The 144,179-nt window shown below is 39.4% G+C and overlaps 2 protein-coding genes across 7 annotated transcripts; both read left to right on the top strand.

Moving 5' to 3' along the window:
* The first annotated feature begins 26,958 nt into the window (after positions 1-26,958).
* On the top strand, positions 26,959-109,638 carry PHLDB2 (pleckstrin homology like domain family B member 2). 6 transcript variants are annotated; one of them, XM_044441869.1, is made up of 19 exons: positions 26,959-27,066; positions 50,240-51,573; positions 65,911-66,294; positions 67,881-68,024; positions 69,129-69,266; positions 83,453-83,581; positions 85,446-85,601; positions 86,445-86,555; positions 88,419-88,508; positions 90,594-90,737; positions 92,500-92,673; positions 95,348-95,482; positions 96,386-96,485; positions 99,060-99,267; positions 99,796-99,886; positions 100,959-101,105; positions 103,898-104,117; positions 105,163-105,248; positions 106,075-109,638. In XM_044441869.1, exons 2-19 carry the CDS (start codon positions 50,251-50,253, stop codon positions 106,213-106,215), a joined length of 3,921 nt encoding a protein of 1,306 aa, XP_044297804.1. In that variant the 5' UTR covers positions 26,959-27,066; positions 50,240-50,250; the 3' UTR covers positions 106,216-109,638. The 6 variants fall into 6 exon arrangements, with proteins under 6 accessions (XP_044297804.1, XP_044297802.1, XP_044297799.1 ...); XM_044441867.1 differs by lacking the exons at positions 90,594-90,737; positions 92,500-92,673 and having other exon boundaries at positions 50,240-50,404; positions 51,365-51,573; XM_044441864.1 differs by lacking the exons at positions 90,594-90,737; positions 92,500-92,673.
* A 3,914-nt stretch (positions 109,639-113,552) lies between these two features.
* Positions 113,553-122,488, top strand: ABHD10 (abhydrolase domain containing 10, depalmitoylase). Its single transcript, XM_044442469.1, has 5 exons — positions 113,553-113,689; positions 116,957-117,140; positions 117,334-117,445; positions 118,515-118,652; positions 119,579-122,488. The coding sequence occupies exons 1-5, from the start codon at positions 113,596-113,598 to the stop codon at positions 119,912-119,914; spliced, it is 864 nt and encodes a 287-aa protein (XP_044298404.1). The 5' UTR covers positions 113,553-113,595; the 3' UTR covers positions 119,915-122,488.
* Positions 122,489-144,179: the final 21,691 nt, after the last annotated feature.

The following is a 144,179-nucleotide window of genomic DNA, read 5'->3' as shown; positions in this document are numbered from 1 at the left end:
AGGTGACAGCGGTGGCAAGGAACGCCTTCCTTCAGCTTCGGCTGATTAATCAGCTGTGCCCCTACGTGGAGTACGACTGCCTGGCGACAGTGACACACACGCTGGTGACTTCCCGCCTAGACTTCTGTAACGCGCTTTACGTGGGGCTTCCCCTGAAGACAGTCCGAACACTTCAATTGGTGCAAAATAGAGCTGCCAGGTTGCTGACGGGGACGGGGCGTTATGCTCACATGACTCCAGTCCTCCGTCAGCTTCACTGGCTTCCCATTGAAGCCCGGGCCCAATTCAAGGTGTTGATTATGACCTATAAAGCCCTAAACGGCTTGGGTCCTGGCTACCTGAACGAGCGCTTACGTCCGTATATGCCCGACCGCCCTTTGAGATCTGCGGGAGAGTCCCTTCTCCGGGAACCTCCATGAAAGAAATTAGGAGAGTAAGTACCCGGAGGAGGGCTTTCTCTGCAGTGGCGCCCAACCTATGGAATTCACTCCCCAAAGAGATCCGCCTGGCACCGTCGTTACTGGTTTTTCGGCGCCAGGTAAAGACCTTTTTATTTAAACATCATTTCAATTGTTAAAACATATGATCTGGCCTGGGCAACTTCTTCTTCCTTCTCTTTCTCATCCTATATTTTTATTTTATACTGATAATTTTAATTTTGTATTTGTAAATCAATGTATTTTTTGTATTTTTATATTTAATGGTAATTTATTATGTACTATTGTATTTCAATGTATTTTATCATGTTGTAAGCCGCCCCGAGGTTTCGGCAAGGGGCGGCATAGAAATGTAATAATAATAATAATAATAATAACAACAACAACAACAACAACTAGAATTATATTTACAGGTTTTATGGATGATACGGTCAGAGTTGCAGTGCTTGGCCAACATAGTCTTTTCAGGAAAGAGCCAGAGAGGATGCTGGCATTTTACATATGCTCCATAAGTCTCACAGCATAACTAGCAGGCTGTGCATGAACTTTCTTATCTTGCGCCGGTTTGGCTGAAATGTGAGGAACTTGTATATGACTTTAGTTCACCTGCTTGAAAGGCGGCCCTTTTTCATGAGGATGTCCTGGCGGCACCATGCTAGGCAGGAGGACCACTGATGTCTGCAGTGTGGGCTTGCTCCTTTTGAATGAGCTCTATGTATTTATGGGCTGATATGTTTCCCACATGAATGACAGACTATTCCATGTTTTATCAGGGGTGTACAGATCACACACAAAATGCCTCTGTGTGATGCCTATTTCTGCCGTGTGCTGTATTTCTGTAGTAGCCACATTCGTTTTGAAAAGAGCAGTGCCTATTTCGAGTGGGAGGTGCCCCTTCCAGAACAGACTGTTGAGCAAGTCACATGAGAAAATCTCATATTCCTCTTAGCTTTCCTTCTTATAGTACATGCAGTCATATGCTGTCATGGCCTGGGATAGCTTTGATTTATAGTATTCCCATGAGCCAAGAGTTTGGGAATAAGTGTATATGCTGCCTTTTTAAAAAGGCATCTGGACTCTGTCATACTCTGATTTTAAATCAGGTTAAGGTTTTCCTCTGCAAAAACTTGACTGTAAACTGTTGTTTGCTGGAGATGCCTAGAAAGTATCAAGTGATGTGCTGCTAAAACTGAAAGTCATCCTTTTTCCTGCACCTACCAGTTACCAACTGGTTAGCAGAGACTCTGTCCTCAGAAGGAGGAACAGAAAAAGAAAGAAAGAAAGAAAAAGAAAGAAAGAAAGAAAGAAAGAAAGAAAGAAAGAAAGAAAGAAAGAAAGAACTCTAAAGACTTCCAGTGTTTTTACAGCACAATTCTATACCTTTCCTCAGGAGTAAATCCTATTCTGTTCATTGAGTGGTTTATTCTGAGGTAAGTGAGCACAAAATGAGACCCTTAATTCGTAGGCTTTATGCTCAGCCTACACATGTTGATTGGGTAGTTGGTGGACTTTGGTACTAGTGGGGAAAAAAGGCATTAGGAAACAATCATTGTATTGTTTCTTAATGCAACCAGCCCCACACAATCCTAGAAGCAATTGCTCCAGTAATTTATTTTATTTCTCTATGGGCCTGTCTACTATGCCTATCCTCTATGAGTTCTGAATGTGCTGACATGACTTATTTACTTTAAATTTATTTGAAAGTAAAACCAGTTCAAGTCAGTGGAGTTACAGAGGCAGAAAGCGAGAATTGTGTATAGCTGCAGCACAGGGAGGATACTGCTATTCAGTGTGGTCCCTGGAGCCCTTGGAACTTAGGGGACTGCAAGCATGCTGTTGGGGACGAAGAGAGTGTGGAGGCAAAGAGAAGTTCTTCTGAACCGCAAAACATGCATAAGGCTGACCGAAGCTAGTATTTTGCACCTGCTGATGAGGAGAACAGCCTGAGTCCCCATGCTTCACTCGCTCTGCCTTCTGGAACACCTTCCTTGCTCCTCGGAGCACTAGCTTCAACATCAGCTTTCCATTCCTGGAACTGCAGCTGGTGCAGAAAGACTCATGCTTGGCCAGAAGGGCAAAGGGAGGGCTATCCAAGGGCAGAACACCAGTCCTGACCTCAGAACACATATCCAAGGTCAGAGCTGTAACTCCAACTATTTCTGTGGCCATCTAGTGTCTAGCAGCAGTAAGATTACATCCCCTGGCTGCAATCCTTTGTATGTTTAGAAAAAAAAATCCTGCAATTTCTAGCATTACCATTGACAGCAATCTTGTCTTGGAGTTGGTGGGAGTTGTAGGACTTGGTTCTGTCTACAAGGTCCATAGCACAGATTAGAAAGCCCAGTTATTGTCTGGTGCAAGGATTAAATTCACCCAGGACTTATGTAACAGTGCAAAGAAGTAAAAAGACAAAGGGAGGCAAGGGCAGGGTAGTGGTGACTGTGGAAGAAAACCAAATTATTTTTTTAATTAGTATAGAGTTTAAAATATTGTCTTAATCCAATTATCAGGGGATATTAAATTCCTTAGATCAAAGATATATCTCCTGCTTAATCTCAGCATGATCAAAGCCTCCTCAATCTCACTGCTGTCTCGCACACACATCTTGCCAGAAAATACTTTATAGGGTCCTTGCTCTACAGCCCTTTACTTTGTATTGATAATATCAAAATGGTGGTAGCTACATACACATATTTATATACCTTTCTTTAAGGGAAGTCACACACATCCACGGATAATTTATCTTTTGAAGTTACCCCCTTAATAATGTAGCCAGGCCCCTCAAATTAAGGGAGTAAAATAAGAAACATTTTGTAGCCCAGTGGGGGCTCTATAATTCTTGTGGTAGTTATTTAAAACCACAAGACATCTGGATCCTTTATTGCTGTGTTTTGACCTTTTCTGCAAATGTCATATGATACTAGACAATAGTGGAGGTTGGTCGAAGGGGGGAAATGTTCCAGTCTGATTTAGTTCCAATATTCCTGCATAAAAGAGAAACTGGCTATCTCTGCTCTGCTGAGTGACACACTAGAAGAATACAGTAATGTTTCTAAGAAAAAAGACTCGCTTGATCCATTAAACTTTATAGGCTTCTAAGGGATGGAATTCTGCTGTAGACTTCAGCAGTTTTTAAAATCCCTTTTATGTCATTAAAAAAATCAAGTACCATGAAGTAGGTATGTACCTGTATCTCAGTTTGGGGAATTATTCCTCTGAAAAAATGATGCCCTGTTTAATTAATTAATCAATTAATTAGGTGGGTATCCCTCTTGTTTCTTTCAATGAACACAGAATGGCTTGCATCATTCTCCTTCTCCTGCTCTCAATTTTATCTCTGCCATAAGAACAACCCTGTGAGGCAGGTTGGGCAGAAAGTCTGTGACTGGCCCAAAGTCACCCAGTGAACTCCATGGCCAAGTGGAGGGTCCCAGTCATGTACTGTTAACTACTATACCACAGTGGCTCTCTAATTAAAGTTCTATAAAAGTGACAAGGAATGTCATTTGTTCTGTATCAGCCTTTCCCAACCTGGTCTAACACATCCTTCAGAAGTCTTAGATTGTAACTGCCATCATGCAGTCTGGGAATGATCGTAGCTGTATCCCACCATATCTGGAGAATACCATGCTGGGGAAGGCTGCTTAAATCCTAGTAAAAATGAAAAAAATACATCTCAAAGAATTTTAAAACTTAGCTCTGTTGAAATATTAAAAACCATATCACAAGCTCATATACTTTCTGGACTGGCAATCCCCTTCATGTGGACCTGGTCTGAGAAAAATAAGGATTGTCATTAATAAATGTAGGAGCCGATGTCTTTCCAAACCAAATGATATGCTTTTCACAAAAATAATGCATGTCTCTTTTATAACTCTAAAGAAGACTCAGCATAAAAATGAGGTTAGCCCACTGAATGCTAGAGTATCCAGGACTGCGATAGATTTAATGGCTTGTGCTAGGGTGAATTTCAGGGAAGCTCAAGTTTCAGGGGAGCTAGTTTATGGGGTGTCAAAAGATTAACCCTATGTAAACCAGGATTTAATGGACCTTGGAACATAAAGTGTGTTTTGATGATGGGTCAGTCACAGCCTATTAAACTGCAAGAGTAGTGGATGCTAATGCCATCAAATTTAAAAGCTTTACTAACAAGGTAAACCCAAGTTACTGAATAAAAAGCACAGAAACAAGCAAACAAAAACCTCATGAAATTGTTGCGAAACTTTGGAAGTCAGTTATATGTTATAATCTGATAAACTGAAGCAAGTATCTGGAGCAAATGTCCATGGGTTCGCAATGGATCAGACATGACTTTGCGACTAACAACAAAGAAATGAAGTATGTCCTGGTTGCTCTACACAAATAAAAAATGATAAATTCAATTTCTAAACTACATGGAACAGGAAAAGAGCAGAAGGTTCAATACTACAAGTCAATCCTGTTGGCTTGAGATTGTGAACCATGAATGGGGGTGTACTCAACCATTAAACCTAAATTAATGATAGGATTTTTCAAATTATTACTAATATTACTACCCACTGTTCCCAATAAATGAAAGCCTGATCAACTTGATTCATTTATACAATCCTTTTTTAGAACCTTCTTAAGGGTCACCTGTCTACTGAGATCATCATCTGAAACGTGAGTTATTTTTATTTCCCTGCTTCAGTAGATAATGGCACTTTCATTTTATTTCTGAAGCAATGAAACAGAGTTACAGTTGCTATGGTTTTGGTGCATTTTGTGTTGTATATTTATTTATTTATTTATTTATTCATTTATTTATTTTAATATTGCATGTTTTATATCTTGATATATTTCACCTCTTGGAATTAAAGGAGAGGGGAGTGTGTGTGTATTCAGGATGCCATCTTGGTAACAATAAACAACTACAAACCAAACAATGAACATTTAGCATCTGTCAAAAGTGTTCATGCCTTTTCCATTAAAGTTAACAACGTGCCTGTTAGCAATAAGACAAAACATTTTCACCCTGCTGACAGCATGGAAAAATTCAAAGGCATGTTGTATCACACAGCACAAACTGAATCCTTTTACTGAATTTGCCTGATTTATCTTACATAGCACTGGCAACCCATTCTGAAACAGTTGACTGTTTGTCCTACTTTATAGAGGACAGCCTACTATGAGAACTGTCAGGAGACAGCCCTCTTCTTGAAGCAGTTTTCCACTTGGGGCTGTCCACTTCAGTTCCAACTTAAAGACAAAGAACTGTAGCAAGGGAGAGCTGCCCACCTTGGACAGGAGGCTGACTTGGCACACAATTCCTTTCACCAGTTTTCCCTGCTATGGTGAAATGCATTGTATGTCAGTATTTAATTATTTCTAAATACACATCTCTACTTATAAATTAGCTGGTGCGAGTTTTATGCAAATAGGTGCCATTCTTCTTTGGTGATGCATAAGTGGCTGCCCTAAATCTTGTGCATTGAAGTATCTACATTATCCATTTCAGCATAAGACCTTTCACATGCATCCCAAAGTGCATATTCCTTTATAGAGTAAACATGATAACCTAGAGTTAGTCAGGTTGTAGGATCCCATATTATCAAGAAGGCTCCCCCATTCTTTTCTTCCAATTATAATTGCTTGTACTATATCAATTACTGTTTGTAAAGTTTGCTGAGTGTCAAAAATGAGTGCTTTTGTCATGGCAGACACTGGTTGTGGAAACTCCAGTGACCCACTGTAGACAGAGTAATTGCCATGTCACTGTTTCTTAAGAGTATTTTCTGCATGTTTATTTTAAATTCAAATGGAGATTGCAGCCAAGAAATTCAAAGAGCATTGACCTGGGAAGGGCAGCAACAAAGGAACTAGGAAAGATTATCAAGTAGAAGGACATTTTACTGGATACCAAGGTCAAAATCATCCAAATGATTGTATTTCCACTCATAATGTATGAATGTGAAAGCTGGGCAGTGAAGAAAGCTGACGGGAAGGAAATAGATGCATTCAAAACATGGTGCTGGAGGGGAGCTTTTGTGAATACCCTAGTCTGACAGAAATAAAACTAGTGGGTCCTAGATCAAATCAAGCCAGAGTTTTTCCTAGATGCAAAAATGAGCAAACTGAGGCTGTTGCACTTTAGAGACTTCATGAGAATGCAGGACTCACTGGAGAAGACAACTATGTTAGGAAAAATTGAAGGCAGACGATGAAAGGGAAGAACAAATATCAGATGGATTGATTTAGGAAGTCACAGCTTTAAACTTGAAAAAGGTGAGTGGAGCTGTGCTGGACAGGGTGTTTTGGAGGGGTCATAGGAACACTACAGGTCCAAGATAATTTGATGGTGCATAACAACAAACTACTTTTCAGCATTTAAAACTGAAGCAAAAGAAAATATTTTAAATGGATTTATAGCCATCAAATTAAAGGCACATATTTTCAAAACATTGACTGACTCTGAAGAATCAAGAGTAAATAGAAGGAGAAACACATTAGTGATTTTGCAATAGTTTGTATACAAATGCTTCTGGGAGCTTCTCTCATAGTGCAACACTGAAATGCATTGAAGCTGGAGTCCAGTAAAAGGAAAAGAAAGACATCAGAGTTCCTGAGGATCAGGGTCAACCCAAGACATTTTGCTTTCCGAGATGAAGGACAAGATGGTGTCCTGTTTCCAGTCTACTCATAGAAGCCAACAGGACAAACAGTTGAATCTTATTGCATCTCTGGCAATGGCATAGTGTCTATGACTACACCTGAGGCAGCAAGTTAGTTCAGGGGACCCACAGCCATGTGCCCCAATACAGAAGAATAGCAAGCATTTGCTCCCAGTGCTCCTCCCCTTCCTCACTATCTGCTGTGTAAGGCAATTGCCTCACTCTGCCCAATGGCAGGGCCAGCTCTGGTAAGGTAGTCTATAGCTGTTGTTATCATTTCTGTACCACGAGAAGGCCACTAAATGTATTGAAAAGGCCTGTGCAAGCCTCATTCAGCATTTCCACAAATGGAAGAATATCTCCAACTCTGGGTCTCTTTTCTGAAGCGCCATCTTCAGCCAGAGGAATCCTATGGAAGATGTAGGAGGAACAATATTTCTGATAATGGAAGACATCTTTGGATCAATGTCATTGGCTTCAATCTTGAGCAGTCCTTCTGTTTGCAGGAAGGCCTTTGATTCAGTGGAAGCTCCTGAAGACAAAAGTGGAAAGTAAGGGTGGCCAGTTCCCCTGCAACATCCCTTCAGACAATCTCTCACTATGTTGCTGAGGAGAGCCAAATCTTCCAGTGGAGGGGGTTTTTTTGGGGGGTGGGGGCGCAGCAATGGGATCTTAGAATCCAAATTGTCACACTTAATACTTTTCTGCTTTAAAGCATTTTTAAATTAAGTTTTACAATGGTTATAGGTATTAAAGTTAAATGACAAAAATGCATTAATCATATCTTTCTGCCTTCAGAATCACAGTTAGCAGAAAATACACAAATGCATGAATGCTGAAAGACTTCTTATAGCAGCTTTCTCAACTTGCTGCCTTTCAGAAGTTTTCAACTACAACTCTAAGAATTTGCAGCCATTGGCTAGGATGGCTGGAGACAGATATGCATGTGTTTTTTAACTCTGTTTTTAAATAATTTGCTTTTATATCATATTTTAATTATGATTTTCTATTTGATTATTGTTTGCTACTTGAGGGCCATTTCAAGTGGAATCATGGGATATAAATTTAATAAATAAATACATATTGTTTGGAGACCAACAGGCCAGGAAAAATTTACGACGCAGGAGGAAGTTTTTCAGTTTGCCTCTTATATGCACATTGTGCTTGATATTAAAATAGAAGTTATAATTGTAAATATAGCACAGTGAATTGCTCTCACAATGTATTATTCCACCTGCATCTAGGTAATGGGTGACAGAGGTCTTAGTGAGACACAGGGCATCCAACTTAAAGAACCAGATGTGTTTATAGTCTTCTCAAACCATTGAGTGATCTGATGCTAAAATGTGTTTCCTGAAGGTGCTCCAAGCATGGGGACGGGTGAAATGTTAATTATAAAGGCTGTGAGCTCATGCAAGAAGTGAAGTTTCTTTTTCCCACATAAACCGGATTTCCTTTTCCCTTTTATACACTTTATAAATAGCATTTCCCTGAGGAATAAGTGCTATTATTGAAAGATAAATGTTACTGAATTGAACATCCATGTTTTTCAAATAAAACCAGACCAAAACTAGCAACTAGCTGCAAACCTTGGCACCTCTTGTTGTGACCAGTTTGTTGTGGCCACCTATTGACTAGTTCCTGTGACATTACTGATCATGAGCAGTCCATTCCCTGACCCCCGAAATTTTGCAAAAAAAAAAAGGAAAGGAAAGGAAAAGAAGAAGGAAAAAAAAAAAAACACACCACACACATACTATTTCCCAACTTGTTTCGGGGCTGAGGGAATCCTTCTGTGCTGTGTGACAATGCCCAATTAATCATGAAGCTGAACCCAACATGGAGAACACCATCATGCAACTCACAAATGGCTTGCAACTGCAGAACCTATCCTTTCATGAATGAAATGTTTTCCCTAAGGACTGGAAGCAAGCAGTTTATATGTCTGTGCCCAACCTCCCATCCCATTGCCCAGTCAGAGTAGCTACCCATTTCTCACACCTGGTTGAGAACTAGAACTACAATTTTGAACAGTAACTAATTTTTATCTGATTATGACAGTGAATGAAATAGGAAGGAAGGGAGGGCCTGTGATGACTATTTAAGATTCGACTGGACTCTGTCACATACACCTGAAAAGAAGCAGGGTGGTGTCCTGCTCCACATTGTGCACTAGGCTGGGAATCTGAAGTAGAGGTAGGAAGAAAGGCCAGGAGTTAGAGGCAGGATGTCACAGTGTCCACTGTGGTACGTGTTGCCCTCTCCTTCTTCAACTTATGGGCAAGATGTGTGCACTCTCCTGTCAGAAGCCCCATTAAGAATCCTTCCTCCCCCCACCCCTTTTGTGTACACATTAAAAAAATAGTTGAAATGCCCCTCCTGGGACTTAGTTACTGCCAGGAAAATCTTGAAACTAAAATAGGCTGGCCTTTGTGGCATTTTGGGACTGCCTCTTCTGCCTTCTGCCCACCCACCAAGAGCTTTTCTGCAATGGAATTCAGCCCCCGACCTGGAAGAGGCTCAACAACCTTGGTCTACAGTGACCAGCAGTGACTCTTCAGGGTTTCAAACAGGAGTTCATTCCAGACCTATCTGGAGCTGCTAGGACTGTACTTTGGAATGTTTGCATGCAAACTGAGCATCGGGCCTTCTCCCAACTATTTTTTTTAAGAAAGGCAAATTCTTTCGAATGAGAAGAGCTGCAGCTGTTATCAGCTATTGCAAAATGTGGACAGCAAGATGATATCACTTTGGGAGGTTGTAGGAAGGAATGATTTGCAATGCACTCAGAAGATGAACTTCTGAGAAATTTTGGAAGCAAACCTTGTCTTGCAGCATTCCAGTTTTTGCCAATGTAAAGTAAATCTGTTGCCTGTCCTCATTTGGATAAAGTTCAGAGCTGTCACCAGTGTAGGAACAGAGCAAAACCAAGAAGCTCTGGCTTTTTGCAGTGTGAACTGAATTAAGTGTGAATATGTCAGTTATTATTTTAATGGATTTGCTCAGGTCACGTCTCCAGCTCTACTTATATAAATTCATCATGTCTTGGCATTTTTTGTATACTTCCAAACCAAGCAGCTGCCATCTCAGTTTTAATTTCACAGCCCTAATTAGTTTCTGTATTTCTTTTACCTTTTAGCATTCCTTTCAGAATTAACAAAGTCTTTACCTTTGACCCAGTCCTGTTATGATATGCTGACATGCTGAAACCCTCTTTCACATCTTGGGTGAAGGTTCAAATCACCAGTATGGTGTTTGTAAATTTTCATCAGGGTGGCCCTTGGTGTGGAGTAATTTCTGCTTATAAGCATGACAGTTGCCATATGGAACTTAACACACATGGAAGTACTTTTCAGCAGCTGGCCTATTTGAAGCAGGTCTCACAGCGTCTAAAGAGTTGCAGTAGTCAACTCTTTCTGAACTAACAATGCAATGAAAACTGCTCACAATAACATGGACACAATAGCAATCTCCCACTACTCTGAAAGAAGTCCTATTGAGTTCAAAAGACTTGCTCCCAGACACGTGGGTATAGTATTACAACCCTAATCCCCCTTTACGTGCAGAAATAATTTCCTTAATGACAGCCTTGGCTGCTGCATGTAAACAAGTTTCTGACTTTATTTTGAATGGAAAAACTCCAGAATGCCTGCCAAATGCATGTTCCAAATTTCAGTAACTCCAGAAATTTGTTATGCCAACTAGGTCATTGAAAGGCTACATCCACTGTGGTCTAACATTGCATCTGGCCAACTCTTTTTCTGTTGCTGTTGTTTGCAGAGCTTTAGGTAAATATAAGGATGGTTAGATCATTTTTAAAATAACTCTTTTTTAGGAAATGTTTGACAAAGTTGGACTGCTCTTTTCAGGACCTAGCTCAGAAATGCATGCTCTTTTCATATATAAGCAGCAGCACACTTTTCTTTTTCCAAAAGTCCTCACAGTAGATTGTTTATAAAATAAACATTAAAATATGGAAATACATACAATTATTTTGGATTTTGCTGAATCCCAACACCCTGGAAAGGTTCGCTGTTGATGATGCAACTTTCTTTTTAAAAAGTTATTTAGCCTAGCAGCATGAGGCAGCTGGATCTAGTCACCCTTTTAATTCCCCACAATGCCCCTAACATTGCTTTAAGGCATTGCTGGAAATTAAAAGTGTGACTAGACCTCTATGCCCAGCATTACCACAGACAGATAAGTGGAGGAAGGATCCCATAAAAGGACACATACAAGCTTGTCACCAGCATCTGTCCAATAGTGATGGTTAAGAAGAGTAATTGTAAAACAACCACAAAAAGAAAGAGTGAAGAATTCAGTACATAAACAAATGCAATTGTAGCCTTCCTTTCTTTACATAAGTCCCCAAGATGTCTCTCTCAGTAACAAAAAGAACTGCAAAACTGGTAGGTCACAACAGTTGCTTCTCCAAGATCAGAGGACTTTTGCCAATCTAAATGGCAGCTTCAGAAAAGCAAACTGCAGCTTCAGAAAAAAATTACCCACAAAAACAAACCGAGAAAGAAATCTAGTATATCTGTCCAGTAACTGGTTAGAATAAGACTCAAATGTAAGATTATCATCCAATCCAGGAAAAACAAAAAGCAAAAACTTTAAGGTTAAATCCAGCAATTGTGCTGAATCAATTTGGTACTGTACAATCACTGCTTAAGGAGATAATTCCAGAAGAGTACCCGTGTTAGTCTGTTACAGCAAAAAACAAAAGACTCCTGTGAAACTTTAAATGCCAACCTTTCACAATCTTCATCCATTTAATCAGATGCATGAAGTGTTATCCTGCATTGCATGTACACATGGCTGGACAGGAGAAAGCAAACAGGAAGGTCTACAAGAAATGACATGTGAAAGAACAGACAAGAATTGTTATGTTATTAACAGTGGCCATTCACAAAACAGTTGTTGGAAAATACTAGTAGAATTAATACATGTAGCTTGATTACACAAACACAACTTGATTCACTGCCTTTGTTTCACTTTTTAGACTATTTTAGTTGTCCTTTTACGTATGCCAGATAAAACCAAATAGCTTTAAATACACAAATTGAGCAACAGATTGGATCCCCAACTGAACTGAAATTTCTTTTCTCTGCTTGTTTTGAATGCTAAACTGAGTCTGTACACCCCAATTTTGCAGATCTTGGAATGTTTAAGTATTTATTGCCTACACATGTTTCCATGTGACCAGGGATGAGGAAATAGGAGGAAGATACATAGGCTTAGTTTTGCAAATGGAGCAGAAAAAAAAACAACAGGCTTATGCTTTAATATACACAGTTTGCTTGGACAACCAAAGACTTGAAAGGAAATCTGAATATTTTTGCAAAATCCTTGATGGAGTATTCCTTTGTGTGATGTATCAGTTACAATGGTGTCATACTTTGTGTGATGTATCAGTTACAATGGTGTCATAAATACATACATACACGTGTCACCTGATAGAAACCAAGGTGAAGTGAGCTAACAGCTATGCTAGAGATAGATGGTCATACTCAAGTTTGCCCACCTATTAATTCTTTGAGGGTTATCCCAAGGTTGTTTAACCCTCACATAATCCAGATAACACAACGAGACCATGGCTTGCTCCCACCCTGACTTGCAAATACAAAATAGTGGCTGGTGCACCCTGTAAAACCTCATAGGTGAACTAATCCACAGTGGTTTAACGTGAAGTGTGAACCTGGTTTTAAGGTGCTTCAAAAACACCATAAAACAGAAGTGCAAATTGAGGAAAGATGTAAAGAATTTCTGCAATAAATAAGAAAAAAGGTAAATTTAATATGCTACAAAACTGATTATGTAGAAAGGCTCTTAATCTTCTTGAACTGAAAAATTGAAAAACAGAAATGTGTATTAATGCTCTACTTAAGTGAAACTAAAGTTTAATTTAAAACATATGTGCTATTTTCTTTTTCAGTGCATCAGCATATAAGAATCTTGGCTACGGGACAACATGGCATGATATAAACCATATGTCACCTCAAAAACAGGTGGGAAAAGGCTGATTAAAATGTGCGAAAAGATGAAATTTTAATTTTCCAAAAGGATGACGATCCATAGGCCAAAACTTTATCATCTAATTAAAAATATTTAAGTCTCCACTCACAGTCTGTACAAAAGTCTATTCCAAAAGTTCAGATTGTAGCTTATTAGCAGCATAAGAAGAGTCCGGCTGAATCAAGCAAAGGAGCTCTGTAGTGGACAACCAGCTGCCCATAGGCAGAACATAGCAGGACATGAGTGCATTGGCATGCCCTTATTCCTCAATAATTAGCACAGATAGTTGTACTCCTCCCGCTACTTGTAACAGATAGCTGTCAGGACTAGTAGCCATTGATCGACTTGCTCGCATTAATGCTGCCCACTATTGGTGCCATCACTACTTCTTGCGATAGCAAGCACACAGCTGCTGCTGTTTACTTTGAAACATACCACTGAGTTGCATGAAACAATAGCTGTTCCCTATATGGCCTTTGTGTGTGGAATGGGAGTAAAAATGTGCTTGCCCTCCATGTTCACCTAGCAAGCCTTCCAATGGTCCCATGTAGCCAGATAAAGCTGTAAATATTCTAATGAGTATGGTAATCAGCTGTACAGTCTGAATTTGTTAAAATATACTTCAAAGCAAGCAAATAATGCCAATTCCTACCATTCAATATGTAAAAACAAAACAGAAGAAAAGAAACAGAAACAACAGAAACAGAAACAGAAACCCTTTTGCAATATCCTCAGGCTAAATTCTGATACAAATGAAATATGCGGCAAGAAGGAAAGATTATGCAATATATACCATGCTTGTTAACATAAGTCTTGTTAACATAAGTATAATTTCACAGTGGGATACATTAAATTCTTTTTACAGGAATCAATACAGGGTTTACACTTTTCTTTATCCCATCTCTGCCTATTTTCTTTTATTTTAATATAATGTGAAGCTTCATGTGACCCAGTAAGCCATGCTGTTTATATGGGTTAGCATATCACGTGAACCCAATCAATGACTTAATTCAGCCATCACTGCTATGTCCATTTTATTGTAACACTCATGACAAAAGTATTCAGGATCACCAGTTCTTGGCAGCAAATTTGCCTGTGTGCCCCCCTGACCCATTCTTCCTCATCACTACACTTTCTCTGACTCCCAGCTTCTTTTAGATGAATACCAGAAGCATGAAGTTTTTCTAAGGAGAAATCCTAGGGCCCAGAGCTATGTGTCAAAGCACTTGAATTCATAAAAAAATGTTTAAACTATTTCCTTATCCCTGCCATAAATAAAAATAAATTCCTGGAAACCAGAAACAAAAACCATTTTCTTAATTTCTCCACATGGATCCCTGTTTTCCTCAATTGATATGCTTGGCTTGCTGTTTTGAGGAATAAAATCACAGTTGTGAAATTTGAAGCTTCCACTAGGGAGCTCAAATCTAATCTTGTATATCAGATTTTATTCTGTCTCATTTAAAATGAAAGGGAAGAATTACAAAATGGTTGTGCAAAGACAGACTAACATTACTGAAAGATTTTAATGCACCTATTTGCCATGTCAGTATACTTGAAGTTCAGCAGCATTACTTTAGACAAGCAAATCTTGAATTATGCTCTGTAATTTTTTAAAAAATGATCTGGATCACGGCTCTCAGTATAGAGAGCTCTCAACACTTATTTAAATGTCAGATATATGCAATTAATTTAATGAATCAATTAATGAACATTAATTTGCTCCTTTTCTCTCTGTTTCTCTCTCACACATATACCCACATAAAGTACATATCAAGTCTGGGCTGGATAAGAACTACCTATGACAAATGATGCCAATTATACATTTTTACCAGTTTAAGAAGCAACATTCATTGTTACACCACACAACTCCGTATCACTTTGTACAAAAGTGTTGAGTATAGCTCAAATAAGTGTTGGAAATGTAAACAGAAGCCTAGTACCTTTTATCATATATGGTGGACTTGTGATAAAGCAAAAAAGAAAAAGGGTCAAAATAGATAGATGGCTTAGGGAAATGTTACAAAGATCTGTAATGTTTAAACCTGAAATATTTCTGTTAGGCATTCTCCCCAATAATCTTGATAAACAAAGTATATACTTGACTTTGCATGTAATAACAGCCGCAAGGATCACATATGCACAATCTTGGAGAAATGAAGAGCTACCAGCTGAAGTTTTGATCTTGAACAAGATATTGGACTGTGCAGAAATGGATAGACCGACTTTTTCTCTTAAGAAAAAAGAAGATACCATTTACTACCAAACATGGGACTTTTTCTATCAATGGCTACAGAATTGGAACTCTAATTTGGGCTGAAATACATAGCATTTGTAGAGAGAAATAAGACTTTGTACACAGTATGTTTGAAATCTTTGAAATAATCATTTGTTTAGTGAGTAGAAAACAATAAAACTTTGAAACAAAAAAAATGTTGAATATATCCATGTACTCGTACATCCTGTGAGGCCATGGTTTATTTGGTTCATGGTTTATTTGTAAAGAAGCATCTTGATGAGAGAGGACCAAGGACTGAGAGAAAACCCTGTGAAACACGGCTACAGATAGGATTGCCAACTGATCAGTAAAAAACCAGTCAGAGTAGCCCTTTACTGTGTAGAAAGCAGTTTCGTAAGTGGAAGTCACCAGGTGGTGATTTTTTTCACTGAATGAATGCAAGCACTGTAAGTTTGTAAATCAAGTTTCTGTTGAACGTACAAAAGAAGATATCCAAATTGGGGTGGGGGAGCAACTTTAGCTAACTTAATACCAACATACACAAGAAAATAAAGGAACCATCTTTGTTTCCTTTAGAGCTTGTATTCAGATAAAGAACTGCAATTAATAGCTCTGGTATTTCATCATTGTCTTCCTCCTCCTCCTCCTCCTCCTCCTCCTCCTCCTCCTCCTCCTCCTTCTTCTTCTTCTTCACATTTCTATTCCACCTATAGCCAAAACTCTTTGAGCAGTTTACACAACCTATAAACAGAAACAATAAAAGCACAATTAAAGTTAATTGTGTTTTTAATTATTTTAAGTCATATAGGGTTTTGTAGGTTAAAACCAGCACCTTGAATTGGGACTGGAAGCATAAAGGCAGCCAGTGCAAGCAGATCAGAACTGGTCTTCTGTGTTTGGACATATGGGTCCCAGTTATTATCTGGCTGCCACATTCAGCACTAGCTGTGGCTTCTGCAGCTTCAAGAGCAGCGTCATGTAGAATGCATTGCAATATAAACACCCAGCAAATACAATTGCTATTTCAGAACCCTAAACAGACCACATACAGCATAAATCAAAAGATTCTGGGCACCCTTTACATAAAACAAAGCATCCAATGTCTGGAAATTGTAAAAGAAAACATATCTACAAACCACACTCATGCTGCAGCCTATTCTCAGTTATGTGGTTAGTCCAACTGATTTCAATATGACTTGCTTTTGTGCAAGATTACACTGTCAGTTTCATTTTTTCTTGAAAGCACCTTTGTATTGCCCCAGAGACCATAGGTATCCTTTAAATCCCAGATGCCCACCATCTGACATCAGAGATAGAAGCAAGGATACAAGACAGCCTGCACAACTGGGATTCAACCGCACCTGAAAGAGCAGTCATCCCCCCCCCCCGCCCCCCAATGCAGGCCTGTCTCACTGCTTTTCATATCCACTGCTGTCTCTCATCTGAAATCAGAGGTAGCAAGGGAAATGCAGTGGTGGCAGGCCTTGGGACTTGCCCTGCCCAGGGAAGGGCTGTATCCCTGTGCCATTGTGTACTTGCATGCAGAGTGGCTGGAATTTTGGACAATTTTCACCACCGCCTCTGTAGCCTGACAAATAAATGCATGAACAAACACGTTTTAGGTTTGCATGGAGCAACTCATCATTTAAGCAACTTTCTGGCTTTTTCATAACTGGGAGGGAGGAAGGGAGAAAAGTAAATAAAACAGCTCCCCTTTTTTTCTTTGCAACAAGTTTGGTGAAACCTTTTCCAAGTAAAGCCTTTCCCAGATCCAAACACAAAAATAATATTATAGTCACAATGTGTGCGTGGTGGACTGCTTTTCCTAGGATTCTCTTTACTGCTCATAGGTGTCTTCAAATAACCTGATAGTATTTACATTTTATTTTAGTTTTGTTAGTGATGGATTTCTGTTTATTTTAGAATAGCAAAGAAAGAATGGAAGGAAAGTCAAGAAGAAGAAAATCTGGTGGAACATGGAATACAGGTTATGCTCCTTATGCTCCTTTTATTTACTTTTATTTATTAAAAACATTTCTACCCTGTGCCCCATATGTAAAACATATGCTCCTTCTTGAAGCTCCTATGCCCCATTCACTACTCTGACCCTACATACAGGCACAAAACCAGCATGCCCCAGCCAGCCTTGTTGTCTGGTCTTACTAGGAATTTATTTTTTTATTTTTTTCATGTTTTTATACCACCCAATAACCAAGGCTCTCTGGGCAGTTCTGTAGGAAACAGAACTGCATATTGCATCCTATGTGGAATTTGTTAGTGAAGGGTTGGACACAGATTTATTTATTAACTGAAAGCATTTTGATCTCACACTTCAGCCAAGGCTCCTCAGTACATACAAAGACCAGAATTAGAAAAATTAAACCAATAATATGTGTTTTAAATTGCTGTTTTGGATATAATGTGTAATATAACTTGGAGATCCACTGGCGTTGGTAGTACAGCCAGCATATTGCAAAATCTGTTGGTGAAATCCTGGAGACTCTCGGCTAGTGAATCTGGAATGCAGGATTGCACCTACAATGTAGGTTAATGTAATTTGACCAACAATCTGCCTGGGCTACTTTTGATATGTCTTTCAAATACTTTCTTTTGTCTTGAATCTTTGTTTAAAGCAACTTCTGTTACCTAGAATAGCTCATGCATTTGATTTAACAAACAGGAAGGATACTTTTGTGTCTTTGGAACAGTCTCTGAGCACTCAGGAAAAATAGTTTTGTTGGCCAAGGTTCTTTCTTTCTTAGAAAATCTCAGATTCATGATTTAATGTAAAAGGAGACCTCAAGGAAAACAGTGAAGGTTTGGACACTGCCAGAAGAAAATTGATTACTATCTATATATATATACACACACACACACACATCCACCTTATTTAATGCATCTTCTCACAGATTCCTCATACAAAGGCTTATATATTTGACAACACAAACCTAAGTGTGTGAGTGTGTGTCTGTGTGCTGACTAACAACTCCCAGTTAAATTAATTTAAATGGAAGATATCAATTTGCCTTGCTCTTTAGTGAAGGAAGGGAGGGGAAGAAAGCAGTACAGGAGCAAAGAAAAGAAAAGATCCTTAAAAGCATTCTTAAAGTTACAGTCATATACCCACTTATTTAGGAATGAGCTTTATTGTACTCAACAGGACTTGAGGATCAAACATAGATGTTTTGAATAACTTTCAGAATCTTTTCGGGCTACCTGAATTGAATGCATTAAAAAGAGATTAAAACAACCTTGCAAGATCATGGAAAATGGATGGAACCAATAAGAGTAAAATACTTTTTACCAAAAAGTGTGCAAGGTTATCTTAACTAACCCTTAAGACATTTATTCAGTTTTCCCTGAAGAAGGGTCCTCCAACTTGAAATGCTTTTGACCATAACATTTTTTTATTTAAATACTTGATATGGTTTATTTTCTTTGATTATAGTGAATAATTGATTTTTGCCCTTTTCTACATGAACTGGAATCAGATTTTGGCCATCATCTATATTCACTGCCAATTGCTGGAAAAATGATCATGAACTTCAGGTAGATTTGACACTGAAAGTAATAGAAGGGGAAAATGCTAACCACTAAAACAATAGCCCAGTTTGCACCTTCAGTGTGGCTTAATTACATGCCTGGTTATGGCTTGTTTTGTTGTCTGAATCCAAGAAGTTCTCTTAACCCAGTAGGTTGTGCTGAACCGAGAAGGCATGGCTTGTTTGACAGGAAAACAACCTTTAAATACCCCCCAAATGGCAGTAAGTGCTAAATTACTAGTGTAACATATATTTTCACAGTATCTGATTTGTGAAAAAATAAGGTGTCAAGGTTTCACTCCTACTGGAATTCACACAAGTTGGTTTCCTTCACATTGTGATGGGTAATTTCAGTATTTAATTTATAAGCCAGCAGGTGCAAGTGGTCAAATATGTCTTCAAACATCTGAAGAATATTCAGAACAGAACATTCAGTTTATGTTTTTTCCTATTGCTTCAGACAGCTGGATAAGAAGTAAATGTTGACTGATCATTAAGAGGAACTTCCTAATGCAATGAGATTTTTTGATAGCAGAAGATATTTCTTCCCTTGCTGAAGGTATTTAAGCAGAGATATGAAGGACATCTGTCAGAAATGCTTTCACTGAAGGTTCCTGCTTTAAATACAGGGTTAAACTAAACAACTTCCAATGTCATACCTATTCTAAAATTCCATGATTCCGCTAAGTCATGTACTCTGACTTAGAAATTATTTCCCTGAATCACAGAACACCAGAGTTGGAAGGGATGAGAAACACATTGGGTCCAATCCCCTGCTCAGTGCAGGAATCCAAATTAAACCATTCCTCTCAGATGGCTGTCCAGTTGCACCCTGAATGCCTCTAATGTGAGAGAGCTCACAACCTCCCTGGGCAAGTGGTTCCATTGTAGTACTGCTCTAACAGTCAGGAAGTTCTGCCTGATATTCAGTCAGAATGTGGCTTCCTATAACCTAAGCCCATTATTCTGTATCCTGCACTCTGGAAAGACCAAAAAGAGTTCCTGGCCTTCCTCTGTGTGACATCCTTTCAAGTGCTACCATATCTCCTATCAGTCTTCTCTTCTCAAGACTAAACATGACCAGATCTTTCAATCTCTCCTCGTAAGGCTTTGTTTCCAGTATACAAATCATCCTTCTTGCCATCCTTTGAACTTTTTCTAGTTTGTCTGCATCTTTCCTAAATTGTGGCACCCAAAACTGAATGCAGTACTCAAGATAGGGCCTAATTAATGCTGAATAGAGGGGAACAACTACCTCATATGATTTGGAAGCTATATTTCTATCAATGCAGCCCAATATATTTTTCCAGCCTCATCACATTGATTACCAATGTTCAGCTTGTGATCTAGAAAAATTCCTAGATCCTTCTTGCTTGTAGTACTGCTGAGACAAGTATTTCCCATCCTGTAACTGTGCATTTCTCTTTTTCTACCTGGCATTTGCCCCTATGAAATTTCATTCTTTTGTTTTCACCCCAGTGTTTCAACCTATCAAGATCACTTTGAATTTTGTTTCTGTCTTCCAGGACATTGGCATTTATTTATTTATTAAAACATTTTTATGCCGCCCCATTTGCCAAAGCCTCGGGGTGGCTTACAACAATAAATTAAAATAATTATAATCTTAAATTAAAAAATAAAAACATTAGATTAACATACAAAAATACAATATAAAATAAGCCACCCTGGCCAGATAAAATTCAATAATATTAACATTTAAAATGCCGCTTAAATAAAAAGGTCTTCGCCTGGCGCTGAAAAACAAATAATGACGGCCAATTCTGTGTCATCTGCAAATCTGATAAGCCTTCCCTGTACTTCCTCATACAAATCATTAATAAACATATTAAAGAACACTCAGCCCCAAGACTGAGCCCTGTGGTACCCCACCCTCACCAATCTGAGTCAGTGCATTGAGAAGCATGTGCTAAGTCAGATTCTGTAGCAAAGTATTACATACTTGTTCCATCTAGCCCACCATTCACTAGCTTTCTGATCAGAATGTCATGGGGCATTTTGTCAAAAGCTTTGCTGAAATCAAGATATATTATGACCACAGCATTCCAACAGTGCACAAAGGTTGCCTGATCAAAAAAATGAGATCAGATTAGTCTGGCAAGACTTCTTGATAAATCCATGTTGGTTTCTAGTAAATACTCCATTATCTGTAGGCTGCTTACAGCTGATGTCTTTAGCATCTGCTCCAGAATTTTCCCAAGGGATTGATGTTAGACTAACTGGCCTGTAGTTCCCAGTATCCTCCGTTTTGCAGATAGGGACAACATTAGCTTTCCTGCAGTCAACTGGCACTTCACCCATCCTGTATGATTTCTCAAAAATAACAGTAGTTCTGAGATTTCTTCTGTCTATTGCTTTATTACTCTATGATGCAGTTCATCAGACCCTGGAGATTTGAACTCAAAGAAAATAGATGTTCTTTGACAATTTGTTTATCAATATCAATCATCTGTCCTGACTCTTCAGTTTGTACTTCAGCCAACTGCACTTATGCAACATAAATGGTAAAACACATTAGACAGTTTCTAATTGCACCAAACATGAGAAACTCAGTGTTCTGGTTCATATGTAAAGGGAAACTACAGTGGATGAATTTTCCTTTATGGCTTCTCTTTATGGTGGCATTCTGAATATTTGAGATGCAACAGGTATGCACCTTAGTTTGTTATTATGCACCAACCTGGGAAGATTAATAAGCCACCTGCAAGCCTAAAACAGCCAAGGCTAGGGGTTCTAGATGACTTATCAACCACCCTGTTTACTTTACCCTACTTTACTTACTGTATACACTATAGCATTCCTCCACCACAATTCAAAATTCAAAATGGTACCCACTGCTGCAGTGAGAAGCCTAGCAAGGAAATTCACCCCAGTAGCTTCCCATTAGTGCAAACCAAGTCAATAAACCATAAAGGTTTCCCTTACCAGTTAGACAAGGGTTACTATTGCATGTTGCAATGCCATGTAATGGGATTTTCAGTATTTGGCAGTAATTTACATGATCCATATGACACCATATTATGATCAGATGTAGGCGTCAGCATCTAGTCAGTATGGTGTAATGCTTAAGAGCATAGAACTGGGTTTCAGGCAATCTGGGTTCTAGTCCCTGCTCAGCCATGGTGCCAAATGGGTGACTTTGTGGGTGCTCACACACTCTCAGACCAACCTACTTCACAGGGCTGTTGTGGGATAAGATAAAGAGCAGCAAGATGAAATTAATGTAAGCTGTTTTGAGTTCATTCTATGAAAAAAGCAGGATATAAATCAAACAAATAGTCACAAAGCTTAGTTAATATATAAGAGATAATTAGGCTTCAATCCTAAGCATACTTACTCAATGGCAAATCCCACCTAAGTCAATTGTACTGAATTCTGAGTAAATATGTTTAGGATCAGCAGTCAGTCATTTTAAATTAATCAAAAGGCTATCCTATTTAAGATAATGTTCTGGTATTTTTGTTTGATTTTATTAATCCCTTAAATGAATGGAAAACTGAACAAATAACCATGTAAATACTAACTGTTGCATTGTGGCTGCAGTGTTGCTAATGATCCGGGCTGCTTAATCAGTTTCAGGTTAATAGATAAGCTATCTGTGTGGATAATTCAACTGGAATGCTTTGCAGACTACATTTTAGGAATTCCTTTTATTCAAAAAGAAAATCTTCCTCTTCTCTCTCATTTTATACACAGATGAAATAGGTTTCATTGTTATAATCACTATAGCAATTTTTTTATTGCTTAACGGTGATTTAGCACCTGAGCCTTATACACATATACATATATATAATCCTTAGACACTAAATTGGCCTCAAATATATGCGCTTGGGATTCTCTGGCCACCACACTCCATGGGATTTACTTCCTAAAAGATGTGCATAAGAAAGCATTGCATAACAGTGAAGCAGGAAGTCTGCAGGTTGAATCTTGTCTCTTGAACTCCCTAAGCAGCCTTGGCCAGGTGATTACCTCTGAGCCTCACCCTTTTCCTCCTCTCTTGCAAAACTAACAAGTCCCACTGATTTCATTGGCTCTGTTCCAAGTATGACTAAATCTGGGTCTAAGCCTAGGATTGCAGACACCCAGATTTCAATCACTTCTCAGACATCACTGAGGACAAAACTACACATTTACTTAATATGTTGCATGTAGTTGCACCTCCCTCTTTAGTGTTGTTACAGGTGTGTGCACCGGTGGTGGAAAGATCTTTTTTGGAATGCAGTATATGGGAAAGGGAAGCTTATCTCTTCCATTCTCAACATAATTCAGGGAAGTTTATCTCTTGCATTCTTGACATAATTGGAATTAAAATCAACTTCTAAGTGTCCAACTTAGAAGAAGTCCCCATTAGCACCATTGAGGGGATTTTAATCTAACTTCCCAGGTTTCCTGCTTCAGTCACCCAAATTTCCCCAGGCTTCAGCACAATGTACATGCAACATTCCTTTATCTCAATATCTTTGGCAACCATGGAAAGGATGCAAGCATTAGGCCTAACCAGAGATGGAGGTGTAAATTCTGTTATGTGAAAGAAGTCCTGAAGTCACCTCCTTCTCTCAACCAATTTAAGGAGTAGCAAATATTTCTGCCCAAATCCCTTCCCACAGTGGTTTGATGTGGATGAAAGAACCCTATTTTTTCCCTTTCTGCACAAGAACAAATTGTCCTGCCTTACATGACTAGAAAGGGTCTGTGAAACACCAATAGTGAACTCATTCTTTAAGTGTTGGTCTTTATGTAACAAATCCATGCACAAGAAGGAAGTATCAGCAGACTGTTTGCAGAAGGACAAAAATGTTTGGAAAACCCTAAGAGGATGCTTGGGATCCCACCTCAAAAAAACAAAGACCCTTCAATAAGAACTAAAATTTTCAGCAGGCAGGAAACACTAACTGACTTTTGGGAGGCAAAATTGAATGCTAGAGGAGGGCTTAGCTGGCTGGAACCCCAAATAATAGGGTTGTTGCACTATATAAGGTGAAGCATTGTAATTAACTATTTATGTATCTTACTTTTCTTCATCTACAAAACTCACAGCAGCAGACAGTGGGTTCCCAGATCATTTCCCACCAGGTGCTGACCAGATGCATGCATTCTTGGTTCCAGCAGGATTACTATCATGTGCCTTCAGTCTTCATTCTCACTGTATTCTATGCAACTTCATCTGGTATTATAATCATCATAACAATGGTGCTGAATTTTCAACTGGCGAAACTCAAAGATGTGATATTTAAAAAGTGGTTGTGTGAGACAATCTACTTTTCTAAGTGTTCAAATGTAAACTTGGCATTTATACATAATAAAAGTTAGAGCATGCATGGTTTTGAAATCTGGGCAAATTTTATCACAGAACACTGGGTTTGTAAGAACCAGCTAGATTTTAGGGTTTATACTCTGGCCAAAATTTGTGGACTTTTAAGAAAGGTTTTATTTTTTAACAAAATGACAGAAAGAGAGAGAGCCAACAAAGTTCTTCATTGCTTGGCTATATAAATCCCTAATAAGTATAACATATGCAGTTTTTAAAAGAATAGTTGAGACATTTTACTCTTACTATTCATTTATTAGGTGTTTGTGGAATTGTCAGGTTTAAAATAAAGTTTCAGGTCTCTTGTGAATTATATTGCATGGCAGGGAACTTTATCATTATATCTAGTTAATTACAATCAATATTATGATGGCTGTGGTTCATTTGACTCTTGTGGTGCAGTCTAGATAGTGGGAGTTTTATGACTAGTTTTGAACATTCATGTTACACTACAGTGCTGTTCCAAGGCAGATTAAGTGCTATCTTGAACTACAAATTACTAATTATGAATAAGACACAAATTGCCAAAAAGCAAGCAAATTGCTCTGAAGTTAATAGATTTTTACAATGAATTTTGCTTTTCATGGAGCACTGAAGACCTTCTGATATTTGGAGTGTCCTTGTTTGGACCTCAAGACAATTTAACAATGTTCTATAATTTTAGGAAAACTCTGCTCTGTGAGAACAGGGGCATTATGTGACTTGATAAGACAGAATGAGAGACCATTGCAATTTCAGACTTGTCCTTGCCAAGTACATATCTGGTGTGATTTCCAGATAACTCCAACCTACCTAGGCAGAAACAGTGCCTGCATACACCTTGTTCCTTTATAGCAGAGCAATATTTGGCCAATGCAAGCACACCAGACAACTATACCTAACTCATACAGTTTTCTATATTTCTAACTTGCATGAGGGGAAGAAATGGCAAGAAATGTGTCCTTGGGTGAGATTACGGAATTTCATTTTATGTCTGTCAGGACTTGTCCTGCAATTAGGCAGAGTGAGGCAGCAGGTTTTGGATGTCATCAAATAGCAGCAAATTGTTAGCTATTACCTAATTATGATTGTCTTTTTACTGCCAGGAAAAAGACCATGCGCTTGTGATACCGCAGCGGCAGAAGCCACAGTATCTTGAGCAGCAGAGGAGAGCTGCTGCATTTGCTATTTCACCTAAGGCACGAAACTGTCTTGGGCAGCCTTGCTGCCAGTCCTCAGCAGAAGCACAACTCCGATGCGAGGACTGCCTCCTCCACCCCCGAAATGCTACCAAACTCATAACAAAACGACCGAGCAGAAAAGACGCTTAAGCATCCCGGTCTAAGGGGCACAATGGCTGGAACAAGCCCTCCTCTTCTACGCCTGTATACCCTATAACTTAGTAGGAGGTTTGAACGGAGCCTGTTGGATAGCAAGCCAAGGAGAAGGAACATCTGCAAAACTTTTCTCTAAACAAGCGCAGCTTAAGGGCCAGCCAGTCCTGTGCTTAGGGCTCCTTCCCCTGAGAAGACCCAAGAAGTTTTCTAAGCGGTCTTTTTCATCACCATTTCCGAGTATATGCGAAAGGGAGGCAAATAAATGCAGCTGGATTCATGATGAAGGGAGCAGGCCTCCCGCAGCCATCCCTCTCCTGACTTCAGCTTTGGGAAAGAGAAAAAGAAAAGGAAGCCCTGGGGGACCGGTTTTGGTCCACCTTCGCCCTGCCCTTCCCCCGAAACCTTCTGGCTCTGCTAATTCCAAGGCTTGCTCTATTTTTGCTGATGTCACAGATAGGAAGCTGACTCACGATGAATAACTATTTGTTGTTCTCCGACAGCAGCCTGCCCTTGGCAGAAAAACTATACAAAGTTTACCGGAGAAATTTCTCAAAATCCCTCTGGGTACATTGCTCGAATGAGGACTTGCACGCATGATGTCAGCGGGAGTAGTCCTGGAAAGGGATTGTTATTAATAACCGTTTAGCCTGCAAATCTGTTGGCCCTTTCCATTGCGCCCCCGGGCGGCAATTAGGAACTGCCCCCCGCCGCCAAAGGTTAGAATAAAGAGGCACCAAGTGGGAAGTGGGGCGCCAGCCAGGCTGTGCGCTGACTGTGGGCAAGAATCTACAGCACCACGTGCTTCTGAAACTCGCTTCTACAGTCACGTCTGAAGGGAACCTTTGTTACTGTACCAAATGCATATTTCGTTCCCGCAGCTGAATCCTAGGGGGTCTCAGCTGAGCTTGCCAAATGCAAATAAAACGAGGGTGGGAAAGCGCCTTGTCACTTTCAAGACTAACATTGCTCTGCAGTCCTACTCGCAAGCATGTCCCATTGAGTTCAGTGAGGTTTACTCCTAGGTATAAGATTGGTGTGCTAAATGCTTTCGTGGACGACCGTCCCACAGACGGCGGATGATGTCCAGGGAAGTTTATGCCACAATAAATCTGTTAGTCTTTGGGCTGCCAGAATCCTTTTATTTTGCAGCGCACCCTTATAGGGTCTTCTCAAAAGTAAGTCCTCTTGAACTCAGTGTGAGTTTTCCCCGTAGGAAACTAGGGGCAGGATTGCAACCCTGGCTACTTTTCTTGAGCCTAGGCTTCCTGGCTCCCCCCATTCCCGTGCGTCTCGTCGAGCCTGCCCTTTAAACCGTATCCCTCTGGGAACGAACCATTGTAAGCCAGGAGGGGTGGTGGCGCTCCTTCTGTTGCCTTTGCGGAGGTGGGATACCCTAATGGGCGGGACTGATTGTTGCTTCGGCTGTGAGCGGCGGTGGAGGAGGAGGAGAAGGGGGAGGTGGGTCCTGTCGGGCCGGGGAGGAAGAGCGGGCGGGCGGGCGACTCTGGAGCGGTTGCGAGAAGAGTAGGATGCACAAAAGGCTGGAGCGCGAGGAGGTGAGTGAGGAGCTGCGTGCTCCGCGGTTTGTCCTCTGGGTGCGCGCAGAGACCGCGCGGCGGCGCGCAACAGGGCGCGCAGGGGCTGTGCGGGGAGGACTCCTCGGGGGAAAGCGGCAGGACGCTGCTTTCGAGGCAAGGGGCGCTGCCTGAGAAAGGGCTGTCCGCTAAGTCCGGAAACCAGAGCAGACCAGGAGAGGCGGTTAACTTTTGCCCCGAAGTTGCGTGTTTTCGGGGGAGCCAAGTGCAGAGGGACTTAGGCAAGGCATCCCTAGGAAAGCAGCCTACTTAAATCTCACAACCTTCTCTGCTCGCCACCCCCACCGCTGCGCCTAATGGCAGGCACGTTTGTTTTGTCTTCCATGGGCGAAGATTTACTGGTCTCTTTCCTTGCATTGCAACTCCCTGACCTTTTATTTAGCGGTCCGTGATGCATTCGCAGTTCAGCGTTTCGCATTTCTGCTAAACACTGCTTAGATGAGGCTTAAAGACTCTGCTAGGAAAATGGGGATAGCACAGATGTTTTTTCCTTTTAAAAAGTCTAGGTACTGTTGGCTTAATGTAAACTGTTCTCTTCCGCTAAGAAACATTCACGAGAGCTTTGGTCAGGAAGCCGCTGTAGCTGGGGGGATTAGTGCTTGCCTTCAAAGAGATTTTATGAAAATACAACTAAGCAATTTCCTCCCACTCTATTATTTGATTTAGCTTACTTCCTCCTGTGGGGGTCCCTCTTTTGCATGTTATCCTAAATGGTTGTTACTTTTTATGCTTGCTAAACAAAGCTTTCTGTGCTCCATTGTCTTTCCTTTGGGAACCCAGACACAGCATCTGTGCTTTCACAAGTAGGATCCGGCTGGTGATGATGCTCTCTTCAACTTAGCGTTGGCAGTTTGTCTGCAGGAAGCAAAAGCAAATGAAGATGTGAATTTACTGCTTGCATTCAAGCACAAGCACACTGGTCACTGTGAAGAGAGTGCAAAATGAAAGTTGGAGGGTTTGTTTCAAATCGCACAATGCAGATGATGAATTTAGGGGTAGATTCTGGTCAGGTTCCTACTCTTTACAGCATCCTCCGGCCACATTGCAGTTTTGTTGTTGCATTTTATTGTGGACTCTTCAGGTTCATGTAGTGCTCTTCTGTGTTGACCACACTGACTTTTTTTTTTCTTAACATGCTCATAAATCTATAAGGCAAATAAATCTGTTAGTTCTTACAGTGCCATTTGCTTTTCTTCTGTGAAGCTTACAATCCTGAACTCATAAAAGAGCTTTGTCTGTTGAAATAAGCAAGAGTAAGAATAAGAATTAGGATGGTAAAAGGATGGATTTTCCTTTGTTGGTCTTTTGGATTGCTAGTTTGACTCTGATCTGGGAGACTGTGATTTAGTATTATTACATTGCATTTATATCCTGCCTTTTTCCTCTTGTGAGGAACCCCAAGTGGTTCCTATAGTTCTTAACTCCATTTTAACCCTATGAGGTAGGTTAGACTGAAAGGCAGTCACTTGTCCAAAGTCACCCAGTGGGCTTTATAGCTGAGTTAGGACTAGAACCCACATCTTCCAAGTCCTAATCCAACACTGTAACCACCATACCAAGTCTTATGTAAGTCTCATTTCTGTCAAAACCTAAGAATTGCTGTGGATGCAACAGTTAAGTGCTTCACATCTTGTATCTGATTTTTGCCCTTGCACTACAATGCCAGGAGGGAAATATGTGCAGGAGAGATGCTCACACAAACATGCTCGTTTCAAAGCAAGATGTTCCCACTAGTTAGCACTTCCGGTAGCATCCATGGTTGCAGTAGTATATGTTAATTCTCCTGCCATATATACAAGGTAACTAATAGTAAACTACATCACAAAGCATATGAAGACAAGAAAGACTGCACTTTACAGAGTGGAATTTCTATGTATGCAGGTGGTACATAGTGGTGTACAGCAGTAACTTTGTTTCAGTTTTGCTGTGGTCCTCTGTAAGTGACTTGGAAGCAGAGCTTGGACTTCAAACATAGGCATTGACTGTCTAGCAAAACCGGACTGACTAGTTTCACTAATTCCAACTAAACTAGGCTAGACATGCACATGGTGGGCATGTCGTGAGTGAAGCTGGTTGGAGCCTGGGGTCAGACTAGATGGCCCAGGAGGCCCCTTCAGACTCGCTTTGTTTCTATGTTTCTGTGTAACTAATTCCAGCTTAACTAATGCCAACTAAATTCAGCTATGTGGGAAGTAAAAGAGTGCCTGCTACATGCATTTGCCTCTTTCAACCTGTTGTGCTGTCTTGGTGATAGTTATGGGCTGTCATTAATTCTAACTTTCTCACACTGATGAATCTTCTGTTTTATGAGGAATATCATTTGACCCTGCTACTTCTACAGGCTACCACAAAGTTCAGAATCTCTATCTTGTTCTAACTATATGTGATATGCGACTATCTTCTGGTTGATAATTTTAGGAACAGAAGAGAAATTCATTTGATTTGCCTACCTAGTTTGCACTTCCAAAACCAGCATGCAAACTGAAAAGTATTTCTCCAAATGTTGCTATACTATTCTCATTTTTTAAGTGTTTAAAATTCATGTATTGGGGGAAAGTGTGTGCAAAGGATAGACAAAGCTATGATTGGAAAAATGTACAGAGACCCTGTCTGGTCTCTGTTCAGAGCAATCAGGTTTTGGTATGGAACATAAATTGCATTTATGGCTATTTTGCTTAAAAATCAAGGGAAAATAAATTATTTTCAGCTGAAGTTGATCCTAACATGGCTGTATCATATTTCCTGATTCAAGAGAAGACAGGGGAATTTCTCAGACCTCATGCTGAGTCAAGCATGGGAGGATTGCTAGTGGATGAGGCAAGACAATTAATTTTTACATTAAAGACCTCATCTAGAAGTACCCCAAACTTCTTCATAGTAATTTGAAGGATCCCTTGAAATGGCTAGAATTCTTACTTTGTCCTGGCCTGTAAATAAGGGAAACATCTACAGCCAGAAGGTGCCATATGACTACATTTACCATGGTAAAATCACTACCATGTAAAGACCGTTGACTCAAAACTTCTGCCAAATTGACATATCAGGATTTGGGGATGCTATGGGTTATTCTCCAAACAGCATGATGAGAACATAAGAACTGCCATGCTAGATCATACAGAGGTCCATCTAGTCTAGCATTCTGTTCACCCAGTGGAAGCACAGGATCAGGAATGCCACAGCAGCCTCCTTGCCATGCTCTCCAGAAACTGACCTTGCCGCTGATCCTTCTGGAGGCTGCATATTGCTACCAGAACTAGTAGCCATTGTTAGTCTTCTCCAAATATTTGTGCAATCTCCTTGTAAGTCAACCAAGTTGAGGGCTTATCAATAGTCTAATGAATTCAATAGTCTAACAAAGGGCTGCTTCCTTTTTCCTGTCCTGACTGTACCACCAATCAGCTTCATTCATGAAATGATCCCAGGTTCTAGTAGGCTGAAAGACCTTTATTTATTTATTTGATTTATATCTTGCCTTTTTGTACAAATAACTCAAAGCAGCCTATATCATTCTCCTCCTGCTTTCAAGCTTATCGCCACAACAACTCTGTGAGGTAGGTTGGGCTGAGACTGTGTGATTGGCTCAGGGTCATCCAGTTGGCTCCATGGCTGAGCAGGAACTAAAGTGCAGATCACCTGAGTCCCAGCCCATGCTATTAACTGACTGCATCACCACACTGGCTCTCTTATAAAGGCTCTGGGATGTAGTAGCTATGACTGCCTATAATGGCTTCCTCTTCCCCTGGACCATGGAGCTTATACAATATGCAGGAACTGATATTACAAAATGTGTGGGTACAGCAAAGTTGTGGTGCTTCTGACCACAACTTCATGAAGCTCTTTAGAAAGAAATCTGATAGAAGACAAGGTCATCCTTCATCATTGCTACTGTATTTATGAAGTGTCATACAGTGACAAATTAGCTACTAGGATTTTTAAAAACTATCTGTGGTTGCTGTAGCACATTTAGGAAACGTGTTTTTTAAACCCTAATCTTACTTGAATTGAAAAGCAAAGTCCAAGGCAGAAATGTCACTGATAATGTCTTGTTACACTTGTTGAGATTGTTTTCATGTGTTTGTTTATTCTGAGACATTGCTAAGTTAAAGTTAGCATTGATATGTATGTTAAACCCAAGAGTTTATTAAGATAGTTGACATTTCTGTTTTTGTTGTACACATGGTCATTTCATTCATAACAAAAACAGTCTTTTTATAGAAAGTGAGGCCTGTGTTCAGCAAAAACTGAAATTTCAACTAAATTTTTTTCATTGTGCTTCTTTCTTTGCAAGCAAATCAATAAAGTACATAGCTGGTGTACCGTTCCAGGCATTTCTGGAGGATGCAGCCTACCTTGATCCTTTTTGGTTCTGCTTCTGGTAGGAACAAAAACACATACACATAGGGGATAATTTATGTTTATAGATCAGTGAAGAAGTATCTGAGTGCTCCTGCCTGGAGGATTTGCTGAAACACGTCCAGAAATTGACAACATATCTTCATAATTTAGAGGGTATACAGTAGTGATCCTTAAACTGTTTACAGTGTATCTGTTCGAACACACAGAAAAAACATGTAAGTTTCTTGGAAGACAATTTGTTGCGTTCTTTAGTGAACTATCCTTTCCCTGTGTATGGTATGATCCCTAACTACTCAGCACTAACAAGTTAATCTTGGACTTCAAAAGTTTGGAGTAAAGTGTCATTGCTCTGTTAATTATATACAATGCTATTTTACATTTTCCTTTGTCCCAGGAAGGACAAATAGATGAACAGTAAAGTTCAAAAGAAACAAAAAGAATTCTAATGCATACAAGATAGAAATAATGGCATTTGTGAAATAGAAGTGTGATAGATTGGGTTATTTTATTGATTCATAAATTATCAGACTTTTTGGTCTACATATGCATAGGATTTCATTCTAAGACTTTTTAGTTTAGTTTAGTTTAAACAATGACTTGGTGGGGACATGATAGATCTTGGTAAACATAGGAATGCTGTAAAGAAGTTGGTTGTTCATTTCCTGCCATAGTACTTGAATGTGAGTCCCACATTGAAAAATTCATGACCAGGAAAGAGAAGAGAAAGGAATTCCCAGCACAGTGCATAATTTGCTTGTGGAATTCGATGCCAAGAGAGAAGCCGATGGCCAGTAGTTTAGATGGCTTTCAAAGGGATTAGACTAATACTTGAAGGATAGGCTTATCAATGGCTGTGATGCACTATCTTTCTTGCCAGTAGGGATCTAGCAACTGTTATTCATGCGTCTATAGTCTTGAGAGTTGAGTAGTGTATTCGATGCTATGTAAGGCTGCTATTGAGAAGAACATTCTGCAATTGCAGCTATTGCAGTGTTGTCAGCTTGCCACCCTAGCTTAGACAGACAGACAAGAATACGTGCAGCCCCAGTGCATACACCATTGCATTGATAATCCGCGCTTTGCTCCACTTTAATGTACTTACTATGGCCTATAAAGCCTTTAATGATGTGGATACAGCATACCCTAAAGACTACATCTCTGTATATCTATTCCAGCTCAGAACATCTAGTCCTGTTTTTTTCAGTCTTTTTTTTTTTTTTGGTAAGCATGGTTTAATATGAAATATGAAATATGCAATGATTATGATGGGGTCAGGAATGGAATGCAATGGAAGTTTATGGAAATATATATGAAAATGTTCAAATAAAAGTGGAAAGAGATTAAATAAAAATAGAAACAGTGTGAAAAATAGAAGAGAGAGGTATGAGGCAGCAATATGAGAAGCAGAATCCATGTAAAACAACTTGAGGATAAATGAGTAAGAAATGAGTCTGGAAATGGAGCCAGTGAGTTACAAAGGGAGAAAAAACAAGATCATTGGAAAGGGGATGAAAACAACATACCACTTATGAACAAGTTAAGAAAAAGAGAGAATATATTGGATGAAAATCCCTGGAGCTATTTTGGTTGCATTTTTGGTTATACATACTTGAATTCACTTGTGTGTGTTTGTGTTTAAATTTCTAGCAAACTTGAAGGCTTAAGAATGCAAGAGATAGGTATGTCGTGTCACAATAGAGAGGCAAAGTCCTGTGGAAAGATTAAGAGATGGTCCCAGTTTTGAAGACTAATGTCTCCTTTTGAAAATGTGATTTTCCAGTTTCCAAGTCTACTTCTCAATGGCTAAAGAGAGTAAAATGGCTCCACATTACCTTCTGCTTACTTTTAAATTTTTAATATAGAGATATAACTAGCCTTTGGCCCATTCCCTGGTGCCAACTCTGCTTTCATATCTACCTGACTGACACTATCATGGGACCCAATGTTGCCAAATAGCGTACTATTGAGAGTTCCTTCACCTGTGAATTTCCTAACTTAACAACAATGGTTTCATATAAAGCAGTTGCCAGTCATGTTACCAAAAGGCACTGTCTCAACACATGATAATAAAAGGTTTCAAATGAGATTACAAATGAAAATGCCCAAAAACTATTAAAGGAACATCTCTCTTACTGTTACTGTGCATATTCAGGAATATACTAGGAATCAATCTAATCTATCTAAAATTATTTCTATGCTGCCTTTAGGGAAAACATACTTCAACAAAAAGTTCCCAAGGGAGGATTTAGCTTGAAGCTAATTCAAATGCAGATTTGACACTTATCAGACTTGGTTTTTATGGAGACTGGGAAGAAATCATTACAGGAAACAATTCTGAGTCTTCAGGGGTTTATGTAGACCAGAAGAGAGCATCTAGATTTTTTGGCTGGAGGATTCATCTTGCTTTGCCAATTCATTAACAGTTAAGTTATATGTTATATCCATTCTGACTGGATCTTTTGCCTTTTACTACTGTGAAAGCAGCTGTCTTCCATGACCAAGCCTTCTGACATGTCTACATTTACCACCCTCCTCCCCAAAACTAACCCTGACTTAAAAGATATCTTTCTAGGCTTCAATATAACCACTCACATTTCTGAAGTCTATTTAGAAGGTAATATAAAAGTATCAGTAGTATTGCAGGAGAATTTAAAAATCGGATGAAGACTTGCATTATTTTGTTTGGGACTCATACTGATTTCAAATTGAAAAGCCCAAGCAGTTCATATATATGCACACATACGAACAACCAGATGGACAAATGCAGGGCAATGCCATTACAAAGTGAGTTACAAACAAAACATGCCCAACATTTGTAACCTGAAAGCTGTAAAGATAACATTAAAGTGGTCTTGTGTTTGTAATAGATGTGACAACCAAACAATCCAGACAAATAAATGTTATACTTTGCTAAAATGTGCTGCATTTGCAGTATTTCACATGGTTTCCTTTGAGGAAAAGAAAAGGTGATAAGAGCTTCCTGCGCCTGCCTTTTCCCACATCTGAAAATCTGTGGTGTTACAAGAGCGATCCTTTCTCATGGCAAATGTGGTTTTATATGAATGATTTTACTGTATCCACATTTTAAACTTAACATTAAGTCATTCAAGTTTTGGAGACCCAAGAGTTCCTCTCTGATTCTAGCCCCACCAAAAAGCTGAATATATACAATAGACGTAATCTTCATAAATCAGTATAAACCAGGGTTAACTCAGTTTTAGAACTGCCCCAAAGCTTTAGACTGTGCAGGTTCTTGTTGTTTGGTGTATTCCAAGCTTTCATCTACATTCTGAAGAAACTTTAAGTACCAATTTATCAAGGCACCCTCCCATTGTACATAGGTGCCTAAGACTTTGATGAATGAGTTAACAGCATTTTTTCATTAATTTTAGTTCCCTGTGCAAAGCATTATTCTGGAATCTGATATGGTCAACATTTTGAAATATCTTTCCAGTTCTATCCCACTCTTTGGGGTCATGGGAAGTATCTTGGAGAATGACCAGAAAACAAAACAAAAGCTGATGAACATAATGCAGTAGCATGGAACAGTTCATTCACTGTAGTGCTTTCTGTATTGTACGAAATATGAATAAAAATATCTTACATGTATGTCTTGAATAAGGTTTTAAGTAATGATGGTAGATTCCAAATGTTTTCATACAGGCATATACCAATGAATGTGACAAATTATATACTTCTATCAGCTCTGGCTGGTGGTCCAGCTACACCACTGTCTGGACAGAAATTGCTTACTTTAAATAATATATGCAATAGTAATCTCTAAATTTGATTACTGCATTGTATTCCACATGGGGCTGCCCTTGAAAACTGTTCAGAAACTGCACCATTTGCAAAATTTGGCAGATTAATAACTGGGATATGTAGATCTAAACATGTAAAACCAATTTGGGCCTGCTTGCCAAATTCAAGGCTCTGGTTTTAACCTATGAAGCCTCACACCGCCTAGGACCACAATACTTGATGGAGCGCCTCTCCCAGTTGCAGTCTGCCCAGACCCTCTGCTCAACCTCTGGGGCCTTCTTCAGAGTGCCAGCTCCTAAAGAAGCAGGTCAAAGGGCAGCAATAAGAGTGAGGGCTTCCTCTGTGGTGACCCCTAATCTCTGCTGCTAACTTTGTTGTCTTTTTAGTGCCAGGTTAAGATGTCCCTTTATGCTGAGTCTTTTAAAAGTCTGCATGGATATCCCAGGGATTGAGGGAATTACCCATCCTGGATGTTTTTACAGGGCTACTCTTCATTGTATACTGTTTTAGCAACATTTAAAAACATTTTTAAAACAAAAAGTAGTTTGTACGTTTCTTACAGCGTTATATTTTTTATGAATTTTGTAAATCACCCAAAGAGCTTGAGCAATACAGACATGAAATAAAAAAAAATCAGTCAAACTGCCACATTCTGTGCTAGTTTTAGCTTCAAAGCCAGTCTTAAGGGCAACCCCACATAAAGCACTTTGCAACAATCCAGACTTGAGATTGCTGGCACAGGAACCATTGGCCAAGCTAGCCCTGTTCAGGAGAGGCTGTAGCTTCAAACGAGGCAGAGCTGTATAAAGGCAGTCTGAGCCTCTGTAGGCTCTTCAGACTCTAGCAATGATGCTGGATCTCCACGTACACCAAGAACATGACCAAGTCTTTCAAAGGGAGTGCCACCCCATCCAGAGCAGAAATCGGTTTATCTCCTGGACTTGGGAAGCACTCATCCAGAGAACTTCCATCTTGCCAGGATTAAGTTCCAGTTTATTGACATAATCCAATCCATCACTGCGTCTAGATAGTGATCCAGGACTTGCACATCTTCACCTGATTCATATGTGACAAAAAAATAGAGCAGTGTGACATCAGCATACTGATGGTACTTGGCTCAAAATCCCCAAACGCCCAGCTATTGTGGCTCCTTATCAACATGAAACAACACTTGGACAAGATGGTACCCTACTGAACTCCATAGCTCAGGGGGCTGAATAATAGTCATTCAGTGCGACTACTTGAAATGGATCCTGTAAGAAAGACCAGAGTGACTGTAACACAGTGTCTCCTATGTGGAATCCTTCCAGGAGAATATCGTGGCTAGTCTGGTGTATTCCAAGCTTTCAAAAGCTGATGAGAAATTGGGTAGAATTAATAGAGTTTCACTCGCCCACAATTTTCTTGATAAATATCCCTTACATACTTTTAGTACTAATTTTCTGGGTTTGGTGTCTGGACTACCAAAATTTTGTTGCTGAAATAATTTCATAGAAGTGTTGTAAAACACGTAGGTGTCAATTTCTCTTCTTTAAGAGGTGTCATCTGTTCTGTAGCAACACAGAACGCAGTGGCTGTCCATTCCGTCCAAACATAGTCTTACAGTAAGCGTAACAGATACCATAAATTTTCTAGAGCTAAATGCTCTTCTGTACTAGTCACACTGGAGTCTCTATTGAGTAAGTGGCCTTCTCGTTTTCAAATTTGGAGTCTGATCTTCTCTCTCTGCCCCTTTCACACAGTTTTTGAAGAGAGTTCTTTGTTCTTTATTCATTCCATTTTAAAGTGTATGACTGTTCTGTGATCATTAAATTCACATTAGTGGGCAGGAACAGATATTGCACTGAAACCTGTGAAAATGTCAGATGTTTGCCATATGGGGAAATTCAGGCCTTTCCATCTTTGTCAGCAATGTTTGGCATGGTGCTTGCATTATATAGTGTGAGTATTTAAACTAAACCCCTTTTTGTGATTCTGGTATCAGTATGCCATGGTCTCCTTGCTATTTGATGGTAAAAACTTCTTATAAAGAAATAAAAATGTAATGAAATACAGTTTTAAGGACTATAACATTAAGCATAAACCTGTTTCAAAATGGACAGGAAGTACAGTAGAAGCTTCATGTGCCCAAACTGTTCTTTTATAGGTAATTTGATTTATTTGAATTACACAAGATAAAGTGTCATTTCATGGTTTTAAGAATTGCAGGAAAGGCAAGGAACAGGCCCTGTAGCATGAGTGTGAGAGAAGCTAGAGATTTCCTTTAACCAAAAGATTAAATTTCTTTTTCTTCTACTGAATTACTTGTTGTTAAAGGAGAAGAATTTCAGAGCAACTTATCACTTTCTGTAAGTTGCTATTACAAAGTATCCTCTCAGAGGTGGGTACATTAATATTCCCCAGGTATTTTGGGCTACCTAGCAGGCATGACCAATGGTCAGGAATTATGAGAGTTGTCATCCAAAACAAAAGTTGTTTTCTACTCCTGAGCATGAATTAATAGCTAAACCTGGCTCCTAACTCCCTTTCCATAAATGGAACAGAACTCCCATGATGGAACAGGACTTTTTATTCTCTCCTTTCTTCTACAGCCTCCTCTTTTTGATTTTGTGTAACTGATGTTTTATTTATCCATTCTGTACACTGTTTGTAGTAAACCCTTTCTTTCTCTACAAATGATTTCTTCCATTAAACTGTTCTGTCTTTTAAAAAAATGGAGAGCCTAACTATTTTAGGCTAAGATAGTTGTAGAATTTTCTTCTGTCTAAACCATAAGATTGTGCCCTTAGGTAGTTTTAAAATAATATATATTCTCTCTTCTTGCCTGCTTCATTAGTATTTTGAGATAAGCACTTACCCTGCACCTCCAAAAACCACACACACACAAACCAAAAAACCAAAAATCAAATGGACTGAAACAGTACAACTTGCTTTTAAAGCATAATAGAGATGGTTGTTGTGCTCACATGCGAATAGGAAGAATACAACTTATTTTAAAATACTGTCAGGGTAGCTTTAATAAGGTCAGTCTAGGTTGAAAACTTGGGAAAGTTGGGTTTACTTTTAGAACAAACTTTCATTTTAGAATTTACTCTTCTAAATTTAGATTCCCATATCTGGGCTAGTAAAATTTGGTGTACACAAGTGACTGCCTTGATGCAGAGATGTGATGATTTTACCCTTACAGACAAAAATTTTAAATAGAATGCTTTTATTAAGAAAAAGTTGCTAACATTCAAACACAAGTATCATACACAATGCAGAAATAGAAAGAAAAGAATTAGGCCTACCAGAAATCTGCTAGCAGTGGCTTTGTTGCCACCTTAACTCGAAGAAGCATTCTTAAGAATCTGGATACTGGGATGAGCCTTGCCCATTAGGAAGGACTTCCTTTAATACCCATACATCCCATGAGTTTAATAGCAAACTTGATAACCATTATTGCATTAAGTTTATTAATTGCTTATTACAAGGTAGTCCTGGTTTATTTAACCATCCTGCTTAAATCTAAGTCCCCTTCCTTATGCATGCAAGCCCTGACCACTTTTCTAAGTCCGGAGAAAGTCCTCACCTTCACCTTACACATTGTTTCTATACCCTGCAGTTGGAAACATATCTAAAAAAGATACATCAACTACAGACTTTTCTCTTAAGCTCTGTTTCTTCATCATAGTTAAAATGACTTTATTAGCCTCCAGAAATTTACTGAGATACAAACTAGGTCCTCAAACCAGTCTTTGGTTCTCTTAGGTATCCATCCCTTTCAAAACCTGTCTTAGGCTGTCTGTGCTGCCTCTACCTGTGGACTAAAACTGTATGGCAGGTTTATACAGCTGTCTGCCAGAATAAGCTAAATGACACATTACAAGCTTCCAAAAGTAATTATTTAGATGTTCAGATATAAACCTAGGAGTTGGCTGTGTTCCCCACAAGGCAATGGCACTTCCTTGGTTAGGTAAACTGTGTAGCTTCTTTCCGATACATTTCTTTTCTGATTTCTGTTATGACCATATTAAATCCCTTTACAATGATACCGGGCAGTATTACTACGGCTCTGAGATCATTCTAGATTACCTAGAAAACCAAACAAATAAATAAGTTGGCACAAAATAAACTGGCACCTGTTTCTTTTTGTATCAGTTTTCTTAGTTCTTTAAGAAAACTGTTAAAATTATTTGCTGTTGTATAGGGCATTTGTTTCAGGGGAAGAGTTTTACAAAGTAGTTATATTTGGTGAATACTATCAGCAAATCAGGTTTAGATATTTTTATCCATTTTCCTTTTGTAACCCAGAGTAACAATTTGGTTAATATGATGAATCATTCAGATTCTGTTGGAAAAGGTGTGAATGCTTTAATCACTAAAACTAATTATTTTTATTATTATTCCTTGTTGCAATATTAGAATGGTGATCTTACAGCATAAAATTAGACCTTGGAAATTATAGCTGGCCTATAAATATATGTAAATAAATAAATAAAATTATGAAAAAAAGATTTTCAGACGTTAGCTCTGGAAAAGTATCAATTTCTTGGCATTTTCTTTAATGATAATTACAATAGTGCACCAAAACAACTAAAGACTCCATAGAAAAGTACCTAAGAGATTTCTCTTTGTGCAAGTGGCATGAGTGAGTAACTACAAGTCTAGTATAGTGGTCAGGGTGTTGGACTAGGACTCAGAAGAGCTCAGTGGTAGTTCTTACAAAGCCAAGAAGCTAACTGGGTGACTTGGGGCTCTCTCAGCCTAACCTATTTTACAGAGTTTTTCTGAGGAAAGAGGTTCCATCACAAAGAGGAAGTTCAGGTGTGCCATCTTGGGTTCCTAGCAAGAGGAGAAAAAGGTGGGATATATAAATGAGGTATATTAACACAGAGGTGCTGTGGCACAATTGAGTGGCATATAAACATTTATTATATTTAAAATAAATGAATAGTACAAATTAATACAAAAATAAGTGCAACATTGAGGTTAGTTTTAGTTTGTTTTGTTCCCCTCCCCCACTTCAATTTTTGTACTTCATTTTGTTGAGCTTTGAAAGTAAAAACCAGTATAGTGAACTGTGCCTGTAAACAAACTGGAGCCCAATGAGGTTGTTCACAGAAGTGTTCCTGAGAGAGTGTTGTCTTTGTGAGAGTGCAGGCAATCTCTAGTAAGAGGTCCCAGGGACAGCTGGGAGAAAGAGAAGTGTGTGGTGGGGAGCAATGCAGGTGGTACCTGCTCCAGAGAGCCCAGCTGACAGGGACGGGGCGTTATGCTCACATGACTCCAGTCCTCCGTCAGCTTCACTGGCTTCCCATTGAAGTCCGGGCCCAATTCAAGGTGTTGGTGATGACCTATAAAGCCCTAAACGGCTTGGGACCTGGTTACCTGAAGGAGCGCTTACATCCATATATGCCCGCCCACCCCTCGAGATCTGCGGGGGAGGCCCTTCTCCGGGAACCCTCCTTGAAGGAAATTAGGAGGGTAGGTACTCGGAGGAGGGCTTTCTCTGCGGTGGCGCCTAAGTTATGGAACGCGCTCCCCAGAGAGGTCCGCCTGGCGCCGTCGTTATTTGTTTTTCGGCGCCAGGAGAAGACCTTTTTATTTAAACGTCATTTTAATTGTTAATATTATTTGCTTATTTTATCTGGCCAGGGCGACTTATTTTATATTGTTAATTTGTTGTATATTTGGATGTATTATATTTTAATTTTATGTTGTGAGCCGCCCCGAGGCTTCGGCGAATGGGGCAGCATAGAAATGTTTTAAATAAATAAATAAACAGCTCCCTTGGTGCAGCAGATGCTACAGTAGAAAAGCAGCTGGGATGCCTCTTTAGAACATCTGCTGCCGGAGGTGATGGGATGATGGGCTAGAGCTCTGGGGGAACAGTCCCACCTGCTACAGGTGCACCAGGGCGCATCATGGTAGGCTGTACCAGACAAAACATGCATATTTACTTAGTCAGAGTCACACTGAGCTTGATAGAACCCACTTCCAAGGAGAGTTTTATTTCTTGAAAAAATAAATTGGGATTTAAGTGTACCTCATGTTGTGATATACCTACATCACATGTTGTCATATACCTATCAGAGTGAAGTATCACAGGAAGCTTCTTAACATGCCAGATCACCATTTCTTGATCTAGCCTACTTTGTTGGCATCAGATCCATATTGTCTTATCATTTTTAGACTATCAGAAATGTGATGAAGATGGTGTACAATAAATCATAACAACCCAGCAATAAAAACCATTTTGAAATGCTATTAACAAAGGTAAAACCGCATTATTTAACACATTTTGTTACCTTTTTCAGATTGTGTACTTTCCCAGGTGGCTTATAAAATAAGATAGTAAATTTCAATATATAATCATAAAACTTAGCTTGCTCTTATAACAGACCTAAAGCATGGTATAGGATTACATCTAAATGGAGCCTATGCCTGACTAACTGATAGGAAGTGTTTTATATAAAATAAAAAGACATAAGAAAAGTCCAGGAAATTGCATGATTTTAGCTTGTTTCTATGTTTGTGGAGGTCTAAATATTTTTATTCATATAAGGCAATAAAAAGGATAAGCTTGGATTCTGAACACTTCTTTTCCTTTTGGTTCCTTCATATAATTCAAATACAAATAATTCTCCCGCTTCATTTTCTACAACAGCTTCTAGATTTGTTTTGATGTAAATTGCTAGTGAAGACAGAGCTGACGGAATAAAACTTGGTTCCCATTTCTTGTACCAATAACTTTCGTATTGTACTTTTGATCTTTCTTGAATGTTCTTCAAACATTCATGTTTTAAACCATTTACATGAGATTCCTCCGAGATTAAAAAAATATATATTTTTGATGCTTGAATAACATGTGTCTCCAGATTGCTTGCCTGTGTGTGGCATGATGCTAAATGTAGTGATGCAAATAAATGCGGGTTCCCTTTCATTTTGATTCTGTCTAATGACTGCATATGCTTTTTGCATTCTTCAAGTCCACACTGAAGCATCTTTCAGAAGTACTATATAAAAGATGTTTGGACTGGCTGCTGTGGCCTGTGAGAACCCATATTACAAACTTGTAGGGCGTTTGGAATACTTGTTATGCTTCCAGTTTATGTTTATTTTAAAGTCCTAGAGGTTTCTTTTGAATAATTTGGAAGAGTATATGAATACATAATTAAAAGACCTATTAATGGTCATTGATTAACCAGTTTACACAGTAGGTACCTTGGCAGAATTAAATGAAAAATGTAACCCAGCAATATTTACCTGAATCTAGCATTTTCTACATCATGTGTTGCCTCTAGAGGATGCCTCGAGAGTCCTAATCTATTCTGCATATGAAAATCTCAATAAGTCACATGGGGAATTCTACCACCTTCAGGGATCTTTTCATTCAAGTGAAAGAACCTCACAAAGCAGGAGTAGACTAAAGGTAGCTTTCCAAGCTGTTTCAGACTTCAACACTTGGAACTCCGCTCCCGGTCAGCATGGCCAATGATCAGGAATGCTGGGAGCCGAGTTCCAAAACTTCTGGATATCTGTAATCTCCATGTGTTCATTGGAGTGAATGGAGGAACTCCAGATTATACTAAATTTATTTATTTATTTAGACAATTTCTATGCCGCTCCATTCGCCGAAGCCTCGGGGCGGCTCACAAATAAATCAATTAAAATACTATAAATTAACAATATAAAACAATATAAAATAAGTCACCCTGGCCAAAGAATAAAATAAATAAATACTATCAACAGTTAAAATGACGTTTGAATAAAAAGGTCTTCGCCTGGCACCGAAAAACAAATAATGACGGCGCCAGGCAGACCTCCCTGGGGAGCTCATTCCATAGATTGGGTGCCACCGCAGAGAAAGCCCTCCTCCAAGTACTTACCCTCCTAATTTCCTTGACGGAGGGTTCCCGGAGAAGGGCCTCTCCCGCTGATCTCAGGGAGCAGGGTAAAAGCAGGGTATAAAGATGTTGCTGTTGACACAGTTCAGTGCTTACATGCATCCAAAGCATGGCCAGGTATTGAAGCAGCAATTCCAGCTGCCTGTATTGCATAGCCTGCATTTCATCTACATGGTTGTTTTCAGCCATCAACCAGAAGCACGTTGTCCTAGAAGGGGAAGTAGGCCGGGTGCAGAATGCTAGTTACCAGTTCTCAGTCCCCCCTGGAGTGTGCTACTTTTCCTACTCCCTGAGTCCACTTCTGACATTGGAGAAGGAGCTGGCATGTTTCCTTCCATACCAGCTGTACATGGAATGGACAGGGATCCCAATAATCTGATGACCTCCCAGAAATGTGTACCCTAAGCACATTTTTTTGAAATGCTTCTGCAGCCTTCCTGTTCTAGATACCTTCCAGTCCTAGAAGACCATCATAAAGTTAATGGATCCATTCCCTTGGCTGTTTTATGGAGATCCCTTTTCCCTACTGGTTAAAGGTACAATCCTATGCATGTGTAGACAGAGAAAAGCCTTCAGTATGCAGCATGCCCCACCCTGCTGTGCTTGATTATTATTTAAGTGTGTGTGTTTGGGTTTTAGATTTATAAACTGTGCTGTTTCAAAAAGCAGGTTATAGTGTTTTAAATACATACATCAAATAAGTTTTATGTTTTCAAAGCATCTCCTAACATTCAACAATCAAGGTCATGTTTCACTGACAGGTTTCAGAACCTGCCTGTCTTGGTTGTAATCATCTGTCTGTTCTAGCAAGGAACATGATGTCAAATTGAAATAATCTTGCCAACCAGAGTCTTGGAACAGGTGTAAGATGTACCTTTTGTTTTTATGGGAATGCTGCTTTAACATTAGATGGGTCTTTAACCATTTCTGTGCCCTAGGCTGTGGTACAATCAAAATGATTTCAATAATTCACAGGTCAAGCCCATGGATGTTTGCCAATAAACAAACAACTAAAATGTTCAATAACTTCCTTCTCTGTAAGATTAAGGATTGCAGTCTGAGGAGGCTGAACAGATAAATGCATTTTACATGAGAACCAACTCCATTTTGCAGGCTGTGGGTTAAATAATGCTGAGTTTCCAATTATCTGCCTATTTTAAGAAACCAGGCAAGTAGGAAAAGACAGTGTTTCGATATAGCTTTAACTAGCAAATGCTTGCATATGTATAGACGAGGCAGGCACTTTGCAGTGAAAGTTAATCAATTTAAACTCTAGCTGACCTTCTGCTGGAAAATGTTCTTCTCACACCTATGAAAACAAAGTATGTGGTGCGTATGGAGTTAGAAGTGCCAATAAAACTATTTTAGAAGTCATTGTTCGTCTGCTTTACTTAAAAAAATAAATCTGAATATATTTGTAAGGGAAAATTTATACTATTACCAGTTAGTAGGAAATAACATTTTATTTTTATGCTTTCCCTGATCTTTTATTCAGATAAAGAGATTGATCGTGCCTTTGTTATTAGATGTATTTAATACAGTATTCAACTCTACTAGAAACTAGTTCTTCTAAAATCCCTTCCATGCATTGAGTGAGTGCATGAATAGGGAGTAGAACTGATGCTTCTGTCACCAAAGCATCTACTGGTCATTCCTTCTGATATCCACATGGTGTCCCTTAGTCCATACACATATGTGAATAAATGTCTTCTCTGTAACTCAGAAGACATGGTCCAAAGGCAGCACTGGAACTGATGTGGTTAATAGGGGCAAATGCACTCTTCTTTCATATAATCTGAGGGAATGCCCTCTGGACAAGATGAAGATAATTAGGCAAATACCTTAAGATAATATTAAAATCCAAGTTCTTCATCACATCCACCAATGAAAAGTGAAGTAATATGGGGAAGTATTAAGAACAAGGCTCAGTATACCAGAACAAAGGGTGTGCAAAATTTATAAAATGACATATCCTCAGCACATGCTACACCGTCATGTTTGAACTGACGCTCAACTTGTACCAAATATTTGTTCTGTCTCAGTGCTGACTTTGTTTTTCCTGCTAGATGAAAAAATAAACTTGCTACTTTTGGAACATGGCTAATAACCATTAAACAAGCCACAATATTTTAAGTGTTTAGGAAGTTAGCTGTCAGGGCACATGATTTACATGCAAAAGGTTTCTGGTTTGATCCCTGGCATCTCAAGGTAGACCAGATTACTGTGGACAGTCCAGAGCTAAATGGATCAGTGGTTAGACTTTGGTGGCACTGAGGTGGAGGTTGAAGTTAGCATTGCTTCTCAAGGTGCTGCTAGGGATTTGTGTGTCTCTGTTTTGGATTGAGAAGACTCTGGGAGCTAGTTGGCCTTGTTGGTTTGCTCTCAGGAAAAGGAAAGAGCTGGATGGGCGAGACCCCCTCTGGTCTCTCCCAGGGCTTAAATTGAAGGCACCAATAGGTACCTGCTTCTAATTTCAGCACCCACCCTCTCTGATTTCAGAGTTTAATTATTATAGAAATGTAACAGTTTTGGAAATAACACAGCTGTGGGTGGAAGGGATTGCCCCTTGGTTTTTTTTCTTCAGGAAAAAAAGAGGACTATGCAATACATTTTTCTTTCTCCTTTCCTTGTGTTTTAAAATCACTCTTTAAAGAGCCAAACTCTGTTTCCTTAGGAACATAAAGGGGCAGTTTGCATACATGAAAAGCCAGTGTGGATTAATTAACCTGTGGAGTGCTGGCCTCCATTTTGGATATTTGGGCATGCTGCAGCTTATGTTGTGCAAACGCAAAGGCTGCTGCTGATTATTATTACATTTATATGCCATCCTTTGCCACAGCCTCAGGATGGCTTACAAAAATATCAATATAAATAACAATAAGATAATACAAATCTAAATAAAAGCAATCAATAAACAATACATAATACAATAAATAATCAATAAAATCAAAGAAATCAAAAGCAACTGTTAAAAACTATTAAAAATACATTTTTTTAAAATACCCTTTAAATAAAAATGTTTTAACCTGGCACTGAAAAGAATATAAACTCAGCACCAGGCGAACCTGTCTGGGGAGTGTATTCCATAATCTGGGTACCACTGCAGAGAAGGCCCTACTCCAAGTAGATGTCCTTTTTACCTCCTTCAAGGAGGATTCCTGGAGCAGGGCCTCTCCTGCAGATCTTAAGGGACATGAAGGCATGTAAGGAAGGAGATGTTCCTTCAGGTATCCTGCTAAAACACCCATTCTGGATTTATCCAAGGGTTGTTTAAATGATGTCTGAGTATGCACAATCTGATGAGCCACGGTGCTCCCCACACCAGTTTGCACATGCAAATAGCAGCTGGTACACATCAGAGGCCCATGTCTTAATTAACCCATAGTGACTTAACATGCTGTATGAACAAATGAATAAGTATGGACTGTGTAAACAGCTCAGAGAGCTTCAGTTGCGGGGCTGTATAAAAGTAAATAATTTGCTCATCAATCTCTTTAAAATTTAAAAAGTAAACTTAACAGGAATTAGCATGAACTCTATTTGAGCGTTTCATTTTATAAAACAGTATAACTTGTGAATTATCCATAATATATTTTGAGAAATTCAGCATGTAGCCTCTGAAACATCTTAATCATAGAACCTAGAAGAAGCAGGCAGTGCTGAAGGCAGAGAGGATGCAGCATGTGATCCTGTTTCGGAGGAACTCATTGGATGGGTTTGGGGATTTATGGCCTGAAGGAAAAGATACTGAGAACTTTCTTAGCTGGAGAAGATTCTCTTACCTATCAAGAAAGGAAATGAAGGCCATTTCATTCATTCATTCTATAAAATTTGTATGCTGTTCATTACTTGTGTCTCTGGACAGCTTGCAACATAAAATCAGAATAAAATAGATAATTTACTATTCCGCGCTGGCTGTAATTAATAAAATACAAAGAATAAAATCCAATTACTATTAATTTGTGAACCTTCAAGGCACAAATGAGCAAATGTCAACCTATAGTCACCAATCCAGTATGCAGAGATGCCCCACCTGCTCTTAGCCTGCTTGTCATCAGAGATCACAGGGAAATCCTTGCTGGAGAGCACAGAGTGGAGAGAGAATCAGCCCACACTGGGGGGAGCAGCTGAGGCTGTTGATTCAGAGGGTTTTCTCCCATTTTTTCCAGGCCTTCACATCTCTTGCTAATGACAGCTGTTCCCTGTCAGCTGATGGGATTAGGATGGATTGATTTTTTTAAAAAACCTGCTGGTGCAAGCAGTGTGGCATGAAGTTTTTGCTTTCCTTCTAACAATGGCTGTGGGTTTTATTGTTTTAACTGCTGCTGTTTCTCTGTCGCAACCTATCTTCACTGGCGCAGGAAGCTTGGCATAGGATGCAATAGAGGGAGAGTAAATAAATAGATATACTGCATTCCATCTCAAATGGGCTTATCCATAAAAAGGACCTTAGAGCAGAACTCTAAGGTAACCTAGGTTGCAGAAGCAGCCCATGTTCTTGGTCCATACTCTTGTAGGTGTAAAACACTTAGCTTTCCCAGTGTTATTGTGGATTCAGGCTGGTGTGTTCAGCCTGCCTGATGGCTGGTTCTTTGCAATATGCTGTGTAAGTGGCACCCAATAAAAGTTTTAATCAATTTATGACTACATGTGATTTCTATTCTTTCAAATTTGTGGCATTGGTGCAAGGCAGCTTCTGGTGTACCCAAATGTTCCATAGACTTAATAAGAACCAGATCTTAGTCCCATAAATAAGTTCTGAATAAACAAATGAAGAAACAATAAAGAGTGTTTCTGAGCATGTTTCACCATCCACCTGGTAAAAACATTTTCATTTGAAAACATTTTCCCAAGTCTTGCTAGGTTTGCTATAGTAAGCTAGCATGCTTGCTCAAAATTAAGTCTGCAGTTGATCAAGAAAAGCCAGAGACTTTCTTGGATATTGGCATCTTATTAAAGATTGCTATGATCTTTAATGTCCAGATGGGGAAATCTATCCTGCTGTATTTTTATAAGTTATAGCAATTCATGGAAGGATGTATTGTCAAGGGTAATGCTACAGATAGTCACATTAACCATTCAATCAGATTGTTCTTGTGCATTTTCGGTGGAGTAATGGAATATTTTTGCCAAGGCATAATAGTTTCCATGTGCTACTTCTTTTCTCTGTTGCATATTAATAGTCTTTTGCATCACCATTGATAAAATCTAAGATGTGATGTACTGAGCATTGATGGAAATAGTACATTTTGTTAAAATACATGCAAACCTAGCTCCTTTTCTCTGTGGGCCAAAGTGCATGTTCATTTAATCATGCATGAATTATTTTAATATAAGCATGTGTGGCCCAGGGAGGGATTGGGACCATGGCATTGTGAAAAGGGATTTATGCCTTTTCCTCTTTTGTTTTCATCCTGAAATTCCACCCTCCCATGGGGAGGAGGAACAATTCTTTAACAAGGGAAAAAAGTCAGAGTTATAATCAGTTCATTCAGAGTTACAATCCATCATACCTGATGTGGGCTGTGGATGGCTGCCCTAAAGCTATAGTCATATACCAACTTACCTGAGAGTAGTCTCCATTGACCTTAATGGAACATGATTTGAAGTATACAAGTCCAGGTTAGTACTGAAGTGTCTTGTGAAGGGTAACTAGATCAGATTACACAGCCACTTTGTTCTATGGGCAGGTTTCTTGACCATCGGTAGGTGGAGGGAAAGAGCCTCTTGATTGGGGTGGATAGGGAAAGGGGAATAGGGAAACAGACAAAACATCTTTAGCCATCTTAGTCCAAAGCAACCCGCTTAAGGATCCAGCCACCCGTTTGAGCATATCACTTGGCACTGATGCCCTGCAAAAACTCCCACACCAATAGGTAAAACTAAGTTTATTTAAAAGGGGGAGAAATAAGATGTGCAACAGAAAGGGCACCAAAAGGCGGGGAGGGGGGGGGGGAGTATGTAACCCAGGTTCCCAAGATTATGCAGACTGCTTAGTACATCAGCTTGGAAGGAAAATATACTCCTACTCTACATTACTTAGGCAATGGGTTTCACCAGAATAGAGGTCCAAGGAACAGTTGATTAGCTTCTGTCAGTTGCTGTGTTCAAAGGGAGAGAAAGACTCCAACACTGATTTTATCCTATCTGCAAGCAGTTGTGGACTTCACCTGCATCTCCCTAGGCAGCCAGTTAAATGCCATTTGGCCGGGGCAACAGAACATAACTATTTGTGCTTGGGATGGATCTACCCAATTTCTTCTGATAAGCCCAAGGACTAAATCATCAAAGTCTTGCTGGTCATCTGCCCACCAAGGACTAATCAAGAGATAAAAAGAAAAAAAAAGCCCAGCCATTAGTCCTTCTTCTACCATTGGGCTTCACACTTCTTCAATTTTAAGCCATCCTCACTGCATCTTTTCTAATAAGTCTCACTGATTTCAGTGAGATACCAAATTAGTTTAGGATCTTAGTTTTGGTCTAATGTGTCCTCTTGAATTGACCTGAATTTTGTAAATTATCTCATACTTTATGAATTTTGTAATTTTCTTGAAGCAACTAATCTCTGATAAAAACAGGACTGAACTATATTCTTGCTGTTTCATTTACTAGGAATGGTATCCCTTTAGTATGAGGCTTCATTGCTGGATTTTGCTTTTTGGCAGGTGGAATGAAACCAAATGTTCATGATAGTGTTTTAGTTAAAAGTCCTTTAACCAAGGACTATGAAGAATGGCTTTAAGCATAGTTTTAAAGTAGGCTTTGTCCAAAGTTAACTTGTTGCCTTACTAAAAGTGTTTCCATACAGAGTGCTCCTGGTGTTACTAATGAGTAGGCATTGTGCAGCTCTTCTACCTTGCTCATTTGATCTTCTGTAGATCTATCTGACTGCCTTTAATCCTGTTTTATGACATGCCTACTTGGAAGCTTAATCATTTTTAAGAAGTGCTTTAAACATGTTTGCTGAAACTAATCATTACTATTGGTATGCAATCAGTGTTGCTAGAAAGTCATTATGGATTTCAAGTTATAACCTTAAGAATTGCAACACTGCAGGTAAAAAAATAAGGAAATTGCTAAAACAATTTAGTTTCTTCTCTCACTTTTCTTTCAATCCTTCTTTGCAGATTCCAGTAAGATGATGGAAGAGTTCATGCAAACCCAGGTGGAATTACAAAATACTAGTTTAGGAAAAGAGGTCATGATGAATTCTCTTGAAAATGATCTGCAGGACATAATGGACAGGCTCAACCAGAAAAAATATTCGTCAAGTCTGAAATTAAAAACAAATGGTGACTATTCTGGTTCTTATTTAACTCTCTCACAGCCTTTGGCACCCAAGTCCAGCCCTGCTTCCAGTGTAAAAAGTGTGTCATCTGTTACCAAAATTCAAGCAAGCAAAGCATTGGCTTGTGACAGCTCTTATCTTTCAGACAAGAATGTCTCTGCAAAGCATATGGGCTCCATTTCAAGCACATCTCCATCCTTAAGTGGGTACAGCCTTGGGAAGAGAGACTTTGATATTTATGCTACCAGAGAAAATGAAAAACAGTTTGGACATCTGGATAAATTTCCCTATTCAAAGTACAGTCATAAAAATAAATCGCATGATAATGTCTACTTCCCAGGAATCATGGATGGGCGGAAAAATTCTGGATCTCTTCTTGCAATGTGGAATGGAAGCTCAGGGAATGAGACCACTCTTTCACCAGTTGGTGGTTCTGGAGCTGCCAGTATGCCCTCCAGTCCAAAGCAGGGCAGGAGGATGAATATTCAGGATATCCTGTCACTTCAGTCCAGACCACCTAAACAGAAGGACCCAGCAATGGAAGCTCTAGGGTCTAGAACCAGAAAGTATTCTGGTGGTTCACTAAGCCATATGGGAGTTTATAGCCGTTCATTACCCAGGCTTTACAAATCAACAGAAAGTCAGCTCATGCCACTAAGCTTACCCCCAAGAAGCTCCCTTGGGAATTCCAAAAGGAAAAAAGTGATAGAAAAGGATCTTCTACCTCAAAGTATGCTGGATGCTGATAATTATCTTAATTTTTCTTCTTATACCTCAGGGGTTTCACCATATGCAAACTTTGCACCTGAAACCAATTCCTATGTGAACTCGACTCTCAGTGTTCCTGCAAGTCCTCGCATAGCTCGGAAGATGCTTCTGGCTTCTTCTTCCTCCTATGCCTCTGATGACTTTGATAGAGTTGGACTCTCAGGAGCCAGCCCCAGTAATTCTTTCATTCCTACAGATTCTTCTGAGAGAGCATTCCCTGTCAGAAGGAAAATTTCCAGCAGTTCCATGGAGTTGGATGAAGCAGAGCTGGAAAGCTTGAAGCAGGCTCCTTTTGTTCGAGAGAGAAAGAATAGTATTAGCTCCATTTCTGGAAGGGATGACCTGATGGACTATCACAGGAGGCAGAGAGAAGAAAGGCTGAAAGAGCAGGAGATGGAACGACTGGTAATGCTTTTCTTCAGTAAATGTTTAACAGCACAGGTTGTTTACAGTTGCTTCTAACTGTCTGAAGTTAGCCTGTGAATTGTGTGTGTTGTGGCCTGCATTTTCAGACTGGGGTATGGAACCTTGTATGTGGCTGAAATGGTGTTTACTATGTCAATCTCTAAAGTTAATTGGTCTTGCATTGTGCAGGCAGAAAATCTGGACAGTGTAATGAGGCCATCTGTACAGGGTGGTAAAACTGATAGAAATTGCAGCAATTCAGCTTGTGTTCTGCCAAAATGACCAGATACTTAAAAGCCACAAATTATATACTCTGGGGATCCAGCACTTAAAGAGAAAAGATGATGTCACTGTATTGTGGTAGCTGGATAGGTCAGCTCATGTCTCTAGCCTAAGCTGTTTGGGGGCATAATTGTATGCATTTTAATGAAGAAAACAAACCAGAAAATTCTGTGATGGCATTTGTCAGATGGTTCAATCAGAGCATTTTCTCCAATTTTGGATATCTTTATAGAAAAATAACTTTAGTTTCTTAAAATATGTTTGAAACTATATGCAAATTATAATATCATAAGTATACCTCTACCTTATTCAGTATTCAGTGTGTCTTTACAATACTGAATTAATGGGTTGTAACTTTTCAAACTCATATTATTCCTTTTAGTTGCACTCCCCAAGAAGTTTATTTAACCATATCCAGTTCTATAGTTAACTCACTTTTACATTTTTATACTTATGCTAACCTACCCTAAAAGAATGCTTCTAGATGAAAAAATTATAACTGATGAAGTCTTGTATCTCAGTTTCTTAGAAATGGAATATTGATGGATACTGTTCAGGCTTCATTATGTTTTTCAGTTTAAAATTGATAGTGACCAGTGAAAATTCTGGAAAGGGTGGTGGTTTTGTATTGCTCCCAGTTATTTCAATGGAACAGAAGAACTTCCTAGATAATCATTCTCATTGCCTCTAATTCCGAAAACCAGTGGAAAAATGACTGCATATGTTTCAAGTGTAGGGATAGTCATTACCATCTGTAAAGCAAATAACATAGAGTGGGTATCACCTTTTTTTTTTTTTTTTTGAAAAAGAGATTACTATCAAAGTCAAACAGTGAAAAGGACAAAATGTCCTCATTCAGTCATTCAAGCACTGGGTGATGTTAAGCACCCGACGTTATCTGATCCCCATCTGAAACACTAGCTGCAGCTCCACCAGGCATAGACTTCACTGTGCAAAGGCTTTCCCTGACTTGGAAGGGCTGGTACACAACAAAGTTGCCCAGTTGAGGGAGAAGCCGGATGAGAAGCAGGTGAGTCACCCCAGCTGAGGCCAAAGTTTGAAGGACACTCCAGCCTTCACTGGGTCTCTTTGCTCAAGCTTTATCCTTCTCAGTGGGGAAGCAGCAGTGTTTGCAAGTCTCTAGCATCACATGTGAGCCCCATGGTTGTGCTTAAATGGTCTTGACTGGTACTGAGAGCAGCAGGTCTATTCAGCCTGGGCCAAGTCCTAGTCTGTGACTGGAGATAACAGCTAGGATTCCTCTGTTCATTGCTTCTGACTGAGTCCTAGCCTGCTTATTGCTGAGCAGACATTCAGAAGCTTGTTCAGTTTATTTGTGTGTAGACATAATGTGTTTTTTTTCCTGAGCAGACATGGCTCCTTCTATATAAATTGATAACATTCCATTTGGGGAATTGGCTGGATTTTCAGAGACATGTCTCGCAGATGTTTCTACAGTGTAAGCAATAAAAGGGATTCAGCAGAAATATGACCATTACTCCTGTCCTGAATTCTGAGAGAGCATGTATTTTGAACTGCCTATAAAAATTGTCTTTGCTGACTTCTGATTGGTATGCAGAAATTAAGAAGCACCGGGCTGATGATTGTTCTAGGTGCAGTCGTCTTGAAGGGAGGTTAACACTGGGCCAAAAACATATTTTAGTGGCAGAGTGAAACATCAACGAATCATACTGGTGTTGTGTGGCTGCAAGCAAAAGAACATACTTGGAAAGCATGGAGACTGTGCATAAAGAAAGCAATGTCTAATGAGACGAATCAGTAATTATATCCTTGTGACAGTCTAATAAATTATTCTTGTCTTGACAATAAGATTTCAACTTTTTTTGTTTTTTGCCTGTTTTCCTTAACAGCCATCATCCTGTCATAAGATGCTAGCTTTGCAGCATGTTAAAACGTTAAAGAGACTGAATGTTTACATAGGAAGGAATTTCCTCCCACTTGATTTAATCTTCCATTTTTAACATTTTTCAAGGGTAATGGCCTTTGAAATCAGTCAGTGAGAGGACCAGGATTGGGGACTGCATGTTCAAATGATTTGGAGGCTTTAAGAACCAAAATAACTGCCTCCCACAGCCCTGGAAGGAAGTGTGTATTTGTAAGACAAACTCATTCCATCCTTGGCCTGATGCTTTTTTCAAAAGGTCAGTTCCTCTGCAACTGCAATATTACTGCCCTTCAAAGAAGTCTATTCATGCTATTGTATAGTTAAGTGCAGGCTATTATGCACTTCTCATGTGTGTTTGTTTGTGTGACAACAAAAAATCAAAGCGAAGGAAGATCGAAAGAATTAAGGTTGCAATCTCATACTTATTCATCTGGAGGAGTAAATCCCATGGAATTTACCAGCACTTGTTTCTGAGTAGATGAGGTATAGAATAATGTTGCAAATGGCTAATTTTGCCATGTTAAAAACATGTTACTTAAAAAAGCAAAGCAAAAAATAAATAAATAAATAAATAAAAATCTGCCACTGTGGGTTATTCTGAAAGGACATTTATTTATTATGATAGTTAATTCAGAGTTCCAGGTAGAGATGAAACTTTTCCAGAATTTTGTAACCATGCTGGAGGCATTCTTTTTCAAGTAACCTGCATAGTCTGAAGTGTTATGGTTAAGTGTGAGAGCTATTCCATTTGAATTCCTTTCTGCTTGAGCCAGCTATCAACCAGGAGGCCACAACCTAAACATGCTTCCTAGGGGGAAGCTTCACAGTGGGACTTAAGTCAGAATAAAAATGCATAGAGTTGTAGTGCTAATGAGCTACATCAATAACTGTGCTATGGGTTGCCACTTTTTTAAGCCATCTCTATAAGTTGTTTTAAAATTCAGCATCATTATGCAAATTCTATCTTGTACTGACTATAAATGCAGTACCTTTAACCAACAGCTGGTGGTGTTTCATGTCCTTAGTGTGTCATTAAGTATCTTATTGTTCTCACTTCTCCTGTCTCTTTGTTTTGCCTCGGGAAAGCTGCTGAAAAAAGCAGATCTGTGCTTGCAGCCGATGTTGTTGGCTTACCTTACAGATCTGTAATAAAGTATCAAGAGCAGTGTTATTCTGTTGCAGCAAAAACAATAGATATATTGTGCCTTAATCTTCTACTTCATCTGATACATATAATATTAACCTCAGACTGGAAGATGAATATACATAGGCAAAATAGAACTTTTTGATGTGTAATTGCTGAAGTTAAATCAAGAGATTTAACTTGATTTCTAGTGGTTTGAATAAGAACAAAGTGTTTATTTTAATCAAACAACATACATGTAATCATCTTATCACTGCAACATGGAACGTTTTGAGCAGCTTGGCACATTGGCTGGCTTGCAAAGCTTTTGTTGGCTCGCCATTGCCGCTGCTGCTGCTACCGCGGTCACTCTCCCACTGCCAGACATGGTGTTTTTATTTAGTTTTAATTTTTATTTTGTTGCTACTTTTTATATTTTAAATCTGTAAATTGCCCCAAAAGCCCACAAGGCTATGGGGCAGTATAAAAGTGTAGCAATAATAATAATTTCCCCTCCTCCTTTTTCTTTTATAGTGGGGGTTTGCTCCTCTTCCTGCCAATCAAGACAGACTAAAATGATCTGCAGTTTTTTTCTTTTATGCTCCAAATGTTTGGAGTCCAAAAGAACCCCACAGGGCTATTAGGCATATTTTGTGCTGTATGTGGCAGGCTCCATGTTCCTATGTTAGCCATTTGTGGCATATCAACAGCTTAAAGTTTCTTGCTTGGTTTCTTGAAAGTGATTCTTAGTTCTAACTGTGCCAAAACAGGCATGATGTGAGTAATGTGTGGTAGACATGAGGTATTTCTACTTTTCTGAAAATTAAAAATGGCAGTGGGGCTGCTGCTTCAATGGGGGAAACAGAACTGGAGGAAGGGGTGTCTTATAATCCTTTGTCCTGCACCATTTTCCTGATGCAACCCCCAGAGCTGCTATTACTAACATCCTAAAGGCAAAAAATAAATGACTATGAAGCAAGCAATTTCTGGCAACAGATCCCTGCTTTCCAGGAAAGCAGAGGATTCCCTAACCCAGCCCAGTCTCTATAGTGTGGCTATCTCTGCTTTGATATAGCAATTCAACAAGAGTGCACTCTATATGAGAACTTCCCTTCTTCATATAAATACCTAGTATCAACCCTTTCAACATGTTAACTGAGAGACAGCACAAAATAGTTATGCTCAGAGACTGTATATCATAGGTTATCTAGAACTCATGTGTTATCACTTCTCCCCAGATTCAGACATACTGTTTCGCTTGTCTTGCGTATCAACCCATTGACCATCCTTGGGTTGTTCAGCTCCAGTGTGAGCTATGGAGAAAGACAGCACAACCTACCCACTCCTGTGCAACAACGCAGGGTTTCTTTAGAAAAAGATTTATGCTGCAACAATTGTGTCCATGTAACAAACCATTGTTAGCAAATGTGGAAAACTTTCAGATCTGTTTTATTTGCATGGCTCATGCTGCCTTCTTTTTCAAGTTAAGCTGTGGGCTGCTGGTGAAGGACAACAAGGGAGAAACAAGAGCTCTAAGGCTGTTTTCCAAGTAAAGTAAAAGTACATAGCTCTCACTAATTTAAGGATGTGAACAGTTTTACCTCTAGATGGTGCTATTTAATTTAAAATTCAGGGCTGATGCTCACATTGGATCCAGTCATTTCTGATCTCACACCAGTGATTAAAACAGCAGAGCAGTAAAAATATGCTTGTATTCTGTCTCAGTAACTCTCTAAAGTAGAAAACTGGTTGTTTAAATGAGGGAAACACTCACAGGAATAAGGAGTCCTCAGACTGCTTCAGTCTATCTAACCTGCATAAGGTTCACAAAGACTGTGTCAATTCAAATGCTGTTCCCTGCAAAATGTTAATAGCTGGTTATGAAATCAGCAGGCTCAGTACAGACCAAATGGGAGATTTTCCATCATTGTGGGATAGTTGTGCAAAGTCCTCTACATCATTAACATAAGAGGAACATACTTTCAGAAGGTATACATTACATCAATGCAGTTTCTATAAAATATACACAAATATATGCACAAGGCAGGCTATGTTATAGTTAAAAGTTGTTTTTTAATACTGTAGGTCTCTGTGCATGTGTACATGTATTTACAGAAAATATCAGCATACCAGTTATTTTATATTTATTTATACATATATCTTTACTAAGTCTATAAGTATTGAGGAGATATGTGAAATTAATAATGAATTTAAATGCACGTTGAGGAAACACAAGTGACCTAGGATGTTTTGCAGGCTATCTGCATGGTTGGACATTTATTCTGAAACTAGGAAACAAGAACTTTTTGGAAATTGTGAAGTAATACATGTTGGGTGAAATGTTCCAGTTTCAAGTATAGGCTGATGAGATCTGAGTTAGCATTGCATGATCAAGAACGGGATCTTGGGATTGTGGTGGACATCTTGATTAAATTGTTGGTTCAGTGTGTACGTAGCTGCTGTGAAAAAGGCAAACACCATGCTCGGAAAGGAATTTAAACTGCTACAATGATACTCACATCTTTGGTGCAACCATGTTCAGAATACTGTGCACAGTTCTGATCACTGTACCTGAAAAAGGTCATTGCTGCAAAGAAGGACAACTTTCCTGTGAGGAATGGTTACAAGTGGGATTGGTTAGTTTAGTTGAAAGAAGGAAGGAAGGTAGGAGGGAAGGAGGGAGGGAGGACAGAAGGAAGGAGAGACATGATAAAGGAGTTAAAAATCATGCATGGTATGGAGACGGAGACATTTTTCTTCTTCTCCCATAATACTAGAGCCCAGAGTCACCCGATGAAGCTTATTTGTGCAAGATTCAAGACAATAAAAGAAAATGCTTCTTCACACAGCACATAGTTAAACATGGACTTCATTGTCACAGGTGGGAGTGATAGCCACCAATTAGGACAGCCTTAAAAGAGGGTTGGACACAATCATGAAGGAGAAGGCTATCAATGGCTACTAACATTGTTGGCTATGAGCTATGTCTATTATCAGAGGTGGTGTGCTGAGAAGTTGCTGAGAAGCTTTGGCAGGTGAAACTTTTCTACCCATCTTGCCTGGTGGACTGGGTAGACGATTGGTCTGATCCATCATGGCTGGTCTCACGTTCTAAGAAACTAGAGGTCCTACTTCCTATGTTCCTGGTATATACCCAGTGTTTAAAAATGGAAAAAGACATGCGTTTTTACTACTCTTTCACTGAAGGATTATGGTCTGCTATGCATTGTGTCTCAGGTGGATGCTCAAAAGAGAAAAGGAAGAGTGGAAAACCTCTGCTATGAAGAAGCAAGAAAAGATGCTTTCATGTGACCTTTTCCTGTGATTCTCTGTAATAGAGAAAGGAAGGGACCCAAGCAGCAGTGCAACTAAGGAAAAGGATGGAAAAGACACATTTGTGGCTCTGCTGGACTGAATACAGATTGGAGAGGGGTGACCAGGAGCTGTAGGAACAGATAAAGGGGAAGGGGCCATCTCTTGAATGTTTCTCATAGGATATCAATATACACAGGAGGAATTTTATTTGCAAGCCCTGTGAAATAAGGGAAGACTGCAGGACATCACTGAGTCTTCAGAACCACATAAATGCATAGTACTCCATTCAGAAGGTTCACCTGGTTGTTCCCAAGCTGGTGCCTTCCAGATATTTTGGACTCAACTTCCAGCATTCTTGCCTTTTGCTGTGCTGGCTGGAGCTGAAGGGAATAAAAGACCAAAAAGTTCTAGAGGACACCAAATGGGCAAGCCTGAATTGGTTGAATTTTGGGCTCTTATATTTGACATGTTTTTCAGGTTCATTAGTTTATGAAAAATGTAAAGTGCTGAGTAATGATATATAGTTCTTACTAGTACTCAGAATTGATTAACTAGAATCTTGAATTCCAGGTGTGCAAAAGCCTAGATCAATATTTCTATTTCCATATTTCATATCTGGAATTAAGAACTACCTGACACCTTGAGCACCTTTAGTTGTTAAACTCTTTTCTTAGTTTGTTCTTCTGTAGACTATATAATGGAGGGAAGCTGTAATATACTTGTGAAATAATGTTGCAAACCTCTTTAACAAAGAAGGGAAACTTCACTCAGCCCCAGTGAAAATTCTCAGGGCCCCATTCTAGTACTGGATGTATTCAGCTGACAGGGCCATGGGGAAACTGAACTACAAATGGGATTCTTCCTTTTTTAATTGAATCACAGTATAGGGTGCTCAGTGGATTGATTGGCATAGATTAAAAGAGACAGCAGTGCAAATAAACTATATGGGATGTGCAGAAGCATCAGAGATATGTAAGCTTGTTTCCAGTTTTGTACATCATGCAACCTTAAGCAAACCACAAATGAACAAGTTTTCCACATGCTCATTTGGGGCAGACTTTGGTAGTAACTTCACTGTGAGACTGAGGAATAGCCAGAATCAAGAGCACATCCACAGTTGTTATGATCGATGTAATAATAAGGGCACTAAGTTTCCTCTTGTGCTTCAGAGAAATCCAATACCAACCCATACATCTAGAACCTTTTGTGTTAGTTGAAAGCATCTTATTGCATGTGTGTGTCTCTGTGTTATAAAGTATTAAATGCTAGTGGGAAATATTTAGCACCTGCTCAGGCTTTTGCACGTTTTCAGATAGCTTCACTGTAGAACAAACAGTATTACATAATTTGAGAGGTTTGTATTTTATGAAAAATACTGTATTTTCATGCAATTAAACTTTTTGATAGGCATGCATTATTAATAGTAGCAGACCTCCTATTTGTTATTTCCTGGCTTTCATAACAAAAATAAATTGATGGTATAACCTGCAGAAGTAAGGTGCAGTGAAATGGGGACTAGTTGGCAGCCAAGAGAATGATGAGAACAGACAGCACAAAATAGCAACCAACAGAACTTCCTGTACACAAGCTCTCTGATACCATGTTGTGCATATTAAAATAGATTTGCAGTAACATATTTTCCCATTACCTCTGTAACAGTGATGACAGCAAATAAAGCTATGGTTACTTAGAGGCATTCTTGTAAATATGGGCATTCTGGACTTAATATTTCTTACTGAAAATCCTGGCAAGTCTGTTTTCAGCTGTACCAGACCTGGTTTTTTCCAAGACTGTCTGTGTTTTGAATTTCAAGCTATCAGCAGTTCTGTTTAGAAGACTTTTTTCTATTGACAATGGATGGAAATTAGTCCTAAAAATGCTGAACTTCTCAAGAATTTCTTGGAGTTTTAAAGGGTTAGAATATTATTGGTATACATTATATAGACTGTAGTGTCAGAACATCTTACAAACAAAAAACCCTACTCTCTTGCATGCAAACTAAGATAAACTGTCTGTGTATGCACTTTAATTTGATATCGCCTGTGTTCCAGAGAGTGGATGAGGAGAGATGCCAAAATGAACACATCCTGTCACTCTATGTAGGGGTGGACTTGGTGATCATGTATTGTTTATCCCAGCCCTTCACTGTTTCAGTGAAAGTAGTACCTGCTGCTGCAGGGTACTTTACAGGCACATCAAGAGATGGATAAATGTTGGAGTTCCTGGCCAGCAGTCAGACGGTGCTTTCAGAAATGGGTTGGCTATTCAAAGAATACAGGCTTAAGAGGAAGAGAGCAAGCACAGGCTAAGCAACTGAAGAGGGAACTGGAGGCTGGTGGAGAAAATGCTTGGAGGGAGCAAAGGAGTTTTGAGGTGCAAGGATTTCACTTTCATTTTGCCTTTTAGTTTCCTGTCTTGCCTGTCTTCAGAGGAGGGGAGGAGAAAAAGAAGGGGACATTTTTGTTAAGTGCTAATTGGTTAGTAACACTACACTTGTAGCTCATCAATTATGTTAGTGCTTTGTTTATTATTAGAAAACAGAGTTCAGGAACAAGTGCAATGCTTACCTTTTAAGGATGATATTGGGTTCTTTGGATATCCAGGATACTTGATTTGTTAAGCTTGAATGGTGTATTTTCCAGAGTGGGAACAAGGAGCAAGCAGAATCCCTTTGATTCATGATGTTCTCTCATTTTCTTGGCTGGGGCTATGAGGTTATATAGGCAATGGGATTGACATCTGAATCCATTAAATGTTGCAAGCTCCTTGAACAGAGTTAATTTGAAGCAAACATGAATCTAACTTCTTTGTTCTTGTTTAAGTTCACTGTTGAATTTGAGTTGGATAGGAATTAAATACCTCTGCTGGTTGCTCTGTGAAAATTAGGCAGTTTAAACTGAGTTGTCAGTACATGTGTCCATTGTTACTGCATCTAAATTCAAAGGAAATGGGGCATTACAACATGTTTAAAAGGCATCCGGAAGAACCATGCGTTTAAAACTGACTTTGTCTTGTTCCTGAAAGCCTTGTGTTAATGCCAACTTTCACAAACCCATGGTATTGTGACACTGCCAAGTTTTTGCAATTAGTTTTATTGCACTAGTTCAGAGTATTCAGATGTAAGATGTTAATCAGGATTTCTCAAATGGTATGATTCAGCAATCATTTAGATTGTATCCTTAGACCCATGGAATTGACCCAAGTGTGCTTAGGATTCAAACATTCAAAAAAAGTTCATTTTAGGTTTATAATCATTCATTATGAGATTTGAGATGCATACTAAAATAACTGTTTCTGTAGGTGTTGATAATTTCTTAAATATTACTCATTTAAAAGCTGTTGTCTTTTACATAATACATCAGAAAATGTATGGTTTAAAAGTTTTTAAATATATGTACAAAGCAAAGTAATACATGTGAATGCAGAGGTAAGGCCCACTTTTTTCAGTAGAAGCTCAGGTGAACAGACTGGGACATCTCAGAAAACATGTAGAATTGCTCTGCTTGGCTGTATCCTGTGCACACTTCCCTGGAAGTTAGTCCCATAGAACACAAGTTGATCATATTGCTGAGTGAACATGAGAAGTGCACTGTTAATCTATTACTAATACAGTGCTCAGTATTAATATTTTCAGGCACTAGTGAAAGCATTTGGCTAGTATCAGCTGCATTCACACACTATGCTAATTAACTGTGTGAATAAGCTCTCCAGTTTTAGATGTGGAACATTCCATGATGTGTCTGACAGACAATTGAGCTCACCATGGGTTGTCCTCTTCCTTCCTCCTTGGTCCTCCAGCTGGAATTTCAATGTCCTTCACCACACTCACCAGCTCGTCATCCCAACCTGAGTCCTATAGTTACTTCCTCTGTGTGTGTGTGTGTGTGTGTGTGTGTGTGTGTGTGTGTGTGTCTTTTTAACCTTTGTTTAATTTTAACTTTTGTTAACTGCCCAGAGAACCTTGGCTATTGGGTGGAATAAAAATGAAATCCATCAATCAGTCAATCAATTTTCATTCACTACTGATTTTTAAAATTTTATTTGTAGGAGTATCTTTTAAATACTTTTTCTTCCCCTGGAAATGATGCAGCTGTGTTCTGTTATTGTTATTATTGGTTTTGCCCAGATGCACAGAAGTTTGCACTTAAAGCTGCCTGATACACATATAATTGCAAGTCCATCCTCTACCTCAAAGGAAGCACAGCACAGTAAATTACATACATGGAATCTGACAAGATGAGACTTTATGTAGGTGAATTAGCAAACAGTTGGCACAGTTCAATTTCCTAGCTGCCAGTTGAAAAGTAAAGGAGGGAAAGTGACAGAAGTTCGTGGTGATAATATGACCCTCTTGGCAGCCTAATCACCTAGTTTTTGTGAACTGGAATCTCGGAGCCATCCCCATTTTCAGCATTTCCCCAAGTTTCCAGCTGCTCCAGAAAGGGAAGAGATTATCCGCCTGCTATTGGAACATTCACTGCTGCAGTGACTGTGGGTCCCTGACAGTTCAAAAAACAATACAAAGCATTTCTGGAATAGGAAATGGGCGAAAATGTAATAGCTGGAAACTAATTGGATAGGAAATGAGCACATCTGCAGTAACTGCCCATTACTGCTTATGCACACATTGCCCTTCATTTACTTCCCAGCTATTACATTCCTCTATAATTCCCACTCCCACAAAATTAGCAAATATGCCCAACAGTTTTTTGGGGGGTTTGTTTTTGGCAGAATTGGGTGGAGCAAATAGAGCTCTGGCATCAGCATGAGCAGTACTTAGTCTCCATCCCCCCACACCCCATGGGACCATCGTTCACTCAGTCCCATTCAGCTATCTCTTCAGAATCTTTTTTCTTTTAAGAATGGTCAGGGACCTGCAGTAACTTCAGTCGTAAATGCTCTGATAATAGGTAAGTGAGTTATTCTCTCCTTTTTTCTGCAGGAATGAGAACCATGGGGACAGGTCGGACTGGTAGAGGATACTGAGAACAGTCAGCACAACAATTAAAAGCCAGAAGATTACACTGTTAAGGGTGTGATGTTGCCATCTTTTGGTGCACCTGCTTTCACTGCTTTTTCTCTTTTACTTTTCAGTCAGCAGCAAGTTGTGCACAAATTAGCCTATACGCTGTCTCCCCTTGTCATTTTGTTACCTATTTCAAAGCTATGGCAAAGGCAAAACCATTTAAATTAGGCAGCTGTAAGTGTCTTTTCCACATCTGCAAGGGACAAATAACAATTAAAAGTTAAAATAATGAATGATAAATATATTTCACAATTTACTGGGCCCAAAATGTTTTTTAAAATAAAAGAGATGAACCAAGGATTGTCATTTGAAAGAATTGTTTGGGCATCAAAATGGTCTTTCACCAGTCATAGCACAGGAATATTATGAAGGGTGACAGGGTTTTCCCCATTTTGAGGCCAAGTGGTTTGCTAGCTAATCCCTGCCACTGATAATAAAATTGTTTTACTGGGTCTGGTCAACACATTGTGGGTCAAACAACATTTAGAAAAAGCCGTGTGTTGGTAGGGTTACTTGTTCCTTAAAACTAAGGCACCCTGTGGTAAGCAGTTTGGAATTGAATGGCATGATACCACACCATAGGTTCACTACGGTTCTTCTTCGTGGTGTCTGTGCAATTACACGAGTGGGCTTGCCAAGCAGCAGAAGGCCTGGATTGGAGAGAAAACTTCCAAATCTAAAGAAATGTAGAATCCAAACACATGCTTGTGTTATCTGAGGAATTTAAAACTAGTCAATATTCCGTTTGCAGGAGTGGTGGGTGCATTAAGATGGTCTGCCTCACGAAAATTGTATTATTCCTGTTCACATGGCTGGCACTATGAATATGATTGCTCCTAAGTCCCTGTACTGCAGTGTAGAGCCCAGTTAGCTCTGTGGGTTTCTGCAGCGACATGGGCTATGCAACAGACAGGGCAAAGTGGAACAGATGCAAGTCTCATAGTTACTGTGATGGGACAGTAATAAGAGAATGTTATCATGTCTACTTTGTGACAGTGATGGTGGCACTCTTATCCCTCTTTTGCCATTGAGGCCTTCAAGGAGCTGTCAGCACAGTTTTCAGGTGGTGAATGGCTTGCTAAAATCAAACTCTGCAGAGACAATTTGCACTTGGTACTGTTATTGATAAAGCCCCTGTGGAAATGTCCACACTACCATCTAGCCTGGCTCTGTAGATCAGTTTTGGCTGTTGAGGCTGAAGGATGTGGACATTGTACTTAAAATGTCCAACCCCTTGCCTATCCCGGCTCTTAACAGCAGCTAAAGGAGATTGACCAGTTGGTCAGAAGGTGGTTAGCATTTCTTTGTAAAGAATGTAGGACCAGCCACTTTGAAGAAGTCAGCTGAACCTTTGGGCCCCAAAGGTTATAGAGACCAGTCTCTAATATCACATCTGAAGACAGGATACTTGAGAGGGTGGTAGGAGTTGAAATTCAGGTCCTTTGGGAGCCACTGCTTATCCTGTGATGTCTAATAAGGTTTAACTTTTGAATAGAACCACTGGGAGAAGTTATGAGTGGGTGTGATGTGAAATCCCTTCCGAATACTGATGGCAGTTCTATTTCTTTAGGTCATTTGAGTCAAGTCTATCTAGGCATGTACTACTGCCTATTGTTAGTAGTGGGATTGATGTGGGCTAATAAATGGCCGGATCAAATGGAAGCACTGTGGGTAGGAATTAGTTTCATACTCAGTTCTTCATACAGTTACTCTCCTAAAAAGCAGGTAAAGCAGGTAAATACTTTAGGTTCATGTGCCCTTGGTGGCATGGAGTGCTTTTAACAAGCTTCCTTGGGAAGGATTGTCTGTGATGATCCATTTCCTGCTAATTTCCAATTGGTTTAGAATAATGCACTGTACATGGGTTTTCATTTGAAGATACTTTCAGGCGTATAGAACCTAGCTACCAGAATTAGTGCAGCCAAATGAGAGCTTGTTATATGGATTATTAAATATTGCATTGGCTGCCTATTTTCTTCTGCACCCACTTCAAGGTGCTTCTGATTACTTTTAAATCCATAAAGTAGCTTGGCACCCAAAAGGTATAAAAGAATATCTGACCCTGTACCCCCATGCCTAGGTCTTGATAACTTTAGAAGAATCTCTTCCATAGGTTTTTATTTATTTATTTGGCCACATAAACTTTTTCTGTGGGGACTAGGTCAAGGCCCTCCTTGTGGTGGCATTCTGTGTCTGGAATGACTGCCACACTGAAGCTTGACTGGTGCCAACTCTACTATCATTTAGATGCCAGGTTAAAATGTACTTATTTGCCCAGGCATTTTAGAATATTACACTGTTTCATGTAGCTTAATTGGTGTTTTTAAGGTTTTAGTTTGTTTTTGTTGTGAAGTTTTTGTGGTTTTATTGCATTATATTGTAGATAATCCTGATTTTTTATACCTCCTGTGGATGTGATATCCTAGGCTGATGGGCAGATCAAATAGTTGAAATAAATAAAGATAGCTTTTATATTGTATATTTAAATGTTTAGGGTACACACATATTGGGTTATTTAGAAGTTAATTTAGTTGAAATCACTGGTATCTGTAGCCCATGAAATAGGTTTAGGATCAGTGAATGAATTTAGCACCAAATCATGAACTTTTCATACAATGTGATAATAATGTATGTATTATCCTATCCTTCATCTTTATATTTTTTCATTATATCTTATAATATTAGGAGCGCCAACGTCTGGAGACCATTCTTAACCTGTGTGCAGAATATTCCAAACCTGACAGTGATCCTGCCACTGTTACAACAGTAGCTGATGTTCAAAAAATTAATAAAGAACTTGAAAAGCTTCAATTGTCTGATGAAGATTCTGTATTTGAAGATTCTCAGATGACTCCAGAAACAAGATTCAGAAACCACTTGCAGCCACCTGCTGGAGATTCTGACTTTTCTGAATGCAGTGACCTTGGTCAAAATGCCATGGGGTTCTTTTCCCCTAGAGGGATCAGAACAAATAAACATTTCAGTGACCACAGGACAACTTCACCTTTACCTCCTTCTTCATTCCTGAAGGGCATTAATGAACCGTCATATCTAAGTATCATGTCAAAGGTAATGACCCAATATCCTGTAGGAAGAACCGATTGGAAATCCCATTCTATGATAATGCTTTCGCCAAAGGACAAAAGTGAAAAAGTTCACTTAAAATCATTAATGCATATTTGATTTCTTTTAGCTTTTTATAAAAACACAATGTAGAGAAGTGCACAGTTGTCCCCTTTCTCTTTTGTGCATACAAAAGAATTCAGAACTCTTGTGTATATAAAAGAAAAATCCACCTTTGGTCCCTTCACCTGCATTCTTTGTTTTAATAGGCAAATTTGGTGAAAGGTTGTTTCTCTTTATAATCTGGAATCAGAAATCCTTGATAATTTCTGCAAATCACATGCTTACCTACCAGTAGATTCTGATCTACCTTCTGTCTACTCTGGACAAGGTGTCGCTTGGGGTTCCTTCCAGTTTTATGATATTATGAATTCAAGGGATCATGGTCTTGAATCCTTTTCATTCTTTTCACTCTGCTTGCCATATGTGAGAGATCCTGTTTTTTATTTTCCACTAGGAACATGAAATGGAAGATGCAGTGTCAGTATTAGCTATGCAGGATGCTTGTGAAAAAGAGGGTTTCCTGCTAGGATTACTAGAGCTAGCAAGGAATGCACTTCAGTAGAAGGAAACTTATATTGTGGCTGCAGCAACGATCACTTGAATGAAATTGATTCTGCATTCCAAAATGCTTCAGTTCCAGCTACAAAACTGTATTGCTTAACCTAGGTCTAAGAGAAAGGCATTTGATTAAATAATACAAAGCAAAGGACTGATAATAGATACTAAGGACTTGTTGTACCTGTGATACTGGCAAATGGCCTTGTGACCTTCTGTAAGTAATTTGATCTCTGAAGACCAGTCAGCCCCTTATTGGGAAGGGAGCTTCAGTGTGAGGCAGGATAGAAATGAAATAAAAGATTATAAGTATGTTACTTATGAACATGCGATCATCATCATCAGCAGCACCAGTATCAGGCAATTAGGATGCCCTTTCTTGAACAGTTAGGGATGACGTCCCATTGAGCATAGGCGTAGGCTCAGAAGTAATGGAGCAGCTCTCTAGTAAGTGTGATTTTGAGGCAGTGTGCACAGGAGAGTGGGCTGTGAATCTCTTTCTTTCCTAGGTTTGAATTTGATATTCTTCAGTTGTCCAGAAAACAGTTTTAGCACTTCTTTTTGTACCTGCCAATACTGAACAGTATACAGTGCTACTGCTGGGCTGGTGAGAATGACCAGTGCACAAGGAAGCTCATGTTACCAGAAACTTGCCAAAACCAGCACTTTTGGAATGAGGCAAGCCAGTGGATCAGTTATTTCCTCTGGTGTAATGTGTTCAGTTCTAGCAGATTACCAGCACTTGCTACTGCTCATAGTTTGATAAGTAAAGATATGGAAGAGGAGTACTTTTGAAGAATATGACAAAGCAAGATTAATAAAGAAGAAATCTCATTTATTAAGCATGATCAATATTGTTCTTGCAAACAAAATGTTCTTGCTTGCTTAATTTTTTAGATAAAAATGTATTACAGGTAAAATGCACAATTGGAGAATACTTAATTTTAAAAGTACAATATGTTGATTTATTGCAGACACCAGAATGCATAAGTGATGAACAAAGAACGTTGGAACTTACTCAAATGGAAGAGCAGCGCATTATAATACTGAATAACATGGAAGAACTTGAACAAAAGATCAAAGATCTAAGTGATCAGATGGATGAATCCTCCAGAGAGGTATAGTCTTATTTTTATAAGTTTGGCTTTAAATGCTGTAAGATGGTGAGTATATGTTTGAGAGATTTAAATCAGGTACTGAAAGACTGGTGCATATAATTTTTATTTGGGCACTAAAGATGAACACATTTGGAGGAATATGAAAGCATACCAAGATGGTGCCTGCTAGCTATACCCCTGAAGCTGATGCACCTGCTGACCATGGCTCTTAGCACCGGCAGCTCTGATGTGGTGTTCGACAGAAGACTGGAGGCACCGAGGTCTCAAAGGCTCTAGTGGGGTAGCAGAGCAGAGATGGCAGCTACAAACAAGCAAAATTTCATCAGGACTGCGGCTTGGATTCTTACTTTAATCCATGTAATACACTTGGCCCTCAAGTTTTGCTTTGCATATTTACACTGCTCTTCTACACATGCTTATTCAGAAGTAAATCCATTGGATTTATTCTCTAGTGTGTTTAAGACTGCAGCCTCACAAAGGTTGCATAACAGGAAGTTTCTGTCCTAATTACAACATCTGATACTTTGTATTTTGCAAATATGAACTGCAAAACCTTTCTTCTGAGTATTGCAGAACAATGTTTACTAGCTAAAGCATAAGAAAAGGAAGCTCCCTGTTTCTCTTAAACTGTTATTCATCATTTGATAGCACACATGTTGTAAAGCCTTGTTACTTTTCAAACTCTGCTGCAAATGTCTTGATTAGCCTTCCCCAACCAAGTTCCCTACAGTTGCTTCTGACCAGAACTTTAATTCCCCCAATTATTTATTTATTTAAAACATTTTAATGCTGCCCCCATCGCAACAAAGCTTCAGGGCGGCTTACAATTAATAATTGTATTAACTGGGGCCAATGCATGTTGTTGTAAAAGACCTCAAAGGCACCAGATCGAAGAAAGGCAACTAAGTGTAATTTTAGTTTTCAATATTTTTAGTAATTTTCTGTTTGTCCACATGCATTCAAGTATCTTGAAAGAAGTTAATAATGTGACTGTGCCAGCAATGTTTTTTTAATTTGCATCATGCATGAATGAGTCTTCCAAAACTATGTGTCAAGATGTCTTTGCAAGCTGGACGGAGATTGAGAATGGTTTTGTGTTCTTAGATGGATATGGAATGTGCCCTACTGGATGGGGAGCAGAAATCTGAAACAGCTGAGCTTCTTAAGGAGAAGGAAATACTAGATCATTTAAACAGGAAGATAGCAGAGCTGGAGAGGAATGTTATTGGTGAAAAGACTAAGGTAAATAAAGTTGTGGTATCACCATTTTTGCACAGAGTTGGAGTTTTAGAGAATAGTATCTGGAAAAGAAAATAATGCTGTATGGTCTACCATTTTTAATTTAAAATTAACTCATGAATTAGAAGCAACATGATGGCTGCCCTCAAGAGTCTGTGGAAACAAAATAGTAACCATGTTTCAAATTGGCATGAGTTTGATGGCCACTTACATTATAAGGCAGTTATTTAAGAAACAGGTACTATTAATTAATAATATTTGGAATTAGGAAGAACAAGAAGGAAGAATAATGTGTATTTTAATTTGGTGTGTGTGTGTTATATTTTTCTGTTATCCTTTTCTGTGTTGAGCCATTTTTGTAGCGTAATGCAATTGGCTTTCCTTGATTATAGTGAAACTAAATTTCACTATTAATTTAGATGGTCTGCTGAAATTTTCTTTAGCTATCATGGCAACACCATAATTTTTAACTATGTGCATTGACTGAGGAAAACTTTAAAACCAAGTTCTAAAGAGAAAAGGAGCAGCAAGCAGTGAATCACATGAAGAAGTTTTATACAATAATTCAGCTGAAATCCAAGACTGTAAACATGAAAACATTTGGTGCAGTATCTAGTGCTGTTGCTCACCCCTGCTGTTTTTTGGCATTAGCAGGATCCACTGCAAGTGTAAGAAAAACTTACTTTTCCAGCATCAACACTGGAAATAATTTCAAATGTTCAACTTTCCATTGATTCCTATCAAATCACCTTTTTTGACCGGGTTGGGGAGAGCAAAAGGGGAGTCTGTCATACTTTCATACAAACTCTGTTGGTCAAACTGAACATGAAAATTGTTGGTCACACAATTTTGTTATATAAACAGCCACAGAAGAACCTCAGTGTTCTTGGGAACATGGGGCTAGGGAGGACAGAAAAAACTCTCTTGTAGGCACAGTCCCAACAAAAAATTGTCTCTGAAGCTGCCATTTTCATTCTTTAGACGTATTCTTTAGTGCTCCATGAGTAACTCCACTACTGTAGCAGTGCTAGGAGTAGCTCTAAATGCCCATGGTGTTCTGGTCAGAGTTAAGTTGAGTTGTTAATTATATTTTATGTTTTCTGTGTTTCTGTTCAGTTTTGTTTTAAGAGTCATTTTAAGTATGGGGAATTACTCGTTTTCTTCCGGGAAAAAACCATTTTATCTCAGTTATCTATGCCTTGCTGAATGTCAGATTGCATTATGGGAAAGCACATTACTTGGGTTGTCTCTGAAAAGTAACACAGACCAGAAACTTTGTGAAGTAGGTGGCAAAGCAACTAATCCACTTTGGACAGCTTTGAAAAAGAGTGGAAGGAAAAGAAAGGGCTACGTTAATGTGATGGCTATTTCTCCTCACAACAGAAAGAGCTTCAGTTCTAGATGAGGGGCACATCTGCCCCAGTGGCACAGCTTATGTGCACAGAAAGCTCTGTGGGCATAAACATAAGATGGGTGGTGTTTCTGCTAGCAATTAGAACCAAAACAGGTCATTTTAGAGTTAGGGCAGGGGAAGGCTTGATCTCCTTCCCAGTCCTTAGGATTGTGCTGAAGCCCATTAACTAGGCATCTCTACTTAAAGACCTGGGTTGGTTCCCAATTTGTTTTGAAGCACAATTCAAAGTGCTTGAGTTGACCACTTAAACCTAATCGATCTAGGACATGAGAGTGAGAAACTAGCTTGGTATCAGGCAATTAGTTGACAGCCTCACATCCAAAAAGAAAAAAGAAAAAAAAAAAGAGGGATGTCATTAAGACTCAAGGGATCGTTTTTATGTAATGTCTTTATAAATCTGTTCTTTGGTTTCACTTCCCTTTTATTTTCTTAATTTCCATATCATTGCATCTTTTTGATCACCACTTTATTTTATTTGTGATGAAATTGTTTTCTTAATTTCTAGTTTTTCTCCTTTTTAAATTTCCACTTAGTTTTAGCCCTGGCTGTACTTTTCTGTTCCCTCCATCCCTTCTGTGCCTCTACTTCCCTCTCATCTTCTCAGTAAATCATGTACTTCCTTTACAGGCACCTATTTGATTCAGGAGAATGACAAAGTGTCCTTTTGTACCATCGAGCCCTATGACAGTGCAGACTGGAAGAGTCTCAGGAAGGCAGAGCAGCTAAAAGAAAGGGGGCCATCTAAGCTTGAGAAAAAAAAAAGAGGAGAGGGGCTAAAGTGCCTTTTTTGGCAGCTGTTCTTTATCGTAGTGGCACTGTTGGCGGAACTGAGGCAGAACAGTTTGATGGGGTGAGAAGGCAAAAAGGTGATGAAAGGATATAAAGTGCACTTGTTTTTTAATTGCAGTTGGGCTTTCAATGGTAGGGAGCACATGGTGGTGCTAAAATAGCCATTGGAGGCTGTCTGGCTCTTGTCTACTTGTAGCTGAGGGCTAGGCTATGGACTAGGTCTTCTCTTCTTTGAGCTTCCTCTTCAGAGATACTGATATGAGCTCTTAAGGCATTGGAGCCAAATATTTCACCGCATGGACAGAAAGAAAGTTCCACTCATGAAAGGATGCATTCCATGAATGAAAGCAATTTAGACCCTGTCTAGACACTGTCTGTAGTGGCACCCAGACTTGTTGTGGATTATCTTTGCCAGAAACATTCAATTTGCACTTACTTTCCCCATCCCTTTGTATAAATGACTTGTTCATTTCTGCTACTGCTTTATTGCATTATTGTTACCACTTTTTAGATTTTATATTTGAACTGTTTCTTAGTTTCTTTGAAAGGTTCATTTTTGAAAGACAGGATAGAGATACATAATAGCAATAACAATTTCAGTGTAATGACTGAACAAGTTGTGTTTACTTTGTAGTCGTCATCATCAGCCATTCAGCTGAGTCAGACCCTTAGCCACTCTATGGATCATTGCTCTCCATGCCCCTCTGCGTCCTTCAAAACCACCATGTCCATCCCAGTATCTTTCTTTATGGTCCATCCAACAGGTACTAAGTAGAGATGGCCACAGTTTGGATGGTTTTGAAAGGGGATTTGACAAATTCATGGATAAATCTACCAATGTCTCCTGATAGCTGTGTGCTACTTCACTACCAGAGGCAGTATGCTGGGGAGCATGGGTGGAAGGATGCTGGTTTACTCACGTCCTACTTGTGGAAACCTGTAAGCAACTGGTTGCCCAGTGTGTGAATGGATTGCTAGACTGGATGGACATTTGATCCAACCCAGCATGGTTCTTTTTATGTTCTTACTTATTTGTTATTGCAACCACGAAAGCTTTTACATAATGAATGTTTTTGTTTATAATAAACCTTGTCTATAACATTAGATATTACAAAAGTATTCTTAGTTATTGAATTTGTACAGACATATATGTTTAGCTTCTAATTGCATTTCACTAATGGCTGGAGCTAGTTAAAATGCGCAGGTGTGTTTTGTACTTGCATACTTACCATGTATTATTTTGTCTAATTTGGACTAAAATCATATACTTACTTACCTGGTTGTAAATACCATGAAATACCATGAATTAAATACCATTAATGGGCTTTCTTTTGAGGAGACATACATACATATAGATAGGATTACTCTGTTGCTATCCTTTGGCCATCTAAAATCTTCATACGATACCATTTCCCACTCATATTTCTCTTTATCATATTGCTGTCCACTCCAGCTGTCATGGTCACAATTCCACCAGTGAATGAGGTTTTGTGAGTAGTGAAATGATATCTGTACACAACTTAGGAAAGATAAAACCCATTTCATTCATAGAAATACAGCACAAATGATAGCCGTTCTGTTTGTAATGGTGATAGCTTGACGTTTATGGAAAGTTAAGTGCTGGAATTAATTCTTGATCTGGGCACCTGTTTGACAGGAAGTCTTGTACAGATTCCACTAATTGTTGTAGAGCACCTGTTTCTGAAGCTTGTGAAATTTTTAAAAAGAGATATCATGAATTAAAAGATCATCGATTTTCCATCTGAAAGCTTAAAATAGACCAAACAAAGACTTTTCGTATTACTTGTCATTTTTGCCATACTTCTGAGACTTCTGATCACATTACGCACAACTGAAGAAGTCTGAACTGCTCCTGCACTTGTGGTCAAGAATATTGGTTTACTGCCACATGGAAGCTGTACAAGTATGCCGCCCTTTTACAAAATGCACATTCACAACAAACTGAATCAATGACAGGCCATATCAAACATAAGGCTAGCTTAAATTTCAATTGAGTCTACTCAGTTAGGACTTACACTGGATAAAACTTATATGGTTACTTATTACATTTCTGTGCTGCAGAATAACAGAAACTCCAAGGGGCAATTCGTAACAATGAAAACCATAAATCAGGACAAAATATAGTATAAAAATACAGTATTGAATAAATATTTTAAAAAATAAAATTTAGCAGCATTGAATGTACTGTATTTTTTCACAATTATCCAGGTTTTTGTCTTTGGCAGTGGAGCTGCAGCCATGCAGGATTCCATCAATCCAGTTTTCCATTTGAAAACAGACTTTTTGTTTCTTTGACTATATTGCTTGTGAATTAGACCAACTCGAATATTTAGCTCAGTATTATGTAAACACAGCAGCAGCAGCTTCTTGGTTCCAGCCAGGAGTCTTTCTCATCTAGAGATGTGAAAACCCAGAAAAAAACCAGAAGCTGTGTATTTATTTCATTTTTATACCACCCAATAGTCAAAGCTCTCTTTTTTCCATTTCTCCCCAGTATTTTTTCTGAAAAATTAGTATTTTATTTAACATGATGAATAAAATATTCAGTGCAACATGTTTATATATTATTTTCCAGACTTTATGCCCCACAAATAATTTCCAAAACCTTTAACAGGTTCCTGAACCAGTTAACCTTTCTGATCACTTTTCCAAGGCATCCCACACAGTTAAAGGTAATGGTTTCCCCATGACATTAAAGTCCAGTCGTGTCTGACTCTTGGGGGCGGTGCTTATCTCCGTTTCCTAGCTGAGGGAGCCAGCATTTGTCTGCAGACAGTTTCCGTGGTCATGTGGCCGGCATGACTAAACATCGAGGTGCACTGAACGCTGTTACCTTCCTTCTAGTGGTTCCTTTTTATCTACTTGCATTTGCATGCTTTCGAACTGCAAGGTTGGCACACAGTTACAGTAGTCCAAATGAGGTGCAACTAGAGTGTATGTTGCTGTGGCAGACTGGGCAATTGCATGAGGAGGTGTGGTTGGCTCACTAACCTCAGCTGTGCAATCCACCCTGGCCATCCACATACACCTGGGCATCCAGGCTGAGGGCTGAATCCAGAGGTACACTCAGACTCCAAACTTGAGTTCTCAATGAGAATATAATCCCACCCAAAGCATGCTGTATTCTTATTCTCTAATACTGAGTTTCTATTTATTTTTATACCTGTAGTCTATTACTGACAGCATACACTGATTTAGAGCCTGAATAACTTGGATTTAGAGGGAAAGGAAAAATAGTGTTAGGTGTCATCGGCACACACTGTTCTGTAAATAGGTTCAAGTTTGCACTGGACCCGTGACATTTACTAAGAATCGTTTCTGCTTAGCCTTCTTGTACTTCAGGCAGAAGTTGTCTTTAGTTGCCGTGTGTCCATTAAAAACCTTTTGCTGCATAATTGCATTGCCATGGCAACCTGTTGAATTTTATAGCTGGGGCTGGATCATGCTATTAACATCATGGCTGGGTTTTCTGAAGCCGTGACTCCACATTCCTCCCCGCCTCTTCCACCATGCACAGGCTTCAGTGTGAAGATCCTGGCTTACATTAAGGCTGAGTTCTCCAGCAGAATTAAAACAGAGAATTCCAGAAATGTATTTGCCAAGTTACTTAACATTTTGAATGTAACAAGTGTTCTTCTTCATGGTCTCTGTGCATCACACACATACAGGCTTTGCTGCAAAGCACAAGGTGACCACTCAAAGACAGATTACAGGTAAACAAGCAGCCTTAACTAAATGTGCTCCTCTAGATGGAGATTTATGTAGTCATTAAAGGACCTTTAAACTTTGGCAAGAAAGAATTAGGTGTGCACATGTACATGCACGTGGACACACACGTGTACACACTTCATTACAAACAGGGGAGCTTATTAAATGCAAGCAAGAATTTAAAATGTACAGTCGCTGAGCAGGGAAATTAACGTGGTGGAACATTTCTGAATCAAGACAAACAAGAGCATGCATAACCATACAGCAAAATCATCAGAGGATGCAGAGATTTCTGAATTGCTATTTGTCCTGGTAACTGAATCCAAGGCCTTGGTTGCTTAAAGGTAGGCCAAGGACAGGACTGAACATCCTGATAGCTCTGGAATGGGCTTGTGTGTGTCCTAGCTAAAGGTGGTATGCTTAGCCTAGCCCTGATCCATGGTCCCAGAACCAAATGGGGGTGGGGAATGGCGGTCACCTGGTGCTCAAAACATTCATTCCCTATTCATATAGGGCTTTCTGCACTACATTCTCTCCAACTTTGCTCGTTTTGAGAAGAGAACTTGCTAGCATTCTTCAAACCTGTTGATCACAATGGAACAAACTAGTAGTTGTGGCTTTGACCAAATATAGTCACAATGTAGATAAAATTTGCACACACACATCATAGAGAAGAAGCAAGAGGTTTGTACCTCTTCAGGATAAAAGGCTACAATGTGTATAAGAACCCCTGGAAATAGAATTGCAATGATGCCCACTGTTCCTTGGCATGTTCCTGAAGGTTGACATGGGTTGAAACTCCTAGCAAAGGAAAGAAAAATATGTTCATTTAAAAGGAGTTATAGCAGATCATGGTGGTAAGAATGTAATATCAAGACTCGGATAAGACTGGAAAAAACATGATAGAAAAGGGACAGCACCTGAATGCCCTTTCCTCAATCAATTTGCCCATGGGACTGCATTGTTTTCCTGCTCTGAAAGTAGTTGGAAGTGGTGTGGCAAGGAAACCAAGGTAGTATTCAGTAGCATGGCCTAGATGGTACTAAGAATGCTAAGAATGGATCCAGTATATGAAACTGGATCCATTGACAGCTGAGCTTGACTGCTTGAACAAAAGTTTCAAAAGAAAGATTATTATGACTGGCATGGCAAAAGTACAAAGAAGTGAGGTGCAAATCCAGGATGCTTTGGTAGCTGTCAGGCAGCAACGGTGAGGTTGAGCTAAATCTTTGCCCAGGCCATCTTAAATAGAAAGGAGAAGGTTACAATGTGCCATAAAGAAGGTGCTGAATCTGCTGCTAACCAGGGATTAAGTTCTTTTAACAGAGCTGGGAACTTTTCTGTTTGTATCTGGAGAACAATTTTATCATGCTTTGGGATGATCACTGGTTAATGCCAATTCCATTACTGCATCCTAATTGCATTTAGGATTTTGTTTATCTTAAGACTTGAATACTTAAGTTCTAATTGGATTGGTACTGCCAGATTTCAGCTTTCATGCATGACTAGAAGAGGCATTAGGCAAGAGTTTTCACTGCCACTTTTCCTGCCTTGGATTGAACAAGATTTTTTTGAGGTGAACATCTTTCTTTGTTTGCCCACTCAATTAGGAGCCTATGGTGCTTCTTCTACTGATACCATAGGACACTCTGACTTAATGTGAGTATCTTTGGCCTGGTATCTTTGGTTTAGCAATGATCACCCAAATATTGGGCTATTGGTTGCATATTTAGTAGCCTTTTGTTTTAAATTCATTTATATAGTTAGCTCTTAAATTTACACTCCACTTTTTCTTTCAATAACCCAAAGCAGCTTACATCACTCTCCTGCAGCTCTCAAACATATTCCCACAACAACAATCATGTGGGGTAGATTGGACTGAGATGTATGCCTGGCCCAAAGTCATGCAGTTGGCTCCATGGCCAAGTGGGAACTAGAACACAGATTACCTGAGTCTCACTCCCTTGCTCTTAACCACTACACTAAACCCAGTAAGATCATTTGTGTAGAATGACACTTCAGCCATTCAAAATGAACTGATATTTTTGGATTTTTTAAAAAATCACAATTAATTGGCTTTAATATTTGCAGAAACTTCCTAAAATTACATTTGGCTGTTTGGAATTATAAATATTGTTTATCTTGCAGATGTGTGAAATGCCTTTTTCTATAGTGCTGCTTACATCAAATAATTTCCCAATGGAAAAAGCTTTGATATAAGATGAGACTGGTAGAAAACAGGTGTTCCCAGTGGAATTTCCCCTGGAGGAAAGAGGGTCTTTGCCTTGTTTGTGCATGTGCAGGGAACAGATAGGATGCACAGCCTCCAGCCACAGCTTGGAATTTATGCAGGGTCTCTTGGTGGTGATATTTGACACATCACAGCTGCCAGAGGGGAAGGGAAATTTATCCAGGATGGGCTGTGGCTCTTAGCTTCCCCTGGCACTGGACCTCTGCTGCTTCCATCTCTCTGTTGTTGCTTATCTCCTGGCCAGGATGACCAGATCTTCCTAACAACAAAGGTCCAGTGGAAAGGAAAACAGTGAGCTCCTATCTATATCATGCATGTTCATCTGGGTAGAAAAAGACCTGTCGTGAACAGGGGAAGGAAATGGAGAATGGTAGCAGCAGCACTAAGAAACAGGAGTTTGAACTGGGCCAATTCCCAGCTGGATTCTTGGCTAAGCTTGTGGGTTCCTTTGAGGCATCAAAGGGTATGTAGTCAGTATGGGATTGGTTGTACTATGATATCATCTAAACTATGCATGTGCATGCATTCTAGGACTTCCTTACTGCCAGAAGACACATTCTGATTCTCTGCTAGCATCATAACCTGCTGTTCAGTGTTTTGACACTTCTTTCATTGGTAGCTTTCCGTATTGCTTGGTATAGCTGCATGGCTTGTCTCAACTTGCAAATCTTCTGTAGAGAGCTGCAGATGTATGTTTTAATACAAATGCATAAAGTGAAAAGGAAATACATGAGACTATAGTTGAATGTGTATACATATGAATACAGAAGTGTATAAAGATTCCCTCCCACCTTAAGTAAAATTATTAGCAAAGCCCTGCTGTTGCATAAAAAGATCAGTTTCAACGGGGCAGGTGGAATGTGAATTATTAAATTTTTCCATCTAATCCTGAAACTGAATATTATTTATTTCTCCAGAAATTGTGAATAATTCCTAGAGGTAAGAAGCACACCCACCTTTTAATGACTCCTGAGTCTCCTTATCTGCTTTCACCTGCTCTGCATAGTCCTTGAACATACTCCCTGTGAATCACATCCTTAGCTTAATGGGTTGTATCCAAAGTTAGTCTTACTTAAAGTAGGTTCATTGAAATAAATGAAGTGAGTTGGACTACTTTGGATTCAAGCCAAAGTTAGCACAGAATTTCTGAAATGTTAAGTTTACCGTCATAAGCCAGTGTGCTGTATTGTTGGGCTGGGACTTGGAAAATCTGGGTTCAAGTTTCTGTTTGGCCATGAAACTCACTGGGGAACTTCGGGTCAGTCACTAACCATTGACCTAAAAACTACCTGACAAGGCTGATGTTGTGAGGATAAGATACTGAGGAAGTGCACCGTGCATGCTGCCTTCAGCAAGAGATAAAAGTGGCATACAAATGTAATTGTAAGTACATCAAATAAAAATGAGTGCAGACTAGGGGTGGAAATGAATTAGTTTGTGAACTAAATATGCAGCACTCTCCAGTATATGCTAACTTAGAATAAAGTCCAACTGGGTTTAATGGTGCTTACTGAGAAGTGTGTCTTAGGATTTCAACCTAGACTTGTTCACATGGCTGACCTGGTGGGTGTTTATTTTAAAAGAAAGGATTGTGTTCTTCTTGCTCATTAAGCAAAACTACTGTGTTTGTAATCATGTTGTTGTTCCATAGATGATGTTGCTTTTGGTATAAGCATAAACATGCCTCTTAGTGGGATGCTGTGTCTTAAAATGAAAAAGGAAATGGCTCTTCCACCTGGTGTCAGGTTTCCTTGTCCGTCCATAGCATGCAGCTGTTAGTTTTCCAAATTAATGGCTTCCCCTGTAAGTTGAGCTAAATGACACTCTTGTATTTAGCATCAGTGACTAATAAGCTATGGTAGCTTCTCTATAGCTCCTTGTTACTCTAGCAAAGAAAAGGGGTTGAAATAGAAGCTCTTGGAATTCAGAAAATTCAGTGTGTATAAACAGTAGAGACACAATAGCTTTTTGGACAGTTGGAGGTATTATTTAGAGTTATCACTGCCTGTGGTATATGTGGTTATTTGCAAAGCTTACTTTGCTTCACAAGCAGGACTGCTATCCCAATGCAGAGCAGCTGCAGTGAGGTTGCAGTTGACATAACCCTATTCCAGATTTAGGAGCTTGTTTGTTTCATGGACTGCAGTATGCTAGTCCATACTTTCTCTTTCATTCCTACACCTAAGCCATTACAAGAACATGTTCTTATTTTTAATTCATTCTTGGCTTTATCATGGCATGCTCCCCATCCCAGAAAAATTAAGGATGTTTCTTGTATTTTGAAGTTTCTTTTGGGTGTGCAATGAGCAAGATCAGAAATAGAATGGAATTCACTCTAATAAATGTTATCATTTCATGGGTTTTCCTAATCTAGCAGAAGTAACTGCAATGAGGAAACAGAAAAATTCACTTGCAGCCTTTTTCCTCATCTGGGATCGACTGCTTTAGATTATTTTCTCATCCCAGTTCTACCAGGAATTTCATTGTCCAGGGCAGTTAATTTAAACCTGCATGGCTAACAGTTGTATAGATGTAGACTTGTGAAACTTTCAAGCAGCCTTTCCCAAACTGGAGAACTCCAGAAGTCTTAGAGCATAACTCCCACCATTTTTAGGCCAGAGAAAACAGCATTAAAGCGTTGTGTTCTTTGAAGCATGGAGAGAACTGTAGCTCTGCCTTCCTGTCCAGCTGCTTTGGTGTGCCCACGGTCCATGTGTGGACCAGCACATCTGCACAGCATGTACAGATACAAATTCTGTAATCAGAACACCATGTATAAAGTAATATACCAGTTGCATAATTTCTATCTATGCATTTAAGCCCCTCTGCCAATAGCTTTTTACTTTGGGTATCCTGACAGGGTAATATCTTCCTCCAACCCCTACTGTTTATCTTTCCATGTCTGTATAAGACTTAAGTGTCAGAAATAGCACATTGGCACAAGGAACTGAAATGTGAAGGACCAGGAAAAATGTGTTTTAACTCGGTCACTTTGTCCTTACGTAATTATCCCTCTTCAAAACTGTTCTTTGCACTATGCATATGATGCCAGTATGTTCTTCCTCAGCCCCCTGGGGCATTGTGCAGGTGTGTACCCAAAAGATACATTACAGATAACACAGGAATGCTAGCGCAAAGTGACCTCTAGTGGTGAGTGATCCATAGCTGAGCCGTAACATATAAAACTATTCATGGTGTGGATTTCTGTCACACTGTGAATTTTTACACACACAACACAAATTATACCAGTTGGAACTGAAGCTTGACGATGCAGGAAGGTCTGTTGGGAAGGGAGTAATGCAAGATGATCTGTGCATTAATCATTGTTAACTGAATTGCTAAGTCTACTCTTAATGCAAGAAGTTCTTTTCCCAGTGGCATGTAGCTTTGTGTGCATACGATCTCATTGTTAGACCTGAACTATAGCAATTATACTTTCCTGAGCATCTTTAATTTAATGAGATGAGTATTTCTTTTTCATTTTTAAAAGTGGTGAGTGAATGGAAGGGTGGAACCTAGCTCTACATTTGAAGTACTATTGAGATAAAGACCAAAGCTTTATGAAGCCTGACAGTTGTTAAGGCAAAATAATAAACAAAAGGCTTGATTTAAACCATTGCGAAAGGATGGTTCATCCGCACACAGCTATTAGATTGAAGTAACTTTGGTTGTTTCAAAAGAGTCTCTCAGGCTAAGAATATCTCCTCGTTAACCACTTTGGTACCAGTGGATGTTTAGTGATCAATGAATGTAAGTAACCTTCCTCACAACAGAAAAACATGGATAAAATGGAGAGTAGGAAGAGGACTACATAAGCTACCTTGGGTCCATTGGAGGTGGGTTATGACTATAATAAGTACAGGAACGGTAAGTATTGGCAACACTGATTATAAGTTGATGTGTATATTGATTATGGATCACTGTTGAGTAAGCAGATGGACTGGGTGATGTTTGCAGTTCTGTTGTTATATAAACATGGATGAAAGTGGGAAATTTTCCCACAAATTCTGAAATTTGAGATCTACATTCTTCTGCTATAAAAAGGAACTCACTCTTAAAAACTGAAAAGGGTATGACTTTTTGGAATGTGCTATGGAATGCGCTCCCCAGACAGGTCTGTCTGGCACCGACACTACTTTCTGGTGCCAGGTCAAGACCTTTTTATTTACCCAGTATTTTAAAGTTTAAATAAATAAATAACTGTAAAGGAGCTGTTATTTTAAGAGACAGTCCAGGGCAGCAGTAGACAGAAGGTAGATCACCAGATGATTTGAACTATAAGTACCCTGTGGCCAGTTGCCAGGAGTACTGAGGGTTGATGTCCAAAGCATCTGCAGCTCTACCTTCCCCTAAGTCCTGAGTGTCTTTATACCCTGTAGTTGATTAAACGTGATTGAGATTTCTCTCTTTTTGACTGCCTAAAGTATTTAGTTCTTCTGCATTTCATCTCATTTATTATTGCATCTCCATATTGATGAATAGCTGAAGCTCTCTGGACAGGTTACAAAGATTAAATTTCAAAGATTTTAAATCTACATCTTTCAAATAGGTCCTAAATGCCTGAGAACCAAATTTGTCTCAGATATCAGGGCAGTATTCCCTTAAGGGGAATTGAACCAATTCTGTTAATTCAGCCTATTTGATTACTGTGAAACAGAATTTCCTGCTCCAAACCAGTTCCTTCTCTGTGCTCTGCCTCAGATCATCCTATTGCCACTTACAAACTGTATTAAAGGCCATTACACATATGCTTCTACCTATTCTCTTTGTGTCATCTAGGATAATATCCCATTTAGTTCACTTTTTGAGATCTTATCTTTTGCTGACTTTCTCTCATTTGAAAACTAACATGCTATCACCTCTATTACTAAATAGCTAGTCCTCATTGATTTTGGAAGTGTTAAAGGGCATTTCCTATAAAGCAGAAGCAAAATGATTACCGCACTGATTCTTGTAGTCAAATTATAACCCCATCTCTTAACTTGATTAGTTCCTACTAATTAAGAATGTCTGAGTTTTAGCAATATATTCATATAATCTAAAATTAATTAAAGGGGCAGAACCATAAATTGGGCAGCAAGTATGCCCACAAGCTGCACGTGGCACCTAATTTTTCCAGGGTCCACGGGGCATATTTAGATCCAGCTTCTGTTTAAAAAGAAAAAAGTAAGAATGCTGTCTTTCTCCATTTTAATTGGTGGTACAATCCCATTTTACCTGGGAACTTATTGACATTGTCAGCAATTATGGTTTCAGATAAATTTGAAAGATTTGGAATCAAGGAGTAGCATTCAGTGTGGCACTCCCACTAATGCAAGTTATGTTTTGCCAGAATAAGTAGCCTCTGGCACAATCACAGCAGTATTTGCCTGCATGATGAATTTCCCGGGAAAACCTGTCATGGCAGCAAATGCTGTTGGCATTTTTCTAGATGCTCCTTACACTGGCACAACATACGATAGCGATAGTGTGATTGCGACTCCTGTTACATTATATTTCAATGGCTGTGATCTGAGGGTGGATTCAGTGGCCACATGAAATGTGACAGCTGCTTAAAAGCTCACCAAGCAGCAGCGCTAACCTGTAGTCATGCACTACCACCTTTCTGAAGCTGCAGGGATGCTTTTTAGTGCGGCTGTCCCAGGGCACCCAGTTTTCTGAATCCATCATTTAAATCTATTTTATAAGGTGTAAAACTCACGTTTCATGTCTGAGTTGTAACAAAAATATATATTGTTGGATACCTGTAATATGTTGGCTAACCTTCATTTGGCATTTGCTAGGTTTATTAAAATGATACTTAGATTACTGTGCCTTCATGCTCCAGAACATCCATATTTGCTGCCGTCCCCAGCATGTGAAGCATTCCTGCTGTGACCTCTAGTGCTGATCAAATTCCATCCCATCCCTTTATCCCTCACCCCACCCGGTGCACCATCAAAACCACTAACAACTGCTTGGGTTTGAAGGTAATTCTGTTCTTTATTTTTCTGGTTCAAACTCCAGGAAAAAATAAAGCTTGATGCTCAGAGGGAAAAGCTAGAAAAGCTTCAGGAGCTTTACTCCGAGCAGAAGACCCAGCTTGATAATTGCCCTGAGTCCATGAGGGAACAGTTACAACAGCAGCTAAACAGGGTCAGTAGCATGGATCCTTTCCTCCCCACTCTTTTAGTTGACTATAACAAGGTATAGCACAAGTGTCAGAGAGTTCTTGCTGGCCGCCTGTTGTTTCAGGGGTTAAATATTGGTTTTCTGCATTGTTAATAAGAGTATTGCATGGTGATAAATAATTGGAATGCAAAGAGGTGGATTGAAAATTGTTTTGTGTTACATACTTGGAGAGTTGTCAAATAGTTCATGCTTAGTAGCTTTTTGCCTTTGGTTAATTAGATATGTGTGTGAGGAGTTTAGCGCACTGAGGTGTAAGTGAAGAAAATATTTTTTTACTCTAATTATGATAATGTAATAGTTAATTCCTTTTACATTTACACTTGTTTTTAAGATTCTCTTTTCAGAACTGCAAATTGGCCTCCAGATTTTTAAAGTTTAAATCTGCCATGAAATGAACTTCCTTTCAACCATGAAAAGCTGTTTCTTACCTATTCAACTATATTTGATAATTCCATATGTTTGTCACAACTCAGGACGTTTGCAGTCTTGAATTCAAATTTTTGTTGTTTTTTAAATTGTTGTAAGTTGCCTTGTAGGACTCTTGCCCAGGAGGGCAGGGTTTGCAACTATTTTCCTAGGAGCAGCTTCTCAGGAACAGTGGGAAGGGCAGGATAATATCAAAAATAGCACATCAAAAATAGCACATCCCAATTTGTGTAAGCAGACTAGATTTCTGTTAAGGTAAAGCTATCACTGGATGCTGCTGTTGTGATTAATGTCTAACTTTCAGCCATTTGCAAGTATATTCCTTTCATATTATCTGATGCTGATACTTGTACAAAGAGCTGATCTTGCTAATACTTGTGGTTGACCAGTCCTGCAAACATTGTCTCTGTTTGATGCACCCTTCCTTAAGTGGGGGCATTGTTCTTTGTTTTGTTTTTCAAATATTTTTTATCTTGATGAGCAATAGAAACCTTCTCATAATTAATCAGGACAAAAAACCTTGTGGTTTCTCTCCCCACAGGCACTTTTCTGTCTCTCTTTCATCATGTTTGGAGGCATAACCTTTTTTGAAATGCTTTTTCATATGAATTTGTACAAATACATTTACCTAACAGCCTTTTCATTCCTCAAAGAGGACATGGCATTTGCTCTGGTTTCTGGAAGGTTTCTGACCTTTCAGAAGTCTGGGTACCTCACGATGCTGCTCCACAGTTTCTTTGAATTTGCTTCACTGTTTTGTCACAAGGTTCACCTTCCCCCACTTTTTCCATTGACCACTATGTAGAAACTGCTTCAGTCAAAAAATTCAGTATGTAGGTTGGGTGTTGATAGGGTGGAACAAATTCCACAATTCTGAGAGATGTCAGTATGAATATATGGGAAATGTTTAAAGATAGTACTGGAACAATAAGCTGAAATAAAATGCAACAAAAAAGTTCCAGTTCAGAGTCATCCTCGGTGTAAAACCATCTTTTTCATATAAAAAACATCATTATAAATGGAAATCCATAAAATGTTTGAAGAATTTTGAGAGATAATTTACTGCTTGGTTATTTAAATATTTGTTAGCAAATGGTAACTGTAGACAAGAATTATGTCTCTAAATTGTGTTGCTACAATACTGTCTTAATAGTATACTCGTCATTTATCCACAGGATTCGGATTACAGTGGTACACATCTCTACATGGAAGCAGGATTGCTTTCCTAATACTCCATTCGGTTTCATCCCTATAATAAAAAGCAGTCTCTTTTTTTGCTATGGAACCAGCTTTATTAAACACCATCTCTTGAAATAACTGGGCTTTACTTTTGTTCTGCAGGTCTGTTTTTGCTAACACTGTATCTGCTTTGAAAAATTCACACTGGTGTTTATTATTAAAGGATGCTGACCTGTTGGAGGTAGAAAGCAAGCACTTTGAGGATCTAGAATTTCAGCAGCTTGAAAATGAAAGCAGGTTAGATGAAGAGAAGGAGAACTTAACACAGCAACTCCTGCGTGAAGTAGCTGAGTATCAGCGCAACATTGTCAGTAGAAAGGTAAAAGGTTGTTTTGTTTTGAAAAGCGGATTTTACCTTTTTGAGATTTGATTCCAGTTCAGAATCCACTGTGGCTAAAGTTCTTCTCATTTGTTCTAAATATGGCCAGTAAGAATTCTATGAAAGGAGAACAATGATTTAAATAATCCTTATATAGTTTAGATTTTACAAAGTTTAGCACTTGGTTATTTTCTTTAACAGCTGGCATGCAGCAGGCTGTAATCCATTCTTGCAGACTGTAAAGATAAATATGGGGCTTTTCTAGCTGAGGCATTTTTTGAGCATGCATCATTCCCTTCTCAAGGATATTTATGGATAATTTTGGGATCTTACAGTTTCACTTCTGTTTTTTAATCAGCACATTTGCTGCATTTTTAAGGCAGGGAAAATACAACTTCTAATTGTGAAAGAAAACATGATATTGTCTGGTGTGTTTGTTTTATTCTGCTGTACCACAGTGCCACCTAGATGGCATGTGGTAGGAAAGTGTGAAAGGAAAACCTTTTTTGTTCTTGCACCTCAGTTCTGCAGCAAAACTGAAAGTAGACTCAGTGGATTATCGGTCAGTTAACAACATAAGATAGAAAAGCTCACCATTTGCTTATATAAAACAGTGTGCCTTCTTCTCAGTGCACTCAGTGTTCAGGCAGTTGCTACAGCTATTAGTATAGTTCAATCCTTGACTGAACAATCCATAAATACAGTTACTTATCAACTAATAAGTTTCATCACAAGTACTAGGAGCACCTCATGTGAGTACTTTCTGGGTGAAGAGGATCTTTGTTGCAGAGAGTATATTCCCAAACTCTCAATGAACATGTGTTGATTCTATTGTTATAACAGGAGAAAATTTCTGCTCTCAAAAAACAAGCCAATCATATTGTCCAGCAAGCACAAAGAGAACAAGATCATTTTGTCAAAGAGAAGAATAACCTGCTAATGATGTTGCAAAGGGTGAGCACTTTTTCTTGATTTTCTAATCCATTCTACATAGTGGAGTGCATGGATGATCCCAGGCTAACATTTTGTTTTGTAATTTACACATACAATCTAGTCCTTCTGGGACATTGTCAGATGCACTCTGGTTAAAATTATCCCCAAACTGCCATCTATATTTTTCTTTCTATAAACTAAAACATGGTTGAGATGCAAATATATTCCAAAATTTACATAAGAAAAGGCCGGTGAGGTGCTTTTGTGGCTCCAGAGAAAGGAGGTTCAGGAGGAGTTTGACTACAGTTCATCTTAGTCTCTTGAAAGGCAACAGTTGGAGACTGAAACCAGAAAGAAGAATTAAAACCCATTTTATGCTGAATTGAAGTTGATTGAAGGTCACTATCATTATTAAACAAATGTTATTGTTATTCATTGCTGCAGGAAAGATTATGTCTTAAATTATCTGTAAGAGCTGAACCTGTAATTCATTCTTAGTGCTGATTCAAACTTCCTGGGGAAAACATTCAGTCAAGGCCCTTTGAGCATTTGCCTTGCCTGAAGCAGTTTTGTTTGGGGGTGACAAAATCACCTCATTTGGAAGGAATGCTAGGGTTGAAAATGACCCTAGATGAAGGTTAAAAGAATCCCAGAGCCACATAGATGATCTGTGATAGCGTCAAAGATGTTAATGTTGTTATCAACTGGTGCTATCATTTAACAAAAGGTTTACTAAACTAAGCCATAACAGTTCTAAGGGTAAGGAGTTGTATGACAAACACAAAGTTTAAAACAAACAAATGAACAATTGCAGAAAAACAAATATTTCTGTTTCAGAATTTTGTGTGTTGAAGCACTTAACAGAATACTATAAATAATAAGCATTGGAATGAAAACACAGGCAGATCAATCAACATATAGGAGTCAGACTGTCTAAATTAGGCATTGGATGGGATCATGAGAGGAAGCTCATGATCTTAAAATCTTTCCTTCAGAACATTATTGATCTATGTGGTTCTTTTGCTTTAGTTATACTGAAAGTAATAAATTTTAAGTTGGTAGTGTGTCTACCTGAATTATACTTGCTTTATCCTTAAGTCTCAAATTATTATTTTTTTAGTTGTTTCAAGTGTTTTTTATCCATTTACAAATGAGGTTTGAATATTAAGTTGCTTTTATACTCTTGAATACTCTTGTGGAATCTATATAACTGGAGTAATTGAAACTGAGAAATATGTAAGATAGTGAGGGAGTCTAAAAAACTGGCAGATCTTCGCAGCATTCTGTTTTCTGAAGAATGCATATGTTGGATTTCCTGAAGTTGCTAAATGAAACCAAAGGATCTCTTTTATTGGGTAATGGAGAGCAGCTCTACTTTTGATGTGTGTGCCTTCCATTGTAAACATATCAGATGTGGAAGACATCTCTGCATGTGCTGAGGATTTTAAATGTCCATGTATGTGCATTGTAGGGTACCTGGTCTAAGCAGGATTAGAAGGGGCATGTGCAGGATTAGAAGGGGCATGTACATGATTAAAGATTCATATACTTAGGTTGTGTGTTACCCAAACCTTACAAGTTTGCTGCTGGCACCCATTATACATACAGCAAACATGTTGATTGCATGAAATGTAATCTTAAATACACAGAGAGATAATAGATGTTAAAGAGTTGGAAGAAAAGAACACACATATGCAGAGGACAATTTAATTGTGAACAATTTCCCAGATGAATCACCATTCAAATTTCATTACTTCTTATTCTAGTTTTGTTCTTTCCAAAAAGAAAGGAACTGTGATCCGTGGCTGACAGTTTGTGATCTCCTCTTCAGAGGAGTGATTTTCACACTGAACACAAAATATAACTTTGATCTGTTCTCAACAGGAGAAAGAGAACCTTTGTAATCTAGAAAAGAAATACTCTTCCCTCTCAGGAGGAAAGGGATTCCCTGTAAGTCCCAGCAGTCTGAAAGAGGTAAGTAATGGGAGAAAGCCTGGGAGAAAGGAGAGAGGGAGGAAATGGTTACTGCTGTATTTTTCATAATAGAGTGTAATATATAGCAACATGTGTTATACTGTTCAGTGGAAAATGATAGACAATTGCAATTTCCTATTGAAGGGCTACTGGTGATTGTGGAATTTTAATTATTTATATTTTAAATATGGTCAGTTTACCTAAGCAGGATTGTTACAAAATTTGATCATGCCCATCTGGTTTATTTTTCTGTTTTGTGTAGGGTACTTCTTGTTGTTTTGTATGCATTGTCCATTGGCCAGCACATGTCCTTATGTCTGTTTCATAGTGGCATAGTGGCATGGTATCCCTACGTTTGCTACAGAAAACTACCAAAAGTGACAATATACAGACATGTACCCATGTCTGTGTATTGGCAGATGCCATTCATGCAGTTGTATGATAACCAAGCCCTTGAGGAGTAGTAAGTGTGCATTTCGAAATGAGATTGAATTTCTTCAAAAATGAAGCAAAACACCCAGAATATTTACACATAACCGTTAATGTCTAGACTATACACTCTTCTGACAGTGCTCCTAGAATTGTAGTTGGAATTCAGGAATTGCATTCCATTAGATTTGGGGAAAAAAACACAGTTTCTTCTAGTGTATCCTTCCAATGCTTGCTTTTGCCTAAAAATCTTCCTGCTGCTGTTGCTGCTGATGCTGCTAATTAAGTCCTTAAATTGTTTATATTTTAACTGAAAATCACAGCTGCTCTAACCCCCTTAATGTAAAGAAGCAAAATCATTAATGTATTTTATGAAAGAATAGCAGAAAGTAAAATATATCCCACTTTGAAGGGAGCGGTTAAGTAGTAAGAGATGCAATTACATATAGTTTCAATATAGTAGGTTCTGCAAATGCAGTCACGTATGTTGCAAGTAAATAATATAAAATGCCTTTTGGTGCTTTTGCCTTGTCAGCTGAATTCCTGTTCAGACGAAACAATGCAAAACAAAATAGCCAAAACAATGCAGGGTGATACCGCACAAAAGCACCTTATTGTGAAAGGGTTGCCCTGGTAGTTATGCTTTAGATGGGCTGCAGCACTAAATTGAGGATAAAGGCAAAAAGATGCAATCGCCAATATTATAGTGCCTTCCTATAAATATACGGTGTGACCACACTTAGAATACTGTGTTCAGATTTGCTCACTGCACCTCAAAAAAAGATCTTGTAGAATTGGAAAAAGTGCAGAATATAAAAAGCAGCATAATAAGAGAGCTGGAGAATCTGCCCTGTGAGGAAAGGTTATGCTGTTTGGGACATTTTAGCTTAGAAAAAAGGCAAGTAAGGAGGGGCATGATGGAGGTGTACAAATAAAGCATGTTATGAAAAAAAGAGAGATCATCTAAGGATACTAGCACCTGCGTTCACCCAGCAAAGCTGATTGCTGGGAGATTGAGGACAAATGCAAGGTAGTACTTGTTCACACATTTAGCTATGAAATTTTCTACCCCAAGTTGTAGATGACCATCAGCTTGGATGGATTTAAAAGTGGATACGACAAATTCTTGGTTGATAGCGCTAATAGAGTGTATATTAGGGAACACTAGCAGGAATATGCTCTTTTATTCGTCCTGCTTGTTAGAGTCTTTTGATATCTGGTTAGCCACAGAGGAAACAGAGCAGTGAACTAACAGGCCTTTAGTCTGATACAGCATGTATACATAAATGAGTCCTACTGACCATACATCTGGTTATTTGAGGGAAATAGGATGAATTTTATTTGGTACTTGGCAGTTCATATTTTGCTCCTGTTATTTAAACATGCTAAGCAACATTTGAACTGCAATGGTTGTAGATTATTATAAAAATACTTCATCTATAATGAACATTTGAAAAAGATTTTGTTTGCAATAAAGCATTCTAATTTCCAGTGTATGTAACTTTGATGATTTTTAAAAATATTTTAATGGAGCACAGAGAATTGGCTGGATCACTCTAAACTAACTTTCACAGCAAAATGGGAACCTTAATACCTTTGCATGCCTTTTGGCTTTTGCTTCTTTTTTATGTTTAACTTCTGAATTCCTCCTTTTAGGGTTATATGAGTGTAAATGACATTAGTGAGCCGTATGGTAATTCCTCGAATATAACCCCTTCCACTCAACCCCCCTCTGCTGCTGATGCTGTTCCCACTGAACCTTCCACAGCTGGCCTGATGAGCCAGTCACAAAATACAGAGGTTTGTTTAAGAGACATTTCCCATTTGTATACATTTTGCTTTCGACATTTTTTTCCCTTGGTGTTTGGAAGTTAACCATGAAACTGAATTATTTTTACAGTTAAAGGGGTTTGGGTAGATAGCGAAATTAACTTTATGTACTGTTTAGGTAGAAATCTCATTTATATGTTCTAGACTCCTCTGTACCTTTCCTCCTCCTGCTCACTGGAAGGAGAAAATACAAGGGAGGTAGAATCTGTATAAAGTAAATTAGGAAAAAATATTCCAGTAGGGGTCAGTCCCTGCTGCCTGCCTGCCTTTGTTTCCAGAGAACAACAAAATCAGCAAGAGGTCGTATTCAGATAAATAAGATACTGCCCAGTGGAACTGCCCAAAATGTTTGCTGCCTGAGATGGAAAACATTCAGTATCCAAGTCAGCCAAGTTATTTTGAAGTATATAATCCTGCTCCTGTGCAATGGGTTAAGTTTGTAGAATATATAATTAAGCGAGAATGGGCAACTTGGGGAATGTAGAGGCTGCTTCCCCACTCACCCCTAAGCCAAAATTTGGTAGTGGCAGCCAATAAATAAATATATTGGCAGCCAACTACCCACTGCTATCAAACAATTCAACAGCAAGAACTACAGGGGCTTAAAGACTAAATTAAAGTTAAGTTTGTGAGTTCTAATCCTCTATAGTAGTTTTGCTGCTGGAATTCAGTAAAATTTAATCTGCTGGTTTTATTTCTTTATTTTACAAATCCCTGTGGCACTTCAATAGCTGCACCGCAGGCCAGAGACCACATTGCAGTTCTCAGGCCTCATATTGCCCATCCATGCTGTACAGCCAAAGAGAAATATTTAATATTATTTCAGTAGAATATTAAATCTGGCTGCTTTCCCCACTTTTTGATTATCTCATGAGGGGGCATGAAGGAAGAGACAGAAAAAAACTTTCTTATCTGACAAGCAATACTTTTTACTTACCGAGGTAAACTTGCTTCTATAACTGGTTAATTCCAGTGCCTTGTATACAAGCCGGAAAGAGCCCAGTTGAGTCTGGGGTCACATGCTCCCCCCTGCCCTCTTTTCCTCAACAGCCCGAAGAGGAATAAACCAGAATTCCAGCTCTTACTCACCATGGCTTGTAATTATGTGTTGACCAGGAACCACAGTTACAATAAATTCTAGACCATGGTTTAAATATAGCTTGGTAGCAATTGATAGTTTTTAGTAGACCATGATGGCTGGTTCACATTAACTAGAAATTATCCTAGGTGAAACCAAATTTGAGTTTATTCCTTTTCCTAGCCATGTGAGAAGAAGATAGAGCATGGGCTGCCTCATGAGGCAAAGCTTGCTCAGGTTTTTTCTGGTTGCACATGTAGATTGCCATTAAGAAAGACTCTCCCGTTTTCTTTAGCAACAAGAGTTGAGTTTGGGATGCCTAATTTTAGTCTAAATGGTTCAGCCATGAAAAGACTTTTGGCTGAAAAAAAAGTCTTTCTCATTGTATTGTTCTTTAGTGTGTGTGTGTGTGTGGTCTGGATAAAACCACCCATTTTTCTTATTAGACTATCACAAATCTGTAACCAAACACCTCCAACAAATGCAGTTTTCATTTTTCTTCATCTATCAACTGTTGATAACCCTTCATGCATCTGACAAAGCGGGCTCTTAGTTCACAAAGCTTATGCCACAATATACCTGTTACTCTTATTTATATCTGCAGCTTATATGTTTTTAAACACTCTGAATATAATTTCTTTCTTTCCTATAAAGCTAAGAGCATCTCTCTGTTCTGGATTTATGTCTCCTCACTCCCTTTCTCCTCGCCCTCTTGCACAACTTTCACCAGCCCACTGGCCTGAGGTCAGGGCTACAAATGTAGAGCCTATACCTTTACCTGACACACCACCTCCTCTTCCAGCTAAGAAACACCGAAGGCAATCACAGGTAACATGCCTAGAAGCAGGTCACCTTGATATATAGTTAACTTTGCATGGACTTTCTGCATGAATCCAGTGGAGTGCATGCAGAGAGTCAGGGCTCAGGCTGCTTGGAGGGGAAAGAGAAGTGAGGGGTCTGAATCCAGTGCTTCACTCCCATTTCCTTATGGTTGACTGATGGAATTCTAGCAGTTTCTTTAAAAACTTTATGTGCACAGAGCAAGTTACTGGATCAGATGGAAATCCTTTGCTCTCCCCACCTCTCTCTTCCTCTCGCTCTCTCTCACACATATACATGTGTACATGCGCAGTTGAGATACGCCGTCAGCAACTTGTTTCCATGTGTGTACTATTCCTAGTTGGATAAGTGCATCAAACTCAGACTGACAGAGTTCCACACATAACCAAAATAAAATTAAATAAATAGCCATCTACTCCTTGTTATGTGGACACCAGCAGTTAAACAAGATGTTAATCAATATAAGCTTTACAGGTCATTATTTTCTTCCAGATGTTTTGTCTATTGATATTAATGAAAGCAGCATAATAGTAGTAGTAGTAGTAAATTGTTTTAATTAACAAAACCAGAGAAATATACTATAGATAATGATTCACAAATAATCTAAAAACAATGCTATCAATAACATTACAGTTGCTGTTTACTTTGTTGGATAGGCATAGGAATACTGTATTAGCTTTAAAACATGTTTTAAAGAGCTTATTCCGAATTGCTTGCTTTGTTTTAGTATTTTGCATGTGCTCAGCTGCTAAAAACACAAGTGCATGTCTCAGATTACATTTACTAAAAATGCAGGACAACAGGTTGGAATCATTCTTACTGCTGCATTCATGAAACATTTTCTGTAAATATGAAGGTCTTTCTAGAACCCTCCTATAAATGGAGTAGTATGTGTGGATGCAACCCAGTATTTAGAATTAACATCTGGCTTTGCATTAGGTAATTTCACATTTAAAACAAACTCAGTTTAAGGAAGTGTGATGCCTTTGTACAGTGTCCTTTCATTTTAATAAATTAGGAGCAACTCTCTGTTTTCCAAGGGATAACTCCAAGTCAGAATACTTTGAAAATCCAGTGCTTGCTAGCAGATGCCTAGCAAGAACATAAATGGTGAAGGCAACATTAACCATCCTCCTTGCTTTTGAGTAGGATAGTAAGGTTCAGGATTTGCATAACCATGTCAGCTTCCCTAACCTTTCTCCCCCTCCTCATTTGTAATCCGCAGTCTGATTTTCCCTTCTAAGGTCTTAGTAGTATTTATGACTTTGAGATAGAAATTCTGAAATACCCAGAGCCCCAGGACATTTTCCTAGGGACCATAGAATTGCTACTTACTCATTTTCATGGGACCAGGGTATAAACCCTATATGATCATGTCCTTCCTATGGCAGCTACACAGCTGCCATAGGATTTCAACAGCCATAGGATTGTTTGGGTTCTCAGCTACAAGGTTGGAAAATAACTCAAAGAGTGATGCTGGTGGCTTCTCCAAGGTTGTAAGAGCAACCTGGGAGAAGAGTTTTGGGGCGTTGGAGGGGACAGGGAGGAGACCAACACCACCAAAATGCAACATACCATCATGGCACCACAGCTTCCTTCCCTTCCATCTTGAAGTTGCATGGAGACAGCCATAATCAGCCATTTATGCACTTTGCAGAGTGAGAGGAGCGCAGAGGTGGGCTTCAATTCTTCACCCCCCCCCCGCCCCATTGTTCATAGGATGTCTATAACGTTTGAGTTCAGGCAGTTACAGACATCTCCACTGAATGGTGCCCCACAGTGGATCAAATCGTAATACCAGTGCAACTCTGTAGGCCTGATAACTTGCCTTTTGCTCAAATGATAGTTGCCATTATTTCTGTAGCACTGTTTCATGTTCATAGTGCTTTTCAGTTCTCCTGTTGTTTGGAATTCTTCTTATCATAACAAATTTTATGTTATGTCAAACAAATTTTAACTTTCTTTGGTTATGTTAGCCATCCCCATGGGCTATATGATCACAAAACAATAAGACTGTCGCCTGTGCAAATCTCTTCAGTTATAGTGAGACTTCTTCAAGGAATTCTCCTGTTAATTTATCACATAAATTAGTGCTTATCTTTACACTGTTTGTATAAATCATTGGCACAGTGGGACATGGTTGGTAGCTGTAATCCAGTATTCGATGGATTCAACATGCAGTATTCCATCATGCAGTCCCTGTTGAACCTTGTCACATTGGTCAAATTTGCAGGGTGTCCTGGATTTTTTTTCTTAATAATGTTAAAAAAGCATCAGGAGCATGACACAGGGCCAAATTCTGCAAGAAAGCTAAATTTGACTCTTGTGGTACTCCATAGTGCTATACAAGTACAAATTGTTTCAGGGCAGATTGCAACATGCAGGGGGAGAAAACGCCTCCCAGACTTCTCAAATTTGCTATCCCTGACAAACATACTTTCCTACTTTTCAATAGACATTTTAATATTGTAGTATAATTAGCTTTTATTCCCTATGCTGTAAGTTTTACACACTTCGAGACATTTTGGATACTCTGTCCTGTCTTTTTTTTTTTTTTTTGGACAAACCTGCACATGATTTAGAACAAATGAACAAAAGAAAGAAATGATACTTACAGCCTGCAGCTTCCATATAATCACATCAGCATTTTATATATTTTAAGCACTTCCGAAATCTAGAAGAGAGAAAGAAGCAGCACAAAGAGGGGCCATACATGAGTGATACTTTGCCACGCAAGAAAACAGCTCCTTCTGTATCACCCCATTTCAGCAGTTCTACGCTTGGACGAAGTGTTAAGGTAAAGTAATTTGGTTGTAACATCTGCATCACAGAAAATAATAGTTCATAATAAATAGTTCAACAAGAATTGAATTTCTTAATTCATTTTTATTTGGCAAGGTTAATCTTTATCCTGTAGTGCAGTTCCTGTGGTTTGGATTCAGACTAGGCTAGTCATGCTTAGTTTGAATCCTACTGAAGTTCTATTGAAATTTATTTTTATTTATTAATTAAAAGCTTTTCTATCCTGTCCCCTCCAGAATATCTCAGGATGACTTACAAATGAATGAATGGGTCAAATTAGTAATGACTAACCTAAGTCCCATTGATTTGAATACAACCAAGAAAGCATACCTACCTCCTTTGAATGACTCTCAGACTATGAACCAAATTGAAGACTAGTTCTTTTTTCATCTTCACTTCATGGGAAGGATTTGGGGAGGCAATCGGGGAGACAGGTTCAACTCCCCTCCTAGAGCACAGTGATCCTATACCAAATCCTTTCTCTGCACCTGCTTGCACAAGTTAAAGATAAATATCAGTCTCGGCTACAAGCTATATAATAATTATTATATGTTTGGTCTCATCTTTGAGTACCTTCAGATATTACTTAAAGTGGTGGTGGGACAGGAAGTGCAGGTAGCTGAGGATTCCTGCCTCCTTTTCTTCTTACAATATCAAAAGTGGAATTTGTTCATCAGCCCAACACTGGAATGAACATGCTTCAGATGCAGAGAAAGCTTTTGAATTTTACCAAAATAAGGAAAGGGAGATATACAAGTTCAACTTCCAAATTTACAAAGTAGTATATAGAACACAAAGCAAGAGATATTCATGAAATTCATACGGAAAAACTTGGATTCTTTTACTGATTACTAGTATACAAAAATAATGTACCCTGAAGCTCCAGTATCTCATGCAGGCTCATCTCCCACTTGGACAAAGCAATAGCTGTGGCAGCGTCCTTCCTCACTGTATGGGAACAACAACCAAAGAGTCCGAATCAAGAAGGACACACAAAGGTAATGTTTCTTACATTGGTATGCAGTATTTTCAAATAAGAAAAATGTTTTCACACAAAAAAATGGTTTTTCTTCTTCATTTTATCATTTGGATTCATCAAGCTGCACCACTTTTATGGGTGTTAATTACATTTTCTTAACATTAGTTATTGAAATAATTCTTTAATTGCACAGGTGCTTTAACCAAAATAGAAAGCACATGCTTCTACATGTGTATAGGCTTTTAGATTGACATAGACAGATTAAAAACAAGATGCCATACTTTGAAATTGAATAATCCAAGTGTATTGTCATGGATCTTGACAATAACCACACCTGAATGTGTTCTTTATGGCTTTTGTACAGATTCAGTTTCTGTGCCAGCCCAAACTAAACATCAAAAACTATGCAGGGATCACTCATTCATTCTTATTTTAAAAAAACAACAACCATTAATGGTAGAGAATTGTCTCTTAGCTGCTGTTTGTCAGTAAATTGAAGGGGTGCAACTGCAGTATACATAGTGTGCTCGTGTATACTGAGTGTGAAGGATTTGGTGATTTTAGTGAGACTTACTCCAAGTGTGCACCTAGGATTGTAGCCAAAATCTAAGAAATATTAGAATTGTTACAGTAATTGATACTTTCACATTGAAATGTGATCTTACAAAAGAAGTGGGCATTTTAAAAAAATCTGAAGGGACTTATATCCAGGAGCTAATGGATTTAAACAGAAATACAGTCCATTGAAACAACCAGGATTTTTAAATCAGTACTGCAGTCCAGAATATACTCTTTGGTGACCTGTTTTACTCATCATTGACATCTGCAGTTGCAGCTCTTCCTTAGCTTACTTAAATAATATTTACTTTAAATATTTTTCCTGTATTTAAATAGCCACAACATGACTGTCCCCCCTTCTTCCTCCCCTCCCTCTCCCTCTAATTCTGTGTGTCTTACTAAATCAGGAAAAGACAGAAAAGGTATGAGAAATCTCTTTGCATGATATCTGATTTTGTGTTTGGTACTGGGAAAAGGGACACTGCCAACTAATTTAGAAACAGCATGTGGAGAGTCTAAAGTTCTCATTACACTGGAAAAGTTTTGGAAGGTACACCTCCGCCAGCCGGCAATGCCTGCCTCCCTCCCCACATCTAGGCATTGAGGGGAATATCTGCCACAGGGAAGCATGAGAAACAGAAAGGATATTTTAAAGCATGTTACTTGATTTTGTTCCTTGTGAAGAAAGCAACTCCTTGAGATGCGGTTGGATTTCAGTGATGTTGGGTTATAGACGTTAGATTGCATTGGAGAAGTCTGTTTAAAATAACAGGTGTTACTGTTTTGTTTTTACATTTTACTATCCTGTATGTTTTTGGCATTGGTCTTTCTGTTTACCTCAAAAAACTGTTTAATCATGTTGGTTTTTCTGTCAAATGCAGTTTTGCATAGCTTGTGGAAATTGAATAACTATTGTCATTTTCTCCAAATTAGTAACTTCAGCTTTAGTAGAATGTCCTGGCAGCTGTGGGGTGTTCTGTCTGAATGCATCTGATTGCTTCAGGTGGCTGCCCTCCCAGACTAATGATCTGTTTCTCTTTTAACTTTGGATGATCATATTTTATTTCAAGTTACTGACATTAAGTCATGTATTTCTTAGAACCAGCAGCATGGTACATTTTTCACTTTGGACTGAGTGTGTGCTATTGTTGAACTGTGGGCTGTTGTGGAATTGTGGCATGTCATATTATCTGAACCTGGATGAGATAACAAACCATGATAAATAACCCACTGTTTACAACCCAAGAGCAAACAGTGGGTTCTCTTCATGGGTTATTCATGGTTAACAAGCCCTGGCTTCTTAAGCACAGCTGGGACAACAGGATAACCCACATCCATCCATCCATATTTTATTCTACTTCCAAGGGTTCTTAACATTTTTTGAATTCTAACTATTCTAATAAAATGATGCCCTGAACATTTAATCAGCTATTTAAACATTTCACTTGACATTAATATCTCAAGGCACATCCGGCGGCAGCTTCTCCCTGTGCTAAAAAGTAAGAGGTGTACTAACAAGCAGAAAACTAATTTTTGTCTTCCAGTTCTCCCCCCATCAGTCAAATGGACTGTGGGTAGGAACAGTGGGCTTTAGGGTCCCTGCACAACTACAACACAGGGGATCTGAAACGGTGCATCCAATTAACTTGAGTAAAAGCCAGTGCTTATAAATTGGCCACCCATTGAAGGCTGTTTCAGATGCCTTTTTCAACAGCTGTTGCAAAACAGCAAGCCACTCAGATACACTCATTTGCCCACCACATGGAGCAACAATATGTCTGATATAAAACAGGCATATGCTTGCTACTAGTAAAGTCTTGACAGTTTCCAAAAAGAATCTGTCATAATTAATAAGTGTGGATTTTCAAACCAGATAAGGACTCAAAATCATATAGTGTTGAAATGTCTTGAGTTGCTTTTAATTTAAGAATTAAATTAATAATTTAATTTTAAAGTGCTTACCTGGAAATATTAACTATGTATTTTAAAAGATAAAATGCAACTAAATCAACTAATGTTTTGCTTCTCATTCTAGGTTATAACCACCAACATATATGTGAAGATCAAAGACAGAAATCTCCTGAATTCTACAGCAGAACTGCTTCTGAGTCGAATGTATATCTGAACACCTTCCATTATCCTGATCATAGTTTCAAGGACCATGCCTTTGACACTCTAAGCCTAGATAGTTCTGACAGCATGGAAACCAGCATATCTGCCTGCTCCCCGGACAATATTTCCAGGTAAAGCATGGGAACATTTTGTGTTCATAATAAATGTGGCCTTGTAATTAAGCACACAGGATAAATATTGCTCTTTTAAAATGTGCCAGTTAAGGACTTACTCATCCAAAAGAATTTTATTTCTGGAGGTCCCTATCATGTACGTTTAATAGATTTCTGGGGACCATGCAAATCAGTGTTTTAGAGCATGTGCATATAATGCTGGGGATTCTCTGGCATGCAGGCTGAATCTGGCCTTTCAGGCTAGCCTGCCTGTCCTGTGCAGCTTCAGGCACAGTTTTGCCGCATCAGAGAGGAATGGAAGCAACTGGGCTTAATCTTAAGGAGAACTCACCAAGGCCATGGTTCAGTCCACTTCACTTCTCTCTTATCTTCATTAATCAGAGAAGGTGAGACTGTTTAGTTCTCTCCACATATTTAGGGGACTGAAACATATCCAGATCTGATATCCTAAAACAAAAAGTCTGGAGGCAAATCTCCAGTTTTCTTTTCTTTTTCTTTTTTTCAATTATTATTTTTTCTGTTCAGTGCAAGTACTTCAAATGTTGCAAGAATAGAAGAAATGGAAAGGCTTTTGAAACAAGCCCATGCTGAAAAGACACGATTGCTTGAATCTAGGGTAAGCCATAAAGAGTAACAGCAAACACTGAAGTAGTACAGTTTGAGGTTGTGTTGACATTAGAGTTCTGAAATAGTTATATTTGCCTACAGTTTGTCAGGAATTCTTTATTTGCTTGTGTTCTAGTCCCTTTACATTTACAATTTGGTGAGCCAAACATGCCATTAAAATTTGCAATGATCTTTTGTAGAAAATCATAGGAATTCTAAGAATAAATATGCAGTATGTTCCAGAAATTTTGTGCTGCACTTTTAAGGAGATAGAGGAGCAGATCAGAGCAGTTGCTTGAAGCACCAGTATTTGTAGGAGTGCTGATGTAGCAGTGTGTAGTCTAAGAGATGGGCCCCAGGAGGTCACTGAAAAATGAAATTGCACATTGCAGATACAAGATTTTGAAATGCCTGACTTGGTTACATCTTGCTCTTTCAGGAGGAACAATAGTTTGTACCTGTATTTGGAGGTCTGTAGAACAGCCGTAATACCCTTCCTTAAAGCCACACTGGTTTAATACTGTATTACAGCTTTGCCATTTTATATAACTGTATTGGCCTCAAATAGGTTTTAGAACTAGGTTTCATATTGAATCAGGTAATATCTGTCTTATCAGCACTGGAAACAGGATTCAGACTGAGTGTTGTTCAAGGCCTCAGGCAGAAGCATTTGACCATGTCTCAAAATGCTTTAATTCAGTTTTTAAGCCTGGGACATTATAAGCCCATTATAAGCCATATTTATGACTGACCATTGAACCCACTTTTCAATATGTTTTTCCTGGTCTGTATGCAAACTCATGCATCTTTAGCATAATTAATAGCAACTGTGCACAATATTTGTCCACTGGTGTCTGTTAAGAACTGCATTACAGCCAAATGATTCAGCATGTGTTGCACATTCTTATTTACAAACTCGTTGACCCAGATGTCAACTGAAATCTTTAGAAGGTAAAGCTTTCAAGTTGAAGCAAACATCTTCCATGACAAATAAATTTGAAGAGAATGTATTTGAAGTTAATCTGTACTTAACAGATTTTGAAAAAGTACAGTTACAAAATACTGTATGATGTGGCTTTTAGGAACGAGAAATGGAAGCTAAAAAAAGAGCATTAGAAGAAGAAAAGCGTCGTAGAGAACAACTAGAAAAAAGGCTGCAGGAAGAAACCAGCCAGCGCCAAAAACTAATTGAAAAAGAAGTTAAGATACGTGAAAAACAAAGATCCCAGGTATGTCATCTGTAGATACGAAAATGGGAAGCAAAGCTGAATAGAGTATGCAAATGCATCTGCCAAGTAAAAAGAAGCATTTCACGCTAATGCACTGACACACAAATGTACAATGTTCCTAGAAGAGTCACGTCACATTCAGCACATGGCATATTACTGGAATGTATAACACGGCTTTTGCTGCACCTCTGATTGCAATTAGAAATAATGTGTCAGTTGTTTACCAGTCGTATAAACTTTGCAAATAGACCTTGAATTGGATAGCCTTGGAAATAGCAGTGACCTTTCACTCTTTAATTTAGCAAGCCTGAGATGTGAGAATACGAAAGTTGTCCTGTCTGTGCAGTGATAGATATTTGTGAGCATGATAGGAATGTAACCCTCAGAAGATAATACAGAGTTGTCCTCTTGTGTGCGGGGGAGCAAAAGATAGAACAGGATCCACTGGCTGATCTCTGATTGTTTTGCAGTCATTGCCAAGGAATTCTAACTTTTATAGAACAACAACCAAAATGCAAGGTCCACCCCCCCCCCCCAAAAAGACTGAAAGATTAGAAAAAGCTAGGATAAAAAACTGTAAGTGGATTTGTGCACAGCTATATGCTGTTCACCAGTAGTTTCCATCCAGCCTGACAGAGCTGAAGCAGTTTTGCCAGCGGCAAGCATTGCAGGACCCTGATGTGCAAAGCAGATAGAGACTTACCCAAGGAGATTCGCAGTTGTAATTGCTGCCAAGGTACTTCTATCAAGTACAGACTCTTTAAAGAGGTGAATATGTGTGCCATCAATAAGTGCCAATTCATTTTTGTTTACTGAACTGGCATGCCACAATAAAAATGATTGGCACCTGTGCTGGCACTGTGATACTTCACAGTGTTGAGTATCTTGTGTACATCAAGTAGTAACAAGGCCAATCCCAGGTTGTAAAACAACAAATTATGAAAAAGTCAAGGGGATAGATACTTCTGCAGGACAGTGTAAACATTTGCAATGGATGCTTCCTCCGTTGAAAAGCATTGTGTCAAGAGGTGACATCAAATGATATGAAGCCCTGTCCATGACAGCCACCCCCAGCCTGGTGCTCTCCAGATGCTTTGAGCAGCTCTCAGCATTCCTGACCCCTGGCCCCACTGGCTGGGGTTAAAGTGAGTTGAAGTCCAAAACATCTGGAGGGCACCAGTTTGGGGAAAGCTAGTGTTTGATCTGTGACGACTTGATCACACATTCAGTGGCAAGTCTTTTCTTGAGGCCTGCAGTCACAGAGTAAGAAACATAATCTTTCCTTTGAGCAAAATGTGGATGAGAGGTTTTGTTGGTATTGCATGATGCTTCCCTTGTACTCAACACTTACCCATTAGAGTTCAGTTTCACCATTATGAAAACATGGAACTGAGAGAAGCTTCTCAGTGTGAAATGTTTTGAGTACTGATTGAGAATAACACAATCCTGCCATACACAGCCACAAGGCAGCAGCATTCCAGCAGACTGTGGCTGAGCAGGATGGGAGGCAAGGCTGTTCTGCAGAAACATCAGCTCTGTTGGGTTCTTCCCTCAAATGTCATCAGGCTGCCAGCAGAGTCATCATCAGCCAGCCCATCAGGCGGCAATAGAGGGAGGTGAGGAGCAGGGTCATGCCATCAGGCCTGATGAACAGCCAGCTCCATTAGGACCATCTTCTTCCTGAATGTTTTCAGGAGATCATCGCAGGAACTACTATTTGGCCCAAACAATTGGTGCCTGAGTTTGAATTTTCCCTCTTACCTCCTCTGCCCTTTTTACTTTTTGTATCATGTCTTTGTAGACTGGGAGGAAGTTTCTGTGTTTTCCTTGATTGTGGATAAGCAGCTCTGGAAGCTTTTTGGGCTTATGAGTGGGGAAGCACACTTTTCAGCCAGCAGTGTTATCTATCCACCATCCTTGTATTTTCCAAAGGGAATGCTGAAAACCAAATTAAACAATGTGCTCTTTCCTTACATTTTTGTAAAAAGCAGCCACTTGGGCCCCCAATTCTGATCAGAACCATGGCACTTAGGAAGAGGAATTATCCTTTCCCTGCTTGGACATTTTCTAGAGCTGGAGCAAGCATGTGTTTATTTGTTTAGGTATATGTTTAAAACACATTTTATAACTATAAAATGTCATATACGAATCCTTTGGCGGAAAAATAAAGACAGAGTATCGCAAGGGCAGAAGATTTTTTATTTCTAGGGCATTGGGAAGTGAGTTCTATAGATTTGCTAACAAGTAAGATGTGAGAGATTTGGGTGGCAGACTTTCAGCCGGCTTTACTTCGATTTTCTTAGCAAGATCCAAAATGTTACATGTTAATGTCAGGTTGAAATTGTTATCTGCTTTACAGTATGATGAACAGGGAGGGAAGGGGGGGGGGAGAATAAAGTTAGAAACATAGAGCAGTATATTCAATTATATTAGCATTGTACTGTACTGTAGTTTCATTAGCAACTTGGTACTTTGTATTCCATTTAGCTGAGATGATGCTTTTCCAGAAACTGTTGGGGAGTTTTTCCCAATAGGTGTGTATGTTTGTGCATGTGTGTGTTCGGTCCCTTGAATCACTTAAAGGTTTTATGACTGCTTATCTTAAGCAATACTAAAGGAAAGGAAGGATTCAATGGAAGAGAACTCCAAAAGCTGCTCTGGGTTCTTCACAAGAGGAAAAAAGTCAGGATATAAATGCAATGTAATAATAACTATTTTGTTTGTGCATTAACATTTATGTGTAACTAGATAAATAGCATAATAACATCCACGTTTACTTTACTTTTAATTAGTCTCGGCCCTTGACTCGTTATTTGCCAGTCAGAAAGGAAGATTTCGATTTACGTGGTCACATAGAGACAGCTGGCCACAATATAGACACCTGCTACCATGTTTCACTTACTGAGAAGACGTGCAGAGGATTTCTTATTAAGATGGGAGGGAAAATTAAAACATGGAAAAAACGATGGTTTGTGTTTGATAGAAACAAGAGAACATTTTCTTATTATGCAGGTGAGTCATATGCTAAGCTTGACATGGGAAGCATTTCTATTGTCTCTTAATATATCATATTAATTCTGTCGTATCACTTTCGCAAGTTGTAATTTGTTTACTAGTCTTGTTCATATGTTCATATTTTGTATTGTAATAACTCATTGATTTCCCTAATTTTCCCGTACATCTAGTCCCTATCCATATTTACTTAAAACTCCCCTGTATTCAAACCAAAGTCAGAAAGTTAGCCGTTCCAATATTCAAACATTTTTACATGTGTGTCTGATTCTTCTCCATTCTCTTCTACAACAAGGGAAATGCTCAGTGGATATGGACTATAAATAAATGACCCAACTTAAAGCCAGTGGGGTACAGAGGCTGGAGTGTTGTACTGCAACTTCGGAATTCAAGTTCTAGTTCCCACTTGGCCATGTAGCTTCCTTGTTCACTTTGAGGCACTCATTGACTCTCAGCCTAGCCTACCTCGCAGCATTGTTGTGAGGATAAAATAGAGAGGAGTATTGTATAAGATTTATTGAATTCCTTGCAGAGAAAAAGACAGCATATAAATATAATTTGGTGATGAGGGTGGCCATGCAGTATCCTTAAAGGGATTTCAGGAAGCCAGATATTTTCACCCAAACACCAGGACATGGGGAATATATGCCTCCTCTCCATTTTCACATGTTTGGACATGGACACAGACACCGACACCATCCTTCCTCTTCATCCTTTCATCTTCCTTATCCTACTGGACTTTAAACCTCCCAGCCCAGCAGATCACAACCAGATTTCATCCTTTTGCTTCTCCGGTGGGCAGGCAGGAGGACTAAGCCAGTGAGCAACAGAGCCACAGTTCAAGTTTGTGCTCCCCCTTCCCCCTTTTTGATCTAAAAATATATTTAGACAAACTCAAAATGGTCAGTGGCCTTTAAAATTCCAGGTTTTCCTAGGAAAATTTGTAAACAAACATGTTATTCCTGACTCTTGTTTGGAAAAACTAATCCTTTAATCCCTACAATGTGGTGGTAGTTTCAATCCATTTCGTTTTCCTTATTTGCAGACAAACATGAAACTAAACTAAAAGGAGTAATTTATTTCCAAGCCATTGAAGAAGTCTATTATGATCATCTTAAGAATGCTCATAAGGTAAAAAAAGTCCAGCTTTTCCTACATGTAAAATGTGATTCATTGTAACTAATGAATGTATCTAATATATGCTAGTTTCAGTTTATTCTTGGTCGTGCTCTCTCCTTGAAACTTTTATAAATAAGCTGTGTTGACTACAGTTATGGAGGGAGTATTGCTGGTAGGCACAACGCTGCTTTTTGTAATTTGCACACAGTTCTACCTAACAGTTAACAGAGTGTGATTCATATTTAATTCCTGTGGACGAACATGAATTGCAATAGACAGGGAAATGTATTGATGATTTCTGGGCTTTTGACAAATGGTTCTCTTATTTATAACTTAATACATTGTGGTATTGTCCAGTTGTTCTTTTCATGGATTTCACTGGGTACGTGTGCATATGCATACATAGTATAGTGCAGACAAAGGCAGGATGTTATTTCATGAATTCACAAACTACAGTTGTACTTCTGTGTTAGTTTTGAAGGAGCAGCAATGCACGCATACAGTCTGTGATCCAGAAGAGCATGCACGAATCTAGTCTCTACTATGGAACAAATGGTGCAAAGAACAAGGTCTATAGTTGCTCGAAAGACAGTATTCTGACAGGTGAATCTTGCCAGAGAAAAGGAGATTTGTATCTTTTAAAATTCTATTGTGTAAACAACAGTTCAGAATACAGGAGACCTGTTCTCCTTAGCATCTGGTCACTGCCCAGCTGTCAGCTTTGGAAGACAACTGTAGGCATAAATTGTCTACAGTTGCATTCATTCACTGTGTTGCACTCAATGCCTGAAAGATTATATTTATACCATTGATTTTATGTACTTTTCTTTATTTCTAGAGTCCTAATCCTTTGCTGACCTTCAGTGTTAAGACTCATGACAGAATATATTACATGGTGGCCCCCACACCAGAAGCTATGCGGATCTGGATGGATGTAATTGTGACTGGGGCTGAAGGTTATACCCACTTCATGTTATAGTAAAATGGTGCAGAGGTTCATTGACAGGGCATAATGCAATAGAAACCTCACATCTAGGGGTGAAAAGCCATATTTAGTTACATTTGACAACCACATGACAGCAGAAACTCAAAAATCTTCTATCTTTATATTCCAACATGAAACACATGCTGTGGAAGGGAGCATTAATTTTTAGATGCATTGATCACAGTCATAGCAGAAGAAAAGAAAATCTGCTTAAAAGGTTGTAGTGCCCCAAAATGAATAATAGGATGACCATAAGCCTGGCACACAAATTATATAAACTGCATTGTTTGAAAGTGTTGATATACTCTTCAGTATTCAATATTAAGAAATGGAAGGTAAAGTTATGATGCCTATATTTAATGTTCAGAATTTCTGTGCAATTTTAATGTAATTTTCCTTATAGTATTTTATAGCATATTGCAAAACCACACTTTGTGGTATGTTTGTCTTAATTCACTGCAGCGCCAAAGATTCACACTTTATGATGAGATCTAGTTTCCATGTGATGGAAGAGTTTTCAGTTTTTCTCAAATGCAAATGAAGTGTCCAAATATAAATACCGTTATTTTTATTTTGAAAATACTGGAAAGAACCTAGAAGTATGAAGTCAATTTCAAATGTTAGCACAAAATCGAATATCCTCCAAGAGAAACTTTTTTCAAAGGACAGTATGGAAAGAAAACAAAGTACCATATGGAATGTTAATCCATACGTACAAGGGCTTACATTCTGCATTTTCTTATTTCTTAATTTCTTAAAAAATCAAAACATTCATCTTAACAGGACAAATTAGCAGAGCTAAAAACTGCCACTGAAAGGCCAGGTCTGTATACTTCTTTGCAATTTAGCAGCCAGTGAGACTTAGATCCCTTTGAGCCCCATACAGGTTTTTTGTATAAACTACAAAGAAAGCTTCAGTAGGCAATAACTTTAGTCACAGCATCTGGATCTCAAAGATCTATCACAGAGAAACAGATGGGAGATGGAATAATCTATACTCCCATGGGAAAGATTGACAGACTCAACCAGTGTGCCCATGACAGATCTTAACTGATCACCCTCCTAATATTGGTTGACTTAGAAACTAGAACTTGAAGCAATTTCTAACACAGACTAGTTGTCAACCAAAGTCCTTGAACTGGTTCAGAATTTTGAATGCATTGGTGATGAAGAGGGTACAGACATTTCTTTCTTATCATGCAAGCAAACATGCTGTGACCATTTGGCTTCAGCTTAATGGGTGACTGAACAGAAGGAAAACTTATTCCATGCCATAAGCAAAGCAGCTGCTGGCTCCATTGGCCACTTCCATAGAGCTGTGCTTTGGATTTCACCCTCCAGGGTGTCATCATGGCATTCTTTATGTTCTCATTTACTTTTGAGTTCTTACGTTATATTGTTCTTTAATCCACCCAAGATTAATTTTCCTTCCCAAACATACTTGAAGGAAGTGTTTGCTGACATATATACCCCCGCAAAATAAGCATATGTCATTACAGTTTTCCTGAATTTAGTATAGTGAATAAATTAATGCTACTTTCTCTGCCCTAAGATTTTTGAAGAATGTAAACTGGAGACCACAACTCAATGACAGAGCACCTGCTTTGCATACAAAAGGTCTCAGATTCAGTTTAAAAGGGGTTAGGTAGCAGATGAGTTTTGCTGAGGCACTGCCAATCAGAGTAGGGGTGAATAAACAGTCTTACAGAACAAACCTATGGCCTTAGGATGCTTCAGGTTCCCATATCTGAGGTCCAACTGAGGTTGGGCCTCAGATCTGGGGAACTTGTCCCCACAGCCACTGTGGAGAAAAATGTCTCTGCTGAATCTCTGCGGGTGTAAGAATAGTCTCAGAAAGAAGTGAAAGGGCATTCTTGAGAACAAGGGAGAAGACAACCCAGGTCTACGATGATATGGCACATCTTGCCTCCTTCTCTCCCCTTCTAAAGTGCCACAGGCAGAGCGCTGAAATTATTGTCTAGCTGATAAGCAAGGCAGGAAGAACAAGGAGATTGCCTCCACACTCCTCTCATCCTGCATAGATTGCCTGTAATCCTCCAGTCCAGGGATTTACAGGGATTCATTTTGGATTGCATCCTTATCTGATAAAAGGCAGCTTCCTATGATCTTATTACAAATTACTGATCTCAGATCAAGTAGGTCAGATAGTTTGAAGATCATGAGAGGGCCCCTTCATGAGCCCAGAAAAGTCTATAAAGTTTTCATGTGCTCAAGGGATTACCTTACCTCTTGTAAAGATTCTGTATTCCTCAAAGATTTTTTTTTCCATTTAAAATACATCTTTAGTCTTTGGATATTGTATTTAGATGAATGATTGAATTTTGAACTTTGTGTTTGATACTCTCTTTTAATAATTTGACTTTGTAAGTGCCATATGTTTTCAATGCAGTAAAGTAAAATGTGTTCAATGAATTATAATAAATCACTCTTGCAGAAATGTTGTATTTTCTAAATATGTCCTGTGTGAAGAAAGCTGACTATTTTTACAACATGGTGTATCCAGTAATGTGGTTACAATAGTTCACAAATGCTACATAATCCTAAATGTATTTACTTGAAATACCAAGAAAATGTGCTTAGAATCAGGGTTCAAAGGTTGTGTTTCCTTAAATTCAGCAAATTACTTTGAAGTAATACAGCATAAGTATTTTCTGCATGAGGCTTTTAACCTGCAACTTTGCTGGAACTTTTGCTTCTGGATTCTTTGTGGGATTGAGATCAGTTTCTTCACACATGTTCTTTCCCAGTTTTTTACCCCTCTCTGTCTTTCTGAATGTTCCATTAGACTAGATGGCACTGTGGTGTAGTGGAATTGTGCAAATATATCAGGGTTTCATGCTGCCATTCATGGAAATACCAGACTTTTCTGTTAGGAAAAAAATGTTATAATAGTTCCAAAGCAAGAGAGAGACCCTGGAAGAGGATGACATCCTGTAAAACATGCACAAAGTACTGTAACAGAGGAGTCATGAGTGCCCAATGAATGCCTTCTGTGGAAAGGCTCTAAGACTTCAATCCTACATACACTTACCTGGCAGTAAATCTTATTTAATCAGTAGAGCTTACTTCTGGACAGACATGCCTAGGATTGTGCTACAAATGATACATACCAGTCAGAAAGTAATTGGGATTGGACTGGATTTCAAAATCCATCTTAATCCACTGTAGACTCCCAACAAAAGGAACAAAGTATTACCACGAAGCCTAACTTGTGTGTTCTAAAGAAGACCGGGTAAAAACAATATTTGCAATACGTGATCATGTATTCTAGAAATGAATGACTTTGATTTATATAATTCCTTCATTTATTTTGGTTTTACTTCTATACCATTTTGCAGTTTTTATAATTGTTTTGTATCTTGCATGTTGTAATAACAAATAAATGTTTAAAATACCTTTCTGCATTTTAAATGTGTCTGATTTCTTGCTCATAAACATTAAACTTTTTAAATATATGTGTAAACTTTAATTCTGTGTGCAACCCAATCCTGTTCAGTATGAGATGGAAATCTCATCGATTTGTCACTGGATGTGACATGCATAGTATTGGGCTGTACATCACACTGCTTAACTAAGGTTGTAATTCTAACCACACTTACTGGGGAATCCATCATATACTGTAGATGTCATGTGCATGCACTTAGATGAGATTCCCAGGCGCGTGTGACAGTAGACTTATTCACAAGTAAATATTTACAGAATCAGGCTACAAAGTTTTAGTGTGCAATTCTAAAAACTTTCCAAAAGAACCATGAGCAACAAAAATGGAAAGGGCTTCATCAAAATGAAATCCAGTAAATTGGGTGAGCAACTGTTTTGGGTAGGGGTGAATTATCATGGGCTCCCCTCCCACAACCCCTGGCAGCACAGATCTGTTCTTCTATATTAATTTTTTAATCCACCCAGCAGCTAATGGCCTCTGGGCAGATGACATAACAGGGCGTGAGCACACTCCACTGCATCATGTTCCCTTTGGAACTAGGGCCACTGCATGAGCACTGCCTCCTTTCTGATGGTGGGAAGGTGAGGATCAATTTACACTTGGAATACTGGTAGCATGCTGGTCACCATGCTAGTAACCCACTCCACCAATCATGACCAAACATTCCAAAATTCTGGATAACCTCAGTGGTTTCATGCAGAAGTTAAATAGCATGGGGGACATGATTGAGCCCTCTCTATACTAGAGAGTCTAAGGGGCAGATCAATGTTTCTCAAGCATCAGCTTCTGGATCCAGCCCTCCAAGCTGGAGTGGAAACACTGCAATGCAGTGCTCCCTATTCCTAGCTCAGCCAGCCACTCCAGGAGGATATCGGAGTCAATGATTTCAAAAGCCACCAGGAGTACCAAAGAGGTCACACTCCCCATCTTCTGGTGACCAAAGCTGTTTCTGTGCCAAAACCTGGTCTGAATCCCTACCGAAATAGATCCAGATAATATCTTCCAAGAGTGCCTGCAGCTGGTTGGCTACCATCCATTCAATAATCTTGCCCAGGAAGGAGGTATTTTCAACCAGCCTAAAATTATTCTTGGTTCAGACAAGTTTTCTTCAGAAGTGGCCTCACCACTGCCTGGTACAGATGGCACAGGACCACTCCCTCTCATCAAGATGCATTAATCACCTCCCTGCCCCAACCAGTATTTCCTTTCCTGTTAGCTTTTATTAGCCTGGGGTGGGGGACGGGGGTGGAGACAAGGATTCACTACAGATGTATTTGCATGAACATCTCCAAGCTCCTTGTCAACTTTGAACTCAATCAGCATATAGTAGGCCCCAGCAACCACAGGAAGCTTTCTGGGTGGCAGAAAGAGCGCTGAGTAGAGGCATGAGAGCTTCCTACTGAGGGTTTATGCCAGGATTTGACTGCCTCCACTAAGACTTTTCCTCCATCTGCACTCAAGCCATCTCCTGTTTTGTTCCACCACTCTCAGCTCTGGGGTGTACTGCAGAGCTGTACAGAGAGAGTACTCAGGAGCAATCAAGTCAACTGCCCAGGTATATTCTAGACAGCAACCTGGGATTCGACAGAACTATCGGCCACATCAGCCAGAAAGCCTGCAGAAGCCCTCTAGAAACCACCCAGATCCAACAGGCTCCAGGGGCAGATCACATGAATGAATAAGTCTCCCACTCCTGCACTGGGGAAAACTTGTTAAATTTCAGCAGACAGTGATCTGACTGTGACAAACTAATTCAAAGTCCCCCATCATGACTGGCTGAAAAAACAAAAATCTAGAGTATACTCTCTTGATTTGGATTAGTGACAAGTTGGGGTAGTCTCATGGTTCTAATGGGGTCCATGGATTCCTGAACAGCCCCAGATAGGGTCCCTTTGACATGGATGTTAACATTCTCTAGGATCAGCAGCCTGGAAAACCTCAACATTGCAACAGAGACATTGTCAGCTTAGGTAAGAAGACTCTTGGGTAACTGGACAATTTCCCCCACTTCTTTCCATGACATGCTTGTCCAATTCCTGTCCAATTTAAAGTAGCCATGTCCCTTACTCTTCCATAACATATTTACTCTTCTGTATAAAATGCAAAATGTCTTTGGGACCCAACCACCATTGTTAAGCTGTTTCAGACTCCTTGCCATTCTCTTTTACTGGTATGTCACTGAATATAACTCCAAGGGAAACTGCAAAGCAGCTGAATTTGCTACTAGTGTTGCAGACTTTATGTTCCAGTAGTAAGAGAGCAATCTTGAAGCCCCTAGACATTCCCAGTTCCGAGATCAGAGACAGCACTACAACCTCAGAGCTGGGAATCAGACCTCTGCCTCCCTTGCAGCCAGCACAGAAAGAACTGTGCCAGCTGCTCCATGAGGTTGAGAAAACAACCTGGAAGAGAGAGTAAAGCGTTCAAGGAGGAGACTGGAGTGGCCACAATATGAGATATCCTGAAGCGTCTCCAGGATCTCTCTCTCCCTCTCTGAGCGGCTCAGCTAGGTGGCCAAAAACAGTCATCTAGGGAAAATGCGAAGTAGGAGTGGTAGGGAAACAGATTGTCTTAGTTGCCCCTTCCACTCTCCATAGGATTACATCCTAAAGTAGTAAAGGATACAATCAAGCAGTGGCTAATGAAAAAGTAAATTATAGCAAATGCATGTATATGCTTCCCCCGCTTCTTTTTACAATCACCCAAATAATTTTAAAAAATAGAAATGAAAACTCTAGGGAAAAGTGATTGAGCTGCAGGGCATGAAATGGTGCTGCAAAAGGCAAGGTATGGCAAGCCATGATCTCCAATACATCATCTTCACAAGGGTCAATTCCCATGCCCAACATCCCAGATTTTTTCTGTATGCACCCTCATGCATTATTGTGCTGTTCTTTCCCTCAATAAATTTTCTTCATTAAGCAAAAAGAAGAATTGCTGGGAAAACAAACGGGATTGCAAATGGATGAGTAAGTTTGTCCCCAAACCCACCCATAAAGTAACGGCTTGTCTTCAAAAATCTATAATGGTTCTGAGTCATGATGACTTCGTCTACAGGGGTGATGATCTCTTATCAGAAAGTGCAAGATTTTATTGTATTAAAAAGCATGCAGGCACTACCACTACGAATGAATGAATGTGTGCAACCCTTTGCAAATTTAAGCAGAAAAAGGTTCCAGACTTCCAGCATGTCACGGTCAAAACTGCGTCTTCAATTGCCTCTATCTCTCACCACTCATCTGATTGCATCCCTAAAATTATGAGGCAATGAAAGCTGAAGACTAGTTTGCAGGGCTGTCATAATCCACTCTGTTTTGCACTATCTGAAACACGGAGATCAAAACTCTGCATTTGCCATAGAATATTTAAGAGGCTTAGGGCACAGTCCTATGCATATTTAGATAGAAAGTCCTACAAATCCCAGCCTTCGACAGCTAGCCATGTAGCATTAATTATTTTTGATTTAAACATGCATATTATAAATACTTAACAGTGTTCTCATGAACTAAGATATTAGAAAGATTCTCAATTCTCGGTTTGCCTCAGCTTGGGGATGTGGAGTACTGTCCAATCCAAAGCATGAATTCCTGTATTTCTCTGTTGTTTCCTGTCATTTTTACTTGCGAAGGCTAGAAATGGTGCCTTAAGCAACCAGTTAGCTCTATCGCTCTACAGATCTACTTTCCAATACAAAACCATAGACATGAGCTGTATAGAGATAACGCCTTTCTCTTATATTTCTACCCTGCAGTAGGGCGCATGCGCGGACAAAATAACCTCTTCCTCCTCCTCCTCCCGCCCTTTCACCGCCCCCAACGTGCGCATGCTCACTTGCTGGTGAGGCGGCCAAAGGGGGTGTGGATGCTCACGGGTCGCTCACTGGCGGCGGGCTGCTCCGAGGCTGGGCGGGCATGGCTGCGGCGAAAGTCCTGTGGCGGTGGCAGAGGCTAAGCTGGGAAGCAACCGTGGCCCGGAGGACGGCGCTGGGCTTCCCTCAGTTGTTGGGTAAGTGCGGGCGGGCTGAGGTGGCCGCGGGCTAAAGTTTGGCGGGGTGGCCTGACTACTCTGCTGCTGCAGGGAAGGAAAAGCCGCCCATGGGCTTCGATTCTGCCGCGAGGGGAACCCTTCTTCCTTTCTTCCTTTCTTTGCTCCCCATCGCTCACTGCTGGCGCGTTTTTTGCTGCTTCTCCCCCCGCTCCGTCCTGCGAAGGAGGTTTGCGCTCGGGGACAGCATTTCTCGGGATCCGCGCAGCGCCTTGCACGCTGCTCGCCTTCAGCGTTAATCCCCTGCGTGCTTGTACGAGACGCTCCCGCAGCTCCAAGCATTCCGCAGGCTGGCCGAGGAATGCGTGCGGTTGTAGGAATGCTTAAACGCTTGTAGGATTGCTCCCTGAAAGGCTGTATGTTGCTCGCGCTTTGGGGGCAGGAGAGCATGATCCTTGAGTTAGCCCAGTCACGTTTCTTGCTGTCGGCACAGTTGCCGTTCATTGTAATGGGTTCGTTCTTAGGTTAGACCAGCTTGGTGCCCTCTTGATTTGTTGCCCTGGAACACTGAATTAGGCTAAGAGTTGGATAATACCACCTATCCAAACGCCCCCCTGAACTCCAACTCCTGTATTATTTGAGTTCAATTTAGGCACTTCCAGGGATTGGGCCATAAAGGGGTGTGTTTGTCCGTATGTATGTTTAAACTGAAAATAAGCCCCATTGAATACAATGAAATTTTTTGAGTAAAACATTGCATAGGATTTTGCTATAGGGGAGAGATGAAGAAACCTTAACACATGTAACTTATATCTCTGCATGCTTCCATCATGGGACTTAAGATGCTTTCAGGAGTTTCCCAGGTGGTTTCTCTTCCAGATGCTGATCAGATCCAAACTTGCAATGCTTCTAGACAGAAGGCTTTGATTCTCACAATCAGTTGTGCAGTTGTGGGGGGGGGGGGGGGGTAAAGAAAAGGATGAAAGAAACTGTGGACAAATGCAGGGTTGTGAATTGAAGACATATCCCCTCTCTCCAAATATAATCCTGTGAATATGACAGTGTAATTGTCCAATAAAAAGCCTAGTCTGGAAGCATACCTGCTGAGCTTCAGCAAATTGGTCATGCTGTGTCGTGTATGAGAGCTGAACATAGCCTGGGGGTACAATTTGATTGCTCCATTTTAGTTGCTAGCTGAACTATCTGAAATATCAAAGAGTACTACTACTTCATAATCTGGATTGTGTAAAGCAACCTTGGGTGAATTCAGCCTCATGCACATCTCCACATATGGAACAATGCTGGAGTGCATTGCAAAGTTGTTATAAGCCTGTTCCAACCATAGGCCCACCCCCAGTGTACAATATGAATGGTAGTCTATTGTCTTGCATCCATAGGATTATGATAAGGCACTATCTGTCATCAGTCCTCCACACACATACCTGCAAGATGGGTATGATAGCTCAGTGCTACTTTATAGGGCTATTGTGCACTTCTCTTTCTTTGTCATAGCTGCACCTCCTGAAATATGAGGACTAGAGCTGAGCACTGTATCTGCTTTATAGTGTTATCTCCTCGATGTTCAAGCACTAACAGCAATTTTCCTACAAGCTAAGAATTTATTTGGAAATACTTTTAATTCCTGTTTATGTTTTGACTATTGACATAACAGGTTGTTTTCTTTTTACAACAGCATTGGGCCTGCTTGTATTTTGGTTATTAACCTGCAATCTGTATACTTGTTTTAAGGTACCTTTTTATTGCATTTAAGTTATGGATATTCAGGCCATCTGCACATGCTCGCAGACACTCTTACTGCTTAATATACTAGGGCACTGAAGCCAAGTATATGCAAGAACTAATTTTGGTGCTGTTTGTGGCCATAAACATATGGAGAAATTGCTATGATTTCTCTTGGGGAGGTGTTATCCTTTGGGAAATGTAGAATAGTAGAATTACTCCTTTGAACTTTTGTTGCTATAGAAACATCATTTCAAATACTCAGAAAACTGGGGTGATAGTTAACTGTGGCTTTTAAGGGGCTGAGAATAAAATATTTCAAATATTTTCCATTATGTATGGAATGTAAAATATGTACATGCAAAATGACTAGTCAGTTTTGTAGGTAGCTTTTCTGAAACTCTTTAGTTGAGAACACAGGTCCATGAATATTAACTTGGCTTTCAAGCCAGACATTATTTGTAGTCTCATTACCTCCAAGTTGCCTTGTATGTGTAGAAACCTTTAAAAAGAGGCAGGATGCATACTTGCTCTTTGATTTGAAGCAGTGCCGTTTCTTATCTTTTCCAAGAGACAGTGCAAGCAAGAGCTGTAGGAAGATCATTAACCAGATATGTGTCCATTAATGAATACACCAGCTTGTTAGGAAGCCCCAAGAAGTTATCAGCCTGCCAAAAGTTTTATTTATCTGCATCTTATGCACTAGATCAGTTTTTGGTGAATGGACAGAGCTTTGTATCTCCTTTGCTAGTCCTCCTTAGAGTAAGAAAAAGTGAGTTATTTTTTTTCTGGCTGGAAATGCATCAGACTGGTAGAGGACACACAGTGGCCTTCAAATACATACTTGGCCTTATAGTGAGTGTTCAGGAATAGGGCTATTCTTGGATATTCAGCACTGAACTGCAGTGTACTGGCAGAGGTGAGATGGATCATTCTGTCCCTTTCCTGCTAGCTTGCTTGGTTCTCATGCTGGCTTCTCTTCCCCAACCAGGACAGAAGGAATGGAGCACTCTATACTTGTTTTTTGTGGGGACCAGGTGAATAATTAAATACAAGCATGGAATGCATCCTGCATCATAGAAAAGATTTAGAAGTTGTCAAGCTTAACTTATGCAAGAAGAAGCAATGCCGAGCTTGAATTTTTCCTAAGCAGTTAAATATTAGAGTAAATTAAGTATATCTAATGAACAAATATATTTGTACTCCTCTATTGATAGAGGGTTTATTTGTATATTAATAATAATTATTAAGCATCATTTCTCAGTTGCAGTTCTTTTGGAAAAGACTTGGTATCTGTGATTTTGTATGATTGCTATTTCTATAAAGATCTTTCTTATTTGAGGAGAAGATTCATTCCAGATTATGATATATATTGCACTTTGTTATTCTGTACATATTTGAAAATGTTTTCAAAAGGTTTCCTAAAATGAGACAGTTAATTGAATGACTCTTAAACAGTCCACTTCAGCAGCCTTCTCTGTCTTTCAATGAATGTATATTCATACAGTGAACAGACAAACGACTAATGGCTTAATGTTTTCTGTTTAGGTTGTAGACAAAAATCATCACACAGTTTCCTTAACCGAACTGATAATCCGAATCTAGCTTATCATAGGCTAAAAGGCAAAAATCCTGGAGTTGTATTCCTTCCAGGTCTTTTCTCAAATATGAATGGTGATAAGGCGCTTGCACTGGAAGACTACTGCAAATCAGTTGGTCATGCTTTTGTAAGGTATGTCATAAGGCTGCATGCTAATGCTTAACAAGATGCAAACACTTTTCATTAAGTTATTTTGGCAAAGTATTTTCCTGAACATTTTCTTAATGGCTTGATGATACTATTTTATTTTGTGCACAAAATACACAACTATACCTTCATTACACAACTATACCTTCATTTAAACCTCTCCTGTCTGATTTCACAGGTTTGATTATAGAGGTTGTGGAAGTTCAGAAGGCAATATTAAAGAGAGTACATTGGGAAAGTGGCGGAAGGATGTTCTTTCTATACTAGATGAACTCACACAAGGACCACAGGTTGATTTTTTTTCCTTTTTTTAAGTTGTGCTGTATTCACTGATTGTGAATTAAAATGATTGGAAATGATGCCATTAGGTTACATATGCCACCACTGTCATACTTTTACTTGCAAAACACTTTGGTAGGGACAAGACTGCTGGTTGATAAATTCATAAGTAATTGTTGTTACTCAAGATATAGTTATGTAAAACTGCCTTTTAAATAGAAGTGCTTTCAGAGCACAGGTAAGAAGTGTGATATAAATCCTTCAAGTAAGAAGTAATGGTTTTAAATTTAGCAAGGGTTTTAAACTACCTGGGAATTGCATTAATAATAGGCATAGGTTAAGTTACATTAAGTTACATAGCTATAGTTTCACAGTGCATCCAATTTAGGAAGCTATGGCTAGCAGCTTCTGAACAATTCAGAATATTACAGAAGTTTAAAGAAGCTGAATGTGGAGTCATAAAAGGATTAGCAGATCAAGATAATGATTGTCCAAGCATGACCATTGACTGCAAGTATGGTTGTCATGTCAGCTGGTGTTTATATTCTCACAGGCCAGGGGTGCAGAAATACTGGCTTCTGGGGCACTGCAGTCCAGCCCACACTACCTTTTGGAGGCTGTCCAGTGATTGAGTTTTAGAATCCAACCCATTGTATTGAAGGAATCCTCTTGCTAACTTATTTACTTATTTATTTAGAAAATTTGTAGGCCATCCATCACTGGCCTACAAGCCGGCTTACAACAGAGGGTATCTCCCAGTACTGTCTTACTTGGGTAGAGCAGTGGGGATGAGGGCAGCCTGGTCCTTTTCTCTGTACGTTCTTCCAGCACAGAGAATGAAAACGGATGGCATCGGGGATGGAGTTATCCCCTCTGCTGTCAGCTCACGATGGGGTCGTGCAAAGCAATTCAGGCCCCTATCAGAATATGGTGCTGCATCTAAGTAATAGGCAATATTCATATATCACTTAAAGCAGCTTAATCTAACTGAATTTATGGTGACATGATTACTAAATTAATAGTAAATGTATGTTGCACATTTATATAACATAAAAGCACTAATACTGGTTTTCTATTAAGATTTTAGTTGGTTCCAGCTTGGGTGGATGGCTGATGCTTCATGCTGCAATTGCACGTCCAGAAAAGGTGGCTGCACTAGTTGGAATAGCAGTCGCCGCAGATTATCTTGTAGCGACTTATCAACAGCTTCCTGTAGAGGTAAGAAGGGAAGTTGGCTTTCCTAATCAAAAGAAGGCACTCTAGTATCTTTTTGGATTTTAACTCTAGGTTGTGGTGAAGTGGTGCTGTCATGGTCCACAATGCATATTACTTGTAAAAAGGAGCATGCCTAATATGTATGTATGTATCCCTGATGGATCACAGAAAGAAACTTGGCCAGTACTTGCAAGAGTCAGCTCCTATAAGTGTCAACTCAACTGGGCCAACCTTTCTTGTGCTGCTCACTTCCCACTTGGGTTACAGGAGGGAACTGATCAGGGCCAGTGGAATCAGCTCATTCAAGCTCTGGCTGTGATGTGCTCCTCTGTCTTCTGACTTCAGAATGAGCAACAGGGGAATCTGCTTGTTAAATCCTGTTTGAGATTGGCGATAATATCAATATTTCTTTCTCCCCAGGGCAGAGTTTGGAGAGGGCAGGAGCTTAGGAATGCAAGTGGTGCTTCTGATGTCCAAACTGAGCACCTCTGTGGACTAGATTATACCTGTATGTTGCCCTTCGCTCCTCTTAAGTTGTTTAATTTTGGGATCATCAGATTGAGCTTGCCTTAGAGACCAAAGTATTGTGTGTACTGTATTAGACCTTTCACCATCTGAGGGTGATTATTTCAGCTGTGACCCCTCCAGGACAATTCATGTAAAATATAATTTCTAGGGTGTTAACTGGGGCAGAATAAAACTTTAGATGTTTGCATTCCTAAGAGAACTCAAAAGTTTTGATCCTTTTAAAAGCCCTCCATAGTCCCATATTGTGTACCCGCAAAAACTTCCTCTGCCTCATATATTCCATAAGGGCACAGTGATAATGTGCAGGTAAGGCTTAATGTTTGAACAGCCTTGCCTTACACAGAAAATAGGATTCAACTGTCTTTCAGTAAGTTAGTCTATTGCATGTTTTAACTTCCTAGACCAAAAAAGAAATAGAAGAAAAGGGTGAATGGAGGCTGCCAACCAGGCACAACAAAGAAGGATTTTACTCTCTGCCATATGAACTCATTCATGAAGCAGAAAATCACTGTGTCTTGAGTAGCCCTCTTCCCATAAAATGCCCAGTGAGACTCATCCATGGGATTAAAGATGAAGATATCCCATGGCAGATTTCAATGAAGGTTGCCGAGAATGTTGTCAGTGGAGATGTGGATATTATTCTCCGCAAAGGTGGCCAACATCGACTGAATGAGAAGGATGATATCAGACTCATGATATATACTGTGGAAGACTTGATTGAGCAGTTGAGCACCTAGTCTGAATTTCATGGGGACAGGAGCAGAAGACATCTTAAAAGAAAAAAACTAATTTCAAAGGTTCAGCTAGAAAGACCTGGAGATTTACAATTATCTTCTTACCTTTTCACTCTTGGTGGGGACAGGCAGTAAATACAGCTATTTTCTTGAAGCTGTATTTGCACAGACAATACAATGTGAATAAAATGCTGCTGTTAAAACCCTTGTGCCCTACTCAGATTACCACTGACCTTTATGCAATGTGCATTTCTCCTATTCTCACTCCTGAGTATATTATATAAGTACATTTGTGCCAATAATTACTACTCATCTTGTAGTCTAGTGTGACTTTTCATTCATTTTTACACTTTAAATAAATATGCATTAGAACACTTTTTCACATAAGTTGTGAAATGTAACTTAATAGTCTCTGGAATATGCCTGAAATACTCATATGTTACTTCTAGTATGAACCAGTAGTTGGCTTTCTCAGTGCCGAATGATACTGAAAGTTAGGGGACATACATGTTTCCTCCTGAATTACCTAAAATAGCTTGAATTATTTATGTTTCCTGTGCATGAGTTAATAGGCTACTAGAACTGTTCATTATAATATTTTAGACCCAGGTTTCACCAAAGGAAAAACAAAAATCCATCACTTAATGCACATTTGTATACCAAAGAATGAGTCTTTCTATATCACTTATCAGACATCTAAACACAGGAAATGGCTTTAGTCTGGATCTGTTTCGTGCTTGATATGGCCAGGCCCACCAACATAAAATATTAGATGTATCGCAGCAGTATTGGCGGGAAAGGGGAGACATTCTGGGGAGACAAGATTGCAGAGCAGAAGGAAGGATTAAACCAGCATGCTGTGGTCGTAATCCAGTTTGGCTGTGTCCTACTTGGTTTTAATTAGTGGAAAAAAATGTCACTGCAAGTAACATATTTACTGTTGTATGTATTTAGAGCCTTGTCTCACAGAGTAGAATTAGGCCATAAGTATGGAAACACATCAGTGGTTCTGTTCAAGACTGCTATTTATTTTGGTTCTATAAACTTGCAGTGATGGATTGCCTAAGAAGATCATATTTGCAAAGTGGACTGCTGCATATTCCTCAATCCTGATTTATCTTGTGATTGCAGTTGTCAGTGATGAAGATCCTGAAGCTTTTTCTTATATACTGGCATGGCTTGGCATAAAAAATTTCATTGCTATATTTAAGAAATGCTACTTTAAACTTAAAAGATTATTACTATAAAAATTTGTTCTGCATGTAGCCTTGAAGAGGGTTTTCTAGGGTTAGCATTTCTCAGTACGAGTTTTTCATATGATGAGGAAACAAATCTGATGACATTACAGCTCAAAAAAGTTCAACTATAAGTCACTGAATCAATTTCTGCTGTGCAAATGAGGCAGGCCTACAACACCCAGTCTGGAGCATGTTGAATGTTGCAGGCCCTTTTTCCCCGCCTAAATATGCATAGATTATACCTTAGGTATTTCATTTATTGCAAAAAGCTCTAGATGGTAAGCCATGTTACTCTGTGATGAGAAGTCTGCTTTTTGTCAATGCTTTACCATACCTGGTGTTATCAGATGCTTAACCTCCAGGAAATCGCTCTCAGTAGGTGCTATTCCCATTGAGACTTCCCAGCAATTGGGAATCTAGTGCCTTAAATGGATTCTCAGCACTTAGTATTTCACAGCTCTAGGGAAAAGGCTGCCTTTAATTGTAAGTTTCTAAATGTGGTTTAACAACATGAAGAAACATGATGTTGCATGTCTACACAGGCCTGGATGACCTGAGTGTGCTCCTGCTGAATAGTGTCAGCACAAGTCTGTGTTGCACCTGCAGTCCTTTGGATTGCAGCATGACAGGAGATACTATTGTGGATGCTGCTTGACTGATTCTGTGTCATGAGTTCAGTTGTGCTGAGTATTGCATAATAAAGCTCTTCTCGGATGCTGTATTTCTGAGAATTCACAAGGAAGGCTGTGTTAATGAGTAAGCAGCGCTTCTGGTAAAAACTGTAACTGTTCCAGATTCCGAACACTGGGTTATAGACTGCCCAATAGGCTTCTCTGTGTACTGCAGAGATACAGAAAGGAGCTGATAAATCATAGTAATTATACTTGATTATGCACTTTTAAGGGGAGATCTGTCTATGTAAATCTAGGAAGAATCTAGTATCTTTTGCATGCAGATACCAAACAGGTCCACAATCTGATTCACTTTCCTCTGAGCATTCAGTCTCCTGTCTGAGACTGTCTACTGTTACTCCTTCATACAATTCTCTCATCAGAAAATTGAGCAAAGAGAACTGCTGTGCAAAAAAGGCAATGACAAAGTACAGTTTTCTTAAATATGCAAAATAGTGCCCTAAAAGAAATGTCTGTCTTATCCAAGTAAATGCAGAGTAGATGTTAAGAATTTGAAAATAACTGTCTGCATGTGTTTGAAAAGAATGAAATGGCTGTACATAAATTGTACGTGACCTGAACTGCAGTGACAAAAAGTAAGTTTCCCTCTTTTTGTACAATTTTCAGACTTCTTATTACCCTTAATAAAGAGATGTTGTCCCAAAGTATGCTTTTATGTTATACATTCTATGACACTACCCACTTAAGAAGTTATGTAGAATGTTAACAGTTCATTTATAATGAATTCTTAGAATAGGATAATTGACTTTTAAAGCAGCTCTTTTACTGCAACACTCAATGTTCTGCATTTCTTCCACACTCACCCTATGCCTAGTAGCATGTTTAAACTTTGTATAGAAAGAACATTTTTCTAGTTTAGGCAAATCATGGCATTGAAATTTAGCCACATCAGAGTTTGTGTAGTACTGTTCATTGGACTTCAGGTGAAAACAGCCTCTGGTACAAAGATCAGCTGGGCACTGTACTGCACGCCTAGACTGTGGCAATCCGTTTTATCACAAAATTTAGTGTGTTGAGTGACAGTTTGAAGTAGCATTGGCTACTTTGCGAGAAATCACTGAGTTACTAAAGATACAGAATTGCTGTTACTTTCCAGCTAGTTTTACTTGCTTACACTCTGGTTTTTTCACTAGACACAACATTGATGTAGGTTGATCAGTTCTCTAGGCGTTGTATACAGATAATACTACAGTATAGCTACTTCTCACATACTTAACTCTCTAAAAGAGATAACTACAAAAGGGGATGGGAAACAGAAAAACAAAATGATGCATGTTCAGGTGGAGTTAACTGATGGAGTCAATTCTGAATGGGCCAGGTGCCAGCTTTGTCCCAGCCAAACCAGTTGGAATGGACTGCACTGGTCATCTCTTCCTACAGCAACAACTGAATAAAGATGGCCTATTACTTCATCAATTAGAAACCACTTAGAACTCTCTAAAATGCAGTAGGCAAAGTGTCACTTAGAAATTTAATAAGAATGAATGTTAGCTATTAAATGGGAACGCCTATTTAAAAATTTTGCTTTGCTAAAGAAATCTGTCCTGCAACCCTATCACTTCATCAGGGTAATAGTACTAATGACATATACTGTATACATTACTGAGATAATGCGTGAATCAGCCTAGAACCTACCAAAGGCCTGTCTACTGTGGCATCCTGGTTTGTTTTATGGATGCACAAAAACAGGAAATGAGAATGAATGTTAAATATTGTGAGCATGTGCAGTGTTACATAAACCTAATTATTACAGCTTTTTGACCCAGGATCAGACTTGCTGTGAAGCAGTAGTTTCAGAATGCAAAATCTAGAGGGAGTCTTCCTTTGTTTCATTAAAAATACATAAAAATCTGCAGACTAATGCTATATTGAACTCACTTCAAATACAAAAATGATGCAAGGTCTCTTCTGCTATATGATCTGAAGGGCTGGCTCATGCAATTCAGTTTTATATATAATTTCTTTCATATTCCACATGCTTCACAAGATGACTTAACATTACTGCAACTTCTCCTTAAAGACAAACATAATCTAATCTCCAGGTTTCAATTTATCTGGATGCCTCTAGCTGTGGCAGGTTTGATTAGGTTTGTAATACTAAACTCTATTATTGTCTTCCTGCAGCTTTGTCTGGGAAATAAAATCATCCCAGCTGGGAAGATGGAAATAAGCTATAAACATTGATATGGAAGCTGCTAGATGTTGATTTAAACTGTTAGACAGCTGATTGAGTTGTAGCAGATACATCATTGACAACTGGTGATGCTTAGCTTGCATTTCATTTCTGTATAATGTAGCATCCAGCATTTTCATTTTAAAAAATGGCACAAATCTGTATTCTGAACATAACATGATTTACATCCATGCTAGATCAAATCAATTTTGGTTGGTGGATCGAGCTTCGGAGAGGGTGAATTGAACCTTGTCCTGAATGGGGTTGCACTCCCTCTTAGGGACAAGGTTCGCAGCTTGGGAGTGCTCCTCGACCCAGAGCTTTCACTGGAAGCTCAGGTAACAGCAGTGGCGAGGAGCGCTTTCCTCCAGCTTCGGCTAATTCATCAGCTGCGCACCTATCTGGAGAATGACTGCCTTGCGACAGTGACACATGCGTTGGTGACTTCCCGTCTGGACTTCTGTAACGCGCTCTACGTGGGGCTACCCTTGAAGACGGTCCGGATACTTCAATTGGTCCAAAATAGAGCTGCCAGGCTGCTGACGGGGACTGGACGTTATGTTCACATGACTCCAGTTCTCCGTCAGCTTCACTGGCTTCCCATTGAAGTCCGGGCCCAATTCAAGGTGTTGGTAATGACCTATAAAGCCCTAAACGGCTTGGGTCCTGGTTACCTGAAGGAGCGCTTACATCCTTATATGCCCAGCCGCCCCCTGAGATCGGCGGGAGAGGCCCTTCTCCGGGAGCCCTCCATGGAAGAAGTTAGGAGGGTGGTTACTCGGAGGAGGGCTTTCTCAGCGGTGGCGCCTAAGTTATGGAATGCGCTCCCCAGAGAGGTCCGCCTGGCGCCATCGTTATTTGTTTTTCGGCGCCAGGCGAAGACCTTTTTATTTAAGCAGTATTTTAAATGTTAATATTATTGAATTTTATTTGGCCAGGGCGGCTTGTTTTATAGTGTATGTTTTATATTATATATTTGTATTTTATTGTATATATTTTAAAATGTTATTTTAATCTTTTTGTTGTAAGCCGCCCCGAGGCTTCGGCGAATGGGGCGGCATAAAAATGTTTTAATAAATAAATAAATAAATAAAAATAAATTTTCCACTTTCTGTTCTGCCTAACCCTTGTGCCTTGTCTGTAGCATTGAGCTACACTAATGATATTACAAGTTGTTAAAATAATTGATTATTTTAACCTTCAAGAACAAGGTAACATGTTTTGACAGGACACTTTAATGCATATTTCTAGACCAACACTGTTAGAAAATGGTTAATTATTTTAACATGGAGCATTCATAATATCAGTAATTCAGCTGAAGTGGAAAAACGTTTTCCTTCAGAAGGCTTTACTAAGGTTGCAGCAGGTGCTCTGCCTTTCTCTATAATTGACCAGATAGGTTCTACCTGCAAAAGACTTGCATGTAAGTTGATGAAAAGCAATAGCTTTAAAGCAAATCAACAAAAAATGGTACAAAGTCTAGAGTGCCCTAAGTATGTATGCCAAGTTTCGGGTAGTTATATTTCAAGGTCTTGGAGCTAGGGTGCTAACAGGTGGATAAACACACATCCAAATTTATTTGGATATTTCTAGAACATGTTTAAAGGGAAGAACATGCCAAGCTGAATTGCAAATTCCCTTAAAATGATAAATCAACAAAATGCGTTTGCTATGAAAGCATCTGGCCCAGGCCCAAGGCTGCCTGATGAACTCAGTTGTGCCTGTATCAGAGAGTGTTCAGAGGCTAACAAGGTACAAATATCTAAAGAATGGAATACGTTTTGTAGATCTGAAGACCTCAAGGTTTGGTTTGGGTCCCTACCACATTGCACTGCTTGAATGTATGACAGTTCTTGTTTGAAACAGGATTTGTATAAGGTGTTTGTGATGTGGTGTGGATGAGTGAGTAGTTCAAAGAGGTAATAATAGTCCAAACCCCAGCTTGACAATGCCAAGCCACAAATTATATCAAATGATTCCAACTCCATATTCTGAGCTTACTTTGTTAATTTTAGGAGCATGTGAAGCAATATTTTTCTTCTCTTTTGAACTCCATGTCTTCCAGTGCAGTAACATATATCTGCTCAGAAGCAAGCTCCATTGAATTTAATGGGGTTTATGCCTGATGAGTTGCCATCTTGAGAAAGTCTAGAGAGTAGCAGCAGTGTTCTCATTATCATATACTATATTCTGTGGCCTACTGGAGGTAACACTATTAGCATACCAGTATATTGCAATCAATATGACAAAATAAATATTGTTTTTGAAACATCATGCATGCAAGTTTCTTCTCATCTCAGCTTACTTATGTGTGCATTTTCTGTGTGTACTTTGTCAGCAAACTCTTCCACTTGTCATGATACCTTGCACTACATAGCCCTTTCCTAAAAATAGGAATAAAATAGTTGGGGCAGATGTCATTGCTCATTTGAAAGCCTAGGTTTTTTATTCACCCTTCTTTAGAAATAATACAATTGCTGTTCAGTGGGTCAGATCATGAGCTGCTGCCTGCCCTGTAATTTGTATGTTAATTTTGCCTAGACAATTTCCTGTTACTTTATGACATTTTATATTCTTACCCTTTTATTAAAGAAGTCACAGTTTCTGAAGCACATGTGATACTATATCACCTATGTGTTTCAAAGATACTTTTGTCTGTGACTACTAAGATGTCTGGATCCTTTTGGTCTGACTGAATAACTCAGAATGTGAAAGACTTGTCTGAAGCTCAGTTTTTCAATAAGACTATATTTGACTGTATTTCATCTATTGTCTGTGCTGTCTCCATCTGTCTACTAAACAAAAAACTGTCCATTGTGCACCCATGGGAACAGTTCTCAAAAATTGGTTTAGATGAACTATAGAAAATAGAAATAATAAGCACATGCACACTTTAAAAAGCATAACCTAGGTTTATATAATTCAGTTTTTACACAGAGCAACAAAACTAGAAATGTTTGATTTTTATTCAGCTGCTACAGAATGTAATTTTCTGTGTTTCCCCCATCAGATGGGGACATACATCATTATACATACGTATCATGCTCTGCTTTCTTCAAAACCTATATAATGCACACGGTACTGAAGCAATTACAATTAAATCGGGAAATGCACACAGAAAAGGGCAGTTAAGAACAGGATATACATTCAGTGTGAACAAAGAAGAAATGACAGGAAATGAATAAGAAATGGTTGAGAGGCATGGTGGTAGCAGGACAAAATGACCAAAAGCTTTTACATTATATAGCTGCTAAAAGCCTGACATAACAAGACTGTAGACTTAAGATGGGAGTCCTCATCAGAACAGGACAGGCATTGATTGGAGAGATGTCCCAGGGGATCACCTGTACTACAGGTGATCTCCCAGGATGCCTTTCCTTTAAAACAGCCATATTCTTCCACTAGCTCTAGCCAAATAGATGACCAGTTGGCTACTCCAGAAGAATGATGTTCCAAGAGATTGCCTGCATGTGAGCACAAGACTTGGTTTAAAAGCATCTCAGATACCCTTCTTCCTCTTCCTCCTCTGCAGAGACTTTGGTTTACAAGAGCTGAATAGGGATGTTCTTTTCCATTAATCACCTGCCTGTTCAGTCCAATGAATGAATGCCCTCCAAAATGGCCTGTCAGGGAGGGAACAGCTGGTTGGGCCATGGAATTAATTAATTCCTCCTTGAGAGAGGGCATGCTCCCATGCTGTCTGACAGAGGCAGTGGTGAGACCACTCCTTCAGAAGCCTTCTCTGGAGCCAGAGGTTGCTAACAAAACCAGGCTGGTGGCCAGGGTTGCCTTCCTGGCAAGGTTCTTGAGCAGGTAGTGGTGAACCAGCTCCAGTTGCTTTTGGCTGAGACTGATGATCTGGATCCATTTCAGTCGGGGTTCACCACAGAAACAGCTTTGGTGGTTCTGTATGCTGACCTGTGTTGGGAGAGAGACCAGCTCTCAGCATAGCAATAGCTCAATAACTCTCCTGACCTCAATCTGCCTGGACCCTCTGATCTGCATTTGGGCCTTCCTCAACTGCCCCCCAAAATGTGGAATGATTCCCCTGTTGAGACCTGCCTGGCACCAACACTGTCATGTTTTTGGCATCAGGTTAAAACTGCCCCTATTCCCAGGGGTTTAATGACATTTAATGGCATATGATGAGTACTGTCTGCTGTTTTAATGAGGTCTGGTTTTGAATGAAAATGAAGTTAAACTGTTTCAGATTATTGTATATTGGATTTTTTTACATTTGAACAATGAAAATTTATACTGTTTTCATTGCATTTGTGTTTTTATTGTATCTTTTTATTTCATTAATTGTTGTGAACCACCCAGATAGCTTTGGCTACTGGGCAATACATACATACATAGAATTGGATTGACATAAGGCAGGCATAACATGATGACAGGTAACAGCAAAGACATAGCCTTTGAGTTCATTTATTAAAGGAAATGTTATGCATTAAAATCCTATTACTATTCTGGGAAAAATGGCTTATATGTGCCTTTAGGACTTTTGTTCATAACTTTCTATTCATTATTCCTTATCCTTAAATCTAGTCTGATTATTTGTACACATTGTACACAAATAGGATTTTATTTGTTAAAAGATATTGCAAAGATATTCACTCCAACAGCATGTGGTATGCAGTGCAGTGAGTTCTGAGAGAGCTGGGTCTTGGAGGGAACCATTTGGCCTTTAAAAAATAGCCAATGCATAACACAGAAAGCCTGCAGGCAAATGAGGTCACCTACTGAATTTTTCATGTTTCCCACCCCAGGAGATTCGGGGACTTATATAACCCAGAGAGCTCATGGATTGGCATCCTGATAGGAGGAGGAGGAGGAGGAGGAGGAGGAGGAGGAGGAGGAGGAGGATAAAATGTAGATAGGTTTGACTGCAAACTTGAAAAGATGGTATACAAAATATGTGACTGCTATTTCTTGACTAGTTGATATAGAAGCATGCTTATTCAAATTCTCATGATCTTCAGTGAGGGCTGTAAATGTGTTTCGGATTGAAGCCTTCAGAGGCTTTTAAAATTTTAATCACAGAGTGCTTTCCTGAGGGAGACAGAAACACAATCAGCACATTCATGTGATTATACTGCGGCTGGAGTGTATGTACCACTTCTGATTGCATGCAGGGGACTGGAACTGGGGGAATCCTCTTGAAATGAAATGAAATGAAATGAAATGAAATGGGGGGAAACATTCTCCTGGCTATTCTGCTTTTGTATGTGCACAGAAAACTTCACTTTATTTTAAAAATTGTATATGGAAGCTTCAGAAATTCAAAACATCATTGTCAGTCTTCAGTCAGAAGTGATGCAGTGCACTGATATAGTCATATGTGGTTTCACAACATTGGAAAGAGGCTTGTCCTTTACGTGTTGTTGGACTGCCACACTTAAACAGGAGAGAAACAGTTTTCAGAAATGCCAACATTTTTTTGTAGTTGAAAATGCTTTGGAAAACAGCATCCCAAATATTTTGCTTCTGCAGGGACAATCTAAAAATCATAATGAAAATGCATATGAAAATTGTTTTTGAAACCAGGCTGAGCTTTTCAATTTTTAAGATGTATTGTTTTACTTTGCTTATTTCATAATCATTTGGAGTCACTGAGGCAGTTGGTGTGAGCTTAAGTGGACTCCAGGGGATGGTGGACGACAGGAAGGCCTGGAGGAATGTTGTCCATGGGGTCGCGATGAGTCAGACACGACTTCGTGACTAACAACAACAACAACAGGAAGAAAGTTTTGCTTTCCAAAAATTCATCAGCCCTCAATAGATTTTGGCATTTCTGCTAATTTGTTCCACTTGGTGCCTTTGGAATTCTTAGTGTAACGTCCTCCATGAAAGTAGTAGAAGAACAGCCACAGCCACCTGTCACATCTCTGAACCCTTGACCTTTTCAGAGTACGAGAGAAGACCCTGATGAAGAGGAGAATGTTCAATGGAAAGAGCAATCCGTGCTCTGTGTAGGTCAGAGCATGAACCCCCAGCAGAACCTCCCTCACCTTGCAGAAGTGTGAGACTACAGAATCAGGTGACATCCCCTTAACTGTCCATTCAGCAATTCCAGAGGAAATGGAACTAACCACGCCATAGTGTGCGACTGCCTACCTGAAGTTTCAGCTGGCCCTAGCTTGCTACTCATACATGTGCTCTCCTGTGTCCAGGAGGAGAGAACCACAGAGCCCAAAGTGCTGTCTGAACTGTCCAAGGTCCTGTTGCAGCTCCCTTTTCACATGGAGAGGCTTCTGCCATTGCCAAGCTTGCTCTGTTTGATGCACTTACCTTGGGTAGCCTCCATGTGCATGACACGATCTTGCTTGCCTAGACCTGACTGTTCTACACATGCAGTTGGCTCTCCCTGCAAGCTTCAAGTGACCACAAGATGGAGTGATGGGGAAATAACCAGGTATAGCCTACGTACAGGCAGTCCCCAGATTACAAACCTCTGGGTTATGAAAACCAAACTGACAGAAAGGCTATTTATTTTAAAATTTGACTTAAAAGCCTACAGCAGAAAACCATCCTCACCTCAGAAAGAGAGGAAGCTGAATTAATGTAGAAGGCCAACTATATGTGATCCGACTTACATACAAATTCAACTTAAAGACAAATTTCCATTTTCTTGGGAATGGAACTTGCTTGTAACCCGGGAACTGCCTGTTATGTCAAAAGCCACTGACCCACACAGAGACACTGAGGTACCATTAGAAAGTAAGGTTCTCATCTCCAGCAACTGATCTTGGGTGTCATGAAAGGAGAGCACATGGATGGTTATTTAATTGTTGAGGCAAGCTACACTGATAGGATTTTTTTCTTTTTTATGCATTTAAAGCTTTATAAACCATCCATCTACAGGCATCTTGGGATGGCTTACTGCAAGCCTCTTGATTTTGTGCCTCAGATGCCAAAACAACTTGACCAGGACTGTGTAGGAACATAGGAAGCTGCCTTATGCTGAGTCAGACCATTGGTCCATCTAGCCCATGAATGTCAACACTGACTGACAGTGGCTTCCCAGGCTTTCCTGCAGAAGTTTTTTTTTAAAGGATGCCAGGAACTGAACTTGGGATGCTCTGAATGCAAAGCAAGCACTTTGTCACTGAGCAATGCCCCTTTCCCACTAGGCATCAAACTAGGGGCATTTGCCATTCCCCATCAGCAAGCCAAATATTTTGGCAGCTCCTGAAAAATTCTATCTTTATATCCCAAACAATGAAACTTTCCTTGTTAAATAGAGTGCAGCATATGACTAATCTTCCTTAGCCCGGACTTGAAAAGCTTTATTGCTTAAAAAAGCAAAATGTTGTGTTTGGTTCTGCATTGCAGGGTTATCACCTCAGAAGGGATGTGGAATTCTGTTCTGACCTAAGGCAACCTATACCTATATCTCAGTATACATAGATGCATATCTCCATGCTAGCATCCATCCCTTTCCTCCAGTTCCAGGAGGTAACCACACCCTTCCCCATGGCCCCTTTTTTACATCTTCCAGAGCTGCTCAGGCTTGCATTTGTCCTGAGTTAAAATAACAGCAGTGGACGCAATCCTGGTACTATTTTTCACAGTGACCTTCTTGGGTGCTATGACAACAGCTGCAGCATAAGAACAGGACCACAGCCTGAAAGGCAAGAACTGACAGCAGTGAGAGCGTGCTCAGAGGAATAGGCTGCGGCTGATTAGGATGAACAAGACTCCCTCGCTGGTTATGACAGAGTAGGAGGGCCTCTTGAATAGATCTTAGCAACGCCCCTGCCTTGACCTTCCTCATCTGTGAGGAAAATCAAATCAATACACCCTTCTTCAAATCACGATGCTCCCACAGCAGCCGTGCCAGGAGCAGCAGAGTATTACAGCAGCTTCCATCTCATCTTAAATTTTACCAACATTTCCTGCTTCGATGGTATCTGCAGTTCGGCACCTGGATCACTGCTGAAAACACCTGCACCTGCATCACTGAAAAGATCTTCCAAGTTGTCCTGTATTAGACCTTTTTTGTTTTCTGCTTTCTGTTTTGTAATAAAACAATTCTCTTTGGATTTGCTAGCAGCTTCAGTGTTAATCTAAAATGCTTACATCTCTTCCTAGCAACAGCAGAAATTTCATTAGCAGTCTCTGCTAAGCTTTGATGGTTTTATATATAGCCGTAAAATATTTGGCATGACAGTTGGAGGCAAGGTTTGGTATTTTTGTAATGTTTACAACAATTTTTGAAACACACTTGGGATTCTTTAGACTCCATTTTTAGGATGTTCTGGATAGATGCTGAATAATAGATACCCCATCACTGGAGTCTCCTGCACATTAACCAAAGTAGTCTCTGTGTTTTTCTTCCTAGAGATGGCCAACAGAGGACCAAGCTATGGTTTAAGCCGAGAAGTCCAGGAGAAGATTGAACAGAAATATGACCCAGAACTGGAGAGTCGACTGGTGGATTGGATTATTATGCAATGTGGTGAAAATATAGAACATCCACCTCCTGGCAGGCAACATTTTCAGAAATGGTTAATGGACGGAACGGTAAGTAATAGTTTCATGATATGTCTTAACAGTAATGTTTGTGTGCAATAACATTAGTTCCTAAACTTCTACCATTCACAGTTACATTGGCCAAAGCTAATCAATTTACTCTGGCAATCTGCTGTGACCACTTTACTTGGACAGCAGTCATGTAAAAACATTAGGTGCTGAAATATAACCTCATGTTGTACCAGCTGTATTAATATTGCTATTTCAGTTTCTAAACTGCCTTTGTCTGTTTAGAAGAAGCCACCTACATAACGGAAACATTGAAAACTATTGATTTTGTATGATTAGAAGGCTTTAGAATGTGTAGTGAACATATGTTTGTAGAGACAGATGGAAGGCTGATTATATAATATGGTAACTATAGATTACCTCTCAGACAATGACATCAGGTTTATTTTTTAAGCTTAGCTTTAAAAAAACCAAGATAATATTATTATTTTTGGAAGGAAGGAAGGAAGGAAGGAAGGAAGGAAGGAAGGAAGGAAGGAAGGAAATTGTACTCATAGAATGATTTTTTTTTTGTAAAGAACAAATATTCAGAAGCCTTTAAATGCCAGTTATTTCATTTACCAGATAAGTGCAAGTAGGCTATCATTTGCATGGAAGATGTAAGACTTGGCAAATTATTGAGTCTTTGCCTTTGTGTGTTTTAACAGCACACAAACTGATAGCAGTTACCGTTGGAAAAAATGATGTTTTGCTCTCCCATGCAACTGTCAATTGTTATATAACCTTTAGCAAACGATTTGATTTTGTCCATTTGAGTGCATCCATGCATGCTCAGTCCATCTGTGGAAACAGAAGCTTTGGTTAGCATTTTCAACATATGTACTTTTAGTGTATTCAAAATTATTCTCAGTTGTTCTGGGGATTTTAAAAAAAAATAAGGCAAATCTTTCTTCTGTGAGTGGCATTGGAGCACCCACATTGTAAATTAAGTTGAGCTACATGTCGGCTGGAACTAATTGATTTTTGTCCTTTCCAATTCTGCTTCTATCTTTAATCTGCCAGCTGCTGTGCAAGTTAATAAACAGTTTACATCCTAAGGGGAAAGAACCCATTCCAAAGATCACAGAATCAAAGATGGCTTTCAAGCAAATGGAACAAATTTCTCAGTTCTTGAAAGCTGCAGAAATCTACGGAGTGCGAACAACAGATATTTTCCAGACAGTGGATTTATGGGAAGGTACATATACTTGTATATATTGATGGACTTTTATTGGAGTAACAGTTGCCTTCATGCTTAGGTGTATATTAATCATTTGTTTCTCAAAGGGAAAAATTCCCTAATGTGATTCTCTTTCTCTCCTGTTTGCGTTGTCTCTCCACCTTGTTATTCTGAGAGGCTTGTTACCTACAGTGAAAGATTTATATTGTTCCAGGGCTTAATGGGATCTATTTTGCTAACACACACTTAAAAGATACATCTGTGACAAAAGCTCACAAACTATAAGAAAAGGATAGTTTAGACTGAAATTTCAAAACAGTTAGTGAAGTGTAGTAGTGTGAACAAACATCAGCCATTCCAATGCTCAAAGGAGGCCTCATGGAGAAGGGTGGAGCCTGGTGGTAGCAATTAAAAAATGGGGGATGCTTGGGCTGGGCTGGGCTGCCAAATCTGGCTTTGCTCCACCTCTGGAGACGGAGCATCATGCAGCAAACATCTTGGTGAAACACCCAGACTCGTTTTGTGTAATGGGTTGTGTCATGTAAGCCCAAACAGTTTTCTGCAGGGTGGATCCCACCTAAGGAGATTATCCTAGGGATTATTCCCAATGGATTGCTGTATCACCTGATCCTGTAAGAGCACTTTCATTGTGGTTTGCAGGGACTGTATCCAGACCGAAGTAAAAGCAGAAAAACCTCCTTCCTCTCTTCCCAATCTTATCCTTCCTGCTGTCAGTGACACCTGTCCATCAATGCCCAGGCAGGACTTTGTCACGACCATTGCTGATTTACCATCCTTTTTCTTGTGGACACCCAAGATCACACAATGATATTGTTAATTTTTACTTATTTGTTATAATTGGTTTGGTTGGTCTTTCATGAATACACAGAAGTGCACTTGCAGCTGCTTGCTATATGTGGTCTGGCATGTTTCAGTTGTCAAAGGGAGTGCAAATGATGTATCAGGAAACTTTAAAAAATTGACATGTTGGGACTATATATAGACTAACTTTGCAGTTGATAAGGACTAGGAAAAATAATACTAATAGTACTAATACTAACAATATTAATATGGATATTAAGGCACAGATAAAGCACCATGGAAAACATAGAATCACAAGAGGCTTCCTGGGCCATCTAGTCTGACCCCTGGCTCCAGCCTGCTCCACTCATTGACACGCCTACTATACAATAACCAGCAATAAAATGAAAAAGCAGGAGAAGTAGGTACACCATGAAGGGGTGGTGGTGGTGGAAAAAATATCTCCTACTTGGCACTACTTAGCAACGCAGTTCTCTTAATTTCACATTTTGAACTGACAGTTCTCAATGTCCTCCACCTTTTCAACACTTTCTTGAATCTGCAGCTAGTCCAGAAGGGGGAGATAGTTTTGCAGTTCTTTTTCAGAGCATTTACTGCTACAGATTTGACAATTCTTATTACCAAACCAAAGCTTAGAAGTTGCCTTCATGGAATGAAGTGAATGGAGCCGTTGGTGCCCCATTTGCTCTGTCCCATTTTTCCATCTCATTTTTTAAAAACTGTCAGGAATATTTGTGCAATTCAGGGGCCCTGGGAAATAATTCAGAATGTAATGGCTACAAAATAGAGGGAGAAATTGTGCACCTGTATTAGCTGCTCTCTTAATGTGAATGCACAAATTCCCTCCTACATTTATTTTCCAGCCCCAAAAATGTACAAATATTCCTGTCACTTAAAAGCAAAGTGCTGGAGGGTGTCTGAATGGGACAGAATAAGTGGGCACCAGCAGTACTTCCACTGGCTTGGCCCTTCCATGCACACCTGGGACCCAAGTTATCATGGAACTGAATGAACTGTAGCAGTAAGTGCTCAGGAAAGATGCTGTGACTACTATTTCCTATTCTGGAGCTGCTGGAAATCTAGGCAAGTGTTGAAAAGGTAAAAAATTACGGTCAGATCAAAGAAAATAGCGGATACATAGGAAAGGGGAAAATGTAACACTACCCCCATTCTGGAGCACTTACTCTGGCAATTCCCCCCTCCCCCCATTTCAAGTGCTTTTCCAATTGCTGTAATGTGTTCCACTTTTCCTTTCCTGGTATTTCTCCTCCAATCCTTTGCAACGGTGCGCATATTGGCCAATAGGCAGCTTGGTCTTGTCAACTTCTGGGCATGTTGCCTATTCCACTTCACTGCTCCCTCCCACAGCTGAAGCATACGAGGAAATGAGCCAGGCAAGGCTATGCATATTGGATCACTGCAGGTGTGTGCTTGAGAAAGGCTGACTGATACCAGATTATTACCCCCAAGAAAAGAGGGAAAGAAGAAATGGTAACAGGTGAGCAGGGGCGGGGAGGCACAGGGAGGAGAGGAGACAGGTTCAGCCATGAAGTCCCTTAGGACTGAGAAGGGAGGAGAGAAAGCAACCTGATTGTCTCCCATTCACACTGTGTAATGCATTCACAGGGGTGACTTAGCATGATGTGAGAGCTCAACCTCTGTGTTTCTTCTCATTTTCTGCATACAATTTACTTTTCAGATTTTTCATAATCTTTGCTGTCTCCTTGCCTCCGAATTCCTTTCAGTGTGCCTTTTAATTACTTGTCCATGCAGGTCACAAAGTAAGGAAGACCCATTGACTTTTAAGCTGGTGTTACGTTCTAGAATGAAGTACATTCAGAGAATTATATCAAATGCAGGATAAGCCTTTCAAGGGCTTTTGTTTATGATGGCTATGGATTAATTTCAATATCTGAGGCCTTATGTTTTGGAATACCAGTTGCTGGAGGCCAGTCATCCTCTCCTACAGAGGACGGTCCTCCATTTAAAGTGTGGTCTGAGGACAATTCACTTTTCGAAGGTGTCCTCTGTTGTATGGGCTGCCCAGTCCGAATCGAGGTTAATTGGTAAAGGTTCATAAGAAAGATGAGCAGTGGACTTGAACATGCCCTTCAGCACTGAGCATGTGGATGACAGCCTGATCATGCCCAGAGATCACCTGGTTACCATCTTCCCCGCTGTATTGTATTATATTTCTGTAACTCTTTCTGAATGGTCATTAATTAACAGATATAAACTAGCACATACATATTTTTGTTATTTTTCTTTCCAATATTTTTTGTGATGTGTAAATGACTGGGGAACATGACAAGAGAGCGTGTGCTTATGTCCTGCTGGAGGGTTTCCCATAGGCATTTGGCTGGCTACTGTGGGAGCAGAATGCTGGGCTAAGCAGGCCTTTGGTCTGTCCAGCAGGGCTCTCCTGATGTCATCTGTATGTGGAGAGAGGTGTGGTGGTCTTGACTGGAGGCCAGTACCAAATGATGGGCCTCCTCTCAACCCCTTATGCCTTGGCAACTCATCCTTTTCTTAGCATTAGTAAGCCTATATTTTTAATCATCTTGCATGCCATGCATGAGGTTTGATGATATCTGCCAAGGTGAATGAATGGGAAAGAACAGGTTAAGAAGAGTTATTTCTGACACTTTTTGGATTAAGAAAAAGGTTAATTTTGGGTTAACGAAATGGTGAACATTTAAGAGGACTTTGTATTTAGCTGGCATTGGTCCTTATATGAACTAGTTTTCTAAACACAATTCTGCACCATCTTTTGTTTTCACCACCTAATTCAGTTAGATAAAATATCCTTTCCCTTCCACCTTCAATTTGATTTCCTGATCCAGGTTTTTGTCTTTTTCAGGACAAAAGGTGGGGTTCATTCACATTATGCTTTTAATCCACTGTTTCATGAATTATTCCACATGCTCCACACAGGTTATCCCTGTATACCTTCCAGTAGCCATGCTAAACCCCTTTTCATGCATGGCATTTTTCTCACATGGAGTTAATCTGCATGTAGGAGAAAGCATGTGTGCAGCAGCTGTTCAAGCTGTGTCCATGAGTCAGAATACATCAGAATCTTGCAACCCCACTATATGAAAACAAATAAGTTCTTGCAACCAACATATTAACGTTTCTCTACTTTTGCTTATTTTCTAGTTCTTTGTCTTGTGAAGCAATGCAAAAGGTTCACTGTCCCCCTTTATGTTCATTTTGTGCTTTAAAATTAGACTCTGAGCCCGCAGGCTTATCTAACCCATTTACCGTGCCTTTTATATCTGAGGTTCATGGAAATATGAAATGATGCAGGCTAAGAGAACCAAGAGTGCTCCAGCTAATAGGCATGCAGGATGTGGCTGCTAGCTCTGAGGAGCGAAGGACAAAGCAGTCTCTGCTCCTTGACCTGAAGTAATTTTTCCTTCTGCCTTCATGGGACAAGTTAGGCAGGAAGGAGGCTCAATCGTCACAATAAAACAGAAGCCAATAATGCCAATTCCTCTCTGGAGGGAATGAATCAGATGCTGACTAAATAATTTGACTTTTATCCTTATCTTTACTTTGGAAGCTTGGAGCAGAACTGAATGATTCATCATTAACTGATCTGGAATTTCTGAGTCTTGGATTATACTGAGGTCACCTGCTTGGAAGCCATTTTAAAAACTGCTTCTCAAAAATGGCATTTCTCAAAAAGCATTTGCTCTTTGTAAGCAGAGATGGGAAACTTTCCCAGAAGCTTCCTCAGATTATCCCCGGATGAATTGCTGCTGTTACCCCTGATCTGTCATCGCAGAGAACAGTGAGCACTCCCCTGCAGGCTGCTTTGGCAAGCAACGTGCTGGAGAAGCCCCAGCGAGGTTAGGGGCTCTTCAGGGAAATGCTCCATCCAGCACTGGCTGAGCTTGTGCACTGCAGACTGACCGCAGGTGGGGAATGTGCAGGACACAAAGCCAGGAACTCCTCCATGCTTCTACCCCTGGGAAGGGTGCAGTGTAAGCCAAGTGGTCCCAAGTGAGGTGGCAGCTGGAAGGTTTCCCCAGTCTCTCCTTCAGGTGCTACAGAAAAACATCTCCTGCCTGGAGCTCTGGTTGGTACTTTAGCTGGGGCTGGATACCATCAGGGCATGGCCTGCGTCAGGGCTGGGAACAGCTGCTTGAGCAGCTTAGTTCTTTTCAGGGTTTGGAGGTGTACAATGAATGCATGTGACAGAATGAAGGCTTTGCGGTGGCAGCCTCACCCTGATTCCAAGTGTGCACAGCACCTTTGCATTTCTGTGAATAAAGAGTAGAATATGTGGGAAGACAGAATTTGCTGCTGACATGCCCCTGTGTATCCTCCTTGCCTGAACAAAGCTTTTGATCAGCAGTTCCTTATAACACACAGCACTGGGCTAGAGGGATCCTGCAAATTGCTTCGTATTCCTTATATTGTGCAACATGCCCTGAAGATAAGATTCCATCCTTTCTTGAAAGAAACATAGCCATAAGATATTCAAGTAAGGCCTATGCCTGGCAAATATGAATGCCAGGATGAATTTTGTGGTTTGGACCTTCAAGATTACCAGGTGCCCTTTATTTCACTTTTGAATGGTGTTAGGCATTATTTCAGATAATGTTTTACTTCACCTCACTGCTGAGTAGGGTTCCCAAAGCTTTCAAAACTCTTCACATTTATTCTCTTCCTAAGAACAAAAGAAGCGCTATGGTGGAGCAGACTAAAAGCCAATCTAGGCTGGCATTCGTTACATACAGTGGCCAACCATCAGCGTGTTTCCCAGCAATGGGCATGGAGAGGCTCATTGACTCTGAATCTATCTATCTGTTTATTTAAAACTTTTCCATACCGTCCCATACTGAGACATCTAGAAGGGTCTGTACCTGTCCACAGCCTTTTGTTCTGTATCCTTGCAACCGTTTAGGAGCAATTAGTACTGTCAGTGCCATGTTTCAGTGTAAGGCCTAATTTCAGAAATAAGAGCTTGCTGAATCCCACCAAATGAGTCATGGTGGAGGTGAGGCATGAGCAACAAAGGCCTCATTATTTTATTACTCAGACTTTTAGCTTTGGAGGCTTCCTCAGGCTGGTGTCCCTCCAGTTCTGTTTCTGGATATTGGTCAAGCTGGCTGAGAATGATGGAAGTTGCAGTTCCACACATCTGTAAAGCAACAGATTGGGGAAAGTTGCACTAGACCAGTTACTCCAGGCATTTTAATGGATATCTTTGAGAAAAACACTGTTTACTCCATGAGGGCACAATAGGAATTTATTTCTATATGTTCTTTTAACTCTTTAGGGTCCTTGGACAATCCATTCAATCATTCTGCCTTTACAAGGATAGTCAACCTGACTTACTTCATGCATCTGCTGAGAAAATGAATGAATTCAATTATGTTTCTGACACTCACCCATTTGGAAACAGTGTTGGGCAAATGTTCGCAGTAAATGTAGCCACTTCCCTCTTCAGCAGCCCCAGCAGTGAGTTGGCTGCGCCTTCTGTTCCACCCTATGCTTTTCCATATTGTTCTACCACTGGAGACTAGAAGGTTAAGTGGGGGCATGCCTCAGAGTTCACTCTTTGTCTGCCAAGGCTTGGCATCACAGTTGTGCATGACCAGACTTTGCATAGGGGATTTGCTAAAGCAGATGATGACAGCAGAGGACCGAAGGAATGCTACAGAACCTGTTGCAGGAGAAAACAAAGGACATGTTAACAGCCCAGGAGTCTCTATTGTAGCAGGATGGGCAAGGGGTTGGTTTGTTTGTTTATACATTTATTTATGTAAAACATTTACATCCTGTCTTACCTCCAGTCAGGATCTCTAGAGTAGGGGCCAGAGAAGGGTGGCCACTTATGAATCATCAAAGCTAAGATAACTTACCAGTTTAAATGAGGATAAAAGGGTATATCATTTTGATTAAAATTTTTCTTTGCAAACATATAGGTATACTGCGAATTTAGAAATAATTGTGATAATTAAATTGAAATATGGCCCATCTCATAGTGTGAATGATTATGAGCTTTCCTATGCAATGCATTTATTGTGCACTTGTGGTTCCTGTCTCATGATTGCTTATGAGTTCTTTAGATGTCACAATCCTCCCGTTTTGCTTTTATTTTTCAAGAACATTTTCATGAATTCTTTTAGAGGGGAAAATGGAGTATTTTTTCTGAAAGCGAAATAAGAGGTAGTTCTACTTGTGCATTTGCACTATTCTAAAGCAGAGTGCCTGTCAGAGGTTATGTCACTGAAAGACAAGAAAGAAAAAACTTGGTGTAGAGTTCTGCAACAAAACCCAAAAGTTGATAGTGAATAACAGTCTTGGGTAGAAAACTTTGCAACCAGCTGACCTGTGTGTTTCTGTTTGGATCCTGCTGTCCCAGTGGTAACTGTTGATGAGCCACAGTTCTTACAACAGTTTGTCACATTATTTCTCTCTAAGCTGGAATTGGGCAGGACAACCAAGAAAGAACAGCTTTGAATGTTCCTCTGGCAAACCTATAAATAAAATATTCTCCCATGTAAAAGAGGACACACACTTTCTGAGCTCTGATGTAAGACTTGAACAGGGAAGGCATTGGGATAGTCCATAAGGATACAGGTGATAGGGTCAACTGAGAGGTGCAGCACAGAATATATTTAAGTATGCATTCATATCTCATCTTTCCATCAAAAATGGCACTCAGTGATGTAGGACTGGACCTCAGTAGTCACAGTTTGGGAATCAAAAAGCCAAGAGAATAGAAATCTTATGAAAGCCATCCCACCTTAGGTGTTGTCCTGGTTCCAGAGACACAGAATTGCACCTGATTCTGATGTGTTTCCATTGCAAGCCACAAAATACCTTGCAAGGCGAAGATAATTGTAGTTCTGGGGGAGGAAACCCCTGAAGTGCCTGTGAGACCAGAGAAGAAGCAGAGAGCATAAGGTGGTGACAGAACCTTGGGGATTTTGAGACTGAGATGGTCTTTTCCTTTCCTTTCCAGGGAAGGACATGGCTGCGGTGCAAAGAACTTTAATGGCTTTGGGCAGTGAAGCCATCACAAGGGATGATGGATGTTATAGAGGGGACCCATCCTGGTTTCACAGGTAAGGAGCTCTTACTTAGCTATTAAAATAATACTTTGGTGTTATTCCTTTTTCAACTTAAGATCTTTTCATTATACTTTACTATGATGTTACACTTTATGATTTTAAGTTTTGGTTTGTGAATTGCCCAGAAAATTTTGGCTATTGGACAGAATAAAAATGTAATCTATAGATGCCCAATGGAAATGCTTCCCACATAGGATAAATATGTCAATTTAATGAAGACACTGACAATAATTGAATTCATGTTGTCATTTCTTTAGCACAAACATGGGCTTAGCAAATAGACTTTTTGATCTGAGCAGGAACAGGGAATGTCTGGTCCTCCAGAAGTTGCGGACTGCAACTTGCATTAGCGCAGCTACCATAGGCACTGGTGAGGGATAATAGGAATGGGAACCACCAGAACTGGGTGGGGGGCACATGTCCCCCACTCCTGTCCTAGAGGATCTCTTTAACATTTTTAAACAATGCCTACAGCCCTTTGGAAGGTTCTGTATGGTCCAAAAGCCTATTCAAAGTCAAATCACAAACAAACAGCATTGTTTAAGAACCTTTGTTTTAGTTATTTCTATATATTCTACTATAACATATGGTTCCAATAACCTACATGGAACATCTTCCCCTTTGGAATGGGGAGTGAAGAAAAGAGATTTTTGGCAAGCACAGATGCATCTGATCTGAAAACCAAGGCAAAAGATAAAAGTGCTCTCCCTTGATTATCCTGAATGATTTGTCACCTTACTGTGCATCATCTGATAAATTGATTGGATTCACTCCAGCATTTTCATTTTTCTCATGTCATCATTGAATTGGAAGGTCCTGAACAATCTCTAGTTCAACGTCTGCCAGTGAGAAACCCATATCTAGAACATCCGCATGAAGTGGTCTATATCAAAACAGAAGGCAAAAATTAAGCAAAATTCACTGCTTGAACTAGTAGAGCATGAATGCAAATGTAAACTACTTGGCTAACCTAGAAACTATACATCTCTGCACCATTTAAAGTGAGAAAGGAAGTAGAAAGCAAAGATTTATGATCCTTCTCCTAATATTCTCACAAATAAACCTGCACGGATTTGGTGTTGAAGGTATATAGGCTGTTTTCCAGTCAGTCAGTCAGACCATTACACTTAATGTCCACAAATCTGTTTTCATTGTCAAACTCTAATTTAATTTTTGCATTTAATTGACCAAAGGTGCAAGCTTAGGCATGCCTAGACAAAAGTAATTCCTGCAATTCCCAGCATTCACCAGCATGCATGGCTGACTGGGAAATGCTATGAGTTGTAGAATTTATTTTTGTCCTCCTCCTCCTCCTCCATCATGTATACCATTCCCTAGCCAATACTCCCTGGGCAGTCTAAACATGCCTATGATTTCACTCTAAGGAAAAACCCTTGCTATTGACCAAGTAGCCTTACTGTTCTTCCTTACCCTTTCATCTGCTTGAATCTGTGCCCCACTGCAGAAGTAGAGGAGTGATCAGCATCCTCTCCCCACTTAACCTCATTTTTAAAATCACAAAATGCAGGAGTACTGCTATAGTAAAAGGTCTGTAACTGAATGCGCAGACATTTTCACACAGTCATCAGTGGATTGAGAACTTCCCCTTACAATTTAAAAAGTTCAGAGAGGGTGTAGCAGGTTGTGGAGGGGTTTTCATCACTAATGACGTAAAATATCAAGCGGTACCTGTCATACTTGGATTTGCGTAAATGTGATACTATGGTAAATAGTATGCTAGGGTCTGCCATTAGCAAGTGCCATACTTGAAAATGTGACATCTCCTAACAGATGCACAAGAAAGAACATAGAACATTTTCCATATGAAAAAACAATGTAGATTGCTTGTTGCATGGTAACCAGATGGATTTTGAGCATTCCACAAAGCTTATGATCATAATAATGATACAATCATATTTGGGAGAAACACAGTGGACTTATGTCTGAGTACATATGCATAGGACTGGATTCTAAATTGTTTATATTGGATATGTGCATGTCAGATATTCTTCCAGAAGATCAGAGTTTAAAGGGGTTCAGTTATTTGTTGTCAAGGAAAGGTCTGACAGCTGCTTTGGGGAAGCTTATGGAAGCTGGGCAGGATATTGAAGATTAGCATCCATAGTCTTCAGGGGTATGGTTCATATTTTGTTAAAAATGGCCACAACCGAATAATCACTGATTTACTCCCATGTAAGTGGGTAAAGGATTGCAACCTTTCATGTCCAATGGCACACACATCTCTTTCTTCATAACCCTGTGATCTACATTCTTGCCCTTAGGAAAAATAAAAGTAGCTGGATTCTTAAGATGTCAAATTCTGCATTGGACAAAGAATTCCATAGCTTACCTTCACAGCATAGTTTTGTAGTCACAGGGAGATACAGACAGATAAATAGACGGACATTCTGTTGAATGTGGATGTTGTCAGTTTCTAAATAACAACTACGGCTAGCGAACCAAATCTCTGTTGAGTTTTCTTTGTCTACTGAAGTGTAAAAGCAAGAGCAGGCAGCTGTGTCCAACCGGTTGACTGAACATTTGAAAAA

This window comes from Varanus komodoensis, unplaced genomic scaffold, assembly GCF_004798865.1.
Source record: "Varanus komodoensis strain SLA01 unplaced genomic scaffold, ASM479886v1 scaffold4, whole genome shotgun sequence".
Classification (NCBI taxonomy): Eukaryota; Metazoa; Chordata; class Lepidosauria; order Squamata; family Varanidae; genus Varanus; species Varanus komodoensis.
This window is presented reverse-complemented; position numbering and strand designations above follow the sequence as displayed.

Coding starts and splice junctions, on each gene's coding strand:
- ABHD10 (XM_044442469.1), top strand. CDS start 113,596: ATGGCTGCGGCGAAAGTCCTGTGGCGGTGGCAGAGGCTAAGCTGGGAA. Junction 113,690..116,956: donor GGGCTTCCCTCAGTTGTTGG/GTAAGTGCGGGC, acceptor TTTTCTGTTTAG/GTTGTAGACAAAAATCATCA. Junction 118,653..119,578: donor ATCAACAGCTTCCTGTAGAG/GTAAGAAGGGAA, acceptor TTAACTTCCTAG/ACCAAAAAAGAAATAGAAGA.
- PHLDB2 (XM_044441869.1), top strand. CDS start 50,251: ATGATGGAAGAGTTCATGCAAACCCAGGTGGAATTACAAAATACTAGT. Junction 104,118..105,162: donor AACATTTTCTTATTATGCAG/GTGAGTCATATG, acceptor CCTTATTTGCAG/ACAAACATGAAACTAAACTA. Junction 105,249..106,074: donor ATCTTAAGAATGCTCATAAG/GTAAAAAAAGTC, acceptor CTTTATTTCTAG/AGTCCTAATCCTTTGCTGAC.